The sequence below is a fragment of the Trachurus japonicus genome, chromosome 17 (assembly GCF_045865225.1).
Source record: "Trachurus japonicus isolate A0001 chromosome 17, Traja_1.0".
In the NCBI taxonomy this organism is placed as follows: domain Eukaryota; kingdom Metazoa; phylum Chordata; class Actinopteri; order Carangiformes; family Carangidae; genus Trachurus; species Trachurus japonicus.
The window spans coordinates 24865512-25006551 of NC_140923.1; the positions used below are offsets into that span (position 1 = coordinate 24865512).

A 141040-nucleotide genomic window follows, 5' to 3' on the forward strand; every position below is an offset into this window, starting at 1 on the left:
CGGCTTTATGGCTCATGCAGGGGTTTCTCTGGGTTTTCTCCTCTGCTTTCATCGCTGCAGCGACAGTGAAGGAGGCAGAGCTCATAGTATTTACTGTACAACCATAGGCTGGACAACACACGCCGCAATTGGCCAGCCTGCCCCGTGACGTCACGTCGTCTCCGCCCATATCATGCTCCGTTCGCATGTTCAAATTGAATGAATCAAGAGCTGCGTTACTGCCTTTACAGTCTATGGTTACTGCATTTACATTACTCTGACGTGCAAGCCAAAGAAGATTCTCAGACGTATGGATTGATTTAGCAATTTGGTAGCCTTGCATAGCAGATGGTTATGGCAGTGGTAGATTAACATGACCTTGGCAATACTATAATTATTAATAGTTAATATAATTAGGTTATGTTGATGTGCTATGTGGTTAATTCACTTGACTAAGCTATTTCATGTAAAGGCTTAAATTTTGTGATAGCATGCAAGATTACAACAAAAGGTAAGGCCTGCTTGGCAGAGTTTTATCCACATCACCCACAATGGATGTGCAAACAGAAAAAAATGAGTCTCATCTTTATGTCCTTAGCACCTTCAAAAGAAGAGGCCAACTCTTTAACCTCTTCAACTCTTTTTTGTTGTTTATTTGTTTTATTTGTCTCCCAAATCCCCAGTGTCTCTTTTGCTCTGCTCTTCCAGTTTCATGTTGACCCATTTGTACTTTGTGTAATAAAAGAAAAAGACTTTAAACCCCTGTTTTTTTTTCTGAAAGCTACACATTCAGCTGACCACACTCAGAATAGTAAGTTGGATGATTCAATAATGCAGCTGAAGGAATCCACACAGTTTAGTAATTGGGAGCACAGTATGACAAGTTGGAGTCATGTGCATGCTTTCACTTTTTGCATTTGTAAAGTCAAAACCAATAACGTCATGCCATGCATTAGGGCAGTTAAGTTGGTCTCATGACACAAAGATGTTGGATGGATGATGGAGGAGTGACTCGATATCAGATGAAAGGGAGTGACTGGGCCTTTTCTGTTAAACAATGTCAGGCTGAAATGAATGGGGTGCCCTTTGATAAAGATATTTTGGGTTAAGAAAATGTTAATGGGAAACGGCTCATATCAGCATCTCCTTTGTTAAACATACAAATGGGATTTCTCCTGAAAAGGTCTTTCTCTTGTCATAAGCCTTGCTCTCAAAAAAGTCAGACAAACATTTAATGATTTGTGTTCCATATTATGTTATTATATTATTGTAATATACCTTATATTTCCAAAAGTGAAATTGAAAGTGAGAAACAATTTAATGTAAGATTATCTGTCTTGTTTTTTAGTTGTTATGTTATCACATGTTCTATATGATGAAATGCAATCATTTGTAAACAGGAAAGTGGAACAAATCAGTTTTTTCAGCACCTTCACGTGAAAAACTTTTTCTTTTTTTTGTACTTGGTCTGATCTGGATTACTTGAATGTAATACCTTTACGGTTAGCTTTATGTTTTCTTTCTTTGCAGCAGGACGATTGGTAGGCTTCTGTATCCTTAAATCAATACGGTCAATAGCCTACATGGTGAAAGTCCAGAGCATCAAAAATAAACACTCTGATGGAGAGATTAACATAACATGCTAATACTCAGAATGATCCTGGAGGGAATTCTATGAAATTCCAATATGTTTTGATCGATCTTTGACATGAAACATGTCAATACCACCTAATAGTCATAAAATGGTCCCAATTTACGGACAGTGGCATAAGATTGTTATTTATTTTATGAAAAAAATGTAAAATACTTTTATTCAGATGGAACTCATTGAACAGTTGGACATTGAATCAAGTTAGTGTCCTTCTCACAAGGACAAGAGTGCATTGGAAAATGAGCTAAACTAAATTACTGCCTTCCCCACATGAGGACTCTTGCAAAAGGATCACGAGACAGACCTGCAGCAACCGAATTAAACTGTTATTGAAGGCAAAACGCTGAGAATAAATTATGCAATCCGTCTGTCTGCCTACCTCTCTCTGCCTCATTCTCCTTTAGATGTATCACTCCCACTACGTCTCTGGCCAAGATAAATTATGTACACATAGACAGTGTAAAAATTAGTAAATATTTCAGAAATATTGTACAGTAAATATTAGTTTTATGGTGGTTACACTGGATATAAAGTTAATGAACTGCTCAACATATGTGTGGCGTGTAAATGAACTGCGTGTGCATTCGTGTGTCTGTCCATGTTAAAGTCCACTAACACATGTCTCGTGATTCTCCGAGAGTTAGTGTCTCATGATTTGTGTTGGACTTTGACCAAACAGATAGGTGGGGTGGTAAATGAGAGACATGATCTGGTGCATGTGTGTCTCTATGTGTGTGTGTGGGTGGGTGGGTGCTGATCACACTCTCCATGAGTGGACCTCTTCTTTATCAGTGTTTGGGTTCAAAGGGAATAAAAAGGAAGAGGTTGGGGAGAGAGTAAGGTGGGACAATATGACAAAAATAGATACTGTTTAACTAATGGTTAAAGATTACACATAAACGTGACTATTTTAGGTTACACTGCAGGGACATTTACAAATTTTCTAATATAGGATAGGCTATATTTCAATGACTCCAAAGTATCACAGTCTTGATTTTACATCATGCTAAATTGGATTAGAATATTACTTTTGTATAGCCTATAATAACAGACTGTAACCAAGTAATGTGTTATCTGGTCTAGATCTAGGTCACGTGGACATGTGAAAGTGTTTGCTTTTGCAGGCTTTCATGTTACTGAGTTTGTTCTTGTGTGCTAAAAAGAAATGTTGAAAAGTCAGTGACCTGGCACATTTAAATGTGGGTCCCATAACAAGGTGCAAATCACTCACTGAGGATTCTTACAGCCTATTTATTGTTAATAGTGTACAGTACAAAAGAAGTAGCAGGACAGGATCATATACCACATATCAATGATATCAAATAGCTACAATGCCTTGTACAAGTCATCACATGTAAGCACTTCACTAAGTATGCCTTCAGGAAATCAAACTAGGCCAGGTTCAACTCTGGTTCACTTGATGTGATGTGTAAAGTCTGAGAGTCCCTGTTTTGAACCAGTGACCCTGTTTTCATGAATGGATGAAAAGACGGTCACCTGTCTGTGTATTAGCTTTAGTAAGGGCAACATATGAAAATCTGGGAACTAAATCCTTACCAAGAAATTTCTTCACAATTGTCTTTAGGAACATGCATAATATGATGTCTTAAAATGTTGAAATTCAACTCCCGTGGGAAACCCCCTAAAAAACTACTCAAAGTTGGGGTACCCGTAACTGGATTTTTGAACATTCCGAAATGTTAAATTTGGCCTTAAGTAACTTGTGAGGGGTCAAACTAGGGGTTTTTCATGATTCTGAGTTGATCGCAAACATTAGTTTTACACCCAAAACACTCCTTGGTGGAGAAAAAAACAACCACACCCACTTTTCTTGTTCATCGGAACCCCCACCACCACCACCAATAGAATGCATTACAGAGAAGCCATTCCTTAGCATCGCAGAGGTTGTGTCACTACTAAATACTCAATATAATATAACTTATATTCTATAGCCTTTTTTCTATAGGACATACACACCCTCCAGGATTTTATGGTGTCACGATTGCAACTATTAATTCAAATTCAATCATGAATTCTTTGGCCTTGCCAATGCAACTTTTCTGCAAATTCGCTATCATAGACCGCTGTGGCTAGCTGTGGTCAGCTGTGGCCACAGTGTTTCCATTACTTTTTTTTGCATGTGTTTTTATTACTAGTTATTGTTTTCATATAACATTAAGTTTTATGCGGATCGGGAGCGAGAGAGAAGGAAAGACATCAGGAGCACACCAGATGTCACATACCAGTAAAAACGGAAACATACACATAGCCTACACACACACTTCTCACTAATGGGTACATGTACATTATAATGTTGCTTTCTTCTACTTTTTATTTATTGCCATGGTAAATCGGCCTAAGTATTGTTTAGTGGTAGTTGTAGTTGGTTAGCATTAAAAGTGAGGAATTTTGGAGTTAGCTAGTGCTAGACATGTTGAAGCCATTTACAACCTTCGACCATTGACAAACATACTATTTTTTACACCTGATATGTGTTATCTCCTTTTTCTTTTAAGAACTTGAAATATGTCATGTCATTACGTTGATAACATGCATAAGAAACTTAAAAATTGTGGTAACACTTTATTTGATGCCTATCTCTATAATGCATTATTATCATGCTTATAATAGGTTATAATAATAAAAGTTATAATGCAGTTATAGCACTGTATAACTACAGTTATAAACACTCATAAATGATCATAATGCTTTATAACAATAATCATAACACACTATAAAGCATTTTATCTTGACTTATAAGGTCAGGTATTATGTTATAACTATTAATAATAATAATAACATTTATTTGAATAGGGACAGTGCATATTAATGAACATTAGTATAACTAAAAGAAATACTGCTGTAAATATGCCGGATTATAGCCAGGCGGCTAATTTGCGTCCGACGTCCCTAATAAATAAATAAAATACAGCAGTACACCACAAGGAATAAAAACAAAACAATAAATACAATACATATAGCGAAATACATAAAAGTGCACTAAATTTATTAAAAAACTACACAAACAAGAAAGACAAAACAATAAAAACAATGTTAGACACGATACTAGGACAGGACAAACATTAATGTGCAAGACATAACAGTAATACAACATCCAGACAGCACAGTAAGTAAACAATCAGTCATATCGCCCCAGGTCCAGTTAATGGTCGCACTCTTGTGTGTCTTTAAGCCACTGCTTAAGATTCCCTTTAAAAGAGGAATAAGTGGGACATTCCCTTATAGTGGAGGGAAGACTATTCCAAATGCCTCCCCCCACCACAGACAGCACGTTCCTCCCAAATGAGGTGCGCCTGTGGGGAATCTCGCAGTCACCTCTCTCGCAAGCCCTGGTGCTCATGCCTCTCACTGTTCTTTTTTTGATGAACTCTTTCAGTGGTGGTGGAGCCAAACCATGAAGGCATTTATACACAGAGCAGGCCATTCTATACATTTTAAAACTGTGAAAACTTAGAAAATTGTACTTTTTAAGGACATTGCAGATGTGAAACGAAAAAGGTTTTTTGTCCAGAGTCTTTAGGGCTTTTTTGTAAAGGGAGTCTATTGGTTTAAGTGCGGTGGTACATGCCAGTGACCAACTCGTAAAACAGTAATCTATGTGTGAGAAAATCATACAGTGTAAGAACATCAGAGCTGCCTTATTAGTTAATGAATTTCTTATCTGTCTAAAATTTGCCAGATTATATTTAACAGAATTGGTTACTTTTTTAATGTGCTTTCTGAAAGAAAGTGTAGGGTCCAGAATCACTCCGAGGTATCTGAACTCGTCTACCAAGGCAAGCTCCTCCCCTTTCAGAAACACACCAGAATGATCCGGCCTGAGTGGTTGTTTAGCAAAATACATACATACACTTTTCTTAACATTTAAGGCGAGACATGAATTAGTGAGCCAATCCTGAACATGAGACAAAGCTGTTGTGAGGATCTGTGCAGCCTCTGTCATGTTTTTAGCGGGAGTGAAAATAACCGCGTCATCCGCGTACAGCTGTGCGTTAACACCGTTACAAACATCAAATAAATCATTAATATACAAAGAAAATAAAAGAGGTCCGAGTATCGAGCCCTGGGGGACCCCTACTGGACAACTCAGGTAAGCGGATTTGACACCACCAACCACCACACAGCCACTATTAGGAACTCGCTGACAAAGCCCACATCGATAATGCATTAAAAATATAGTTATAATGCGTTACAATTGGCTCATAGTCATGTATAACTATCATAATAAACACTCATAAATTATCATAAGACTTTATAACAATAAGCATAACACATTATAGAGCATTATAACTCTATTATAATACTTGACCTTAAGCCATTATAAAATGCTCTATGATGTGTTATGCTAATTGTTATAAAGCCTTATGATAATTTATGAGTATTTATAATGATGGTTATACACTTTTATAAGCCAATTATAACACATTATAACTATATTTATAATGTATTATCGACATGGGCATTGTCAGCAACGTATTATAATATCTGACCTTATAAGTCATCATAAAATGCTTTATAGTGTGTTATGATGATAAGCCTTATGATAATTTATGAATGTTTATAATTATAGTTATACAATGCTATAACCACATTATAACTCATTATAAGCATAGTTATAATGCATTATAGAGATAGGCATCAAAGTCTTACAAAAATGGTTGTTAGTTGGCTAACAGTAAATAATATGGTTAGTTAGCCAAATGCTAGCTGACTGCCCCATTAGCTACAGTATCAAGCTAGGAAAACATGGCGTAGGCCTATTGTCATCGCAAGGATTTTTGTAGTTAGGTTTAGGCTATTATAATAAAGGTGATCTACTGTACTCAATAGAATACATTAGAGATCAGCTATTCCTGTGCATGACAGAGGTTTTCTTTAATGTCACAAAAAAGCATCTACTATTACTACTGAATACTTAATATAACTAATATTCTACCTTTTTACATTGTTGGACATTAATCTAGCACACACGTCAATGTCATGTCAAAAACCTGGGGGCCAGATCTGTCCTGCGATACACTTTTATATGGCCTTCAAGAAAAATATTATGTTAATAATGGCCCACCAATATAGCATTCACATTATTCACATTACAAATCCCATAATACACTACAACAGCTACCACGGCCATGACCAAGCAATAGGCCCAAGCTGGAATTAACAAGTTTGTGACACACTGCAACATCTATCTTTTTCCATTCTTCAAAAAGAGCCTGAATGCTCGATGGAGATTGATGCTCAGTGTGTGTGCAGATTAACATGATCATGTTTGCAATCAATGTAGCACCACTGTGTATTTTTTGTGCTTTTCCTATCTTCATTTCGAACAAACTTGTTTCAGTTGTTGCTGGTATGTGAAATCTGGTGCATGTCCACTGTATTTTCTCTCTCGCTGCTTGCTACCGGTCCGCATAATAAATTACATTTATAATAACTTTTTTAATAAATTTAGCGACACCACAAAATCCTGGAGGGTGTGTATGTCCTATAGAAAAAAGGCTATAGAATATAAGTTATATTATATTGAGTATTTAGTAGTGACACAACCTCTGCGATGCTAAGGAATGGCTTCTCTGTAATGCATTCTATTGGTGGTGGTGGTGGGGGTTCCGATGAACAAGAAAAGTGGGTGTGGTTGTTTTTTTCTCCACCAAGGAGTGTTTTGGGTGTAAAACTAATGTTTGCGATCAACTCAGAATCATGAAAAACCCCTAGTTTGACCCCTCAGAAGTTACTTAAGGCCAAATTTAACATTACGGAATGTTCAAAAATCCAGTTACGGGTACCCCAACTTTGAGTAGTTTTTTAGGGGGTTTCCCACGGGAGTTGAATTTCAACATTTTAAGACATCATATTATGCATGTTCCTAAAGACAATTGTGAAGAAATTTCATGGTAAGGATTTAGTCCCCAGATTGGTCAAATGTCTGCTAAAATGCCCTTACTATTACCTGGCAAAAGGACAAATAACCAGATATGCCAACTTGAAAAGAGCTAGATCACATCTGTGACCCAGTGGTTGATGGATAGATGAAGTATTCAGTCTATCACTACTCTGTTACAGCTACAGTAGGCCTATATGATCATGCACAAATCTTTGATTGAAAATTAAGCAGTAAATCAGTTTTTTCTCAATCGTGTTAATGCAGTTCACACATGAGAAAATTCAATCTCATTATCAAAATACGGTGATTTTCCGAGTCAAAAAAGTAAAAAAAATTTAATTCAGTTTTCACAAATTTAAAGCAGATATCAGTGGAATGTTTTTGTTAATATAAGTCCTAAATAGTCCTATTTTCCGTCAGCAATCACTTACATGAAGTATTTCAGCCTAAACACGAGTCTCTCCGTCACTCTGCTCTGCTGTAACCCGAGGAGAAAATTTTCCTTGTGGGATACAAGTGTTATCCAATGAGGGGAGAGAACGGCATGAAGGGCTGTGTGTGCAGCCAAGGGATGCGCGTGAATGTGGTGACGTAGCACGAGGACCAATTGATGCCTGACAAGGGCGGGGGCTGCTAACTCATGGTGCGTTCACGGAAACTCGTACTTTGTGTTTTTCCTTCCTGTGAAGTCATACCAGTTCGATCTGGTACGAGTTCACGGGTCGGACGTTACGAGTGGCCGTTATAGGGAACTTTCACAGACAACAGGACGGTAAAAACACGAGCTACGGGTTACCTGGAACGCTACCAAGTCGTAGTTGTGACTTGAAGCTGTAACTTACGGTTTCAAAAGCCTGCCTTGAACACAGCATTAGCCGAAACGGCCGTGCCCCTGATATCTGCTTTAATTTAGTGGGAACTATTTATTAGCATGTTGACCATGTTACCAACTATAATGGACAACTATAATATTTTTCTTTTTTTTTTTCATCTATCAAACGTATTTCTGTCATTGGGTAACACCAATGACAGTAACACCAATGACAAATATCTATAAAAGGCTAATTACACAAAATAGTGTCCAAGCTAGCTCGAAGCCAGCATGAGTCAGCACCTTAAAATCTGTAAATTATACTTATTAATAAACTGTTTTTTTTCATAAAAATATTTCATTATAGCGCAAATCAAAGTAACACCAATGACACAAAAAAGAACCACATTGAAAAATGACATTTTAATTGGAAATATCTTACTTTTTACTCATGAAAGAGACACTCACAATGTATTGTCTTAAATGGCTCTTTTTCTTCTTCTTCTTTCTGACCTTGGGAGTTCTCTTACATGTTCTTAACCTTTCAAAATGATGGTCTGTGATACCAGTAACACCAATGACACCAAATTGAAGGACAGATATTCTTTTAAAAATATTTTTATTATTAAATAGCCAATTTAGATTTCATTTTATTCATATATTAAGCCCAGTGTTTGCCCATTATTGACCACTTTTTTTTTTTTTTTTTAAACAAAAAAGAGGAAAAAAGTGTTTTTTTAGGTACAAAGGAAATTAAAACTGAAAAAAATAAAATAAAACAGTAAATATATAAACTGAAATTATCATCATCATTTAAAATGGTTTTAAATTACATAATTTTGGTTTAATGTGGATGATCTTTTTAAATTTTCAAGCATTGTGTGTCTGGAAAGTGCAGGGACATGTTTTTCACCGTATTTTTATAATGACCCTAAACTAAAGCAAACAGAAAATGCAAAGTCTGTCTATATAATGACAACATTGTCACCATAATGAATTATCTTTCACCTGAGCTTCAAAACGTTGCCACAAAACATTTTTGACATTTTGATAAAAACCTTACAAAGAATGAGAACGGCTTAAAAGTGTTCAGAAACAACACTGCTCCAGTCACAACAGTATTGGAAAAATAACTGTAGGCCTATTCTGTTTCAGCACATCACATTAGTGCTTAGCTACAGCTACATTTCAACATTTCAGCAGATTTCTGTCACTACAGAGCACTGAATGGAAACACAGGCCTGCTGAAGACAGACTCGCCTCAGCATATAGAGCATGGTTTATCCAAAAAATACGTGATTGAAGATGTGGTTATGATATTTCAAATGCAGTGTTTCATTTTGCAGCAGATTTTGGGCACTTGTGTGCATAGAGTTTTGGAAAAATGAAAACTAGTTTTAAAAGCACGTAGTCCACAGGGGGGGACAACAGTCCTAACTGAGAGGGTTGGCTAAATGCTGTCACCTAGCGGCTTTGTTTCGACACGACTCACTACAGATGTTTTCTCGCTGGTGAATAATCATCGTTTAATTAGTGAAATCAATACAATGTTAGCAGTATAAAATAAAATGCTGCGTTTTTGTTTTTGTTTTTTTTGCCTCAGATTCACTGAACAGACGTGATCTCACCACCTTGTTTGTACGTTGCGCTGCGTTTACGTCTCCTTGTAAATGGCTGTTTTTGTAAACGGCCGGGAAGGTGTTATTGGACAATGACAACAAATATGTTTGGATTGGAGAAAAAAAAAAAAGAAAGAAGAAAAAACCCAGAACATTATTGTTGCTTTGTTTTATTTTAGTTCGCCAATAAGCTAACTAATTATCAATTAAACTAAAATCTTTGGCCTCAATTAATAATATACACCCCTTTCATGATCAGTTTCTGCAATATTACTATGTTTATTTACCTCATTAACACTCAGCATGACAACAGCAAAATTCCCAGCAATTCTCTTTCAGCCACGGTAGTCTTTGCGAAACGTGATAGCTGATAATTGCGTGGGATAAGTTCATTATGCCGTTATTACTACCGACCGTGAAGGCAGCATCGTTGTCACATGACCAGTGCACAGCTGAGGGATGCTGAGGTAGGCTTGCCCGTTGCTAGCCAGTTAGCCGCGTTAGCTGTGTCTAGTAATCCTGGCAGACACAACCGTCTCTGTTCGCCTTTTCGGACACAACCGCCCGGCGGCAGAGACGTCCAACCGGCCATGGAGAGGATACAGCGCATGTGGCGGTCATTTGTATCCCCTCGTATCGTCAGCTTTTGGTTAGATGTCAATGTCAGTTTGTAGCTACGGGCTGTGGAGTTAGCTCAGCTAGCCTGTGTCTGGTGAACACAGGGCCAAGGCCAAGGCCGAGCAAGAAAAAAAGGGGGGGGGGAGAGGCCGACGGGTGAGTAAATTTACACACTATCTGTTTTTCTTTCGCCCTGTTTGTGAGCTTTTCTGAAAGGCAACATGACGTAGCTGCTCGCTGGCTGACAGCCGTTCAGCCGTTTGACGTCGTTTTCTTGTATCGAGACAAATGCAGCCTTTGTTGGCGGCTGCACACAAACGACACTACAGCTACATCAATCATGTACATGTCAACCAAAATCAGCGGTGAAACTTCAGCTGGTTGTGATCTAATAAAGGCCGAAAACGACGGTTTTACAGCCTGACAATGCGAGGGTGCATGTTCATGATGTGTGACAGGGTGATAATAAATAAGCACTAAGCTGTCATCGCAGTGACATTAGTTTGGCTTATTTATGCTTGATCGCTGGGGCTTTGAACACACGGATTTGTTTTCACGTGTGTGTGTACGTGTGTGATCTGTTCTTAAGGTAGTTCCTTAAGAGTGTATCGATGGCAGAGGACAGGGATTGATAGGGGTAAACAGTTTGTTCCTGTCAAGCCCACCTGAACGCAACCTCCGCCCTCCATGCTTCTCAAGGTGCATCCACAATTTCACCTTAAAGCAAATGTTCTCTCTCTGCAGCAATGTGCTGCAGTCTGTATTTACCTCTAGTGAAGCCATATCATCTTTATTTCCTAAAATGGAAAATGGTATCTATTGCTTAACATAGATTTAAAATATTGCAAGCATAAAAATTGTAATGTTTTGGCTCTAATCCAAAAGCCCTGAATGTCCCTTGCAAGTGTTTTTCCACATTTCCCTGTAATGCAGCTGGGTATATTTGGCATGTTTTGAAGCTCTGGCATGTTGATTTCCAAAAACAATTTTGTAAGGCTCAAACACAACTTGCAACAATATGCCCTTGTACTGAGAGATCAATTTAGTAAACAAAGAATTTCAAGGATTTTTTGGAGGGTATGTGTCATGTGTGTCTTGTGTATTTCCATCACGTTTTGTTAGTGTTTGTGAGACCTGAGTATGAAACTTTCTGTTGCCACTCACATGGCATCACAGATAACATGTAAAATGCTCAAACAGTGCGACATACTGTTGCATTTGTGTTTTCTGTCTCCACTTCTCACTTACTGTGCACCTACAACCTGGAACACTCTGCAGAATCATTTGAAACTTACCTCACTTTTATCAATGGGACAATTTAAAGCCATAACTACATCTTATTTTACCTCTAACTGCTCATGCTTTTAACTATGTTTCAATTTATATTCTGGTATTCTGTTATGTTTTTGTATGTTTCAAATGTCTTGTCTTCTGTCCTTGTGTGTTTTGTGTTTTCGTCTCGGCTATATTGTAAATGAGGTTACTCCTCAATATATCTCCGAGTTTAAATAAAGGTTATGAAATGACTTCATCTCCTCTACTTTCTCCACCAGGCATTTGTTCTGTAGGTGGAGGATAGGAGTAGCTCACCGGGTTTTGGATCAGAACTTCTTGGAGTTGCCTCCACCAGCATCATCATCATCATCATCATCATCACTGTCACCCTCAGCTGAGCCATGTCTTCATCAGGATGCTGCCACCTACCCGGCTCCCTTTGTGATTACTCTGGGAACGCTGAATCTGATGCCTCCAAGGATTCGGAGGAGTCTGATTCTACCACGCAGGCCCAGTATATCGCCAAGGTTACCGCTAAAGATGGCCGCCCACTCTCCACCGTTGTCAAAGCGGTGAGCTTGCAGAGGTAAGAGAGGGAGGAACTCGCATGGGGAAGGGAGGCGGCGGTGGTGAAAATACTGTCATTTCATTGTGCGCTGATTAATCATCACATTGTTGTCTTCACTGCTTTGTTGTTTTTCTGCACAGTGATGTGGGCATGTGTCGGATTTGTCATGAGGGAGCTGGAGGAGAGACGCTGCTCTCACCCTGTGACTGCACCGGCACGCTGGGTAAAGTGCACAAGAGCTGCTTGGAGAAGTGGCTGTCCTCCTCCAACACCAGCTACTGTGAACTCTGCCACACAGAGTTCACTATTGAAAGGCGACCACAACCACTCACACAGGTTAGAGGGCTTTTACTGTGAGGATGTGTTTCCTGTCTTTCTTGTTTGTACAAAAAAGAATGTGGAAATGAATAATATTAATTTGCCTAAAGCAAGGGGAACTACTTTCTCCTTCCCCCCTGTACTGCTACATTTGAAATCACGTAGACGCTCAGGATATGAGATGAGTTAAAGCAGAAGTAAGCGATCCGGTCGTTTTTGGCTAACTTCCTGTCAGCCGATGGAGTTAGCAGTCCCCGCCCTCGTCCCTACGTCACCAGAGAGGACCGCCCCTTTATGCCGTTCTCTCTCCTCATTAGATAAAGGTTGTAGGATATAAGGAAAGTTTTCTCCTCGGCTTACAGCAGAGCAGAGTGACTGACAGACCCGTGTTTCGGACCAAACACTCTATATAAGTGATTGCTGTTGGAAGATATAACTATTTAAGACTTATATTAACACAAACATTCCGCTTACTTCTGCTTTAAGTCATAAGATTCCCCTATTTATAACACGTGGTTTCAATATCATCGTTGCATTCATATTCAGGGTTCTTACGGATCCTTAAAAAGTCTTAAAAGGCATTGAATTCATTTATCTAAAAACAAGGCCTTAATTGGCATTAAAATGTCTTAAATCAATTTTTCAAATGTCTTAAATATGTTAACACTTGTTAAGTGAGATTTTATGATTGTAATTAGTCTCAAATCTCAAAATAATTGGTAACATTCCGACTAAATGTCTCACCGCCACCAGCTCCCGAGTCAGTGTTTTTTTCCCCCGGACTTTTTATGCATTTATTTTTAAAGGACAGCTGGAAAGAGACAGCGGCCGTGCTCTACCAAGTGACCCATCGTTCATGTAGTAGTCACTTTATTGTGCGTTTGTTGTGAAGTCGGTCTTAAATTTAATTTCAAGTGGCTTTAAAAATGTCTTAAAAAGTCTTAAATTTAACTTGGCTTACGCTGTAGGAACCCTGATATTAGTTGTGCTGAAATATCCCACCGCATTAATGTTCTTTTACTTGGCAGGATTTTATAATTGTCAGTGCAAAATAAGATATACAAACCAATCAAATAAACACTGGCTAGGGTGAAGTTGTGGAAAGCTAGTTTTCATTTGGACCAATGAGGCTGTCTCTTTGCCCTTGCTCAGTGGCTGAAGGACCCTGGCCCTCGCAGCGAGAAGCGCACGCTGCTGTGCGACATGGCCTGCTTCCTTCTCATCACGCCCCTGGCAGCCATCTCTGGCTGGCTGTGTCTGAGGGGAGCCCAGGACCACCTGCAACTGAAGAGCAGACTGGAGGCTGTCGGCCTAATCGCCCTCACCATCGCCCTCTTCACCATCTACATCCTCTGGACGCTGGTAACCGATGCATGACTTGAAGTTATTCCCCTGCAACTTAGAGAACAGACAACATTTCTGGACTTGTGTGTTCAGATGCTGGCAGAGAGTGGATGTCTTCCTCTCAGGCATTTTCACACCCACAAATTAGTCCTACTGTGTGCTTTGTTTTTGTTTTTGTTATTTTTTACCCCCACGTAGATGTGGAAAACAGTCACGAACAGATTTAAGCTCTGCCCTTGCTTATTCTACAAATTACCATCACTGTCGTCTGGTCCTGGTATGATTGAGAATACTAAGACTGAGCCAGCTTTAACTCCGCACTTATTTTATCTGCACTATTCTGGATCATAATTTTTAAAAATAGTATACACTGTGAATCTGAACCCTTCCCCAGAAACCCAACTCTTTAATCTTCAGCAGAACGATAATGAAAAATGACAAACTGTGAAAGATTAGGCTTTCTGCTCGCTGCCGGTGAGCACCTGTCGTGCAGCCGCTGCGGCTTGAGCTTATTATTCCTGACCTGAATCCCTACTACTCTGTCTCTAATATCATGGTGTCAGTTTTATTGACGTCTGTTTTTTCCTCCCCCGTCACCTCCTGTTTTGTGCCCTCCCACTCTCCCTCTGCTCAATCTCAGGTGTCATTTCGGTATCACTGTCAGTTGTACTCGGAGTGGAGGAGGACCAATCAGAAAGTGCGTCTCCTCATGCCCGACATGAAAGGCGGACACACCACCCAACGTTCAGTGCCGACCAAGTCGACCAAGAAAATGACTGATGAGACCATCGTATGAGTGCAGCGCAGTGGCAAGAGGAATATTTAAAAATAACGCCCACTGAAGCACTCTCTAAAAAAAACAAAAATTAATCATATTAATGAACTTTGCACTTCATAAGGACCATTCTGCAAGGAGAGAGCTACTTTCTCCTTCTGTTTTCTTTTATTGAAGCACTTGATGTAAACTACTACGGTATTGACCCGCCACAAAAGTGGTTTTGCGAAGAACTCATTCCGGAGTCATAGTTGATGTTGAAACACAGTTGTCACCGGACAGCCAGTGCTGGGATGTGAACAACTGAACTCATGGATGATGGACTAACCAGCCCGACTGTATGTCCGTGACACAAACTTATGAAATACTAAGACACAAGCTAATGTAGCAGGATATAACTGAATCAGCATGCTACTACAGTATAATATGAAACATATTCACACTACCTATAATTCCCTCATGCCCCTTCACAGTGTAATTAGCTGTTTTTTTGAACAATGGGTAGCCAAAAGCCCAGCGGAGGATAATAACCTAAAAAACACGACTGACGAGGTCCACAGTGGCAAGAAAAAGTAAGTACTTGGGAATCATCTCAATTTGTGTATAAATTTGTAATTTATGTGTGATTTGTAATTTATGTATAATATGTAAAATACGGTCAGATCTTCATCAAAGTTACAATTATGAACAAACATCATCTATTTTAAGTAATAGCACACAGATCATTTTATTCTTCTTATTAAGAAAAGTAAAACATCCACAGTGTAAGTTGAAAAAAGTATGTGAACCTAATGGTATTAACAAAAGCTAACTGAAGTCAGGGGTTATTAAACCTGGAGTCCACAAAATGCAGATTGGAGGTTGACTCACACATTTTGAGTTTGCTGTTTACAGGAAACATCTGCTGATGTGAAACGAGAGATCTTAAAGACTCGCTGTCAAGAAGTGCTGATTTACATGAAGCTGAAAGTGTTCTGAAAGTCATCTGAAATAGTTTAGATAATGATAACGTCATGTGGCTACTTTCCCCTAGAAATAGTCACAGCCAAGATGACTCTAAAAGCACAATGCAGATGTTCAGCAACATAAAGAAAGAACCTCAGAGTTAAAGTTACAGGCTCTAAGGAAACACTTCTCCACAACACATGGTGCATGTTGTCCTGGCATGGATACCACAGAGGAGGAAGTCACTGCTCTCCAAAAATATATATATATCTGCACTTCTGATGTTTGCTAGTGAGCTGTCGACCCTCCACAATGCTACTTTTTAAAAATTGTTACGTTATGGGCAGATGGACTTTAGGAACAAAAGGAGAGCAGTGGAGACAGCATGATGTCTTTGCTGCCTTTTGGGCTGGAACAGCTCGCCGTCATCAAAGAGAAAATGAGTTAATCTAATAATCTGACAGGATAATGTCAGGGAGGCTGGCTGCCTGCTGCAGACCAATAGAAGTTGTGTGTGATGCAGCAGGACAATGACCCTAAGCATCAAAATAAATCAACCACAAAATGACTTGGAAAAAGAAAAACCCACCAGCTGGAGTTTTGCAGTCAGAGCCTAGAGACCGTTCATCCTGTGAGTGAGTCTGAGCTGAAGCAGCGCTGTTTGGCGAATGATCCGAGGCTCCTCTTGAACATTGTGCCGGTCTGATCAACAGCTGCGGTTTCGAAGTTACTGCTGCCAGAGGAGAGGTTGGGCCAGTTATTAAACCCAAGGGTTCACTCACTTTTTTTTCCCACCAGCACTGTGAATGTGTAATGGGTATGTTCAATAAAGACAAAAAAATATATAATTATCTGTGTGACGCTATCTAAGAGACACTGTGTTTGTCTACTTTTGTGACTTTAGATGAAGGTCAAATCACATTTCATGACAAATTGATGCAGAAAACACAAGGAAGATTTGTGCTGTGGGGTTCACACACTTTTTCTTGCCACTGTATCTGTGAATACTCAACAAGTGGTGAGCGATGGACACATGCAAACGTTCTTGTCTATAATCTGAACCCTTTTGAAGTTTCCAGGTAAAGCTTTATCATCGCTGTCTAAACGGTGACACTCAAATCATTTTTTTCCGTTTAGACAGCAGCCAAGGCATCACACATTTGTCACGCTCGTTACTGGATCAGTGGAGATTGTATTATATGGGATAACACAAGCTGCATCCGTTAAACGGCAGCGCAGCATCAGCAGCAGCGTAAGAGTAAAATAGTATTGACCGTGTGGAAAAGTGTTTACATTCCAATTGGATGATGTTTCCACTATTGTCATAAAAGTGCATTAGCAAACGGCCCTGCTCCACTTGTAAATGCACCATTCATAAATTGAACTGCTCTAGCAATGACCAGTAGTAGTAAAGTCCTACATCACAAGAGATGCAATTTTAAAAAGAGGAGAAACAGTGTTCTGAATAGTGAGATTTACAGACTCGTGTCCTATATTAAACACAGAGTTGTATCAGAGCAGGCTGGTACACAGTAAAGGTGCAAAGGAGAAATGTGTTTGAGATGTCAATCGATGTATGCAGCATATGGTTAACAAGGTATTTTGTGTTATTGTAGTCTTCCTGCTGCATCCCCTGGAAAAAGTTGGGTTATTGTGCAATAAAACAAGAGGGACTCCTGGACTCAGTCAGTGTGAACTGTCACTTGTCTGCTGGTTTGACGTATTTCTGTCTCTTGTGACCTTCATCCAGTATTTGGAAATATATCCAACAATCAACTTGTGGAAAATGACTAGATATATTCGTTCAAGTACTGTATTTGTACTTCAGTGTGTCCGTTTCATGCTAAATTTTACTTCTATTTCACCACCTTTAAGATGCAAATACTGTGCTCTTTGCTCTGCTACATTTATTTAACAGCTGCATTCACTGATTACTTTACCATAAAGATTTTCCATTCATAACCTTCTGCATAATATATATGTATAAAACGAACAAGGCACTGTTTAAGTTGAAACCAGTGGTCCCCAAACTTCCAGGCTTGTTCCCCCTTGGGAAAAAAAAAAGCTATCTACTTCAAGCCCTTTGCCATATCTTAGATATTTTGTTGCCAGTTACACCAGAGTGATTTCCCCTTTTAACTTCTCAGATGGCTTGAGGCTCATATAGGTCAATGATAGTAATAGTAGACCAAAGCAATATGCACAAATCTGAAGCACTCTAGCAATACCAGGTGCACAGTATCTAATAGAACACACAAGCAATATGTTAGCACTCAGAGATTAAACATTACACAAGAAGATTTGGGGAATTATGGGTATTCTATTTGTTTAATAATAATTTGTTAGCCAATATATCACAAAAAAGATGAGCAAAAACTCCCAAAAATTAATACATATTTGCATAGCAGCACTTTATTCTTTATTTCCTACACCAGTAATCCTGTAATGGCTCCACAGATTAACTTTGTGATCATTCAGAGGAGGTCAGACCCAGAGGTTGGGAACCACTGGACTAAACTAACTAAACGTATTTAAATTAGATAAAACTAGCCCCTTTACTTTGACCTGCCACAACGGTAAAATGTTGCTTTTTGCACTGATGCGTCAACAGCTTAAAAATGTAGCACATAAAAATAAAAAAAACCCTTCTGCATAAGCCAAACGAAAAAGACCACAGAAATATAATATTGTAAAATTTAATTTCATGGCATTAATATAATGTATGTGAGCAGACAAGCTATCAAAATCAAAACAAACAAAAAGAATATATTTTACACAAAATGAAATAAGCATCAGTAGCGTCACAACCACTTCTGAGATGATGACTGAACGAGGAGGAGGGGAGCCCAAAAACAGGACTGCTGGTACGACTGAAACAGGCAGGAATCAAACCCAAGGCCTCCAGCACGTGGCAACAACCATCTACCAGGGAGATGTCTAGGTCTTGAACAAGGCTATTCTGCTACACTAACATGGGTAACTGTGGTAGCTACTTGCGAGGTACCATCAGTCCTGTTTTTGCACCAGAATGTAGCAGACTGTACCTGGGTCAGATTACAATTTGAAATCAATTCAAACACCTCTTTCTGGGATTGATCATTTGTGGCATAACAGAACTGACTCCATTGATTTAAAAAGTGCAGATTCAGACGATATTGCAACCCAGGCTGATGGAAGCATACCAACACTGTGGATTTCAACTAATAATCGACCCAGGTGAGGAGGGACGGTTGCCATGGGTTACAGGTTCTGACAGCACTGCAGTTTGCTTCCCCTCTGGCCGTCCGTGGTCGGTGGCACGCTGATGTCCACCACGTTGTTTCCCGGGGACTCGTCATGGGCGGACCGCTCAGCGATCTGTTTCTGCGAGACGATGCGATAGATTTCTGTGGCAAAGATTACCTCACATGATTATCCTTCGAACCACATGAGGTTCCCTAAAACTGAAACATCTGGTCAATGCAGGCAGCAGTTTACTAAATACAAAAAGAACTTCCTCAAGTAACAGGAAGTTCAAAACTTTAGTTACTAACTGTAAATTAGCTCTGGTGTCCCACTTCTGGTCATCAACCTACCTGTAAGGATATTCTTGAAGGCTTCTTCAACGTTTGTCGAGTCCAAGGCTGAAGTTTCTATGAATGACAGATTGTTCTTCTCTGTGGGATGACAAAGAAAACAAAAGATGCATCACATTTATAAGCACCCAGCAAAATGAGCTACACCACCAAGAAGAGAACAAATTACAAATTCTTCTCTTGCTACCTTTTTTTTTTTTTTCTGGGCAAATTGAATCGTAGGCAACTGGACTTGTATTTGTCTGGGAAGACGTTTCGCCTCTTATCCAAGGGGCTTCATCAGTTCGTATGCAACAAGTCTCACTAGGGGTGGGCAAAAATATCGATATGGCAATATATCGCGATACTTTATATCGCGATACGATATCGATATTCAATATTTAAATATCGAACTTTCTTTTCAAAATTTTTTTTCAAATAATAAATCATGTTTCAGACGTAAATCCAGTACGACTTCCGCACCTCTGCTCCGCGAGGTGTCACTGTACTGCTACCTCAGACAGTGTGTTGTACATGCACATATGTTGTTGTAACTTGCACTTGTATAAAATGGCATGGATAATTTGAATTACATTGTTTTGATTCAGTTTGTCCCATAAATTATCACTATCATCTGATGTACATACAACTCGGATTTTAAGATGCATAATGCCTTTTACATTTTTCAGTGAACTATGTAGAATATCGTAGAATATCGCAATATATCGCAAAATTTGGATATTGCAATACCGTATTGTATCGTGATGCGTATCGTATCGTGAGGTCCTTGGCAATACCCACCCCTAAGTCTCACTAGTCCGCACTAGCTCGACAAAGACAGTGGAGTAAGACCCAGGTATTTAACCTCTGTGGGAGTGATCACCAGAGTACCTGTGGGTGTGTTTACAAAGGTACTGGTTTCACTTGACCATTGTTGACCATTGAGGCGAAACGTCTTCCCAGACAAATACAAGTCCAGTTGACTACGATTCAATTTCCCCAGAAAAGAACGATGACCTGGACGAATGAGAATATCCATAGACATCTTGCTACCTTTTGAAAAACAGACAAAAAGCTGTTAATGCCACTCTGATGTTGTCTGGTAATTTACATCGGCATCAGACCTCGGAAAGGTGAAATAGTAAATGGATGTTTAAAAAACACTTGGTTGGCCTTTGATGGAGAGTTCAGTCCGTTACAGCAGCACAGACAACTGACTACATAAAAGCACTCAACACACAAATGTTTTTTTCCATTGTGCAGTTAAGTCTCTCCAACTTCCTGTTACCTGCAAAGGCCCGGGCCTCGTCTGTGGGAACGGCCCTGAGGTGGCGCAGGTCGCTCTTGTTGCCGACCAGCATGATGACGATGTTGTTGTCAGCGTGGTCCCTCAGCTCCTTCAGCCAGCGCTCCACGTTCTCGTAGGTCAGGTGTTTGGCGATGTCATACACTAAGAGCGCCCCCACCGCCCCTCTGTAGTATCTGTGGTTCAAACACATTTTCACTTGTGAGAGCGAGTTATGTCACAGGCAGCAGGAAAAACCACAGGTGTTACTAAAAACATTTGTGATGGTTCCACTTCCCGGGTCAGCCATGTGACAGTGTGACAGTGAGCCTGCATGCATGTCAGTGCTGTTTCATCTGTGACTTGTTAAAACATCTTCCAAGAAAAAGGGCCGATGACAGAAATCTTGAGTGCGTGTCGGCAGATCCATTAAATCTCCTTTTCACTTTAGAAACTCCAGTAATTACACAGGTTTGTGTAATTACAAATGTCCTTATGTTTGTTTTCCCACCGACTAATCAGGAATAGAGAATGTATTCCGTCAATTTAACACTGTCACACTATCAACAGCTATGTTCGTGTGTGAAAAACCATCATTAGATAATTACTTAAAAGTGGGATCATCTTCAACTTTCAGACAAACATTCTCACCACAAAATCCACTCAGTAAATGAGTCTGCTTTCAGTCATATCACATGATCTTGAACATGTGACATGACTGAAAGCAAACCCAGATGTCATGAAATTGTAAACAGTTTTTTCCAAAGCCCTGGTAAATGGTCAGGGGGAAAAAAAGAATGATTGGAAAAGTATTATTTAAATCTGCTGATGAAGATCAAGTGGCGTGATTGAAAGCTCCAGAACAGCAATTAAACAACCTTGTTGGCATTGTTGTTTTCTACATTATGACATTTTTATTTTTAAGTTTTAAATTCAGTTATATCAGCAGGTGTATAATGCAGCTATAATACATTTATTCTTTTTCCTGGGGTTTTATGGGGCTAACACTTTCTTGACTAGTGCACACAACTTATTGATGAAAGGTGCAGTCTGCCTTCACAACCAGCTTTTGTAGAACATATCCAACAATCAGGCACATTTTAAGTGACCCACGCGTTGGGATAGAGTGTCAATTGTGACTGCAGTGCTGATGTGTATCGCCACACTGAGGGGTGTTGGGTAACAGGCAGAACTATCTGCGCCACTGCCACACCAGACGTGGACTCACGCAGAGGTGATGGCTCTGTAGCGCTCCTGTCCCGCTGTATCCCAGATCTGAGCCTTTATCGTCTTCCCGTCCACCTGAATGCTGCGTGTGGCGAACTCCACCCCGATGGTGCTCTTGCTCTCAAGGTTGAACTCATTTCGTGTGAACCGAGAGAGCAGGTTGCTCTTCCCTACGCCCGAGTCCCCAATTAACACAACTGTGGAGAGAAAGAGAGGGAGAGACAAGATGAGACAAGTGTGTGCATATAGGTTGTGTGTGGTGGGATGAGTTGGGGATGGGCTGTATGTATTAAGAAATGAAGAAATGTTGATACGGCATAAAGCAGAGCTTCTAAACTTTGGTGCAACAGGACCCTGGGGCTTTGTGTGTGTGTGTGTGTGTGTGTGTGTGTGTGTGTGTGTGTGTGTGTGTGTGTGTGTGTGTGTGTGTGTGTGTGTGTGTGTGTGTGTGCGAAATGATTCATGGGGTATGAAAAACACATTTCTACTGTAAAGTAGGAGCATAGCAAATTACAAGATACAAGGCTCAAGTCTTTATAGTGTTAGAGCCTGTGAATGTGCTTTCTTCCATTTTGAGTTCAATACATCTATTACCTTCACAAAGGGAACTTCTACTTCAGTACCAATCAATAACACTAAAAAATAATGTTTGACATGATGAAATGACCTGACAATGAACTATTTTCTGCTTTCTGAGTTCTGCTTTTCCAGTCTGTAATGAGAACCACTCACACAGAACAAATGCATATCTACTGTAACCTAAAAATCTAAAAATTTCATCTATTAGAAAAGCTACACTCATTTAACTTAAACCATCACCTATCACATAACCCAAACAAGAGTTAATGCCTTCAAGTGCTGCAGGGATTATACACTAAACAGAGAAGCACATTAGCCTGTGATGGTTGGTTCTCTGCACAACCACAGAAAGCTAAATAATGGAGCACAAAGGAATTTTTTTTTTCTTCTCACAGAGTGAAATTGTGTGCAACAGAATAAATGTGAATAAACAGTTTCACTTCTTACGCTGCATCTGTAACAGACTGTATTAAGCTGTGTCTTTCACAAATGAAGAGGTAAGCCTGGCCTGAGGCTGCTGTTGCCCACAGAATGAACTGCTTAGACAGCTCAGGTATAGGGGAGACTTGACCTGACACCAGCCCTCATTTAAAACTTTATTCCTACCCGTGAGGTTTAAATGCATCCACAAGTGAGAGCTACAGCAACACAACATCTGTATGTGTATTTCCATCACACTGCTGTGAGACAACAGCTGGAAATGCCATAAGTGAGCTGCAAGAAGTAAAGCCAGTGTGAATGGCTACTGTTTAGAATCCATATGACAACATGGAGTGATTATTAGGCCCTCTATTGTTCAGATGTGGTCTTTGGATGAAAGTGATTGATTATAGGCTCTTGGTCCAGGGCTGAGCTGGTCTTAGACCAGGGCTGAGGTGTCTGCTGCTCCAAGCAGAAGTAGCAGGAGGTGGGGCCTTTTGTTTTCTCTCTCCCAAAAGGAAATAGAGCCGAACTTTGTCCCTGTCGACATCGCGCTGGTCCGGGCTGCAGGAAGCTGATAACAGGCTTCATCAAAACCTGAATCGACAGTTTCAGGCCGCCTTGCCCTTCCTGTTTCGGCCGGGTACACAGACGATGGCTCGGGTAGAGAGAGTCAGGGAGGGAGGGAGGGTGAGAGGCAGAAAGGGAGAGAGAGAGAGGGAGAGAGGGAGAGCCCTCGCCTCCGGCAGATGCCCTATTCATCCCACAGAGGATACTTTGTTACATCTAAATGGCCTTTTAGCTTATCCAGGCCCAGGATGTTAATGTGCCACAGGAGCAGATATCACGATCAAAGGGAGGCATTCTGGATCCGAGCGAGCAGCACCACTGATCAACATGGACCTGAGTCAGTGAGTCTGGTCCCGCTGCAATCTCAGTGACTATCTACCAGGCCCAGTTGTTGATCATCACAATAACACCAAAAGACACAAAGTTACCAGTTGCTGCATTGTCGGTGTGAATAAGAGCCGTTTGATGAGCATCCTCATCTGAGGATGAAGCTTATTGATCAGCAGAGGTGGAGGCTAATAGGCCTTTAATAAGCCACATGAGGAGTGATAGAAAACATGAAATATAGCCTCTACTTCAATAAAAGGGGAAACGCTTCAGACTCAGCATCAATACTGCTCTAGTTGATTAAAGTTTAATCATAAAAAAGGGGCCGAGCACAGGCAGGGTGTTGCATCCTACCTATAAATATAGCTGCAGGCGTTGTAATGTTACAATGACAGCATTATGTTGTAATAACACCAACCGATTATCATCCGGGCAGCTCCTGACAATAACATCAACCTGTTTCTTAAGAAAATCCACACATCTGCTCGCGAAATGACAGATTTATAGACATTTATAAAAGCATAGCTTTGTCGGTCTGAGTCTGTGTAAAGGGGGGAATGCAGTCATCTTTTTTTTTTTTTTTTTTTTTTTTTTTACCTTTGAACAAGAAATCGTATTCATCGTCTCGGTTCCCCATTCTAGACGAGGCCGCTCCAACGCTTGTCTCCGGAAGAGGATGCGTGAAAAGTGCGGGTATGAATTATCGTTGTATGCCAGGAAAAATAAGGTAAAGGTTTGAGCAGAGACTCTGCGCCAGTGTTGGCTGTCAAGGCGAGCTGGCTGCAGAAAGGGAGAGCTCTCAACTCTGCAGAGGGAGGGGAGGAGTCCCTGCAGGAGGACATAGCTGCCACTAGGGGGCGCTCCTTACTGGCATGCCAGCAGATAGCTATAGTCTACCATTCAGTCAGACACACACACACACACACACACACATACACACACACACACACACACACACACACACACACACACACACACACACACACACACACACACACACACACACACACACACAGGCCTGTCGTTGTCAATGGACAGGAAAATGTCAGGTCCGCTCGCACTACCAAAGTGTTAAAATGCATGAATGTGTAAAGCCATGATTGAAAGAACATGTGCAGTTAATGTTATTTCAGATACATTGGTATTTCATAGGAGACAACATTTTCAACAGTTATGATGGAAACAAGTATGTGACACATAAAAAGAAGAAGATAGAAAGAAAATATTTAACAATCTTAAAGGCCTATAGATTTTTTTTTTTTTAAGTTATTCTTTATTTATTTGGTAGCCTTATTTCATGAAATCTCATCTTTTGGCCTGCAAGGGTACTTACCTTGCAAAAACAAACTAATTATGTACAGTAAATAAATATAAGTAGGCCTACTTTATTTTCATAGTCCTTTCAAGTTTCTTTATGGTTTAATGACCACCTATTTTTTTTTATGATGTCACATTTTCGAATAAAGCCCAACTGAAACTGAAACCGATGTAATTTGTGTTTCTGTATAGTGGGCCTATCAGGCTCATCCTCGTTAAAACTACACACATTTTTTAAAAAGAAGACTATAAGGACAAATGACACTAGGACCACAGCGGATACTGCATCATTTTTATGAAGATCTCCTGCAAGTAGAGACTGTGTTAAAGATCCTGAAGCAAGTCTACTTTGTGCCTTGGCCTTATAAAAAAGTAATGCAGGGGCACTGAGGGCAGCAGTGGTGATTGACTGTGATAGGCTATATACGGGGACATTTTCTGTCACTACTTTGCATTCATATGCGGATGTAACATTTAGATCAGAGTCTGTTGGCAAACAGAGAAACTGTTTGCTAAGTACTGCTAATGTTAAAATAAATTAAAGTTTTTATAAAAGTTTGTAAATAATGTTTAGTTAGAACCCAGAAAATGTGTATATCTTAATAAACTAAAATATAAGCACCCACGAATGGGAGAACAAACCCAGTATACAGACAATACCCAGTATATAGACAATATACACATATTGTCACAGCTTTTCTGTTTGCACTGCAACCATATTCGATGACCATACAATTGTTATTTTACTAGCTAGAGCGGGAATAAAGGTTTATAATTAGAAAAAAAAAACTTAGCGTATAGATATAAGATTTATCATAATTATAACAGACTTTACCAACAGAACAAATGCCTAAAATTGTCTGTAGAATTAGTTTAGAGACAGTTGTCTTGTCTCACAGGCCTTTTATTTTGGGGGGATTTTCCCTTTAAGTCGTGCTGACAGATGGCCACGCCCCCCACTCCACCAGCTCTGCTCCCATTGGTGGAGCTGAAGGTCACCTGCTCCATCCAACACACGTGCTGCTCCGCGCATTTCAAGATCAAGATGGCAGCCTCGGTGTGTCGGTGCTACGAGGTGAGACTCATTCATGGCCTTCAGTCAGGCCCCGGGGGCTCCAGGAGGGGCTGCGGGGAGAGGTGCAGGCGGAGCGGGCTTTGCGGCTCTACTGTTCCCGCCCGGGTGTGTGGGACCGGCCCGCGGGGGTTTTATAACGGGGAACAGGGAGCGAGGTGTCCGCTAGGAAAGGCCTGGTTCCTTCAGAGCCCGGCTGAGCCCCCTCTTCTCTAACTAGACATGTAAACAGGAATCGAGCCGTAGTTTCAATGAGCAACCGTAAAACATAACAGGCACGAGGTTAAATTACACAAACGGTAATCCGTTACCTAAAAGAGTGATGTTCCAGCTGACTGTGCCACCGGGCTGGGAACTGATGCAATCTATAGTGCATATGGTTTTATCATATTAAGTAATGGTGTCCTGTCCTCACACTCGTTGACCTGTGTGACCGAGCAGCAGACTCGGGTTATGGAGCTGTATAATATAAAGGCTTGGGGGTAAATAACATATTTCATTGGATGTTGAAGTGTAATATATTTTGTAGAGTGTTTGGAATAACTGTGTTTCCTGCAGGGAATGTGTTTTATTGATTTTCACGCATGCAGCTTTACTTATTATGCAAACAACTGTACTAAAGGATAAACCTTAAAATAGACAAAGTTTGTGCCAAGTCTTGTCTCTACATGCACCACAGTTCCACAGTTCCAGCCATCAAAATATGCGAAATGTGTCTGACATAATGTATTGGTTAAATCTCATCAAAATGTGTCTAAATGCTATGTATGGGGTGTACCATTTCTAGTGGCAAACATCAAGGTAATGAGTGTGATAATGCAAGTTAGAAACATACATGTGGTTAAAGATGTCCTGGGCCTGAATACTTGTGATGGCTCCACACTGCAAAAACTCAAAATCTTACTAGGAATATTTGTCTCGTTTCCAGTCAAAACAAATCTCATTCTACTTAAAATAAGACTCATCACATAAAAAGTAGCTTGTTTTTAGACACTTTTTATTTTCATTTGAAATAAGTAGAAAAATCTGACAGTGGATCAAGTTTTTCTTTCTTATTACAAGCACAAACAACTTGCTTTCACTGGCAGATTTTTCTACTTATTTCAAGTGAAAATTAGTTTGAAACAAGTGAAAATTATCTAAAAATAAGTTAATTTTTAGGTGATGAGTCATATTTTAAGTGGAAAGAGATTAGTTTTGACTAGAAATGAGACATTTTGACAAGAAATAAGACAAATATTCTTGGAAAGATTTTGAGTTTTTGCAGTGCAATAACTTGGTTATACTGTGGATGATATTTTCCTGTTATTGTGTGTGTTTGTTTGTTATTGTGTGGGATGGGCAATACTCATTAGTAGCTCATTAATAACCTCTCATTGATCGTGCTTTCACTGCAGTGTTGGCAGAGCCGGTATTTGTCAGTAACAGTGACTTTCTCTTCATTGCAGCTGGTCGGCAGACGTGCCTTGGCCCTCTGCTCCCGGCCTCTGGTCTCCTCAACATGGAGAGGAGACGCATACAGGTTACACAGAAGCCCTGCTTCAGCTGTGCAGGTACACAAAGTGACACACACTTGTTGTTTGGCATCATTTTTCATTTAATTTCATACTAAAATACTAGTGTACAGACTCTTGGTATTTCCATGTTTCAACATCCTAGACAGATAATGAATAGCTTTCCATTTGCAACACATGGATAGGCTGTTTGCTCCATGGCCTGTTTCTGACTAACCAAAGTCCCACTTTCTGTTTGTCACATTAGGTTCGATATTCTTCGGGACGTAAAGGTTTTCTGGGGGAGTTTGTGGATAACCTTCGTCAGGAGTTCAGTAAGAATCAAGAGATGAAGGACAATATAAAGAAGTTCAGAGAGGAGGCCAAGAGGCTTGAGGAGTCTGATGCTCTTCAGCAGGCCCGCAAGAAATATGTAAGAACATTATTCAGGCCAACAGGGATTTTATGGCAATGTTGCATGTGTATGTGTATGTGTATGTGTATGTTTATATTTATATGATATACTACATTTTTATTTGACATTTAAAATTTTTTGTATTAAGTTGGATTTAATTTGCATTATTATTATTATTTGAAATGTGCATGTTAATTTATTTTCTTTTTTCTTTTAATTAGAAATCTATAGAGGCTGAGACAGTGAAGACCTCAGAGGTGTTCAAGAAGACCTTCGGCTCCCTGTCAGAGACTGTCAAAGAGGTAAGAGATCAGCACTAATTCTGGTTTGTTATACCAGGGAACAGACTGACCTAATTGAATCCACTGACCTTCATATCTGAACATACTGATTGTTTTCTTGAAATCTGATATAAACTCGACTCTTGGACTCCATCTCTAATATTCCATTATAAAAGTGTTAGAAACTTTCTCAGAAGTTGAAGAGAATGTGTTTATCTGATTAATACAGATCATCAACTTAAAATCTGTCATTGTGTCACCTCAGGGTATACAGGAAGTGACTCGCACTGACATTGGGAAGAAGATCAAGGAGGGTGTGGAGGAGGCAGCCAAGTCAGCCATGCACTCCGCCGAGTCCGTCTCCAAAGGAGGGGAGAAACTGGGCAAGACCAGCGCGTTCAGGGCCATCTCACAGGTCAGACATGAACATCAAATGTTGAAAAAGCATTACGAATGCTTCACATGTAACATTACACGCCGGTTTCAACCAGAGTCTGTGTGTGTGTCCTCTCTGTAGAGTGTGGAAACCATGAAGAAGGAGATCGATGTGGGCGACGCCGGCCCGTACAGAGCGCCCTCTCAGCTGAGGAAGAGAAGCGATTTCTCCTCTAAAGGAGCAGACGCCGACACCAGAGTGTTCGAAGCCAATGAGTGAGTTGTTAACCTGCTTTCTGCTGTCTCACAGGAGCAAGTTGTTGTACACATCTCTAACAATGTGGCTAATTTGTGTGTGTGTGTGATGCAGGGAGGATATGGGTGTGGTTCTCCACAAGGATTCAAAATGGTACCAGCAGTGGAAGGACTTCAAAGACAACAACGTAGTTTTTAACAGTAAGAAAGTAACTCCCATTTATATATTAGATTAGATACATTAGAATTAGTAATATGTAATATCTCACCTATAGTGTGCTTATATGTAATTCCATTTAAAGGCAGCAGGTGGCACCAGAGTCTTTGTAGTAGATTTCACATTAATGTGCTACAGTTCAGGCATCAGCTGAGTGGCCATGTGCCCTCACTCTTTATTTTGTTGATAAGTTCATCGTCAGCTGTTTGTGTCCTACAGGATTCTTTGAGATGAAGATGAAATATGATGAAAGCGACAATGCCGTCATCAGAGCATCCAGAGCCGTCACCGACAAAGTCACTGGTTTCCTTGGTAATGCTCCTCTATTGTTGGTTTTGCAGTTACTTGTCTGTCATTAATTAAAGTAAAATGTTCTACATAAAATATATCTATAGGGCCGTTGCTAGGAATCCTGGGCCCCCTTAAAGAATACTAAAGTGGGCCCCTCCCCCTAACTTTTCCTTTTTTTCTTAGACTACGTATGTATTATCGTTTTTTATTTAGCCTTCTTTGTTTTGATGCTAATGCAGCATTACACTGCAAAAACTCAAGTATCTTAGTAAGAATATTTGTCTTATTTCAAGTCAAAACAAATCTCATTCTACTTAAAATAAGACACATCATTAAAAGTAGCTTGTTTTTAGACACTTTTTACTTCTTTCAAGCAGATTTTCACTTGGAATAAGTAGAAAAAATCTTATAGTGGAGCAAGTTTTTCTTCCTTATTACAAGCACAAAAAACTTACTTTCACTGGCAGATTTTTCTATTTATTGTGAATTTAAGTGAAAATGATCTAAAAACAAGTTCATTTTTAGGTAATGAGTCTTATTTTAAGTGGAAAGAGATTAGTTTTGACTAGAAATGAGACATTTGGACAAGAAATAAGACAAATATTCTTGGAAAGATGTTGAGTTTTTACAGTGTACTATGAGTATTAGTCAGGGTCTTACGCAGAATAAATCAGTCATACAAAGATTAGACTACTGGGGTTTTTTATGGGCCCCATTGGGAATTATCATCACCTCTTCTCCCCTATACAACGGCCCTGTATATATAATTTGTTCTAAAAAAAAAAAAAGAGTAAAAAACTGAAATCTTGTTTTGTAGTAGACAACAAAAAGACTTGCTCTATGTTGTGGCAATAATCAGGTTTTGGATTAATGTGAATATTACAAATCATGAGCAAAAGTTATTCCGTGTGTGGTACTGAGTGATCCCTTTGTTGTTGCTACTGCTGATGATGTCATGTTTGTTTTGTAGGTGGTCTCTTCTCTAAGACAGAAATGTCAGAGGTGCTGACAGAAATCGTGAAGGCGGACCCCACCTTTGACAAAGACTCTTTTCTCAAACAGTGTGAGAAAGACATCATCCCTAACATACTGGAGGTAAACAGACTCAGTTCAGCTCTGATAGTTTGTCTGTCAGTGGTGAAAGATTTTTTTTTTTTTTTTTTTGAACACCAGTCTAATGAGACCGAACACTTATGTCTCTTCCCCGGTTAAAATGATCATTAGTTACATCAGTTGTAAAATGGTCTACTTCATCTAATCGTGCATCAAATGTGGTTTAATGGAAGTCACGTGTGTTGTGATTTCAGCAGCACTCTTCACCGTAAACTCTGACACTTTACTGTATGTTTGTTTTCTTCCTCTGGGACAAAAGTTACTATATTTATTTAAGAGAAATAAAGAGAACTTCCTAAGTACATCTATAATGCCTTGTTACCGTCTCCTCTGCAGGCTATGATCCGTGGAGAGCTGGAGGTGCTGAAAGACTGGTGCTATGAAGCTGTAAGTGTGACACTTCACCTCTACATCTGTATTTAATCAAAATAAACAGAGTCTAATGTGAATCATTTTTGGAAATACACTCTGATTTTAGGCCCTTCATGGGGCTCTTGGTCTTTTTATGTCTTTATAAACAGGCATAATCACCTGTTCAGAGAAAGAAACTCTCACAGATGAAGACCTAAAATGTTAATCCTTTAAGTAGTATACAAAAGTGTGTCAAATTGTCATTTTCATGCCACATGTATTTGCTTGTACCTCTCCCTCAGACATACAGTCAGCTGGCTCACCCCATCCAACAGGCCAGAGCACTCGGGCTGCTCTTCCAGTCCAAAATCCTTGACATTGATAACATAGATGTAAGTGCTTCCACATTCAAATGTTTTTATCTTTTCATCATCTTTCTCACAGCTACTGTGTCTAAATCCGCTGTTTAAGAAATCTAGTTGCTGCAGAAAGTGACAGTGACCCTTGTTATGTGTGTTCTTCTCATCTAATTAGTCTGTTTACCGTCTCTCTGGTCTTGTAGCTAGCGATGGGCAAGATGATGGACCAGGGCCCAGTGTTGATCATCACCTTCCAGGCACAGGTCGTCATGGTGATCCGCAGTCCCAAAGGAGACATTGTGGAAGGAGACCCGGTCAGTCAGCTCATCACTGCTGCACCAGAATAGTGCCTGTAATAGATATGATTAGTCATGTCAAGGAAAGTAACTCGGATGGTGAAATTAGATCAGCACTCAGTAACATGTTACTAGTAATAAACTGATGTTTATTACTAGTAACATGTTGGGTTGATGCAGCAGAAATCTCTTTACTTCATGCAGCTAACACACTAGTGCAAAATATTTCCCATGAATCAACATATTGCATATAGGCTGTCCAGCAAGTTCAGGGTTCTTACGGATCCTTAAAAAGTCTTAAAAGGCATTGAATTCATTAATCTAAAAACAAGGCCTTAATTGGCATTAAAATGTCTTAAAGCAAATTTTCAAAAGTCTTAAAAATGTTAACACATGGGAAGTGGTATTTTATGGTTGTAATTAGTCTCAAATCTCAAAATAATTGGTAACATTCTGACATAGAGAAGTTAGTGGCGGCCGTGACCGCTAAATTTCTCACCGCTACCAGCTCCCGAGTCAGTGTTTAGTTTTGTTTTTCCGGACTTTTTATGCATTTATTTTGAAAGAACAGCTGGAAAGAGACACAATCCAATGTTCATGTAGCAGTCACTTTACCTTGGATCACATAGGGAAGTGGGTAAAATTGTCCCTAACCCTATGTAATTGATGTGGTGGTTTTTTTTTTCTTTTTTCTGCATTTGTGTTTATTATGAAGTCGGTCTTAAATTTAATTTCAAGTGGCTTTAAAAAAGTCTTAAAAAGTCTTGAATTTAACTTGGCTTAATCTGTGGGAACCCTGAAGTTGCATTATAGAAAACCACCACAAGCCAAGTCAGAAAGCTGCTTCTCTAACTTGTGGCTGTGCACAACTCTACATCTCAAAGGGCTGTTCTCCCTCCTCTGTACCGTCTCTGTGCCTCTGACCCTCTGCTCTATTCCTCGCTCAACAGGAGAAGGTGATGAGGATGATGTATGTTTGGGCGCTATGTCGTGACCAGGAGGAGCTGAACCCCAATGCAGCCTGGAGACTTCTGGACATCTCCGCCTCCAGCACCGAGCAGGTCCTCTAGGAGGAGGAGGAGGAGGAGGAGGAGGAGGAGGAGGACCGCAGGTGAAAAGGTCCATCTGGGACAAAGATGGGAACAAGGACGAGAGATACGAGGACGTACCTGGAATATCTGCACACGCTGACTCATATATTTATACATTATCATCTGAGGGCAGAGGATGCTGCTGTGTTACGCCACAGACTGTATATATACTATCATCCACTCTGAGGAGTGAAAATATTCATGAACAAAGAGATAAAGTACCGGTATGTGATATATCTGTAAAAAAAACTGTGTTCATCAACATGTATGTGTAGTCTCTTGCACTAGTTAGGTCAGTGTATGGGTCTCCAGATTTAGTGTATATTTAAAACATGTAGGTTATAATATATTATTGACATGGATGGAACCAACCTTACAACAACTGGTGAAATGAGCCCGTGCCATCCCTCCTCCCCCTACATTGTGTCATCCAGTGGTACAGTCGGTACAATACAATAAGAAGCTCATTCCTAACAGACATAGTGCCTGTGAGTTCACCCACGCGTCTCGAGGGGGATGTTTGAACAAGGACCAGTATAAGACTTAATGCTCACTACTGTCAATGTCAGGTGATATACACAGAAAATTCAAATCTGACCAGCAGCATGGAACCAACTCAGCTAGGTGACACACCTTTGTCATCAAACCACACAGGTCCCATGTTTTATCTTAAAGGGGTTGTATATCAGTTCTCTTAAATCTTTCTAAAAATCTGTCCATAAGGTGACCTTGGACTTGGCTTGAGACTCTGAAGTTTCAAAGAAGCTTCAAAGAAATTGTGAGGCTTTACAAAAGATGAATGAATGAAGTGTAATAGTAAATCAACCAGGTGCCAATTTAAGGCTGAATTGTAGGGAGTTCTATTGAAAACAAAATGTCCCATTTGCCTGTGAAGGTTCTTACTCATGCAGAAACACAGTGTAATATGAACAGAAAAGATTCTCTGCTTATCCTGGTTATTAGTCCGATCACCACAGAAACTCAAACCTGAAGGTCAAATGAACTTACGTAACTTCAGTTACAGCTGAAGAGAAAACGGGGAAATGCTCAAGCATTCATGGCTTTTACAACTCAGGAAGCTGTATCGGTTACTGGTTCCTGTCGACGTTCACTTTAGAAACTTATCAAAGAGGTGAAGTGTGATTCATGTAATATTGGATTTAATGAACTGTGCAGTCGGGACTCATCCCATCATATGTACTGTAGCTCAGAGTAATGATACGTTACAACCTGAGAAACCACGAGCAGCCAGAGGAAACGCATACTTTGTTGTCATATTTGTTTTACATTTTCAAATGCAGCTTTGTCTTTGCAGTTTGTGGTGTTTCAGTCTCTGATTCACCCTCCGTTATGAGAAATGTATCTGTCTACATATTAATTAATGAGCTCTTAACTCTTTGTAAATATACCAAATGTCCAGAACTGCTCCTGTGTACGTTCAGGTGGGACCACATTCAGCTGTCGTCATCACGGCAGATTTATTGTTTGAGAATAATTTGTCATCTCATGTTGCACATTTTTCAGCTGTTGGTTTACTGTTGTGTGTGTGTGTGTGTGTGTGTGTGTTTCAGGGAGTAAACACTGAAGATGAAATAATGAATGAATGACCTCATGACTGTACTCTTGTGTTTACTGTCTTTGACATTTATATTGTGTGACCATGTGCGTCTCTACTCACATGTCACTGAAGATTGAACACATTATGATTTACTCCTGTCCATTCTTTCTCAACTCATCCATAGACGTCCATACACATGAGGGTGAGGGACATTGATCTCCTGATGATTATATGCCATTCATGGTCCAACTGTGTGAGATGGTTTGTTACTAAATACTAATACTAAAATTCCCGATGGTCACACCACCCTCGACTCTTGTTTTCTCTGTCATGAGTCTTGGTGTTTTGCGGATGATGCTGTATCCTCTACATGGTTGTGTTACTGAGAGAGAGACATGATGAATTATGCAGCTGAATTTGCGCCACTCTCAGGGGCAAAAAATAAAATCCACCAAACAAGCAACACTCACCATAAAATGTACACTTTGAGTAAAAAGAGACAACAAACCTGCAGTGACGGAGAAGGTTTTTTTTTTTTTTTTTTTTTTTACAGATATAAGACAAGATAGCTTTCATCCCTAAACAATGAATATGAATGTTGTTTTGTTTTAGGTTGCCTAATTTTTTTTTTTTTTTTTGGTTTTTTGGTTCACTAACCTTTCATTTGGCACATTACATATTAAAATGTATTTGTATTATTCTGTTTCCCAGAGGACAAACCTGCTCCATCTACATTTCATGAGTTTTCCTCCCAACTCATGAAATGTAGATGGAGCAGGTTTGTCCTGCAAAAATGTCATCTTTCCTCCAGCATCACCCTAACGACAAACCATTATAATAACATCATGGGCTGTAATGATCATCACTCTCTGGTCATTTTTCAGTATATTAAACCAAGGTACAAATACAATCCAGCCAGTAAACTGTATGTAAGATTATATTTCTTTTTGCCTCATTGGAATAAAGGAAAACAAACACTGGAGTAGATTTGTGTGCAGTTAGTAACAACATCTTCCTGACTTGTCTGAAAACATCTGTTGTGTCAATATGGTACATAGGAAAACAGACGACGTCCTTGTACTTACTACGTTTTCCCAAGAGAAATTCGCTGTACTATACAGTTCCAGTAATATGCATTTAGGAGATTTACACCTTACCTGTACATTCATGATTTTATCTTTGTGGTAACGAAATAAATTATTTTATTTTTTTTCCTATTTTTATCCAGTAATGTATGGATCTGCAGAATAAAGAGCACTGTGCTATGATTTGCTCCGTCCAAGCTTTCTCAGAGTCAGCAGCTTTGTACGCATTGTGTGTGTGTTTGTGTTCACGAGTGAAAATTAAACTGTGTGTGTGTGTGTGTCCTTTGTTTTCTCATTTCAAAACTGACATGCTTTGATAGATGTCCATGGATCTGGCCATTGACACCGGTTGATAAACCTATGGATTTGGCAGTATGGGGATGATAGATCAGGCTTTAAATAACACATGCCTGTAGATTCACACACAGGGCCAATATATGTGGGACCTCATCCCACAGCTGTCTGCTGTGATGAATGACTAGGGACGTCCTTATACTAACTAACCTCCTTCGGTTCTCCAAAGTCTACTCTGTGCTCATGAGTCTGACTGAAGCGCGCTGAGACTCGAGAGCACAATCAAATCATAAACTCAGTGAAAGTAAGGCTCACCACTAAATGGAGCTTCTGCAGCACATTTTTTACCATAAGTCTACTTTCCTTTAATGTGAAGAATAAGTTAATATTGATTATATGAGAGGTTATAGAGGATAATCATCCTCCAGGAGAAAGTCCATGTTTTGGCCCCTGACCAGTGAGTTGGTTGGATGCACCAACACAACAGCCTGTGAGGAAGAAAGGCCTTGAAGGCAGCACTGTACTTTGCTTTAGTTCTTAAAGGATGTTCTTAGTGACACGCTACCATGTATGTGCATCCCCAAGATATCCTTTAGCCTACATGGGCTTTGAATGCAATGTATGCAAACACATCACCAGTCATTATGTAAGAAGATATTGTGTATGTCCCCCTGAGACTCTTTTGTATACTTACATTTATCTTTTCGACTCTAAGAATATGGTTCAGGGGGAGGCAACGCAGTTTGTGATTGGACTTCAAAATAAACTATATTTAGGTTTTCTCAGTCCTAAATGAACATCTTGATACTTGGGGACACCTCTACTTGTTCTCAGTGTGCTGCACAGTCCTAATAGTACTTGTCTCTTTTGCATGAAATCTGCCACTTAATTTTGTATAAACATCATTTGTGTTGGTGCCAATATCAGAATTGTGCCTGACTGTGAACTATAACGATCTCAAGCTGACACATGGAGAAAGTCAGCACTCAAGAAAGTCAAGGAATAACATTAAGCTTTGTACATCCCACAATTTGCTGTGGTCAGCTTTGTGTCTTTATCTATAATGTGTGAATTTGTGAGCTTTGGGACATCTTTGGAGAGAGCTATTCTTCCTCTTTATTCAAGTCTGTATGCTAAGCTAAACAGATATGTATGAGAGAAAGCTCCAGTGACCCACTAGCTAGTCTTTATATGGGTCGAGGTTTTATATACATACTCACCTGCTGTCATGTGGCCCAGGTATCCTACAGAGATGACCTATGTCTGCTCTCTGAACCACAGCTTGACCTCCCAGTGCACCATCTGTAACAATGAAGAATAGTGATTGAAATGCTGAATTTCATAAGCTTGCAGGTTGGAGACTTCTATCAATTATGAACCCAGAGGGAGGCCTGCTGGAACAGCGCTCAGTGTGATTTGATTATGAGCCCCATCAGGACAGTGTTACGATCCACCAACTATTAATTAAACCTACGGGGAGATCACATGTGGCCTCAGGCAGGGGATATGTGAATGGGCACGAACTGCAATCTGTCCCAGTGTTTGTACAGTTTTAATTGTGTCAATTAATTAATTGTCACAGCCAGTATATGGGGCTTAACCACAGGTGCAGTCAGGCTGCACGGCTTGTTTTGTTTTGCATCTTGATCATGTAATTTCTTTCAGTTCAGGAAAACCTGCAGTGCAGCTTGACGTAAGAAATCATCTTATTCAACCTAATATACCACCCATTTTCCAGGAAAAATAAAACTACAGGGCTTTACTTATTCTGCTTACATTGTGGTATTTTCTCAAATAATCTGTTTATAATAAAAGTAACAGCGGGGCAGTTATAACACCACCAGTTCCACCAAACAGGGACAATACAGGAGCCACATGATTATTTCAGTTTTTTTCCCACTTCATCCCATATCCTACATGTTGGGACAGCTGGACACTACCGAAAAAACAGAACAAGACTGATTGTTATGTCTACGGTTACATTTGATGGTTGAACTTCATTAACCATGCATGACTAAACCTATGCCAGCCAAATTGGCAAAAACATGATCTAGGCACACACATGTATACAGGTACATACAGAAGTCCCTGTGTTTGGATGTATCTTGAACAATAATCATAAATAAATAATAATGTATGGTACCTGGAGACAACAGAACTGAATTGCTCACACATTTAAGAAACCAGCCTTGAATATGATCACAGTTTCTTGTTATGAAAAACAGCTCGTTTGAATTGAAGCCATGTGTAAACAAACGTGGATACTTTGTGTAATTACACATTTTCTATGGAGGGTTTTCTATTATTATCCATTTGAAGAGTTCATTTGCAAAAGCAGATAAGTGCCATTTTGAAAAAAATGAGCTGAGGCTTTGTAATTATTCTTTGCATAGTGTTGTTTTCAATAAAACTTTATTTTTTTGAGATATGTCTGTTTTGTTACATCTCAAAGTCACTCAACTTTGGTTTGACTGATATCACCTTATGTAAATAAAAAATAAAAAATTAAGATTCTAGAATTTTTTAAAAACGGAGTTATCTGCTTTTGCAAATGAACTCTTCATTTGTTCTCTGGATCATTATTCTCTGAAAAAGGAAATGAAAACCTTTCAGTTACCTATTCTTCAGTTGCACATGTGAAGAATATTTTGACCTTTTCCCTCTAAAGCTGTCACCCACTGACTTTTGAATGGGGTGCAAAAGTTATTTCTTACATGATGAGACCTTTCTGATAGGAGACTGAGGAATATTTATCAGACATGGTGATACAGACAGAAACTAATTAGCTCTATATGTGGACACCATATTGGCCGTATGGCTACAAGGGCCCCTCGCCCCTCACCGTGCCCCTCGCCGTCCTCTTACATAATGCAAAAGCCACACACGGCTCACGGCGCTTTACTCATCCAAACGAAAAGATTATGTGTGTGCAGCGTGGACAGGGGGCAGTCGTTAAGTGGGCAGGGAGAGGAGGGAGGGGATGGGAGGGAGGGAGGGAGGGAGAGAGGGGGAGGTAGGGCGGCTCCCTCAAACTGAGAAGACTTTAAAGCCCCTGACAGAGCAGAGGAGGTGCTGCAGGATGTGACAGAGCTGAAGCAGGCTGAGGGAGCAAGGAGCAAGGAGCAAGGAGCTGTCCGCGGTGCTGAACATCTATTGGACCATCACCATCATCATCATCCTCATCATCCTCATCATCCTCCCTCTGCGTCTCCGATGACATGACCTCACCTGTGACACCGGCCACAAGAGTACAGTAAGCGCTCTAATATGATTATGCCACGATCATGCCTGTGAAGAACTTTGTGTATGTAACTTTGTGCTGTTGTGTAACTTACATGTTGGTTCAGTCCTGTGTGGGAAAGTCCTCTCAACAGTGTTTGAAAAGATTGATTAATTTACACATGGAAATAACTCAGTTAAATGTCCTGCTAACATGCAACAGAGAGAGCAATGCTATCGCAGCAGAACAGACCATATTAATGCTGTTTATGTACTGACAGATTCAACTCAGCTCTTGATGCAGATTCCATCTGGCAAAATGGAAATACAAAAAAAAGTAAAGTCAAACTGTTCTGTCTGCTTCCTTTAGGAGCAACTAAAGGACTAATTTCACTCATAAATATATAATAATAATAATGATAGATTTTGCCAGATTCCTATGGAGAAAGTCACTGGGATTATATAAGCAGAACTCACAACCAGCAGAAAGTGTTGTTTATGATGAAATGTTGCATGAGCTTTTCACTTAACATTTTAGATGACAGAGGGTTCACTGCTTTAACTGTAGATAATTGGCTACTTTTTTCTCATTTTCTTTTAGCCTGACAGTGCTACACTTTACTTTAATGTTTCCCTCAACATATTTTCACCCTTTTTATTTGAAGAAGAAGTCCTTGACATTTTCAAAGCTGCTGTTATAATCCACAGGTATAAATGGGAGGTATTACAAGTATTACAGACACCAGGAATATCCAGCCATATGTCACTGTATATGCTCTGTCCTCAGTATTCATTGGCATGGCTGTTTGGTGCTTTTGTACATCTACTTTTAATGTCTTTTTTTAACAAAATGTATCATTATTTTTGTTTGAATCAGGAGCCTATTATAATTAAGGATGTTTTTTTTGTTTTGTTTTTAGTGTGTAGATCAGATGTGGTCATTGTGGTTAACTGCTGTTTAGGATCCGCAGCAGGTCCTTAAGTGAGGATCAGTGAGCTATTAAATTGATGATTCTCTTCTCATTTTTTAAAATATACTATTCAAAGATGCATTTCTTTTTGCTTCACGATACAGCCATCCATCCCTGCCCTCAGCTCTGTTTTGTTTATTATGTGTTGTTGATGACCTTTGAAGATTTTGAAACTCACAGCGACTCCGTGTCACCTCTTGATATCTCAGACCTGCCATGGCTTCACATATCTGAATGAGAATTCAAAGTATTTAGAACTTAGTTTGACTCTTTGATTTATAAAAGAAAGTAGGTAGGGATAGTGAGTAAGATTAAGATCCTATCCTATCCTGCCTGTTGAGAAAGGTGATAACATCATATAACTAATTAAACAGCACTAAACTTCATTTAATGTAAAGCTACTAATTTCCTGTTAGTAGCACAAGCAGCCTTGTTGTCAGTGGTTTACACTCCCTGACTTATGTCTGTGTTATCCTGTTGTGTAAACTTCATAGCTATTTCATGGCTCTCTATTGACTATTGAGTCTGTCTTGTCCGTTTAGCTTCCCTTTCCCTCTGTACACGAAGCCTGGTGTAACCACAGGCCATTTGATAATTGATACTGAGGCAGGCAGTTTCTTTCATTAGGACTTCAAGTCCTCTATTAAAGCTTCACTTGGCCCTTTAGTCCTATCATCTGGAGAGCAGGGGAGCTATCAACGTGTCTTTGCTAGGATCGGTGGGGTGGTAAGGAGGGAGATGAAGCCTCCTGGAATAGAATCTGCTGACTGAGGAGTGCACCTTCCGCAGGAAATGTCTCTCCACTCCTCGGCCCATTAAAGAGGCTACTGAGAGTGTTTCTGTTCAAGAGTGCAGTAACTCTCTGAGGGTCCCCTCCACATTTTTTTCCTCCATCATCAGTGTCTGATTTATTTATCTTGTACTATGCTGTACCTGAGTTCAGGAAAGGGGTAGTGCTTCTGGTTTGTCTCTGTTATGTTCTCACAAGAAAGATTAGAGGGTCTGACAGGTAGTGCAATAACTGTTTTAAGGCAGGATGTGCATTGGCATGGGCACTTGTTGGGGCCGTGGAACCCCTGAAAACGCTTTACTTAGTGCCCTGAAACAGTAAAAATCTATAGTTCTTGACAAGTCCTAAAGCCCCTGTCCAGTTCTGAACCTGCTGAATCAATCAGACTTTTCCTTCCATTCAGCAACTCAACCTGCTGGAAATTCGCTCACTCACCCTATTTTTTGCTTCTTTCCTCCGTTTAGGTCTCCTGCTGATTGATTCCCCATATGAAGAGGTTTTCGGTGACACAGGATAAAGACAAGGGTATAAAAATAGAATCATTGGGGCGTTGAGTGGCATAGTAGGTTGAGCAGGCGCCCCATGTGTAGAGGCTACAGTCCACACTGCAGGCGGCCCCGGTTCGACAATAGAATTGTTCAATTGATTAGAACAGAAAAATGTATAGAGCTCTGTCTCGTTTTGTCAAATATTGACAAATGAGCTGAGGAGAAATGATTTAAAGTTGAAGTGGTGACTTTGGCTTTTGTAGAGTTGGCCTCTTTTGACAGTGTGAGAAAGAAAGAGAGAAAAAAAACATAGAAGGGCATGTGAAGAGCAACCAGTGAAATCGACCTCACTGAGCGTGCTTCAGCCCACTCCTCAGCTCACCGGAGGGCAGTACAGTATATGAATTTGCACCACTGATTTGCCCTGTGTTATTTCTGCTGGAACAAGTTCTCTACCCTGTGGTTGTGGGATACACTGTGGTTGACTTCTGTGTGTTGGCAGCTGCCAGATTTCACTATGAGGTCCTTGTCTTGGGTTTAGAAGTCAAGCTCACTGACGAAGATGACCCTGTGGTGCCATGCCACTCCTGATATCCTCTAACTCCAAAATAAAACGCACACACACATAAAGCTTCACCCTTTAAAACGCTCCCTCATTGCCCAAAATGAGTGACACAAATTACTGGGTTGTGGACTATGAGCTCTCCTCTCCGGCCCCGCCTGGGTTCCCCAGGGGCCCAACGGTGCTGCAGCCCATGGCCGGACACCCAGAGCAAGGAACGGCCCTGTGTTTCGTGGGCCTCCTAGTGCTGCTGCTGCTCTTTCTCCTCGTTCGCTGCGTTCGAATCTTGTTAGACCCCTACAGCAGCATGCCCGCCTCCTCATGGACGGACCATAAGGAGGGGCTGGACAGAGGACAGTTCGATTATGCACTAGTGTAAAGCTGAAGGTCATGATGAGGAGAGCGGTGCATTTGAAAATATGGGGGGACTCTATTTCAGGAACTTTTGAAGGTGGATGTCCATGTTCCCCGATAAGTAAAGGTTTCTACAATTCCATCCCTTGAAAATGAATGAAATTTCATTTACAGCATATTTGTTGTTTTGCTGTGTTCTGCAAGGGGATCAAAACCATAACATGCAAGCTGTGTATTTAGGGAAGGTACTGTATATGTCTGACAGAGAGGGAACAGATAATATGGTCATTCATGTGTTACTGGAGACTTATGGTGTGGATGGTGTTATACAGCAGCTTTTAGGGTGATAAACACAGCAGGACGACAACGATCAGTATCCCAGCATTATGTTATGACTCCTGTTTATCATGTCATTTTGTAATTGTATAATGTTTTTACAAATCCCAGAGCTGAAATATAAATAGAGAGCAGAGCTGCTGCAATGGAAGTCCTTATTGAATAAAAGATGAGCTAAATGAGTTTAGGGAAGACATGGAAGTCATTTATACAGAACTAATACACACTGTTACTGCAGATTTAGAGGTACGACTGTATATTTTATATGAGAGATTTTATTTGTTTTAACATCTTTTTTTGGAGGTAAAGCTGAACCAAAAATCTATAAGATGTCATATTAGTTTCACTAAAACTGAACACCTCCTTTTTGCTCATTTTTAAGGTGACCCATGCTGGATATTGTGTGATATTTATACCACATTTAAAATGATCCTCAGGTAAAATTATTTCTAACAAACCAAAGCCTCTTTAATTTGAGGAAATCACTGAATTTGCCTCCTGAAATTGATCTCTAGCTGCCCTTATTATCAGTCAATTTCATTTCAAATTCACTATGGCATAAATGCTCATCTTTATTTCAGTAGAAAAGCTAATACATAACAGTTAATGTAGCCTATTTTTCTGAGGTTTTGCTGTTTCATGTCGCCATCCCTTTAAGAGGCTTATGCGGCTCAGTGTGAAGGGTCACAGCACTGGCTGAATGTGTCATGTAAAGTTGTGATTATAAAAGCATGTACACCAATTTCCTCCCTCTAATCCTTTTACCCTTTAGGCTCCATCCAGTGCACCAGCCAAAACTGTACACCAGTGCCTGTAGGAACATGGGAAAAGCTAATATCTGTTTAATGATGTTTCTGCTCCTTGTGCCACTTGTTTTGTAAAATCATTTTTGCCCTTATTATGCTCTAAAGCCCTTTGAATTGTGGCTCTGACAGGCTCTTTATACATAAGGTATTGATATTTTTCTGGTTTGTTTAAAAGTTGTTTGATTCCTCAGTGATGACCAGATGACTGTTGTTGAAATACCAAACAGTTGTAACCAATATGGTTCCTGGATGTAGACTTAAATTAGATATTTTCCTAATGTTTATTTTAAGTGGCATACCGTTTTTTTTTTTGTTTTTTTTAATGAAATAAAAGCTTTTGTCTGGTTCTGCTTTTAGTGTCCAGTTATTTCACACAGCCACAAACACACACAGCCCATTGCACATCCAAAAATAAAGACACATAAACTTTTAATTGAGCACAGACTCTCTTCGCTGCAGCCCCTCAAATCAATATTAGGAAGATTTAGAGCAAATAAAATCAATGGAATAATCAATCGGAGGCTCGTAAAGACACACAGCCAGTTAATTCATGAGGATCGGCAGAGGAAGATCAACCACCCCCCATCCCACATGACCTCATCACAGGACTCTGTTTCATGATCAGTGGTTGGGTTTGTCATAGAATATAAATGTAGGTGACCACAATAAGAATTTTAAAGTACTTAATAAGAGTTTGGGATGTTTTAAGCAATTTAGAAAAAATAACATTCTCAGATAGAAAAGACAGAGGTCTTCCTTCTTAAGAAAAGAGTTTCCAGAAAATCCCTCAAAAGAACTTTGGGGGTTTTCCACAATTTACATTTTTCCACTCTACCCTTCCTGGTAGAGTTCCCTATATATGCCTATGATTGACCTCCCTTGGCTATTTATCTATCTGGTTATCTGTGACCCCTTCTGGATACTTAGAGAACTACAAGTAACCATGGGCTCAAGTAGGGCTCAGAAACACATCCTTAAAGGTTTATGAAAAAAAAATAAAAAAAAAATCAATCAATCCACTTTTGAATAAAATCTTATTTGAAAAAAAGTTGTCGGACCGGTGAGAGAAACAATGACACACACTCTTGCATGTTTACAGTGAGTCAGCCTGCTGCTTTAGTGATGAAATTAGTTAAGGAAGGCTATGTGCCTGCAAAGCTGGCTAACAGAGCAGAGTCAGACTTTGCTTAGTGGACTAAAATGGTCCTCTACAGTTTCCTGTTTATCAGCGTCCAACAGATGGTTGGGAGCACAGAGTAAAACCCCCCACCTCATTAGTCGTGCAATTAAAACGACAGATTTTTGCTCCACTAGGCTCCAACAATTTACTTCCTTGATAAACTAACAAAGGCACTCATTTCCCAACGTCCCCTCACATACTGTACACACACACACGCACACACGCACACACACACACAAAGAGAGAGACAAATACATGTGTGCACATGTACAGAGATATGCAAATAAGGCTGGATCAAAAAAGAAAACATGAGCTCCGGCCTGACAGCATGGCACCAATGTTACCATATGGGACTCTTGCTAATACACACTGAACTACAATAATCCTAGTAATTATTTTCTACTTTAAAGCATACATTGACACATTTGACTTTTTACAAGTTTATAGAGTTATTAGGGAAGAAGTCAGTTTTTGTAATAGGTGGTGTTGGAGGTTCAACTGGGAGGAATAGTTGTCAGGTTCTTATATTTCATGTCTGACATTACGGAAGCAAAGTGTCTGTGTTGCTGTCTAAATTCATGAGCATAGTCTCGACAGGTGCATATCCAGCATGCAAATACCTGTTGGAATAAGCATATGCTAATTTTGTGAAATGCACAGCAACACATTTGCACCTAAGAGAACAGCCCACAACTATACATAGGCTACACAAGCAGAGGTTACTCACAGCCCCCACCACGACACATGCAAATCATGTTTGCATGTGGTGAAATGTAATGTATACAAACTCTCATTCACTTCGCTGAATCCTAGCACACAGCCAATCCTTAAAACACATCCATCAAACACTTTGCATAATGCATGGCTAAATAATACAGCAATAGCCTACCCGAGACAGAAAACAGCTGTGGTCCAGACTGATGTGCTCATCTGCATAACAGTAGTGATGTTATCAGCAGACAGCTTGCTTATCTCCCTCCCTGACAAAACAATCAGCGGAGAGTGTTGACAGAGGAGGAGGATGGTGTGAGGAGGACTGAATTTAGAAGTGTGTAGCCTACATCTGTTTGTGTTTAAAGGAGGTGTGTGTCACTAAAATTCACACACACAGAGAGGTGTATTTACCTTCAGACTACAAAGTCCTAAGCGTCCTGGATTGTGCAGGACCATTTCTTAGAAAGTGGTGACGTCTGTTGTAACCTACAATAGAGTAGAAGGAAATGCAATAAGATATTGAGATTTAAAAAAAAAAAAAGATGAGTCAAGCATTTAATGTTTATCTTGGATTATATTGTCACTCAGAATACACGGAAATATGTAGCCAACATTCAAACAAGACATTTTTCTGAAAAGCTGCCAACGTAAGTGTCAGTCAAACCATTGGCAGGTGATGCTAAATGCTGGAAGGTAGAAGAGACAGTAGGACAACAGTAGGCTAGGACATCTAAAGTGTTTAACCTTAAACCTGAGTGGGTTTCATATGAATTCAACTTTCATTTGTTGAGGGAAAGTTCACTGACGGCATGCACAGGAGAACATGTTTGTTTTAGTTTCACAGTGAATAGCAAACTAGATGATAGCCCATAGGCTATGTAAAATATAATGTAAATTGAAGGTTACATAGTTTACTGATAATTGAGGTGTTAGTCCTGTGCCTGACTAGGCTCTAAAGGCTATTCTGATTAACATTAAAACTTCACTCACAATTTGTGTAGAGTGAGTAACAGGCCTAACACAATTTAGTCTAAACCATTACAGTTTTTTGTTATGAGACACTAAAACACTGATGCTTAGTCCTTTTTGCCCATGCTGATTTAATGGGTCATGAAACATTTGCTTTGAGCAGAAGACGCCCCTGGTGTTTCATTAGCCGCTCCGCCATTAAGCTGCATCATCCACTTGAAAGAGAGACAAAACCGGAAGTCAAGCAAACATAAGCTACCTGGAAAAATGATTGTTGTTTATTAGCTGTACTCGATACTTTCCCCAATAGAGTAACAATATATTACTCGGACAGATTTCTTTACAAAGTTTTTTTTTATTTTTTTAATTCGGTGCTTCAGTTCAAATTGAGCTTTTTCACAAGCTATTATTTTGAAATTTGTGAGCGGTACTTCCGGTCATGGTGCCTAACTTGACGCGTGCACCGTGACGACGGATCAGGCTCCTTCTGTGGTGGCGTCGTTACGATACAGAGGGACAGTGGAGACACATCCCTGGTCAAACAAGGCTGAGACAAACTCTCAGTAGAAAGTGGATTTTATCCTTCTGTCTCATTTGCTCAGTATTTCCACAGAGCTGTGACAGGTGAGTTTCTACTCTGTAGATCATTTCTTTCAACAGTTTAACTCTAACTCACTATATTACCGTTGTAATAGGCTATGTGTTTTCAGTCTGCTTCAATAAATAATATGCAATATTAGTTGCTGTATCTACAGTAGAGTAGGCTATATCTGAGTTGGTGCTGTTATAAAATAGCTGAGTTGGTGCTGTTATAAAAAGGTTTTCTTTATTTTTATTCCACATCAGTGGTTGTTTTAAGGCATTATTCTGTAACAGAGTGATGTTAACAAACCATGTTCAATTGAAGTTGTTTGTGGTTCTACTGTGACTTATATTATACCATTAATTTTCTTTTTCTTTTTTTAGTTCGAATCAAATATTTGATGTAGCAAACATTGTTTAGTAATTACAGTAAAATCGAGATATTGATATAGCCTATCAGTAGCCTAGTATTTCCCTTTTTTCACACGCACAGTGATTCAGAGGCACAAGAGGTCTGTGTCTCTTCTGTACCAAATCAAATCCAAGTACCACACTTGCCTAATTGGGTTTACCTGGCTCAGGCTTGAATATGCAGAGACCTGTAACATCATCTTCAGCACGTCTACTTTTCCTTCTTCCCTCCCTCCTGCACCTCCAGCCGCAGCAGAATGAACCTACTGCCTGATGTGTGGAGGCAGGACTACTGGCTTCCTCCAGGTGTGACCTGGAAAGACATGGAGCGCCTGCCGGACACTGACCGGCCGCAACCTCTGGACCTCCTCGTAGCTCTGCCCCTAGCGCTGGGCTTTGTCATCCTACGCTACGTGTTCGAGAGGTACAACACACCTGATCTCTCTGTTTTGTGGAGATGTGGGTGATGTGATTGGGATATTGTAGGCTTCACAGGCAGCCCCATTGTCTTTCACTTTCAGAGGTGTGTGTATCTCTAACAATTAACCGCTTTGTCCTGCCTATACGCACATCCTTCTTTTAAGTAACACAATCATCTGGGGATTCTGTTACAACTGCAAAGGGTGGTATTATTTGAATCAACTCCAAAATGTTGCAGCATTTCCTGATTATAATCAAGCATCCAGATCTATGGAGGACATATTTGTAAGAGGATATCAGCTGTGGGGCAGTGAGCAGGTGTTTTAGCAGAGCAGGCATTGTTATCATCAGGAAAAAAGCCTTTGGGGACTAGAAGGAGAGAGTCTGACAGAGAGAAAGAGAGGGAAGGCACGGCATTAAAGTATTGTTATCTAAAGTGAAGTGAATGGCTATTTTACAGTATACTTCAAAGACGAAACCCAGTTTCCATCAAACATTTGTTCTCATTTGATTAAATTAAACACACATGACACAATGACATTAGTTTTTAATACACTGTCCGTATTATGTTGCTCTTAACTTCACATTATGCTTGATTATATTCATAATCTCACTCAATCATCACTATTGAAATACATGAGTTCTAAAATGTTTCTATTGACTCTGTTAAATAGCTTATTATGTACACTAAGTGAGTGGGGGCCGGGCCTATGAATATCCCACAGTGACTGTTATATTTGTGTAAACTGTCCTTTGTTCTCCCTGCCCCCAGGTTTTTTGCCCCACCCATGGGCAGATGTTTGGGGGTAAAGAATAGATTGCAAGTGACTGCGACCCCCTCCCCAAAGCTGGAGTCGTATTACACCAAGACGAGCAGGCACCCGACACAGGTTAGTCTGAAAAAGGTCTCAACAGTCGACCAAACATGACCAGTTGGTTTAGGGGAGTATTTTTCACCAAGCACTAAAAGGAAGTTATTGATGGTGAACTTTATCAGTTATCCTGCCAGTTAAGATATATGATAATGTTATGAAATGCAGTTGTACTGTTAAAAGGTAAAATCAGTGATTTCCAACCCTGTTGTATTGTGATCGTTTACAAAAAACAGCATCTAGTTGGGAGTGGAACTTCTTGAGCAGCTAAACCAAAAATACAATTCACCACTAAACTTCTCACATGGTTTCATAAAAAAATATAACAACACCATTACATAAATATTTCACAAAACAATAACAAACAAAGAAAAGAATACTACTTTATGCAGAAACACTTTGTTTTGCTTCTCTCCTACCATGGTAATTACCTCAACAGCCCCCAGAATTGTTTTTGGAAAATATGGGAGGGGTCTGCCCCCCCACAGGTTGGGAACCAGTAGACTAAACTACCGAGCTGCATGTAAATAATTCAAACTAGCTCCACCATCAGCTACCAATGTAAAACATCATGTTCACATTCATGCATCCGTATTAATGGTGTAACTATGTAACATCTAATTAAATCCCAGACATGGGGAAGTATTTAAAACCAGTTCAGAAAAATATGTCCCTTCTCTGCGTTGTTGTTTCAGAGTGAAATTGTTAGTTTGATGTCACTGTGTGGCAAAACCCAGAGGCAGATTGAGACCTGGTTCCGGCGTCGCAGGAACCAAGACAGGCCCTGTCAAACCAAAAAGTTTGGTGAAGCTGCGTAAGTGCTTTCTCTCAGTTTCTCACAGGTGACTTCCCTCAAGAACAAATTCCACATCGCTCACTGCAAAAACAAAAACACAGAGAGCTGAGAACCTGACTGAGTTAACAAGGGTTTCCACTGGAGAATGAGAGACTCCTTCATGCTCTGTTAACTCAGATGTAGATGTTTGTATTTTTTAAAGCATCTGTCCCTCTTCTTCAGGGTTTAGAATAAAGATGTGTTTTGTTGTTTTGCAGGTGGAGGTTTTTTTTCTACCTCTCAGCCTTCATGGCTGGACTAGTCTGCTTGATTGATGTGAGTATGAGTTAGCTTTACATCAGAAATGTAGAAACCAAATGCTACGATTTCTGTGGGAAAACATCACATCTCTCTACTGGAAGAGGTTATTCTTGACTTTTCCCTCTTCTTTTCTCAACAGACACCCTGGTTCTGGGACCGCAGTGAATGTTGGAGGGAATATCCAGTACAGGTGAAGTAAAATCATTTAGTCAGTCAACACTCAGTTTCACTAGCGTGCACTTGCCAAGTTATCGAAGTTGAATAGATAATCTTACCATGTGATGTGTATGAGTAGTCTGGCTGGCATCCAATAAAATGTCTTTAAGAAGGAAATGTGAAGAAGCAATGTGCAGTAAACCATGTTTGTTTCCTCATTCATATGCCAATGAGCAACTGACACTCTTATTTATTAAAATTACATTTAAGTCACTCATCATCTAAGTAGATGAATCAAAATGACATGTGTTGTAGAGCTGTTCATAACCAAAACTTTTCAATCAATTATTTTAATTGTTTATTTATCTACCAGCTGAACTGTATGCTCCATAAAATGTCTGAAACAACTGGAATATTTAATGTTGCCATAGCAACACCTTTGTAAATTTTATTTATTTATTAACTTTACCTGTAAATTATCTTTAGTTTTAGCAGAAAATAGTTGCCGTCTATCAACCTCTGGGCTATGACACACAGATGCTGTGCCTCTTTGCTCTGCATCTCAAGCAGGACTCAATTTCACAAGGTTTAGGAGACCAATGCTGATTTTTTTGTCCACTGACAAATCAGTAGGCTAATTTAACTAAACATTTTGGCTCCATTATATGCTGACCTATCCTTCCCTATCCCCTTTCTTAGAAACAAAGCAGCATTTGATGACACATTATTACTGAGAAGTTGACCTACAGCTGGAAACTGTAATTTCTCATCAATATTTGTAGTTTTATTCAGTGAAATTGCTTCACACTCTCCAGTAGTTAATCATACTTGGCCCTATATTTGTGCAAAAATTAAATGTTGACTTTTGAATAATTGCTTCCTCCAAAGGCCATGGAGAGGGCTCATTACTGGTACTACATGTTGGAACTGGGTTTTTACGGCTCTCTGCTGCTGCGGATCTCTGTCGACGTCAAGAGGAAGGTGAGGAGCTCAATATTCACTCATTCATTCAGTCATGAATCCAACACAGGGTTCCTACAGCTTAAGCCAACTTAAATTTAAGACTTTTTAAGACGTTTTTAAAGCCACTTGAAATGAAATTTAAGACCGACTTCACAATAAACACAAATGCAAAAACAAAACAAAAACGTCACCACATCTATTACACAGGGTTAGGGACAATTTTACCCACTTTCCTATGTGGTCCAAGGTAAAGTGACTGCTACATGAATGATAGGGGGAAAAAAAAAAACAGATTTGGGAGCTGGTGGTGGTAAGAAATTTAGCGGTCACGGCCGCCACTAACTTCTCTGTGTCAGAATGTTACCAATTATTTTGAGATTTGAGACTAATTATGATCATAAAATCCCACTTACCAAGTGTTAACATTTTTAAGACTTTTGAAAAATTGATTTAAGACATTTTAATGCCAATTAAGGCCTTGTTTTTAGATTAATGAATTCAATGCCTTTTAAGACTTTTAAGGATCCGTAAGAACCCTGCAACACAACTGCCCCCCCACCACCCCCCCCCCCAGTTAACAATACAACCATCAAAATGAAGATGTTCAAGAGATTTGATTTTATGTCTGTTGGCTTTAGCTGTCGTCACTTCAGCTTCATTGAGAAACTTCACTTTGTCACCTTGTCAATTATTAACTTGTGGTCAATTTGTGGACCATATATTGAACGTATAATTATTCTACTGACATGTGAAGGACATTTTATTTCACTTGTGTGTAAAAACTATGCATGTGTTTGCTTTGCCAGGATTTTAAAGAGCAGGTGATCCACCATCTGGCCACCATCTTCCTGCTTAGTTTCTCCTACTGCGCCAACTACATTCGCATCGGCACTTTGGTGATGCTGCTGCATGACTCCTCTGACATCCTGCTGGAGGTAACTCACACATCGCTTCAGTGTGACTGTGGAAGGACTCAAAAGAACAACTTGTTTCTTCAGAGTCCTGTGTCGCGTATTCCGACTCTAGAGCCATAGTTTAACAGACACATGAGACCTTACAAATATAATTAGTCTCTCCAGAACGTATCACCATGGATTCATCTCCCCATTGGTCATGTATGTGGCTCTGTGCAGGCCCAGCAAAAGTGAGAGGAGTATGAATGTTGCCAGCTGCACTCAAGATGTTCACACGGTGCTTGAGGCTGTTCTCAGAAAATCTGTCAATGCAGTAGTAGCCGATCCTGCAGGAAGCTGAACTTATTTTGTCAAGCCAATCCTGTAACTGAGCTCTGATAGCTTCAAGTATTTTAGAGGCCTTTTTTTTACACCTGAGATGAGCATGAGGTGTTGGTTAAACACAAAGACATGCTATCTATACACATCTAGGTGTCCTGTATTGTATGAAGGTTCAGGTTGGCTTATCATCATCATCATCATCATCATTATCATCATAACTGAGCTGATGTGTTTCCTGTTTATCTGATATCTGATACACGTCTTGCAGAATTCTTCAGCCAATGTTTTGTTTCCTCAATTACCTCTTACCTCTGTATTTTTTGCAGTCTGCCAAGATGTTCAACTACGGGACTGGCTGGAGGAAAATGTGTGACATACTGTTTGTTGTCTTCGCTGTGGTCTTCCTTGTGACTAGACTGGTGATTTTCCCCAGCAAGTACGTTTTTCTATTTATTTTCATTTTGATGCTTAAAGCAAGCGCTTTGGGTATGGTTTCAGATGGAAAAGCGCTATATAAAATACAGACCATTTACCATTTACCATTACTTAACCCTTTGATGCACAACATGGGTCTAAATAGACCCGAGTGAGTTTTTTTGTGCTATATCTTTGCGAAAAATTTATTTCATCATATAGAATTCCAGGTATTCCTCAATTAACTTGTTTTTGATCATAATACATCCTTATTTTATTTTTTACTTTTTCACTTTTTAAATAAAAACACATTTTGTATCACTACCCCTCTAATGCGCAACATGGGTCTAAAATGACCCACATTCATTTCCAATGTGATTTCATGCTGAGTGATAGTTTCTTTGCTGTAACTTTTGAAATCTATCTATTTTATGATTGAATGTTCCAAGTATTATTTAATATCTTGTTTTTTATTAGTGGGGTCATTATTTCCATTTTTCATTTCTTACTTGTGAACAAAAATGAACAAAAATGTCTCAGTGAGTGGACCAGTTGAAAAAACAAGTATAGCAAGAATACTTTAATTTTAGCATTCCCTCACTATCTATACCAACAACAGACAATTGTTTCCTTGATTACAATAATGACTAGTCATTACTTGTCCTTTTTCCCCATTAATAGCTCTGTTGACATATTCTACTGTGGTCAACAGCTAGCCATAGTTTATTCTATCTGAGTAGGCTATTTCAATGTTATATCTTTGAAATCACTGCACAGTATTTATCATTTTCTTAAGTAAATATTCTTTTTTAAGCACATATAATCATATTTACTTGTTTTACAATTATTCCAATTTACCTAAAGAAACATTTGATGACTCATTAAAGATAACTGTGCATAATTGATAAGGTTTTAGTTACCTTGAATAAGTAGCTACATTACTTGTCATAAAGGGAAATACCTTAATATTAGCAAGTTAGCTAACTGTTAACATGATGACATGTTCTAGCTGGTGACAACAATAGAATAATATTCTATTGTAGACACCAGCTAGAACATGTCACCAGCTACCTAGCTAGCTAGCTGGTGACATGTTCTACTGTAGTTAACTAATACAGTAGAATGTAGAAATGTCAACAGCTAGCTAGCTAACTGGTCCACTCTCTGAGACTTTTTGTCTATTTGTTCATAAAATAAGAAAGTAAAAATGGAAATAACACCCTGTACTAATTAAAAACAAGATATTCAAATGATACTTGGAGGATTCAATCATAAAATTTATTGATTTTAAAAGATACCACAAAAAAACACTCACCCAGCATGAATTCACATGGAAAATGAAGGCGGGTCATTTTAGACCCATGTTGCGCATTAGAGGGGGTGTGCATGTTGTGCATCAAAGGGTTAAAGGGATAGTAGCATTTTTTTAAAGCGGGGTTGTATGATCTACAAATAGCCCCTAAGTACTTTAATTGCAGTAGAAGACTCTCTGCACTCCTCCCGTTAGCAACGCTAACCCAAAGAAACGGCCTATTTTCGCGGCCTAAAAGAGGTTTTACATGAAAAAAAAAATACACAGTTCCATTGTTTGCTATAATATAATTTTTTCCAGCCCTTCAAAGTGTAGGAAAAACGCAGTTTTTATTTGGACCTAACCAACTCACGTATCCCTCCGCCCAGGGTTAGCGTCCGCCGATCAGCAGTTGGTTTTTCGTTTTTCCTGCACTTTGAGGGGCTGGAAAAAATTATATTATAGCGAACAATGGAACTGTGTATTTTTTTTTTCAGGTAAAAACCTCTTTTAGGCCACGAAAAAAAGGCTGTTTCTTTGGGTCCATTCACAACAATGTATGTTGTAGATGTGTGGGCAGGGCTATGGGCTGGCGTTGCTAACGGGAGGAGTGCAGAGAGTCTTCTACTGCAATTAAAGTACTTAGGGGCTATTTGTAGATCATACAACCCCACTTTAAAAAAAAATGCTACTATCCCTTTAAAGCCCCTGTATGGAGCTTTTAACTGGATACGCAAAAGTCTCTGGTTTCTGCCGATGTGTCTCTGTTACCTACAACAGCAAATGAGCCCATCAGTGTGAAGATACGCTATTTCTAAGTAGTCTAATTCTATACCTCTGGGAGGCATGGTCGGGTCGGACCACTGACGAAACGATACGAATAGATACATTACGCTGCTAAAAAAAAAAAAAAGCAAGTCCCGTCTTCTTTCCGACGTTTCCAAAACAAATCTACACAAACGTCTTCATGACAGTGGGAAATGCAGTCTTCATTCCACCGCTTTCGTCCACAGGGGCCGCCAAAATCAACACTATGAAAAGTCTGTACAGGGGCTTTAACTGCTCAATGCAGCATGGCTGGCCTGTAAGTCTGTAGTTGCTTTTTTTCCATGTGACTCTAATTATTTAATTACTTACAGAATCATCCATACCACACTGGTCCTGTCCATGGAGGTGTTTGAACCCTTTCCTGGCTACTACTGTTTCAACATCCTCCTGATGGTGCTGCAGGCTCTTCACATCTTCTGGGCGGGCTTAATCTTACGCATGGTCTACAAGTTCCTGAAGGGAAAGGTGAGCAGCCGTGAGTCAATTTATGCTATACTTGTTCAGCTTTGTGACACATGTTTAAACCTTTTATCCGCTTCCGTCCCCAGATGGAAAAAGATGAACGCAGTGATGACGAGAGTGAGGTAGAAGAAGAAGAAGAGGAAGAGGAAAAGGGAGGAGAGGACAATGGGGATCAAGACAGAGATTATTGTTGGGAGAGAAGCAAAGACGCCCTGAACTCTAAACTGTCCATGCTGACCAACAGCTGCGTCCTCAATAACTTGACCAACCACAGAGCATCTGTAGCTGACAGAATGCGTAAAGCGCAATAGAGACTTGATTTTTTCTTATTTTGCTGCCGCTCTGCTATATCAGTGGTGCACAGTGGCGTGGTTTATGTATCATGTGATAGAAGGTGGATATGATTCCTCACCCTCCACACACTACAAGTATTTCACGCTGATGTGATGATGATTCGCCTTAAATTGAGAGTGTCATTGTGACACAAGTAAAGGGGGTGAGAGTGTAACTGTTGTGTAAAAAGGTGCTGGCATAGAGGAGGTGGTGTTGATCCAGAGGCCTCTGGGTTCTGGGCCCAGTCCACCTCTGGTGCAACGCTGCATTAGGAGACCAGGGCCTGGTCCGTCAGGCCACTGGGGCTGCGGCAGCCGCTAGGGAGCCACTGTTACTTGGCAGCGTTAAGTGGTATTAACACTGGCATTATAATCTTTTTTAATTCACTTTTCAATGGACAGGAATGAATTTATCTGTGTCAGTCAGGGAAATGATCAAACTGTCCAATGCCTACTGATGTACATTGTAGCTGAATGTTTAACTTTTTACACTATTTTCCACTGATCAAGTTCACAAAGCTGATATGTGAAAACAGAAAAGTTATTGTAAATAGAAGAAATAACAATTACAAACGAAACTAAAGCTTCAGTTTTTTTGTAGTTAGTTTTCTGTTGTAAGTTGTAGCTTCAAGGACATAATTTGTCTAATGTTGAAAAACAATGAAATTACTAAATTTCACTCTTTTTATGTCTGTCTCATGATTTTAAATATTTTTGTCTGATTCAATAAAACTACATTCATGTTTCATTCAGCATTCATTGAAATCATACTCAGTCCACACGTTAACAAGCGACACCACATGGTATATTATATTATTTAGTTCAACTTAACACACTTTGCCTTTTTGCAGATAATTTATTGTGCCTGAATAATATGGAATAGCTTCTGAACACTTCTTCTGCACCACAGTGCCACCTGGTGGTTCCTGTTCTTCAGGTCTTTGGCCATCAGGAGTCAATGAAGGACAGCGAGAGGAGGATTTAACTCGCTGACTTCTTCGTCAACGATGAGACCCAATGGTGTTATAAGCTTTACAGTCTATGCAAGTGAATTGAAATAATTGACCTTTGTTTGCGCCTGGTGGTGAGTAGTTCAGTTTACGTAGTGGTCTTTGCTGTGAATGTGCCAAAGTCGGTATCGACGCACAATGTATTTACACGCGAAACGTTTTAGTTTCACTTTGCTTACCGTTAATTAATATCTTTGGCTGGAGTTAACTACCACTTAACTTTACTGTCACTCACCGAGAGTTAAACCTGTGCAGACTAGATACGTTACAGAGGGATTATCTTTGGTGACTTCGTCCTTTCACCTCGGCGTTCACCTTTAATGTGTCCAATGGGGCAACAGTTCCCTCTACAATAGCGTTTCTATTTAGCTGCTGTTTTCCATTGTCATGTGTGGTTTGTGTTTCCAAAATTGAGCTCCTTGTAGTTTCACACCCTAGCGGTGGTAACAAACACTACATCCGAATGTGTAGTTTTGTCTCTGTGGCGCAATCGGTTAGCGCGTTCGGCTGTTAACCGAAAGGTTGGTGGTTCGAGCCCACCCAGGGACGACCGAATTTTTTTTTTCTGGTGGACATTATTGTTTATTATCGTTTGCTCATTACATGTGTTAGTATTTACATTATTATTTATCGCTATGGTTTTCCTTGTCCCCTTTCATTGTTGAATTCCACGAACTTTTCTTGTAATATTTAATCAGGTCGCAATTTATCTACATGTCACACCACCAGTCCTCCTCAATCTGTCCTTTGGGTCATGTGGAAAAACAAGACTGGATGAGCTTGTTTCCCTTTTAACCCTTAAACAGCCAACGTGCACCAGGAGATACACCCACTTTAACATCCTGTAGGGGGTGTGCTGGGAGGTTTTCACTAATTAAGTTTGCATTTATCAAAAGTCTTGTCTGGTATTAGCATCTAGATGATATGATTTGGTTCAGGCTATCTTTCATCGTTTCGTCAGCCTGATCTGAAAACATCATGGCTGCCAGTGGTGGAGAACCTGCTTCCTTCCGTGGAACTAATCATATATTAGTCATACTTATTTTCAATAAAACAACAGTATAAATTCCTAAAATGAATTAGAACAGTTGTCTAAACATTCTCATGAAGAAAAAATGTTCCAACTGTGTTTGTGGTGTTACTTAGCAGCTTTTGAAATGTATGTATCCCATGAGATACGTTGCCAGATTAGGGGTAGAAATTTGGTCAGTGTTCATTATTCAAAATGTTGTTTCAAACTGGAAGGCATGCTAATAATTACTGCAGTATCAGATATTATCATGCACAGCTTTGCCCATTACAACAGTATAACTGTATTTTACTTAAATAAATATATTTATTTTCAAGCAGGGCATCTCGGCTAGGTCATTTTATGGGAAAAGAAAGGATGTGGTCAACTGCTGTCACAGAACCAGTCACACACAACACAACAAGACTATAAATACAGACTATAAATAGCTAAAAATAAATAATAACTGGTGGTATGTATGTAGTTAGGGGTGTAACAAATAGTCAATTCACGATACGTTACGAAATACGACATAGGACTCACGATATGAAATAGTCACGGTATAATGTAAAGTGTGTGTGTGTGGGGGGGGGGGGGTACCCAATGAAGATCTGTGTAACAAATTTTTGTTGATGAAAAACAATTTGACTGCAAATGGACTTTATGCACAGTTCCATAAGCCAGCTTGTTTATTTCCTGTCTTACATTATTGGACCCACTGATTAATCCAGGTGTGTCTGACCTCACAACAATGGTCAGACACACCTGGATTAATCAGTGGGCCCAAAAATGTAAGACAGGAAATAAAGGAGCTGGCTTATTTCAGGAAGTAGTGGAACTGTGCATAAAGCCAATTGGACTGCAAAAGTTGGAGAGAGTGTTTTTATTCTTTCTTTGTGAAGCAAAACACTCCTGCACAGATTTATCAATCTCACTAGTTCGTTTTTATTATTTCCTATACATAGAAGTTTTGAAAGCTTTTGACTTGGGGCCTTTATACTTTTGGCTCAAAATGCACAACCCAAAATCATATCTCTTAGCTTATAACAATTATAACAATTCTGTTTTTAACAAGTAGATCCCTACCTTGCTGAGGCTGAAACTACAGCGAAAAAGACATTATCTAAGACACAAACATAAAACACCTGAGTCAGGCAGCCCACAAGACCTGGTCTTTTTGTTTTTCAGTCTTTTCCTAACTATGTGCACAAAACAAGCAAGTATTTTGCCATCTTCTGCCATTCCCATGTGCAAAATGTTAGAATACAATGTTATTATGAGTTAATTTAAGATTAGTGCGAAATACAAACATAAAATTCTGTCTCTCTAAAGGTAAATGCAAAAATATTATTTTTTAATTTCTCCCTTATGCAGACTTAGAAACATACAAAAGTTTGTTGCCTGTCACTTCTTTATGAGACTGCTTTCTAATGAGAGATTGGAAAAAATTAATAAAATCAACTTTAAAAGGTTTATGTGTAATGTAAATGACCAAGGAATATAACAATGTATAACTTATCTTCATCAAAATGAGCATTAATATGTTTATCATTTGGGCTCTTTTTATACCTTAATAGGGCAACGTATCCCGGGAGATACAACTCATAAAATCCAAAATATTTAATATATATATATTTTGAATTTTGAAATATTTTTCTTAGGGCCTAAAGAGATGAGTGATAACATTAAATTATTTTTTGCAACTTATTTTCCACTCCTGCCTGTTTAAGGGTTAAGCACAGGACTGGGCTCATCGCGTTCCTGTTTTGCTGCTGGTGAATGTTAGGTAGCTAAGTGCAGATTTCTAATTGTTTGCTTGGCAGCATGTTTTTTTTTGGTTTTTTAAGTTTCCAGTTATTTTGGATCCATATTGACAGGCATATACTGTATAACTCAATATTGTAACTTTAAATGGTTTGGGTTGTTTTTCAAACACTGTCATTCTCTTATGTAGCCTATGCTTTCCTTACCTTTAACATATTAATGTGATCCTGTGATAATCTCATTTTCTGTATATCATCTGTTGCTTTGTCCCCCCACCCCCCTCCCCACACACACACACACACACACACACACACACACACCACACACACACACACACACACACACACACACACACACACACACACACACACACACACACACACACACACACACACACACACACACACACACACACACACACACACACACACACACACACACACACACCATAGTCTTACAAGTGTAAATTAACAAAGAAATGTTTGGTTTATATTTTGTGTTCTTACCAACAAATTAAAAATAAAAGAGGCGGTCATTCTGTTATTTCATCTATTTAATAGAAGAGCAGTTACATAACAGCCTATGTGGTCTAGTTGAGCTTGAACTAAGGGTCATTTTATATCAACAATATTTAATCCAACAATTCCATTGACATCTAAGGGAAACCTATTATGTAAGGCTTTTATATGCGTTTATACACAAGAAATTTGACCTCTGTGTTTAATCCATCTACGAGTAGTGAGCTCTCTTACTAACAGGTGCAGTGGGCAGCCACAGACAGCAGCACCCATGGAGCAGTTCCTAATAAGTAACACCATGGAGAAAAGGCCTGACATTTGAAAGGCAGCTGTAAATGTTGAATGACTTTCCACACCAGACACAATCGCTGATTAACTGTGACTCTTGTTTTCAGGCACCCCTCCTCATCAGCAGCATCTTATCTTTGCTGGAAAGCAGCTCGAGGATGGACAGACCCTGTAGGACCACAATATCATGAAGGGTAGGTTAACTAATATTACTATATTGTTTATGAGACACAACTGTTGCTACAGCCTTTTAATTTTTTACTGTAATGTATCATGATTATTTAGCTATTTTCCTCCTCCATCAGAGTCCACCCTCCACCTTGTCCTTCGCCTGAGAGGGGGCATCATTGAGCCATCCATGAGACAGCTGGCTCAGAAGTACAACTGTGACAAGATGGTCTGCCACAAGTATGTACACAAAGCTATCAACAACACTTTGTGCACTGAAGTAGTCTTCTGTCCTCTGTCAGTTTGAGGACATTTTATCTTGAACTTTTCTTTTGCATAACAGTGAGTTATGACAGAGCATGCAGTTCATGTTCATGGTAATTGTACTGAAACACAATATTCGTAAATTTAGGTCAGTCTTGTGAATTTCTGTGCTTATTTTAAAGCAGATGTAAGCGATATTTTTGTGTTTAATATAAGTCTTAAATAGTTATATCTTTGAACAGCAATCACTTACATAGAGTGTTTGGACCGAAACACGGGTCTCTCAGTCACTCTGCTCTGCTCTGAGCCGAGGAGAAAACTTTTCTCGTATCCTACAAGTTTTATCCAATGAGGAGAGAGAACGGCATGAAGGGCTGTGTGTCCATCCAAGGGATGCGCCTGAATGTGGTGACGTAGGGACGAGGATCAATAGATCCATGACGAGGGCGGGGGCTGCTAACTCCATCGGCTGACAAGACGTTATGGTGCGTTCAAGGCAACTCGTAACTCGTGTTTTTCCGACCTGTGAAGTCGTACCAGTTCGATCTGGTACGAGTTCACGGGTCGGAAGTTACGAGTGGCCGTTATAGTGACTTTCACAGGTAAAACAGGTCGGAAAAACACGAGTGGGTTGCCTGGAACGCTACAAAGTCGTAAGTCGTGACTTGAAGCTGTAATTTACGGTTTCAAAAGCCTGCCTGGAACGCAGCATTAGCCAAAACGACCGGATCGCTTACTTCTGCTTTAATGATTAAAGAACATGAAAGAGGGGGTTGGAAAACTACTGCTTGAAGAAAATGGCACCATTATAGGTTGGTTGATAGAGTCCAAATAGTTTGAATCTAATAGATCTAATGTAATAAAACTATAATTTGATGCTAGTGTGGTGTATTTATACACAAAGGTAAAAGTTGATGGCATGGCTGACAGTAGTTGCTGTGAACGAGAATATGATGCTGTATAACTTTGATCCAACACTCCTTTCCCACTTATGTCAGGTGCTACGCTCGCTTGCATCCACGCGCCGTCAACTGCCGCAAGAAGAAGTGTGGACACACCAGCAACATCAGGCCCAAGAAGAAGCTGAAGTAGAAAGCTGGAACAGTGATCAAGTGTTGTTGTGAAATCACTTTGACAAACAAGAGTGTCAGCAGTTAGTTTTTTTAACATTATGGCAATTAATATAATGGCAGACGTGACATTCATTAACCTTATGGTCCACACACACACAACAGAGTAAGTGACTGTATTCTTTGCTTTTATTTCCAAACTGTCATGACAACAACTTTAGGTTTGAGACACAGAGCTGGCATGACTTTCCACAATCATCCTTAAAATAGAACAGTAAGGCTTGAAAAAATTAATACAAACACAGCAGTTTAGACCCCATTAAACAATACAGTGGTGGTGATAGAAAGACTCAGTGAAGTAGACACTCTGGTTTTCTTTTTCTTTTTTTCTCCATACGGCACAGCCACACTCTCATGGCCTCGGCTGTACAGCACTGTCCACAGCTAAAGGTAACGTGCTCAAAAAAATGAAGGCAGAAAATGTCACTTAAAGTTCCTTGAATGCATCACACCAATCAGAGCGACATTTACATGTGGAGCTATCATAAATAAGTTGCTGAGTTAGTGCCGTGTGAAGAGATGAAGCACAGGGTGATCATTTAGACTGGGCCGCTCAGTTAAACTTATCTGTAAGACTAAGTGATGGCTTTTATTTCTTATGGTTACTCATTAATTACTGTAGCATTATTGATTCATGTATCATTCCGAAAACACTTATTTATCCTAATTTTAATTGTGTAATATCTACAAACACGGACTTAAGAAGTACTGTAACTTACTTTAGACTTAAGGCTCCCTAAAACGAGCTTAGATGAGGGTGAGTTAATAGACAAGCTGCTGAAAGACCTTATCAACGACTCTGCTCAGAACATTTGATCTTTGGTGTCAATATTCAGATCTACTCTTTAAATTCAAGTTGTGTGTCCATGCTGCCCCCTAATATCAAACACTATTAGCATACTGGTTTTTTTTTTTTAACATGTCATTGTTGTCATACTCCTGTGGCAAAACACGACGTCGTGTCACTCTGTACCCCACTCCACTCTTGTTTTTTTTTACAACATAATAGCTGCTAGATGATGCATGGGTCACTACAAGACCATACACAAATTTTTCTCTGCAGAAATCCAACTTTATTGATTGCTAATGTAACGGATGTGCACTCACTCCACCCATAAAAGACGTGCTAACCAACCCACCATGTGGTCGTCAACCTCTTGGCGAAGAGGTTAGCATCGTCGCCTCCGGTGCGGGAGGTTGTGGGATCGAATCCCACCTAGGGCAGGCCATGAGAAACACAACGCAGAGGGCCAGATATGACATCGGCTACACTAATTCAGTAATAATTAGACCTATGCAAGTTGTTAAGTAGGCAAATCTCTTAAAGGTGATTTTGTCTTGTGCGCTCTTTTGTTTTCTGAGTATAACTTTTCTTTCTCATTTTGTTGTAGAAATGTTTAAATATCACCAGTCAGTTGAAAAAAACAAGGCCTCTTATCATTCATATTGACACTGCATTGCTTTTTTTTTTTTTTTTTAATACAAAAGTCATACTTATGAAAAACTACAAGCACCAGTTCTGGATATTAAATGTCTAGCACTGTTAAGCACTTACCTTAAAGTTGGTTTATTGCATTGAATGTTACCCTTGAAAGCAACATGAAGCGTTACATTAGATTGGACAAGCAATACCATGTAGTATATGCTGCTGCTTATAGGCCAACACCTACAGTATGATGTTGAGTACAGCACAGCCTCTGCTGCAACACAGACATGGAGTACCCTTCCTGCAGCCGAGGTGGTTCTTGTGCTTGAGGGGGACAGGGACCAGCCAGCGCCATCTTGTTTTGTTTACCGCCTGCTGCCATGGCTACAACAAACTCAGCCCTGTCCCCTGATCCAGCTCTCTCATGGATTGTGTGTGTGTGTTTTTTTTCTTCCCCCTTCTTACTTGTCGATAAGCTTGACCAGGCTCTGGCGAAGGTCATTAAGGTCAAAGATCTTGATGTCCAGAATTTCGATTGCCCTCTGGATCTCATTGTCCATGCGATCCCGTTCCTCCAGAGAGTTACTCAGGTTCTGCTCCGTGTTCTGGATTCGCCGCTCCAAGTCTGAATTACGCATCTCCATCTCCTGCAGAGAAAGAGGACAACAGGGAAGTTTTAAAAACAACCCATTATTTAACTACTACTCCACAAATACATACAGAATTTATGAAAGCATACCACAATGCTGCTATAATCAAACTCCTACCCGTAATCTGTGCATAGCCTCATCCCTGTCGTGCTCCATTTCATGGTACTCTGCTTTCTTGCTTTGCAAAATGTGGATCTCCTGGAAAAGAATAAAAAGGCCCATGTGAGTTCAGGGACACCTGTAACGAACATGGTAGTTTTCCTCCTCCAACATCAGCTGATGAGAAAATGGAAAACTGAAGCACCAACCTCATCTTTGGCCTTCAGCAGGGCCTCCAGCTCCTCCAGAGACTGGGTAAGCTCATCCTTCAGCAGATCACTGGGGCCGTGGCCTCCATGGGCCTCCAGATCAGCCACCTTACAACACACACGTAGACGTTTTGTCACTCTCAGATCCACCACAGAATTCACTGGTCTTAAAGGATTTAGGCCTAGATGACGGAGGCTCACCTGGTAGGACTCGTACCACATGAACCTGGTCCTTACCACAGCAGCCTCGGCCCTTTGCTGCATGTCATCCCCTCTATTATCTCCCTAACTTTCCTGCCTATCCCTCAGTGTTGCATTTAGAATAAAAGCAAAATGCCCAAAAATGAGGCGTAGATGACATTAACATAACCTTTTCAGTTATTCCCAGAGTGGCACTCCAGACCCTACAGTGGGATATTTTGCTCAATTTTAATGTAATTTGTGATTTTTTTCCACTTCTATTTTGCTCTTGGGTTTGTTACTTGCCTGCCTGCTTTGATATTTCCTTGATAAATGCTTTTATTTTAAAGGCATTTAATTTTTTGAAAAAGTGCTACATAAATCTACTATTCTATTTCAAATAAATGTAGATGGTATAAAGGCCAAATGGAACCTGCCTCTCTTTTAATTTTTCACTTAGTCAGTGTTAAATTTTATGTAGTCAATTAGTCATTTACAATTTTGGAATCTATAATGGATTTACTAGCACGTTATAAAAACATTGTGCTGTATTGCTGTAATTCTTCGAAGCCTTTAAAAAGAAGTATCAGTGATTTTATAGTCTACACACAAAACAGGAAACACATATTACCTGGACAAGACTAGACATATGACATGTCAATTTTCCACAGGATGTAGTTTTTTTTGTGAGAATTTTCAGCATGACATACATTAAATTTTATCTGGTTTTTCTCCAGTGTCATCTGGGCCCCATGAATCAGAGACAAACAAAAGGACTCCTGTAAAAATGCCCCTCTGTCTGACAGAGAGGGGCTGGATTATTTTAAACCATGTATGGTTTACACTAGAAAGAAGAAGACGAAGAAAAAAAAAAAAGGAGAACCGAGTAGATGCCAGCTCCCTCTGGTGATTTTTCATTTTTTCCTAACTGGGGCATTGAAAGTAGGATATTGCTGTCCTATAAACCCCTCTCCGTCTCACACCACCCCAGAGACGTGAACCATTTTCAGCCACCTGGTCCCCTTCCTCTGATATAGCGAACAAGAACTTGGGCTGAAGGAAACAGGGTCCTCACTCCCATGAATTCATTTGGAGCAAAATGGTTAAAACAGACGATTGCTGGAGCATTCAATAGCAAGGATCGATACTGAAAAGCCAGGCTATAATGGAAAAGGATCAAGGTATTAAAACGTTGAATCGGCGAGGTTTGTAATTGCCAGCCTGAGGTGAGGTCATTCCTTGAGGAATCAGCTACCAGCAAAAGTGAAAATACCTTTTATTGATACATTTTTTTTTTTTGGGGGGGGGGGGGGCATCTGCATCCACTGGAACCTGAAAGGTAATTCAAGTGTAAAACCCCCCTGAGGCTCAGTGAACGTACACCCAACTCCCTTGTGGCCAAATGTGACATTGCTGTGTGCATACAGCAGTGAACCTGTTCAACCAGCAGAGAACACCCTGATTAAAGCTTTGCAGGGGAAATGCCTGCAGCTCGAGTCAGTCAGAGAATGATGAAGTGTGTTTCCCGCCTCACTGCCTCGTTCCTTCTTTCTCTCGATACTTCATAAACCAAGCGGTTTAACTGTGTGAAAGCGACGGACGGGCCAATCAAAAACCTGCACGACCTTTCTCTGCAGAGAACTGTCATTACAGAGTGAGTCCCGTCAGCTTCACTTTGCTCTTGTTTGAGGGAGGATTTTCTTCTGTGATAATCTGAGAGTCTGTTCTCGTCACGAAACCTCACTCCTCCAGCATTGATAATTGGGTGCGACCTTAACCATCAGCTTCAGCCCTGCAGGTGCAATGAACAAGGACTTGGCTGCACATGAAGGCCAAAGGACTTCAGGAGCCACAGGAGGGAACAACTACTTTTCAGTGTTTGACTCAATAATACATGAATTGCTTTTTTGGCCCAATTTAGTTTCTCATTAACAAACTGTGCTTGAACTGATCCTTTTCTTCAGGCTCCTCTGGAACTAGAAACACTGCGCTGAGGCCTATGTTTCTAAAAAGCTTTGATCCATCCATCGAACGTCCCTCAACCCAAACCGCTTCTCCTGCTCTGGGTCCACAGCCTGGAGCCTATCCCAGCATGCACTGGGGGAGGCAGGGTATAGTTTCTTGGGTGTAGGCATACAGAACCTATGAGAACGTTAAAAGTTTGCAATTTACCTTTTGACAATGGAAACATACCTGACTGGGGTCTACTGATGCTGATCAATTTAATATTTATCAACCAAAATTGTTAATGCAATAGTCATTGATTTGTAAATGTGATACTCAGTTACTAACCTTAAAAGGGACAACGAGGAGTTTGTATTTGGTTATAAAAACGTCTCATATTAATGTGGATGAATCTATGCTACCCTCATTTGTTAATGGGTCCATTTTCGATAAATATATCGCTTTGTCTTTATTGTTATTTTGTTATTATTATTAGTGGTCGGCTCGCCCAGCATTTCCTACTTTCTGTTTCGCGGACACTGCCCGGCAGGTCATGGGAATAACGCTGCTGAATCGTTGTTTATGGTCGGAACTACGACGGTATCTGATCGTCTTTGAACCTCCGACTTTCATTCTTGTTTTGAAAAACATTCTTTTCGCTTTCGTCCGTCTTCCGCCGGTCCAAGAATTTCACCGTGCGTGCGGAGGCTCATGCGAAATGTAGTGTGAAAACACTTCGCTTTCCAAAACTCTTAACCATTGAGTTCATCAAACTGACTCCCTAGACTGAGCATCCATGTACCGGTAGTTATTTAAAAAAAGAGCAAAACTAATTCAAGATACAAAACAAGATGTATTCAATTACTTTCAGTTCGATGATTTACTCTCTAGGATTTGTCTTTTAAAGCAGAAGTAAGCGATCCGGTCGTTTTGGCTAATGCTGCGTTCCAGGCAGGCTTTTGAAACCGTAAATTACAGCTTCAAGTCACAACTTACGACTTTGTAGCGTTCCAGGCAACCCACTCGTGTTTTTCCGACCTGTTTTACCTGTGAAAGTCACTACAACGGCCACTCGTAACTTCCGACCCGTGAACTCGTACCAGATCGAACTGGTACCACTTCACAGGTCTGAAAAACACGAGTTACGGGTTGCCTTGAACGCACCATAACGTCTTGTCAGCCGATGGAGTTAGCAGCCCCCACCCTCGTCATGGATCTATTGGTCCTCGTCCCTATGTCACCACATTCAGGCGCATCCCTTGGCTGCACACACACAGCCCTTCATGCCGTTCTCTCTCCTCATTGGATAAAACTTGTAGGATACGAGAAAAGTTTTCTCCTCGGCTCAGAGCAGAGCAGAGTGACTGAGAGACCCGTGTTTCGGTCCAAACACTCTATGTAAGTGATTGCTGTCGGAAGATAGAACTATTTAAGACTTATATTAACACAAAAATATTGCTTACTTCTGCTTTAAATAAACACAGGGATATTAGTCTATATAGTGTTTAGGAGACGGCTGATATGAAGTTCTGGTGGTGATTTTTCCATTTCAGTAAATATTTTGGATAAAAGGCTAATTCAGTGACCTGGGTGAACATACAGTACTTAGACAGAACATCCTGAATGTGCCCTCGGTGCCTAAGTGCCAGGCTGAATAAGGTAAAGGCCCACCTGATCTCGCAGCCTCTCCGTCTCCTCCTGATAGGCCACCAGCTGTTTCTTCCACTGTTCCACATTAGCATTAGCCTCGTGCAAAGCTGCCACCAGCTTGGAGTTGCTGTCCTGCAGGGTGAAGAGCTCAGCTTCCAGGTTCATCTCACAAATAGACCTGAAAACACAAACAACAAACTGTAAACCAGTGGTACATACGACTGCATTATAAATAAAACACTGTGAACATTAGTCATATGATAACATGACTTATGTGGTACATTACCATTATACATGACATGAAGCAACATGGACGAGGAGTCATGAAAGTGTTGAGTGTGAATCTGAACATTTTCTACAGTAATAGGGTAGAAATAGGGTAGAATAGGGTAGAAAGCTACCGTTTTCACTTTTGATTTTATGGAAATAGAGAGAGACATAGGGAGGCTGGGGAAATAGAGAGAGATGACATGCAGCCAAGGGCCATGGGTTGGCCACTGTGGTTAGGACTGGGTGTAAGTGCTATGCAGTGTGTCCTGTAGACCAAGAACCTGAAGCCAGGACATTTTCAGCTGCTACAGTCTGACAGACATGTTAACACACCATACACTAACACATCCCCCGTCCTATTCATGCTTTTTAGAGAAGTGTTCTTTTTGACAGTTGTATTTTATTTTGTACATTTAACAAGTTTGTTTCTATGTTTATTCCTCTCTCATAAGTCTGATTTAAAGATGTGCAGTCTGTGGCTCTGACTTATCTATGAAATAATCTCTTACATGCTAGAAATTATCGCAAATTCATCATAGAACAATGCAAAAACATGCAACCCTCATCTTGAAGTTGAAATACATGGAAACACTCAACAACTCAAAGCCTCTAGTTTTCTAACTAGGCTCTTAGTAGGGTCTGAAAAAGTCAAATAGATAGAGCTCTGTTAGCTGATGTCACAATGTGATAAATAATTTTCCAGGACAACTTATGCTTTTCCAGGATATTTGACTTTTTTCCTAATTTTTCATGTGTTTTCCAGGTTTTCCAGGATGGGAACCCTGTGAACCAACATGTTTCAACATGTTTTATGAACACCCATCTCCATTTAATTACAAACAATAATAGACTTTGGATAAAGTCCATTAGGTGGAGTCCTAAGTGACTGTAACACACCTAGTTAACCAGGTTTTCATTCCAGATGGCACAGATTGATTTCACCGATTACAGTTTCTTCACTTGGAATGAAAACGTCATCTTATAAACATCTTGTCTATATCCATGGCATGTAGGGCCCTCCGAGTTTACTGTTAAACACGTAGGAAACACAGCACATACTATGGCTTGTTGCATAAGAGCAAAAGTTTCCTGCTGCCAAAACTTAACGACACGATGAAACACTGCAGGCCTGTTTAACACAAGCACCAGGCCACTGGAGCAGCTTTGGAGGCTGCTCAGACAAGAGCAGCCCAGGGGGAGGCTCTACTTACCGGTTCTGTTACAGAGCAAAGTTAGGCTCATTAAAATACCCAAACAAGACCAAACAGAGTAACCCTGCAAGGCTGACTATTAAAGGTGATCTTTATCAGAGGACACAACACTAATTTTGAGTGCTGACATGTCTTTAAAGGGATACTTCACCCAAAATCGATAATTCGCCAATTTTCTACTCACCGTCATGGCTAAGGAAGGGTTTGGAGAACTTTTGGAGGCAACAAAAACACTTTTGGAGTTCCGGGGGGGTCCGGCTGGCAACGGATTTTCATATAATGGCGGCGGATAGTGCTTTTGAATCGTCCAAAACACACACTATGAAACATCCAACAAGTGTCCTGAAGCCACGACATGAAAAAGTTGTTTGGAAAAAATGTATTTTATCTCTGTTTTTAGCCTTGTTGTAGTAGTAGCTCCCAGTGGCTCTGTTGATGTTTGTGCACATGTGCGAGATTTGCCGGGAGACGTTTTTCCATGTTTACATCATACATCCAATGGTTTACAACGACGAACGAACATCTCGCAGCAAATCTCACGCATGCGCACAAACATCAATAGAGCCACAAGGCTAAAAACAGAGATCACGTTTTTTTTTATGTCGCGGCTTCAGGACACTTGGGTCAGTATGGAGGTATTTGGAGGAGGATGTTACATAGTGTGTGTTTTGGACGATTCAAAAGTGAACTCTATCCGCCGCCATTATATGAAAATCCGTTACCAGCCCGACCCTCCCTGGAACTCCAAAAGCGTTTTGATGACTCTGAAAGGTCTCCAAACCCTTCCTTGGCATGACGGTGAATAGAAAATTGGTGAATTATCGATTTTGGATGAAGTATCCCTTTAACTAAGCTGATCACTAAATCTAAGATATTTGTGCTTTATAGCAGCATCTACTGTACACGTTTCCTAAAACTGCATGAGACATACGTAAGAGATCTACAGATCAATGTTGATTTCAATCATTTGTAGTAAAGACCAGCCACTCTCCATCTCTGATCCTTTGCCTCTACATCTCCAAAGCTTGAGGTGGTCACATGGCAACAGTTTACCATGGTAACCATTCAGAGGCAGCTTTCTGTTGTAATAACTGAACTGTAGGATGGAAAAAGCATTGTGTGTGTGGCTCAAAGGACTGAGTGAATGGATGTTTATTACTAGCCTCAGTTGATGCTATGTCTGAGTCATTTCTTCATGTCCTCTGCAACTTAAACAAACGGAGCCATCAGCCACACCGCTGCGGAGGTGGGAGTCAAAGGTAACGCATTACCTGCTCCAATGTGATCAGTTGTATTGATCACATGAAATGTGCAACAACCTCAAAAATGTGTTCCTCTGTGTCAATAGTGTATATTTTTCAAATAGTGTGAATATTGGCACCATCATAAGGGGATTAACTAATAATTAAAAATAAATAAATAAATCACATAATGTGGTAGATGTGCAAAAAGTCTTCAATTATTTCTCTGACTCAAGAGCGATTTACAGTATATCATCTGAACAATGGGATTCAGAGTTTATAAATGTCAACACCATGACATTTAAGCTTCATTTTGAAAAGTCACGTGTGCCATCAGCCTTCTCGTCTTGCTCACACGAAAAAATGTATTTTCCAGAATATTGGCCTATACTCTTTTTAAGATACTACACTCTGATAAACTAATAGTGATATATCACACATTAAACCACAGCTTCATCTGACACAGACCGTTCCCTGGAGCTCTCAGCGACATCAGGAGTTTGCTCAGATGTCAGAGATGGTTATCACCTCAGGTCAGGTGACAGCAACTCAACCATCTCCATGACAACTCCAAGGTAGCAACTCCATCCACTGATGAAAGCCATGAGGTGAATGTTCATGAGCAATGGATGAAGCAATAACAGTTTACATATGAAAGGTTGAACCTCTTGTTTCTAATCAAGAAATTGGACTCACATCAGAAGAAGTTTGTCGTCTCTTTGGTTTCTATTCTCTGTGTGTGTGTGAGTGTGTGTGTGTGTGTGTGTGTGTGTGTGTGTGTGTGTGTGTGTGTGTGTGTGTGTGTAACTCAGTTACCCTTCAGAGAGCATCTTTTTAATACGCTCCTTCTCAGAAGACAGGGTGATGTCCGCGCTTTGACTGCGGAACAGCTTGTCCTCCGGTCCATTCACACACATCACAGGTGGAGACTGGAGTTCATCCGAGAGGTCCTGAGAAACACATCAGTAAATGTACTCTCCCAATAAGGCACACGCACACGCACACACACACACGCACACACACACACACAAAAAGAAAAAAATACTTTTCTTGTGTATTTGCACACTGATTGTATTTTTTGTGCTTAAAATCACTTCCAGAGACTCTTTCTAAAAACAATAATGAAAGACTCACCTGTGAGAACTAGAGGGTAAATCCATCAGGTAGAAAAACAGACAAAGAAACAGTTTAGCACAAAGCACACACACCGTACGTAATGACAGAGAATACCACAGTCGGAGTCACACTGCACTTGGCTGTATGACCAGTTATGCGACACACTGCCACTTAGCAGGAATCAAGTACAATTAATTGACGTAGCTGGCAATTTTCTGGAGCTTTGGCTTCTCCAATGTGTTCATTAAATCGATAAAGATGCGGAGTGAGGGACATCACTTGGAATGTGTTCAGCTGTAGAATTAAAAGGAAACGGGCATGTTCCTCATGACCAAGCAGATGTGACTGATGGGTAATTATTCTCTATTGATCAAAAGAGCCCTGGGCTGATTACATTTTCATCATTACAGTGTTTGAGATGGAGGCTCAGTGGCAGTGGGTGTAGAAAATGCGGCTGAGGTGCTCTGCTGAGCAGCACGGGATAATTTTACCACCGTCCTAGTTTTGCTCACTTTCTCTTCCCTCCGAGACAAGTGACCCAGCTCATCTTTCTTTTGCTTTTCTTTTCTTTTCCCTCCGTCCCACCTTTGATTCAATCACAGCGGCCCCGTCTAACAGCTGAACTGCAGCGAAGTAACACAGGTACGTTCATCTGACCTTGACCTGCGCTCACAATGCAAAAAATAAAAAGCACGGCTGGATGTTTAGACTCTCCGCCTGACACCTGCAGTGTCGTGCTCTACTTTCATGTTTATGTTTGTTTGCTGAAAGAGCAGAGCTCACCTGAGGAGCAGCGATGCTCAGCGCCGTGTTGGCCAGTTCTTTATCCTGCGACTTTTCTCGAGCCAGACGAGCTGCATCTTTCACCTCCTTAAATTTTTCGGAGAACTTCACAAAAACAAAACAAAACAGGGGAACAAGTGATAAACTGTTTTACAACTTTGACTGTAGGGCTGAGTGAAAAAGTTTCAGCGCCTTAAAGGGATAGTAGCATTTTTTTTAAAGTGGGGTTGTATGATCTACAAATAGCCCCTAAGTGCTTTAATTGCAGTAGAAGACTCTCTGCACTCCTCCCGTTAGCAACACCAGCCCATAGCCCTGCCCAGAGATTTACAACATACAGTGTTGTGAATGGACCCAAAGAAACGGCCTATTTTCGCGGCCTAAAAGAGGTTTTACCTGAAAAAAAAATACACAGTTCCATTGTTCACTATAATATAATTTTTTCCAGCCCTTCAAAGTGCAGGAAAAACGCAGTTTTTATTTGGACCTAACCAACTGCTGATCGGCGGGCGCTAACCCTGGGCCGGAGGGATATGTGAGTTGGTTAGGTCCAAATAAAAACTGCATTTTTCCTGCACTTTGAGGGGGCTTGAAAAAATTATATTATAGCGAACAATGGAACTGTGTATTTTTTTTTCACATAAAACCTCTTTTAGGCCGCGAAAATAGGTCGTTTCTTTGGGTCCATTCACAACAATGTATGTTGTAAATCTCTGGGCAGGGCTATGGGCTGGCGTTGCTAACGGGAGGAGTGCAGAGAGTCTGCTACTGAAATTAAAGTACTTAAGGGCTATTTGTAGATCATACAACCCCACTTTAAAAAAAAATGCTACTATCCCTTTAACTTCTGCTGACTTCGTCATCTTATTATTTACCTGATGCAGCTGTTGCTCTGTGGCAAAACCCAGACCGTAGACAGTGTTGGCCCTGCTGTCTGCCCACTGACCAAACTTCTGGGACGTCTTGGTGAATGTCATACTGGGTGTAACGGTGCAGTTGATAATTGCCTGCAGATACAGAGACCAATCAATCAATTAATCAATCAATCAATCAGACTTTATTTATAGAGCACTTTTGTGCTTTACACCATAAAAGCAGGCAAAACAAAGCAAAAATAAAACAGAATGGATCATCCCATTAGATGAGGGTCCACAGAGCAGAGAATTCTGGGAGTTCAGCAGCAGAAACAAAGTTATCATGGGAGTGAGAGGCTCAGTGAAAAGTGACAGTTATGTGTCTTTTTTTTCTTCTTTTTTGTTAAAAGCTGTGTAGTCAGGAGAGGGTCTCTTTTATTCTTTAATTATCTTATAGGTGCAAAGGTTATGACTAAATAGAAAATATTCTTGTTTCTGACAGACATGTTTCTATTTTACACCTGATTTTAGTTCCGGTTAAAATCCTATCTTTAGATCATCGTTTTACAGCATAATTTTACCCCATCAATACAGAGATAACTTTATGTTTCACCTGCTGGAAAACTGAGGAACACAAGAAAACATCTGAAGTTCCTGTGACATTTATGCAGCATTAATTCTCCACTGGTATCACTTGCTATCAGCTCGTTCTCCTCTGAGACATGTTTGCTCTTTTTAAAAGCGACTGTTTCGAACATGATCGCAAAACCAGAGCTCCGCCAACATCACCACCTCTTATTGTTCAAAGTGAAGGCAGAGGCAAATTTCAATTATATTTCTGCCACAGAGATTGGCAGCGGTAAAGTTACACAAACACGGTAAATCCACCAGGTTCATCACCTCATTCTCAGGGAGGTGACTGAAGCCACCTCGTTCCCCCTGAGCACACAAGGAAAAAAAACATTAGAACAGACCTATTTATAAACCTTTTTGCGTCATCTCCAGCGTTACAATAACGGGACTGAGTTAAAATCCTGGCCTTATGGGGCACAGGCAGCTTGGGAGGAAGCTTTTTCCTCCTTTTTCTCGTCCGACCAATGATTACATGAACCCTGCAGTCGGCGTTTCTACGGTTTGACATAACATGTTGGACGGTGGCGACAGCAGTGAAGATTATTCTGGAGGCAGACACCAGTCCTGGCAGGATTGGGCTGCTGAACAACCAACTGCCACCCCGCACTGCCTTCTGGGAGGCAGAAATGTGGGTCAGACCAGAGGTGCTAAGAAGAGATCAGATAGACCGCACCACCGCCACCCCCCTTCACTCCAGTGCTTGATGTGGCCTCTTCCTCGTAATCTAAATCCACAGGCCTGCCACAAAGATGCTTGGGCTGCTGATTTGTTTTCATTTTGGTTTTGTTTGTTGCACATTTCTTAGCCTCATAGAGTAAAGTCACGGTGAAGCTGCTGTTTTTCTGGCTTTGTTACAAACACTGAAAAAGCCAAGGCCACCAGCTTCAATGGGAATCAATCAGAGTAACACTATTTCAAGAAAACTACAAAAAATATATACATCATTTTACATTATGCCTGGTAACCAAACTGTGGAACTATATGTCTTGTTAATTTAAAAACTTTGGCCACTTTCCTCTGTCTCACCTTGGTCCCGCCCACGCTGATGATGCGGTAGACATTACGGTTGGAGTCGTAGAAGAAGGACACGGTGACAGCATGCTTGCTGGCAGGGATCCAGTTCCTCTTGGTGGCAGGATCGATCTGGAAAACATGGGCCCGCGCACTGAAGATCGGCTGCTCCCTGGAGGAGGAAACACAGGGATGACGATGATGATGGGATGTGGTGTCAAAGTTCAATTACCTCCACAGACATCAGGCCCGTCAACCACGGTTTAGGAGTAACTGAATGTAAAGTGGTTGAGAAGGAAGTTTTAAAATCGTCAAAACAAAACAAAAATCTTGGACAAAATTTTTTTTTTCATGAGCTGAGCACTTGGCCATTAAAAATATCTTCCATTAAACCCATACAATCCTGCTCTTTTTTTTTTTTTTGCTCAAAATGGAAATCCTTGGTTATTTTCATCATGAGACATCTCTGTCAGTCTCTCTGCCATCCGGGGACAGATGCTGGAATCATCCTTTGGCTCGCTCCTCCACTTTTTCCTGCGTCATTCACCAGTCGCCATACAGGGCTGTGACTTAACTGGCAAATGATGTTGACTAAAACGCTCTGAACCGTCTCCAGAGTGGTTCACCCTCCACCCTCTGCTCTGCTCCTGGCAGTGTTTGCAGAGATGTATCCTGGATACGAGGTAAATACATCAAAGCAACAAAGTCACTGGTGCTGGGAGGAGGTTCTTCAGCCGCCGTCATGTGGTATGAAGGGCAAGACTGTTAAAGGTCTCTCTCTCTTCTCCTCTTCAGCTGGGGTCAGTCAAGTCAGAACATTTACAGCACTGGAAATTCCCACACTTTTTATATAAAATAAAGCAGCAGAGTACATGTGACCTAATAGCGCTTAAAAGTTAGGTCAGTTTAAGTATTCAATCGAATTTTACTGCTCAAACTATAAACTCATTATGGTGCTTGATGAAAAGTCAAGTTGTTCCTGTTTACTTGAACATCAATGTGTTTATGACATTTCACAATTCATCACAGAGTTTTCACTCAAAACAGCAAACATGAAACTTGTGACATCCATCCAGGGCCGTTGCTAGGAATTCTGGGCCCCTTGAAAGAATACTAAAGTGGGCCCCCAACTTTTCCACTTTTTTTTTTCTTAGGCTACGTATTATCATTTTTTATTTAGCCTACTTTGTCTATGGATATTCTCATTCATCCAGGTCGTGTTTTTTTTTCTGGGCAAATTGAATCGTAGGCAACTGGACTTGTATTTGTCCGGGAAGACGTTTCGCCTCTTATCCAAGGGGCTTCATCAGTTTGTACGCAATGCAACGCAATGCAACGCAACGCAAAAAAAAAAAAAATCAGTCATAAAAGATTAGACTACTGGGCGCTGGGCCCCTAGAATTATCATCACCTTTCTCCCCTATACAACGGCCCTGCATCCATCCATTCATCTATTGTCTAATACCGCTTACCCATGCAGGGTCACAGGGGGCTGGAGACAATCCCAGCTGACATAAGGCGAGGGTGGGGCACACCCTGGACAGGTTACCAGTCTATCACAAGGCAGATTTATTTAACAGCCTCACAAACTCCCACCCACGGGGAAATTTTAGAGTCATCGGTCAACCTAATGTGCACATCTGTGGCCTGTGGGAGGAGGATGGAGAACCCATAGAGAGACACAGGGAGAACTTCGAAAGCGCCCAGGTCCAGTGGTAACAGTACTATGCTAACCACTGTAGCATTGAGCCGTCTGTCCCTAGATGAAAAGTCAGGAGATTACACAGGTTTACCTTCCAGACTGACACCATGGATAACTGGACCAATTGTCATGGCAACCCATTCAACATCACTGTCCCTATAGCCACACCTCTAGCACAATGAATGACGGCTTCTACATACAACAACTCAAATAAAAAAAAACACCTCATTCCATCAAGCTGCTCATGAAGGCCACGTCATGTTCAGTATTTTTGACATATGCAAGTAGGCTACTAATTGTTCCGTTTGTTCCAACTGTTTTTTTCCTCTCTTTTTCAGGAAAATATATGATTAAACATTTGACAACAGAAAAAAAAAACATCAAAACAGAGAAGCTGGCAGACAGGACTCAGTATTGCACTGTAGATCCGACTGTATGGCAAACAACGAACTGAGTTGTTCACTGTGCAGGCTGTCTTTCTGAAGCGTCTTCAGATTGAGGCAGATTATTAACTCAATCCTGATGGGCATCAACACACAGATAACACAAACATTGATTAGACTCTTAAGGATCGTAATATCAGGGCATGGTGCCGCTGCTCTTCACTCATATCTTTCCTGCTCGTCTCCATCTCATCTAAATGTTGCACAAAAAGCCTAATTAAAATATGAAATTGTAAAAAACCAGGACACTTGGTCTTCTATGCTGTATTGTAAATTGCTGTTGCTGTTCCCAGTAGAACTGTGTGATTTTGGCCAGTCACTGCACATTTATATCTGACCCCATTAGTGACACACAAATCTAGTATTGGTCTCTGTTAGTCTTCTCGCCGTAGGAGATCATGACAAAAAAGAAACCGCTAACGTTATGTGGATGAGTGTGCTCAGTGTTTTGTGGACTGCCTGTGGAGATGTTGATACGAACAGTGGCATTTCGACGGCTCTCCAGTCTGATAATAACCTGCGCTATAAGTCCTCTCATCTCGCAGTAATCCCCCCTGTTGTCAGTGGATCTGCTGCTTAGTTTCCACAAACCCTGACACACTGCTCTGAGGTCTGACTGTATGAGATACTAAGATGAAGCTGGGAGTGATGTGTGCTCTTTCTAGTGATGAACTGTCATCGTGGAAGAATTCGATGTAATTGTTCTGATTGTAAGTAGCTGCTTACTGCCCCCCTGTCCTCATCTTTCAGACTCCATACCCCCAGCTTATCAGGTAGATTTTTTGCCAGATATTTGACATCTCAAGTTGATCTCAGGATACACTAACAAATATTTGTAAAGAATGAGTACTGTTCATATGCAAACTAAACTTAACTGACCATGCATAAAATTGGTGGTATGTCCCTTAAACTGCAGAAAAAAAGCACCTCTATGAACTCATCCTACCCCAAAGTCCTCCATTGCTCAGCTCTTAAAAGGAGTATGCAACACAACCAGTGATATATTCATAGATTCATGTTTTACTCCAAACTTGAATCTTTCTTGTCAAAGCATGGCACCTACATTTACCCACAATGCAACTTCACTGCAAACAGTTACTGTAGGTCAGAGAGTCTGGTATTTTATGCTAGTAGAGGATAATGTAGCTTGATGCCACTAGCGCCACACACAGTGATGAGGAGCAGAAGTGAAAGGCATCTGATGGGTTTACAAAACGAAACTGTATCAAACTAATAGTCTTACAAAAGTCTGACGCTGACTCAAGTCACTTAAGGCACTTGAAGACTTGATGCAGCTAAAAAAGCAAGCACAAAAGGCTTAAAAAGGCAAGCACCAGCAGATGCACTTAAGTTATGTAATAAATGAGTGTTTCAAGAGAAAACACACTAGAAATCCCTGAGAATATAACATATAATCATGTACGCCTGTATTTTAATATTAATATATATATTTTAGGATTATCAAAGTCAAAAATATCTCAGAAAAAAAGGAGAAAAGTCAAGCAATTTCCCTAAAGGGCTAAATTTGAAATAATTTCTTACAAAATAACAAATCTTCATATTGAGCATCGGCATTAGATTCATATTCTGAATGAATAGTTTGAGCTCTGTTTATAATGGAGGTTGTATACTTTTATTTAGCACTATGTCACTGAGGCCAGGCCAACACTCACATGTTTGTTACAGCCCATGAGGAGCAGTGGAAAGGTCCCACACTCAATTATAAAGTTGTCCTGTTACCATCATGCACTGACCTTGCCTGAGGTTTGGTGCCTGTTCTCTCCTGCTGAATATCTGGCATCTCATGGCGTCCACCTGAGAAACATGCACTACTTCACCTACCCCTGAACACAGGAATCAAACCTGCAACACACCTACTGGAGGTACAAAACATAGCATGTGCTCGTGTTTTTTTGCAGTCAATCGCTTCTTCGGGAACTTCAGCGGCTCGACCTTCATCCTCAGCAGATGGATGTGGCCTACAGGGCTTAATGGGGGTGCCTAAGTATAACAAAGCCTCATAGTGATTGGACAGAGGTCGGGGGGCTGCACTTCAGGATGAAAGACCCCACTAATGCCTACAACAATCCACAATATCCTCAATCTGCTTTACTGAGTTTCTCCTGTCACCCTCTGATCTGATCTAAATCTTTTATACGCAGCTGTTCAACATTAGAGGGACAGATTTCCAAATGAATAAAAGCAAAGCTCAGTTATTTCTCTCAGTCTGTACCACACCTCCAGTCCCTGCTCGCGCTGGAAGAAAAGAAGTGGCTGCTTGCAACTGTGTAGTCTCTAAATAATCCACCTAACAGACAGCAGCGCCACAATATCTGATTTCAGTGAGCAGCCAACACAACTGGCTGTGGCAGTTCACAGCTGTCCTACTACAGATTAATACCCCCATGCCATAAGTGCCTCAAAACCAAATGATGACAACAAACTTGACTATAGTGCTACTAGGCACAGTTCCCAAATCAGCAGAAAGAAATGAACAGCTTTTTTATTATTTATAACTCCAATAAAAGCTTCATTAACACAGTGATTACTATGAATTATGGTTCAAATAAGATGAAGACCCACAGATTTGATGATAGATCAGATTCATCAAGTCTGAAATGAACCTGCTGAATCTGTGTTAATACAAGGGTGAAAAAAGAAACCAGAGCACTGCTCCAGATGTGCTGCAGCATTAAAAAAAAAAACCCATCAGCGCACGGATGCTGCTGTGTAACACAAGTTCCCTTGCTCTGTGCTGCCTGCAACTTCACTAAAAATGGAACTTTATTTATGTGTGGTTGGCATCCCAAGGTCACAAGTAGCTACAGGAAATAAGAGGTTTTGTTTGCTCAATAATAAATAAATAAAACAACAAAGCAAAACTGCAGAGGCAACATGTCCTTACCTTTCTCTGTGGTGAGGAAACATCTTATAAGGTGACTGAGACTTCTTTTCTGGAGAAACGAGACAGTTGAAGCATTAACCAAACAACTCTTTAGGACAAATTAAAGCATTTTATACATTCCATTGAAAGAGTTTGTTCCACAAACAAACTCAGGACCAGCCAACTCTGAATTTTCTCATTAAGACTAATTGAATGTAACCCAGCAACACTTACCCCATTTCCATGTAAACCCTTATCGAGTCTTGTTCTCGGGCAGTAGTAATTGCTCCCTCTCCCTCTCTCTGCCTGTCCCGGTCCCTCTCCTCTCCTCTTTCTCTCCCTCTGAACCACCAGATGCTGAGACTCCTGCTGTATTCTCCAGGGGGGGCAGGTTTTTTACTGCAAGGCGCCAAACACAGCCTGCTGCAACCTGCAAAGTGTCAGCACCGTCCTGTCCTGGTCAACCAGTGGTGGTGGTGGTGGGGGGAGGTCTTGCCGACCGACCGACCAACCTCTGCGGAGAGCTGGGGTACAGGGGTACAGGGGTAGTAGTCACAGCCCGGACGCTCCGGAGCGGCGGCGGCGGCGGCGGAGCTCGACGACTGAAGTGACCGCGGTCCCGTCTGTGTCCATTGTCAGAGCCGAGGAAGCAGCGGCCGCTCTCTGCCTTCTCCTTCTTCCCCTCCCGTCCTCTCTCTCGGCTCGTCTCGGTGGTCACGGCTCTCTGCCCACACCCCCCTCCTCCTCTACAGATTTCAGCCCTTCATCCAGCTCGCATTCAACAGTGGGACAGACTAGAGCCGACGGTAGAGTACCACCTGCTGGCTCCGCGGGCTTCGAGCACCGGCTTACAGCTGGGCAAAGCTACTGAAGCAGCGAAACTGTGTCAACCTGCGTGCAGCCAATGAACCTGCATGTGTGCATACTGCAACCTGGATCTTATAGGTCTGCGTGGAGACCTTAATGAAACACCGTCCTGGAGGAAAAGTCACGACCTGAAAATAAAATAAAAGACCTACTCAGAGACACACTACAGCACATCCAGGCCCTATAAGACAACATACCTACATGTAGGCTATACACCATCAATTTAGGTGTAGCTGCATGTGGTTCTGTCCTGCGATCGTGACGTGGGAGAGGAAAAAGAGAAGTAACAACAGTGAAATCAAGCTTAAGGAGAAAAAAAGAAGCAAACTTTAATGTCCCAAGATCACCAGGAGGATTTTTTGTGAGCATTATTTTTCAAAACTACCAACATCAATTAGTGGGAAGAAAAACAAAATGGTGCAGCCATGTGGCCAACATTTTCAGTTCAGTTTTAAAACAGCAATAAGCCAAATAAAGATCAACATAGAAAAAAAAAAAATTATAAGAGAAAAACATCCAAATCAAAAAAAATTACCCTCCCGTCATAGGACATGCAAAAAGTAGGTCTTTGTAAAGAATGAGGTGGTCAGGTTCAGGTGTTGTGTTTTCCAGTTAGATCTAAATATGTCAATGATGTTGTGCATCTAACTAATACCGGTAGTTACTTATCCAGTTAGTGTCACAGAAATACAGAGTGCAAACAGGTTACCGACTTCTCTACACACACAATTCCTACATAAAGGAGATATAAATATGAGTCTGGTGCCCTGCACAGGATGGGGGTGCCTCACATCCACATCTGGAGTTGGACACAAACTGTCATCAGTTTGATGTCGATTAACAACATTAAAAAACACTTGGTACCAACTTGTGGACACAAGTTAAACCTTTGTGGTTGGTTTTGTCTCCATGGCTCTGAGAGCTTTTTTTTTTTTACCAGGTCCTTTCTGCAACTGAGACTAACTTCTTGATGGAGATGGGGGCATGAGGGCATTTTAACTATTTGAAACCGATTTTTAGGGCCATGCATTTCAATGATGTGAAATCCAGTGGCTTTGATCACAAGGAAACCTACAGTACAGTAGGGTTAGTACAATGTGCAAGTACACTGGAAACAGATTAACAGAGGATTCAAGTGTAAAACCACACAAGTGTCAGTCTAAACTAAACGATGTGGGATGAACTTACAAAACATGCAGAATATTGAAACTCGGACACAAAGTTCACATAATAGAATAAACCAACTACTCCGTCCTTCACATGATGCAATACTATTTGTGAGAAATGTACTACTCTAAAAGCCCAACACTTTAGAACAACAACAACAACAAAAAACTAGAGCAAGAAAACATGAGGCATTTTAGGACTCAGGTTCTACCTTACAGTACATTAACATTACTCTTGAGTTATGTCTTAATAAATTAAAGATGTCCTTGTATCAGTTTTCAGTTTTCATAGTTCATGTACAACAACATATAACCTCTAAATTATAATCAGTAGACTTGCCAAAATAAAACTCAACATATCTTTCACCACAGTCCAACGTGGTGAAATCTACGGTCAGGTTTCTCTTCGACACCTCTGCTCTCAGACGGGGCCTCAGAAGTTTTCATCATCCTCTGTAGTGAGTAGTGTTCAGGTACTCTTTGAGTTCATTATTTCTCTTGCTTCACTTCACTGCACTTATCGGTTACATTGTACATAGATGATCTAACTGTTTGCATGTTTTCTTGATACATGACTTTAGGGCAAGGGTCTTTGGGGAGTACTGCCCTCTAGATTTGGCTTATTTGATGCTTTTAGGTACCATGCATACGGTCAAGATGATACCTATCTGCTAGCTTTAGTGGCTTCGGGGGCCAGCAGAACTGAATGAAAACTTCATTCGTTTATAAGCTGGTTATGGTGCTTTCACTTTCACTCTTTTGCACGCCTAAAGAGATTACACTTAGAAGAGCAAAAACAAAATTGTCTCCTTCTATTCGGATCTTTGGAGCCGTCGTCCTCAGATCTGGAGACAAAGATGTTTTTCTTTTACGTTTATGTTTTTAAAGAGCTAATTCCACCACTTGTTCTTTGCGGACCACCTTGAGAAAGACCTGCCTTGAAAGACGGCCCACTACACTAGCATACGTCACTGAAAACCTCAATTAAAACAGCCTTTATTTAGAAAACTTTCCAACTCAAAGCTGAGAAAGAAAAGCGAATGATCTGTGGCTGTGTAATCCTCGAATATTATCTCAACTCTGTGAGGCACAACACCACAAGCACTTTTGAGTTCACGCGAACAGCCAGTGTTCTTACACTCCTCTCTCCTGGATGCTTAGATGTGATCAAATGCAGAGCCTTGATTCAAGCTTTGAGTTTAAAAAAGTTGCCATGTCAACTGCTTCAAGAGTTGTGTCCCCTTTTGTTTTCTCTCTTTCTCTCTCTCTCTCCAAGTCACAGAGGACGTCCTGTTGAGTTAGCTTGGAGGACTTCTGTGTGAGACACCTCTTCTTCTCCATCTTTCTCAGCTTTTGGAGCAAGATTCTCAACCATACCGCCTGGAGATCCCGCAGGGTTTAGGGGTGCACGGGGGACAAGATGACACGGTCTCCCCCCTCTCCCTGCTCCAGAATCAGTTGGACCTTCCACCCGCCTCGACCTGTCCAAGGTCTCGCCTCTCCAACTGCGCTGCTCCTCCGCCGCCGTCGCCGTCGCCGCCAGCTTTCTCCTTCGCCATGTCTTCGCATGTGAGCAGCGGTGCCTTCTCTCCTCCCGCTCTCTTCTCTTGCTCTCTTCCTGTCCAGCTCTACTCCCACTTTTGCTCTCACTCTTGTGATTGGTTGGTTTCTCACGGTCTCTCTCCTGTTACTTTCACACAGTGGTGCTTCGGTTGTAGCAGTGGAAAACGGGTATCCATGTTTGTTCTTTTTTGTTATTACCCAGATTAAAATACCGATGAACTAAGCTTCACACAGGCCTAGCTCCTTTTCAGCAACCTGTAAGAATAAAGAATACAAATGCATGAATATATGTTAGATTTCAGGAATAATACAATTAAAGCAATAATGAGATCATTCAGGAAAATAAGATAATTAAAGCAGAAGTAAGTGATATATTTGTGTTAATATAAGTCTTAAATAGTTATATCTTCCGACAGCAATCACTTACATAGAGTGTTTGGACCGAAACACGGGTCTCTCAGTCCCTCTGCTCTGCTCTGAGCCGAAGAGAAAACATTTATCGTATCCTACAGTTTTTATCCAATGAGGAGAGAGAACGGCATGCAGGGCTGTGTGTGCAGCCAAGGAACGCCGTGAATGTGGCGACGTAGGGACAAGGACTGTTATGGTGCGTTCAAGGAAACTCGTATTTTTCCGACCGTGAAGTGGTACCAGTTCGATCTGGTACGAGTTCACCGGTCGGAAGTTACGAGTGGCCGTTATAGTGACTTTCACCGGTAAAACAGGTCGGAAAAACAGGAGTGGGTTGCCTGAAACGCTACAAAGTCGTAAGTTGTGACTTGAAGCTGTAATTTACGATTTCAAAAGCCTGCCTGGAACGCAGCATTAGCGAAAACGACCGGACCACTTACTTCTGCTTTAACTCAGTTGAGAATTAGATGAGAAGGTTGCTCAGACTCTACAACACAATGATATGTTGTTTAGGGCTACAGCTAAATAAATACATTTGCATTTTTTGTAATTGAATGATTCAAACTACGCGAGTCATCGTTTCATCCCAATTCTTGTTTGTTTGTACTGTAGAAAAAACAAAGTGTAAACATGACCAGTTTTGTTCTAAGCTAAGCTAGCTGCCTTCTGGCTCCAGTTTCATTACTTCTCAGGTAATTCTCAGCAGCTAAACATTTGAGCAGATTCTCCTCAAACAGCAGACAAGGCCTTTAACTTTAGAGCGTCAGCAAAGTTCACAGTGGAATTTCTTACAGTCTAGTACTGGGACAGTCCAGTCACACCACCGTGTTGGTAGGCCCGCTCCCCCTGGTAGGTGGAGTCCTGGGACAAAGCCACATCAATCTGGGACTTGAACTCATCTCCTAGGTAACTGTCCTATAATGGGACAAACAGAAAGCAAAAGAGACCAGTCAACATTTATTCCCTCACTTCTTTCCAGGCAGAAAAGGAGTAAATGCTTTTAAACAAGATGAAGTCTTTACTTGAAGAGGAAATTGGACAGGACGTTGGAATATGCTATAATGTGCAGACAGCCCTGACATGAAGTATTAATTGCTGTGAATAAACACACTGCAAACAGCTTGCCTAATAAAGTGCATCCTGTTAGCAAGTCCTAAAATCTCATGGATGCTTAAATTTATGATACAGATTTATTTCCAATAAATGACAGTAGGACTAACAAACCTGGGAGAGTTCAGGCTGGGAGAGCCCGGGCTGGCTCATCTGTGACGGCTGGCTCATGTTGATGTAGCCCTGTGTCAGCGGCCCCTGGGAGAAGGGCTGAGAGCCCAGGTCCTGGCTGGCCTGGCTGCCGCTCATATGTCCTCCGTGGCCGCGCTCCCCTCCTCCGTTCCCTCCACCGTGGTTCCCCATGTTGCCGCGGTTCCTTTGACGACCACCTCGAGTCCCGCCTCCTCCTCCGCTGCCGGCCTTGCCCTTCATGCCTCCACCACGACCTGGGAGAAAAAAAAGTCAGGTGTCACAGTTCAGACAAGAGCATAAAAGCTTTGACTGAAAAACCACCTAGGGCCTCTGAGAACCACGCAGCTGGAAAGGGCTCTGAGAGTTTTATGTGTTTCTCACCTGCTGTGGGGCCGTTGACCTGCCCCATGAACCCAGAGGGAGGTATGGGAGGCATCACAAGGTTGAAGGGGATGGGGATGTTCATGGAGGTCATCGGATTGGGGCCTGTGCCAATCATGCCGATCTGGTCATGGGTCTGGAAATACATGTTGGACATGCGCCCTGCAGTGGGAAAACAAAAACTAATTAATTTTACTTCCTTTTGAATGATGCGGCGGTGTGCGAAGCTAGTATTGTAACATGACGGTACACATGGCTATTGGTTTGGTATTTTTGATACTTTAGAAAGTTGAGTCAACCTGTCTGCAATAACAAAACAGTGTATGTCCTTAGTAATGAGGATTACTGGAAAGAAAATTTCAAATATAAACAAGAATTACATAAATAAGTAAGTGTGTTTTTCAACATGACTCACCGTTGCTGCTGCGGTCATAAACAGATCCAGGTATGAGGGCCTCCCTGGCATCGTACATGGCAGTACTCATGAATCGACCCCCCTGTAAAAATAAAAATGTGACTTTCAGTGACAATTCTTTTTAGACCGCTGCTTATTAGTTCTTGTGCACACAATGGTGAATTACTTTGTTTTCCTCTAAGTTGGTACGGATGAAAAGTACATGGGTCATTTCTGAAATGCATCCTACAGATACCTCACTGGGGAAATAAACTTGTGGCCCAGTTATGAAACCCTGATTTAAGCACTCTATATGCTTAGTGTGTTAAATACACAGGGACATAGACACACACAACTCACAGGATTGATGGTGTTGACCAGCTTGCGTGGTTTGCTGAATTGCATGAGGCTCTCCCTCAAGTTGTTGAGGGGGCCTTCGACCAGGACCTTCTGCTCCTTGTAGTAGTTCAGCAGGTGGTTCCACAGCGGCTGCTTGGACAGGGCCTTAGGGTTTCCCACAATGATCACACCATACCTGTGTGACCAAGGCAGAAGATGATTGTTAACAAAACACCTAATGACTGAGAGTTAACATTCGTTAGTGGTCCTAACGGCCGCTGCCTTCACCTGGCTCTGGTTAGCGCCACGTTTAGACGCCGGGGATCATTAAGGAAGCCGATGCCTTGGTGCTCATTGGCCCTCACACAGGACAAGATGATGAAGTCTTTCTCTCTGCCCTGAAAGGCATCCACACTGGCAATCTCCACCTCCTACCGAAAGAATGGAGAGAAATTAATAGGAAAATCTGACCAATGATTTAGGAATACACATTTACTAGTAGAGACGAAAAAAGCACAAGGCTTACTTCAGGCACTCACGCGCAGGAGACAAGGTGATGCGTAAAAAGCCTTTAATTAATCAGGGCATGGATACAAAAGAACGCCGACCGGTTTCGACCGACACGGTCTTCTTCAGGGCGTGGATCAAGGATCACAACACATTTACTAGTGGTGGGAAATTATTATTATTATAAATATTTGCCACTCTACCTGATAGAGCTTGGTATGGAGGGAGCCACTGAATTGCATGTACTGGACCAGGTACGACCTTTGTCCCTCATAGGGGGTTATGATGCCGATCTGGTCGGGTTTTGCTCCAGCCTTCAACAACCTTGTGGTTATTTTCTCCACATTAGCTGCCTCAGTCCTGTATGAACAAGGAGGCTTGTTACATGATGGATAATGTTTTTTTAAGTACTTTAAAAAGCTAAGCAAAGCAAAACGCCTATAACAAATTGGGGCGGCACAATAGGCAAGAAATCTCAAACCTGTTGAGGTAGGATGTTCCAGAGCTGGCAATTTCCTCTTGACCTTGCGTGACGTAAAAGAACATGGGTTTGTCGGGCTGAGGCCACTGGAAATCGAAGCCTTTCTTCACACGGTCAGCTATGGAAAGAGTAAACAAACATGTACAGTATGACTCAGTACACTGACTATTGTGTACATGAAAGGAGGAATCTTGGCAGGATAAGCTTCAGAGCATCTGTGATACACCTGCTTCAAAGACCATTGAAATACAGGTACAGCCGGCCAGGCGATGCTTCACATCATGACAGTAAAGTCCTTTTTCCCAGCGACTGTGTGTGGACCAAGAACAAGCTGCGCTCTGAAGCATGAGCAGGAATTTATAGGCCACTTTCTAAGACTTTTCTATTTCAGACTCAGTCTGAAATAGGAAAGTCATATCTGAGCATCACATAATTAGATTTTAACAAAAGTTTATTCCCATCTTACCAGCAGTGACTCCGTTCTGCAGAGAGCCTTCATAGAAGATGTTGGAGGGGAAGGCGCTGAGGGCCGGGTGCATGCGGTACTGGACCTGCAGACGGATTGGCCGGATGCCCAGAACCACCAGACGCTCAAACAGAGACTGAGACAGACCTGCTTTAGCTGCCTTTTTACACATCACCACAGGACCCAGCTGGCAGTGATCACCCACCAAAATCAACTAGAAAAAAGAAAAAACACATTAAGTTATTTATGAGAATAAAAAATAGATATTTATGGAGACTAGAACACCCTACGACTGCGGAATAACAACATTTTAAGTAGACAGCTGATGCCATTAAAGGTTTCACAAACTCTAACCTGCTTGGCCCCCAGGACCACGGGCACCATGCACTCGGGTTCAGTTGCCTGGGTGCTCTCATCGATCAGGATCGAGCGGAACTGCATCTTGGCCAGACGAGGATCTCCAGCTCCAACACAGGTACAACAGATCACATCAGCATTCTAGGAAAGAGAGAAGCAGACATGTTGAAGAGCTGTTTTGTAAAACCAGTATCACATACTCATTTTAGGGGCTCTGAATAGATAAGCAGAAAAAAAATTACTAATTGAAAGTAATTATTAAGCCTTAGCTGGTACACAGTGCTGAAGCAGCCCCGTCAGAAACAGGAAGACATGGAGTGGGTCTTCAGCAAGACCAGTCTTCATACCATTAGCAGCTCCCTCTCAGCAGTGCGTCTCAGAGCTCGGTAGCGCTTCTCGTCTGAGGAGGACAGTTCACCAGTCTCATCCTTCAGCTGCTGGAGCTTCTGAAGTTCTGGCATACTGCAGGTTTGAATGATTACAGCAGAGATCAGAGTTCTGCTTTAGAGCAAAGACCAGTATCTGTAATAATTCATTATTTTAATTAAGATTTTTTGTACTTTAAAGGTTCAGTGTGTAACAATTGGCAGGGTTTATTGGCAAAATCTGAATATACTACCCATGAATATATTTGAATAAGTGTATAATCGCTATAAAATAAAATTTGTTTGGTTTTCGTAGCCTTATAATTATTCTTTTATATAGCAAACTAGAATCTGAACGCTAGATATCACGGTTTTACCCCCATATTACACACTGGACCTTTAAAGCTTCAGTTGGTAACAATTATTCAGTCATATTTGCTGGAACTGTCACTATATTCTAATGGTCAGACATTAAATGAGTAATTTAGGACAAAATCCAACTCCTCTGGCTCCACCCACAGCCTGTAATCGTATTTGCCGAAATCTACCGCGACCGACGATTCTCCACCAGTCAGGTAGAGGGAGCAGGAGGAGCAGCCAATCGCCACTCCTACACGTTGGACGAAAGTGAAAGTAAAGTCCGCGACTTGGTCGGAAATTTCAAGACAACACACCGTCAGCTCCCTCTTTTCACCTCTGTCACCCCCCCTCCCTCCCTCCACACACGCAGACACACACAAGAAGAGTGTGTTTCATGGTGAGAGAGAGGTGTGATCGTTGTGGAGTCTCCGGTTGCTATGGAAACGGTACGTCTTCTGTGGTTGCGTGTATGGCTACTTTGTGTGTGTGCGTCTGTGTGTGCAGGGGGCGCTTTCCCTTTCATCAACTTACCAACTGGAGCTTTAACCTAATTTCAAACCAGTGATTCGTTCACAGGAAACTGATCCTATTTGAAATTTAAAATACTCATGGGCCTAAATGGTCCTGTGATAACTACTAAAACATTTGTGCTCAAAGTTTTACCACAAAAGCGAAGTGAGTCTTTACAGTAATATCTTGTTATTGACATGTTCTACCTGTCCATGTTCCGGGTCTGGTTGTGCAAAGCCAGGAAGGACACAGGTGAGTCGATGGCTTCCCTGCTCTTGGCACACAGCCTCACCACCTTGAGTCCTGTCTGGTGGATCTTCTCTGTCAGCTGGTCCACAGCAATGTTACTGGGGGCACACACCAACACCGGCCTAACGGGGACAAAAGTTACAGTCTAAGAGAGCACAACACACAGCCAAGCAAACATTCAGGAACAGTACTGGTCAATACATTGTTATTGAATTTGAAGTGATAAAATACCCGCCAATGGAAACAAATATTTTTGCACATTCAAAAGAAAGTGAAAACTTGTCTCACCCGTTGCCCTGTCTAGCCAGGTGGTAGACGATGGTGGCAGAGGTAACCGTCTTCCCTGTGCCAGGAGGACCCTGGATGAGACTGAGGGGACGCTGCAGCACTGTCTTCACAGCGTACACCTTAATAACAACAAACAACACTGACATCACTGAGGGGACAAGAATTAAGAAGTTTGACAAACTATTAACTGTAAACTATAACTTAATATGGTGATATGTATAACCTCAGTCTTCACACTCATCTCGGCCTTATTGATTTCTGGATGATCACTGGCATCATTTTTCGGATGATATATTACCAAAGTAGAACCAATGAAAACAATTCAGCTGTGTAACTCACCTGAGAGTGGTTAAGGTCAGGCAGACCTTGAGCGGTGAAGCGTTTGGGCAGCTGACACTTGATGACCACATCTTCTACCTCATGTCCCAGCAGTTTGTGGTAGATGTAACCAGACACTGAAGTCTCATCCACAGCAAATGTCTTCAGGGCACTCTGCATCCTGGATGATGGAAACAGGAATATTTGGACATGGTTGTCAAACAGGATAAATGAAAAAGAGCTAGATGACTATCTTTTATTCTTTTTTAACAAAAATAAAGAGGTAGACATTACATCGAGAGAAAGACATTTCTTGTGAATACCTGTCAAAGGAAGTGGACTTCCACACAAAGTCGACCTGAAAGTTGTGTGGGATTTCAACCGGAGCCCCGGCACTGCTCCTCAGCTCTATGGCGATCTCGTCACCGTAGTCTGGTGCAGTAGTCAAGGAAGATTTATTTATTTGCGATTGAGTTCAGAAATAGGTGTATCTTTCTTTTTGCTGTTTGCCTTTAATTGATAGGATAGTGATAGAAAAGAAAAGATTATGAAGAAGACTTCATTCTGTGGGTAATGGGAGGGGACTAGATAAGCTTTTGCTTCTCCCGCTTTCCCTTTCGGCCATGTGTATTGTATTATTTGAACTAAGATGAAGTGTGATGATGATGATTTAATTGACATGCCCGAAATAAACAAATAAATAAAATAAATAAATAAATAGTTGAGAGACAGGAAATGACAGGAAATGGGGAAGCAGAGAGAGGGCGCACCAAACCAGATTTGGGAATCGAACCCTGCAAGGACTGTAGCTTCTACATATGGGGTACCTGCTCAACCCACTGAGCTATAGGGCGCCCCTATGTTTGGTAAAACCTACCTGAATATCAGTGCACCATTTAGAAAATCTAAACTTCTTTCTTTCTTTCTTTCTTTCTTTCTTTCTTTCTTTCTTTCTTTCTTTCAAGGAAGTCATACTTCCCATGGGCGAAAACTCACCAAACTCTGCAGAAACGTCCAACCCTATGCCAGATTCACTCAACTCCAAGGACATGTAAAAACTTTAAAAATTCCTACCAAACCAACGGTAGATGCTACAGTTTTGAAACTTCACCACAATGTAGATCAGATACTGCTGAAACTTTTGTCCACTTAAACTTATTACAAATTATGAAGTCCATCACTCTGTTTTTTTCAATAACTGTAAAACTTTTAAAATGTATCTCCTCCCACAATTTTTGCTCAATTGACACCAAACTTGCTACAGAGCATCTCCAGACTGTCCTCCACAAAACTTGTTTCTCGGATTTTTGATTAAGCAAAAATTGAGCCTACAGTGCATGAAAACGTTTGACTGTAAACAGTACTGTAAACATATACCATCAAATTCTTGATAAATACATTTTCAATCTTCCTGAAAAAAACAGAATATTCTGGAGTCATGGTTGATGAAGTTTGGCAAATATCAGAATTTTATCTCAAAAACGGAATTTTTGAGAACATTTTGAATTCTGCTCTCATGGGAACAACTGCAGTCAATGTGAGAGTGGAATTTATAAACATCATATTTTCTCTTATGAAGCAAAACACGTATCATTAAAAACAAATCACCAACATTTCCATGCTGTCAAGATGCAATTTATGTATTAACAGATTTTTGTTTAGATAACAGGATTTCTGACATCTTGACCATTTTTGAAACAGCTGCCCGGACACTGACTCCTTGAGTCTATTTGAGAAGACACACACCATGTCTCACTTCCAGATAATTAGCTCAGTGAGTTAAGTGCTGGTTTGTGGTGCGAGGGGATGTGGGTTCAAGACCCAGCAAGGGTGATGATGATAATGACACATCAAAGTGCGATAGACAAAGGTCTTTAGTTCCAGATATTGTGGGTTCGAGCCTCAACTGGTGCAAATTGAACATTATAAGGTCAACTTTCTTGTCGTCCTATTCTCCTTTTTGTTGCTCAGAATTTGCCTAAATTTGCCAAAATTAGCCCGGACCCGACCCATCGCTGCGCAGCAGCTATAATCTATATATAGACTTTAACTCCAAAACCAAAAGGGGGCTGTGGTGGGAAGACACAAGTTTGTCAGTGTTGTTGTAGTTGTCTACAGCTACCACTAGATGTTACTAAAGACCAGTATTTCACTAGAGGGACATGATGAGCGAGTAAAAGAAGAGAGACCCAAGTGTCTGTTTCAAACACATACAGTGTGTAGTATATAGATACAATGCCGATTGTTACAGCTGTAAAGGATACTGTCAGGGACTTTGATGACATGTCCAATGCCTTTCCATGGAGGGGCCAGGTCTCCTTTGTACCTCAGGCAAATTTCATCTCCCTGCATCAGTCGCATATCTAGAAGACAGTGGACACAACAGACATACAAACTATAATTAAATTATATCATATATATTATCATTATATTTAATTTTAATTAGGGCTGCCAAAGCAATAATAACGACTAAACACAAATTACTTTTAACACCACTAATTGTTCTGATGTGCTATTTACGCAAGTTCTATAATACATCCATGGCGGCAATGCAGCAGCAATGTGTGGGTGGCAAGTGGAAACAAACCTCAGAAATTGATAATGAAACGGCTCTTTTGAACGGCAAGTTCAGCTTCAAAGTCCTGCCAGAGAGTTCTCTCCACAAGACCAAAGTCATTTGCATTTACTGTCAATGTGTGTTTCCACACAGGCAATGTTCAAGTTGGCCAAGTTGAACTTTGGGCCTGAGTGCAGTGCGATTGGGTCAGTTAGATCACAGCAGTCGCTCTGGGGTGCGCACCAAAACGGGAACCGTCCTGGAGGGGTGGTCTCGGCGCAGCTTCAGTTGAACTCTGGTGCGGTTTGTTTATGTTAACGCAGCCGGACCTCGATCTGCACCAACTGCCTGGTGAATGCCACAAGTATGAGCTAAAAACGCTACCATAGCCGCACTTCATTTTCAATGTCAGAATTGAATTTGCAGAGAGTGGTCAACACAACCGATATAAAATTAAATGAGCAGCGCTACAAATAACCTGCCTACTTATGTGCTGCGTACATGTGTCTGCATTGTTCAAGTTTAGTGTTAATACTCAATTATACAATCCGGAGGGAGTTATGTGAACGTTACATACTACACGTCTTTTTTCGGTCAGTCGTCATGGTAACATGACGCGCTGCCAGTAGTGCAGCGTTTGGACCAGAGTAAAAACAAGTATGTGTGAACATGAACCATACTAGCTGAAAAATGAAACAATGTATCATTTTCACATGTATGTGTGAAAGCTAGTATGTCGAATCTCAAATATTAGATGCTGGCCAGGCTGCCTGACGCAGAGAGCCCTACTCCTCCTCAGCAAGAGCAGACCACGCTGATAGTTTGCAACAGAGATGGATGAACAACTGTGCAACCAATCCATCTCAGAGATTATTCTGGGGGATATTCTGGACAGTATTTGTGCTCGTTTCAGATTCTTGCAATAATAATAATAAACTTATATTTGCATATAGCAAACAGATTTGTCCATTCCCATGTTGATAACAATATTATAAAATAATAACTCGAATCATGAGTGAAAGCCACATTTGTAGATATTTAAATTATTATTAATATTTGTCCTATTAGACACTTTGCAATCAGTGCGTCAGTATAACATGAAAATGTTCAGTCAGACAAAACACAATATTGATACATTTCACACAAAACTTCCAATACCTGAATCCGTCTTTGGAAGAGTGAAATATGCAATCCTCTTTTTATTCAGCCCCAAGTCCCATCTGACTGTGATGTTGTCCTGAGTCTGTTTGGAAGGAACATTAAATTATACATATATTCAATTATACATTCAACATTTAAAGCTGAAGAAACCATTTGAAAGTTAAAATTATCCAGACAAAAAAAAAAATAAAAGTACAGTATTTGCTTTAAAATCTCAATGGGAAACGTGAATAATGACTGACTTTTATCTCCATCATTAGAAAATTAACCAAATTCAACAACAACTGAAAAAAAAGTATTGATTATTTGATTTACATTAGATTAATTAATTAATAAATAATCAAATTTGAAAATTGCATGAATAATTAACTACATTTATTATACAAATATCTACAAACATTGCCATTTTTTCCTATTCAAAATTTTCTTAGGTTTTTGTTTACCTGCGACTCTTTGAGTTTCTTGTCGTAATCAGCTTCCAGCTTAACAAGAGGACCAAAGATGTTCTGGTACTGATAGGCATCCTCATATCGCAGCAAGACGTGTTGGGGCTCCTCATCCACACCAGGCTTTTCCAGGTCCTCCAAGGTCGCAGTGGGATTTTCCTGCCGGAACAAAACACGCACAAGATAAAAGATTGAAATATGGATAGAGAGTCAAATTAGAACAGAAAGCCACAACTCTCTTGTTCTACCTCCCTCCTGGACAAGAGTAAAGAAAGATCATGTGACTGCTTCCTCAGTACAATTCTTCGCTTTTTTGGCCACTCAATAATGATGGATGATTATTAGTGATCATGGCCATTATCCAGAGGAATAGCAGCTACGATACTGGCTTGGAAACATGTGTTGTTGTTGCTCAGTGAGATGTCACAGCAAAAGCAAAGATGTGAATAGAGAAATTAATTATGGCTGAATTCGACCTAGCTACTTAGGTTTTGTTCTTCTGGTGTTGTGCATGTTGGCTCACTGTCATACTGTCATTCATTCATTCTTCAGCATTGGTTAACATTAACAAAGCACTGCTGTCACAGAAAGGAAATACAGAAAAAGGGGTTAGCACAGTTTTATAAAGCAGGAAACTACAATAAAAGATCAGGTTGAAGTTATGTTGGTTTAGAGTACTCAAGTAGTACGGAGGCAGGAGTGTGCAAGGGCAGCTGCATAAACAGTACCTTCCAGAGCTCCTCCAGCTTGTTGATCTGCTGAGCGGTGATCTGGCGGGCCCTGAGCTGCTCCTGCTCTGACGGGATTTTGACCAGCCAGGACAGGAAGCAGCGGTCCTGAATGAGAGGCTGCCACTGTGAGCTGTCCCAGTTGATGTCTTTCAGGCTGCTCTGGCTGGCACATGGCTGCCTGTGTTACAACCAAAACAAAAACATGAAAAAAAAGTTCTGAATTCCCTTTCCCTGACCCCCATCAGTGGGGAGTTCAGAGTGCACAGTCAGCTGTGTGAATTTGGCGTTACCTGCACAGCAACACCACTACTGAGTCAGCCTTGGCGGGGATGAAACCCAGCAGGAAGACATTACGACAGCCACAGTTGTAACACTCCAGTACTGTTTCCCCCAGAGGGCCGTCTTTATGCAGGGTCACCTCCTTGGACTTTGCTCTCACCAGGTGGTTTACAATGTGGCTGAAAGTGAAGAGAAAAATAATTAAAGCTCCAGCTGGAGGAAGCACAACAGACCACAGTCTTGTATACATCAAGGGCATTTACACAAGCGACATGTCCTTAAACCTCCAGTGGGATCAACATGTCTGGGTGATTTTCATGTTATTCAGTCAGGCTGAAACTAACTGCATTCACAAGAGAAGTCTGAAATCTTTCAGATGCTAACAGAATAAATCATTAAAACATATGATCCAAGGGGCAATCATCCTTTCAACAGGCTTTCAACATGCCTGTTCTTGTGTTACGTCATCAACAACTGTTTTTTTTTTTTAAGTATATTTTTCGGGTTTTTGCCTTTATTTGATAGTGATGACAGTAGAGATAGACAGGAAATGGGGAGGCAGAAAGAGGGGGAACGACACGCAGGAAAGGTCTGCCCGACGCGGGACCCGAACCGGGGACGCCCGCGGCGAGGACTGCAGCCTCCACATGGGGCGGCCGCCCCACCCACCGCGCCACGCACCGCCCCACGTCATCAACAACTGTGACGGCATCTCCTCATTGTTTCATTTCACTACCTTTCATATGCTTTTTGCCAGTATTGCCACAAAGTTACTGTTCAAGCTGTAGCACATTGTGAACCAAATCATCATAGACAACATTTCTATAATTTCAAGAAATTAACAAAATCTGGTCAATGTTTTTTTTTTGCTGTTGTGTATTTAGTCAATTCTACCTTGATTATATCTAATAAATAAAACAATCGGCTGCTTTAAATTAAGATTTCAAAGAAAATACGTAACTTTATTTTGGACTCAAATACCTTAATATTAGCTTTAGAGGCCCATGACAGTCAACAGACATAACTATTCATCTGTCAGCTGCCATCACTCTGTACAATGATTCTACTCATGGAAATGGGCAGGTCTTTTTCATACTGCGCTATACTACGGTACTGTAGTATAATATATTAACACTATTGTACATTGGATATTCAGCACACAATAGAGCAATCAGTTTACTTCTGCTTTACATTTTCTATTTCTATATATTTTATTAATTATTAATTAATTATCATATTATTTTGTTTTTATACTTTTTTCTGTGTTTAGTCAATTTAGTCATTAGCCTGGGTCATAGTTTCCAATATTGATATCTTGTTTCTCTCTCTCTCCATCAATCCAGCCATCCCTTCATCCATCACAAAACAATCACTGTCCATTTCTAACTGAAGCTTCCAAAAGACTTCTTGTTACAGTCACTCTATAGTGCACTCTTGCTATGATGATAGCGCACCTGTAAAATGATGCTCTCTCTTAGTTCATTTAACAGAGTATTAGCAGGGAGGATCAATAAAAAGCTGAGAAGCCAGTGTGTCTTACCTGCCGGATGTGTTTCCACGGCCATTACAAAACCACTTCTTGCTGGTATTGCAGTAGACCACACAGGCTGGATCATGAATCCCACAATAACTAAAATAAAAGAAGAAGAAAGTCAAAATTTAAAAGGAAGATAAACATCACCATTACTAAAATCTAGTCTATGTCTCAGAACAGAGCAAGCACAAAAATATAATTTATGACAAATTCTCAAAACACACTCAAACCTAAGATCAATGAGAAAGAGCAATCTATCTTTGAGCAGTTTCATAGATAACTACAGCAAGTACATGGTAAATACTCTTTTTTTCCCATTTTCATGACAAAATAAGTTAAATAAGAGTGACTAATAGTAGCGTAGAGAGATGTTATATAAAATGTTAATTCAAAATATTTAAAAAAAACTGTCAAGAATTGTGAGATTTGACAGTTCTGCTTCCTTATATTCCCTGGGGTGAAGTATGTTCCAAAATGTAACAGCATGTTGCTGAAGGGTATCAAAATGTAGATTAAAAAAATACTGGCGAAAAGAGGGAGGCACATTAGCAGAGAAAACTGAACTCCTAATTCTCTGTCCAACAGAATTTTGCTTTCATTGCCAAGATTCAGAAAAAAAAGTATTAAACATATTTGACACTGCTATTGATTTGTAGGTGAAATATAATTCATAGCATTTACAGCATATCATTTTTATAGAAACAAATTGAGTAGTTATCCCACTAAGCAATCCTGAATGTTCTCGCACGTCAGGCACTCTCAGCTGGACTTATTAAGCACAGCCAAACTGACAAACATGAGCTGTGAGTATGAGAACAGAGGAAACCGGATCAATCATGATTTACATCAGTCATGATGCAGAACGTTCTGATCATTTGGCTCATGTGTCATCTGTAGATTGTGCTAATTAATGCATGTGCATCTGTAGGTAGGCGAGAGTGTTGCCAGTAGAGTAAACCACTTGAAGTGAAGCGGCTGGGATGGACAGACACCAGCATACCAAGTACAGACATGTTCAATCAGAGGCTAAAAACGACAGAAACGTCTTCAATTATCTTGAATTGTGCTGAAATTTGAGATGTATTTGAATGGTTGTGTTGCAAAAAATGATTATCATATATTACTATGTAGCTTCAAATATCAACAAATAAAAAAAATGCACATGGACAGGGGCCTACAGCCAACTGACACTGCAAGCAAAGACACGGCCTGTATGAACATACCCATAACAAAAACACCCATTTAGTGCAGACAGACAATACATGCAATAAAATAAAACCAAAATCAAAACCATATAATATGTCCTGAATGAAATAAAAACCAACATGTGATTATTTTCACTGTGATGACTACCAGTGCACCAGTCACACTTGTCTGGTCTTTTACCTGCAGGCGTGTGCAGGAAGGTCCTTGGTGTAGTAGGTGTCCTCCTCATCCTCCTCAAAGTTCAGCTCCGCCAGAAGCTGGCTGGCCTTCACTACTGGGTCGTCTCCATTCTGCAGGACCCCATCCGGACCATTAATCTGAACACACAGGAGAATTATATATTAATATATACAGTATATGAATTTAAACTTTATGTCAAAACTGAACTTAATCACTGAAGAATCATGGATTGTGCTAAAATTAGAAAGCCAAACATACAGTTCATATCTTGAATGATTATATTTTACTAACAGTCCAACTTGCAGACTGCACATCAACAAATGGTTGGCTGACAGCAATATAGCACACTGACAGTATCTACATGTAACTAATGGTGTCCACTGACCTGTATGATTGTGGCTGTCAATGGACACTACAAGTAGTTAGTGCATATAAGTGCTAGTGCTAATAAATATGCTCATAAGTGGATGGTCTGCAATATTGGCAAATCCCTGACTCTCCTCAGTAACATTGCAATAAAGTCCTGAATATTTACATGCTAGCCGTGTCAGCATGCTAACTGGGCGAGCTACTTTAGCCAGCGTGCTAGCCAATTAGCGGGATAAAAGCATGGTGACAGATGGGAGGCGTCGCTGCGAGCTAACCGGAGGTAGCCAGCCAGCCAGCCAGCCAGCGATGCTGTCAGCTAACGGGTCAGCTAATTCGTGTCCCGACAACACACAGTAGAGGACATATTTTTTGACACCGAGCCGCCGGGGATAACCACCACGCACCTGGCCGTCGAGCTGGCTCTGGGTCTGGCCTTGAGTCTGGGTCTGGCTCGGCAGGGTGAAATCGGTGAAGTCGTACTCGGAGCCCTGGGTGTCCGCTCCCAGCAGCTCGGCTTCCTCCGTGTCCAGGAACGTGAGAGTCTGCGAGCTGGGCCCGTACGCCTCGACGCTCATGGTTGTGGCTTCTTCTCACCCACGGTGCTTCAGTCGTATCCGAGTAATCCACAGGCGACTGCCGTTCCGGGGAGAAAATGAATAACGGAGGCAGACTATCGATGGGAAAATGACAAACAGTGGTGGTGGAGAGATACAGAGAGAGCCTCGGCTGCTGCGGCTGCGTACCGTTTGTCTCCTCCCCTCCTCCTGCTCGTTTCCTAGGCTACTCCACTTCCACTTGTCTCCTACAGGAAGTCACCTGGAGGGAGCGAGGGAAGGGGAGGAGACACGTGGACAGAAATGGGACACTCGGCTGCTTATTATGGTCACAGAAGTCCTCTATTAAAAACTCAGAAAGTTTATTATGCAACAGAGTCAAATCTTAACTAACAAGCAGCATTTGTGAGCGTTTATTTTTAATCAGGTTGTTTACGGGGACACTGCTGGTTGATAAACTGGATCAATATGCATATAGATTTTTAGATAAATCTTGTCTTTTTACCCATAGTGGGAAGAACATTACACCGACTGAATGGGTTCTATGCAGCTATAGGCGTTTATTGATCATGCTATTAAAATACCCCCTGGAAAAAGCCTATTATTCTACCTTAGACCTATTAAACCATAGATTATTCTTGTCTTTTTATTATTCTTTGTCCAGCTATAGACTCCCTGAACAATTTTGAATTGCATTTTTGTTAACTATTCATATAGCTAGTTATTTTTTTAATAATATATGATGCACCACTGGAACCTTCTTCTTGTTTACCATCGGCTGAGAAGCTATAACAGGTCAGATCCGCTGTGAAGTTCTCATAAATAGGCTACTGGTGCTTATATTAGGGAAGTGGTAAAATGACTGGACTATACCAATATGTTTTTTAATGTTCTAGGAACACTGTGATCCTCCTCCCGTCTGTCCTGCACTGACCCGTCTAGTCAGAACAAGTTCAACAGGTATGTTTAACCATGATGTACAACACCCACTATTACTGTAATTCGCCCTGCAGAGGAATCCGAAACTCAATGAATTATTAAACTGAACCGAAACACCACAGATGGCAACATTGTGGCTGGATTCTTGAGAAAACTCTGAAATTCTTACTTTTGTCAGTGAGTGGAGACTGAACATTTACATAACAGGTCTCAAAGAGACAGAACCTTTTCACCGTGACAGTTCAACTTGAATGAGGAACTGTCATTCTGCCATGGCAAAAAAAAAAATCAATGGCATTCTTGACTGACAGAGTTTGCCATCAGGATCTGAATTCAGTGAATTCAGCTCAGTGAGATGAAGCAGATGAAGTTGACCTGACATCAGTCAAGAGATCTGTCACAGCTGAGCCCATCCTCATCTTCTCCAAGTCAGGTTTTCTAAACAAGGTCTCAACCTTCAGGCACTTAGTAAGAAAACCTGAATTATCAAACTGTCTCATTGCAGACATGGTTTTAAAGGGCAGCACCTTTGTTTGGGGGAAAATGTCTTTCTTGCTCAAAATACAATATTTAAGTTCAATAAGTTGTCACAGATCGTAATTTGCTTTGGCAAGGTACAAGCTAACGTGTAAGATTTTACCTTTCTGTTAAGCCCTGGGCTTCTCATCTGGTTGTAAAATTAGCTGGTATCTTCAAGATAGGGATAGTAGACGATACCAATATCTACCCAAATCAACTAAACTAAACAAGTATCATAAAAAAAATGATGTACTCAATAGGAAAATTGTTAAGACTTAACATCTTTATGCCATCATGTACAGTATGGTCATATGTTTCTGTTGTAAACATAAACGTGACATGTAATAATGAGAGGAAGAAAGAAAATGCCAATATGTTATTAGGAAACCTTAATGTCTAATTTATGTCTAAAATTCATTGTACACACATGATTTCATTTCTTTAAAGAAAACTATTGCTACTTTACAAATACACCACAATAACAAAGGAAATACTATTTAGAGATGAATTTTAATGCACTATTGCTTCTGCAAAATGTAAATGTGAGATCTGACTTAAGATTTCAGACAAGGAGAAATGGGTGAAGTGGTTTAATGTTACGCACAGTTAAGCCAAAGATATCCTATTACTGACTTTGTCTTACAAAGATCCACTACAGGACAGACACATCAAACCAATCAAATTGCAAATAATGATTCTATGTGCATTGTGCAATATATATTCCCTGAGGTAAAAAAAAAAAAAAAAAATCATTATAAGCGCAAATATTTAAATTTCTTCAGGTTTCCATCATTTCAAAGTCATCACATTTTTCCAGTGCAAAATAATAAGAGGGAATGGCAAGATAATTCCAAGACAATAACAAAATCACAAGAAGATTTGTGAAACTGGTGAGATGTTAGTGTCACTGTAAAAATTCACACAGTATATCCACATCTAACTGCTACCTTGTTAGTACTACTGTAAAAAAAAAAAAAAAAAGAAAGAAAAAAAAACTTGTCTTTTCACATTTTGAAATGAAAGGAATCATTAAGTTAATATCCATATTTGTTGCTGGATTTAAATCTATTTTCACAGTCATAAGGAAGGTCAGAGGCAGATATAATACAGACTCACTGTTGCTGATGCCTCATGCACATCATAGATGCATTCAAACTGGCTAGTAAACAGATACTACAGTCAAGGGTGTTGTGTCCAGAACAGACATGCAACCATTTTACGATACAACCTTTTTAAAGCACCTGGTTGAGACTCTTTGCTTTCTATGTTGACCACAAACATGAAATTCATGCCATTCATTTCTGGAGCTAATAATCAGGGGATCCAGTTATCACTCTGTCTGCACTTTACTACAAGTCACAGTTTGTGTATTTCTTAAGCCAGACAGCTAAATAAAAGTGTGCTTCAGAAATTACAGTGATTAAAACATTACCACAAGCCAGTGGTCCACTATGGTCAGCTGAATCTGTCAGTCTGCTCCGGTTGTGAGACAGACGTTAGTGCTCATGCTGGTGTTGATGCTTGTGACCGCACTGCTCGTTGTGTTTGTGCTCGTCCTCAGTACGATCCAGCTCCAGTAGGTTCAGCATCTCCTGCACGACGGCCTGAAGAGCTCTACCCAGGTCCTGGCTGCTGTAGGGTTTTCCTAGTGGAGGCACATGGATGAAGGCAGAGCGGCCCTGTCCGAGGTACAGAGACGTGTAGTAGGTGTAGTCACACAGATACCTGGAAGGAAGGGGCCAAAGGGTGATACTTGGGTTATGTAAAGTTTGTATTATCATTTCTTCTTTATCAAATCGATGAAAGAGTAGCACAAACATAGGCAGTAACTGGGGGAAACAGGTGACAGAAGATGTGAGCCAACTTTTCCTCTGGCTCTTACACCAAAATGTTTCAAAGTCAGATTAGTCATAAAACCACTGTTATCATCATTCAATTATTCAGTAAATTATATCAGTAAAAAGATAAATATTTTGTCTTATACGGGGTTCCTACAGCTTAAACCAAGTTAAATTTAAGACTTTTTAAGACTTTTTTAAAGCCACTTGAAATGAAATTTAAGACTGACTTCATAATAAACACAAATACAGAAAAAAGAAAAAAAAACACCACATCAATTACATAGGGTTAGGGACAATTTTACCCACTTTCCTATGTGATCCAAGGTAAAGTGACTGCTACATGAACATTGGACTGTGTCTCTTTCCAGCTGTCCTTTCAAAATAAATGCATAAAAAGTCCGAAAAAAAAAAAAACACTGACTCGGGAGCTGGTGGCGGTGAGAAATTTAGCGTTGACGGCCGCCACTAAAACTTCTCTATGTCTGAATGTTACCAATTATTTTGAGATTTGAGACTAATTACAACCATAAAATACCACTTACCATGTGTTAACATTTTTAAGACTTTTGAAAAATTGATTTAAGACATTTTAATGCCAATTAAGGCCTTGTTTTTAGATTAATGAATTCAATGCCTTTTAAGACTTTTTAAGGATCCGTAAGAACCCTGTTATAATAAGTGTAGGCATTGGAGTTAGAAATTAAAGAAAGTTCAATGGACCAGTAAAATAAAAATACATACATACATAAATGTATATTATATTTATATTCATTATCAATGTCGGACCAAACTCCCATTATGCTCTTTAGGGGAGGTATGAAATGATGCTGTTTACTGGAAATCATATGATCATTTATTGCATAATAATAATGAATCATGTGACTTGTTATTACTGATCATGTGATTTCACACTGCTATGATTAGCCTTTATATACTTACTTTGTAATATTACCTTTTTGTGTTTCATTACATGGTATGGGCCAAAAATTGTTAAGTTCAAACCTGTTGTTTTTCTACAATGACAATTAAAAATGTCCTCTGTGAGAGAAAGTCTCTGTGAATGCTGCAACCAATATGCAGGGGGAGTTGAATAATTATATTAATTTAAAGAGGAACTTTGAAAGATACCTTATAATAAGATTTACCTTTACTTTACCTAAAAATGTTTGATTTATTAAACAGTTTCAGAGTAATTGTGATGGTTAAATGACTTGTTACAGGAAGAGTGCAGGCTCTCTGCCTTCCACTTATTTCTTGGCCGAAAAACTTGCATAGTTCCCTTTTAATTATGCACATTAAAAAAAAAATGTGCATGTGGGAATAACATCACCTACCTACCTTCCAGCATCTTTAGATACAGACACAGCCACCCCCATGTTGGAGTCATTGACCCTTTTGCAGACTGTATCCATATCCAGGACTGAGTTTATGCAGTCGGGGCCTTTCTCCATGCAGCACTGGGAGGCTGGGCAGAAACTGCAGTTATCCAGACGTTTGTAACCAATATTGTGGCCACACTGCTCCAGAGTGACTTTGGTAGCTAATCCAGAAACACCAACATGGACGACTAACTGCTCAGAGGATGAGCAAAGACAAAGGTGGAAAAGGTTAGTTTTTTTTTCCACGAGTAATTGATGAATATTCATACATTTTGTGGTAGAAATGCGTGTTTAATGCACAATATTGTGTATTTTCTTGATCACCTGAGGCTGGTGCTCTCTCCACAGTGATGGCAGTAGGCTCTGAACAGCCTGGTATTCAACAGGCACCTCACACACATGAAGGTCTACTGCCTCGCCCAGCCCTAATCTCTCCAGTTCCTGTAGGCAAACATACAGTACAGTGGCCTTTATTTAGCCATTGATTGCAGTTGCAGACCCACAGTAAACAAAACTCCACACGTAAAGCTTAAATATTTATAAACCTAACTACCATCTTAAATTTGGAAAACCTGATTACTGATTACCTGCACTGCCACCCAACTGGAGTTGACTGCGTGCTCTCCGAACGGCTCAAAGCCTGCAGAAAAACACAGTGTACGCAAATTATCAAGCCGGATTCCTCACAGCAGCAATACCGTAACAGTGTGCTGCGTTGCTTATCTGCAACAGAGAGACACATGATAAGGCTGAATATAAAAACACTCTTCGTCTAAAGGTTGAATGGAGTTAAACATTTGCTGTAGGAGTCAAGCACATGATGCTGACCAGTCAGGGCGATCTGTGCTTTCTGTTTACAGGACACAAAACTCCTCTCTCCTGACAGAAACACTATTTTTGTGATGAACCGTTATTACATATTCATAACACATAACACAGTTATCAAAAATCATTTTAACGGTTAAAATGATTTGGTTAAAATTTGACCAGATCAGCTGTGCAGCTCAGACACAGGCACAAAACTCCCTGAGATGTTGTAACAGCACTTCGGTGACATAAAGAAAACATTTGAGAGAGAAAACTCTGCTCCACTACCAAATAAAACCTCTCACCTGTTACTATAACTTTCTTCTTATTGGCCATTATCCCCAGTAGCTGTCATATATTTTTTAATGTGAGTGATCAAATATCCCACACATGGATCCCAGGATTGTCTGCGCTGGCTGGCTGCTGTCTTCCTCTGGGTCACTGCTCAGAGGAAATGACACACAAAACCACAAAAGCTATACTGCCATCTACTGTACAGGCATGTATCATCCATAGCAACTCACAACAAGAGGAGATAAAAATAAAAATTTAAAAAAATCAGCAAAAGAATCATGAGGAAACTGGTTTTTATCTAGGAAGCAGTAGAGGGGAATGAAATCTGACCTTTTTTAATCCACGTTTGCTTTTGTTTTTTTTCATTTAATGAAATAGAACATAAGTGAAGCCACATGTGTATACTGACAGTGAAGAGCAAGCATCTGCAATGCATTCATAGATTAAAGGTTGGGGGTGGGGTGGGGGGGGGGTTGAGTGAATAAAAAACAGCCTCCCCCCTCTGAATAAGACCAGTTGAGAGTCCTCCATGAATGAACATTTAACCCCCAACCACTTCAGCTGCACCAGTGGAGCTGCTCAATAGTGTCACTGGGCAGGTGTGAATGTGTGCACTGTGACACAGGGCGTTGCTGAACACGTTAGTCTCTCCCAGGAGAGTCAAGGTCAAAGGGCACTTCTCTGGCTGAGGGAGGAGGACTCGTGTCTTGCGCAACCCTCCATTACCTGGGTTCAGAGGACAAGCATCTCAGTTTGCTGTCATGGAGGCCGAGCTAATCTAATATCATCTTACAGGAAAAGCTCTTTTTCTTTCATACCCGGCGCACTTTGTGGTCCACGCCCCTGGTCTGAGAAATGACTCACACATTCTGGACACTACACCCTGTGAGGCTCCAAACTGGCATAGAGGAGAAAATTTTTTTTTTTCATGGAAGAATATTATGAGGTGAACATTTCAGACAAACAAAACGGCTCTTTTATCCACGTTAAGAGTCTCTACGGTAACAGGATCAACACTGATTTCTGCCTCTCAACCACATCACTCGCAGTGTTACACCTCCGCCAGCCACCTACACATCCTGCACTGCAGTCGCTAACAGCCCCCTCAACCCATTCACCTTTCTCTCGCTCTCTCTCTCGCTCGCCTGCGTCACTGCCTGTGTCAGTGTTGCCATGGAAACTAATGATGCCCTCTCTGCTCTGTGGTGCTGATGCAGACAGTCTGCTGACGTCCTCGCTGAGCTGGTTACAGGCGGAATAACAATATTCTACGGTGGTTTCCACCAACTAGCCTCATATACTGCACACAGGATCTGCACTGTGATTGGCTCTTTAAACAATAACGGTCATCCTATAGGCTAATTCATGTTGTGAGGAAAGATGATTCCCTGTTTCTATTCTAGAATTCTATTCTATTCTATATGCTTTTGTATTCTATTACTTCTATTATCTAAATAGTGTAATATGGATATTCCTGGTCTAAAGTACACTTTGTATTCACACACATTTGTGTTATTATTAATGCTTAATGTCTTCATTTTGTTAAATTGAGTTGTTCATGTTTTATGTTTGACTCCCTGATGAAGGCTTGATGCCGAAACGCGTCGTGTAGTCATTTTAAACATGTCATTGTGACAATGCCGGATTAATTAAAGGCATTAGGAGTTGTTCTTTGCTTTTCACAGATATGTTTTTAATGTTTTGCATTTCATTGTTGTGATTGCTAATCTCTGTTTGAGGAAGGCAGGGCACCAACATCCACCAGCCAACGCCACTGAAACTGTGAGAACACAATGTGTTTGCATATCAGCGTGGACATTAACCTCTCCACATGATGAACTTTCAGTCACAGGCAACAACACAGGGTTTCCTCATTCTACTGTCACTGCTTCCTTCCCTTTTCTCGTTCAGGCTCAGTTTCCCCAGAGAGGAGTTTCATCTAGAGGCGTTGTAACATTTTCTTCATCTCAACTCTCTGTTTTTAATCTAGTGTGTGTGTGTGGAGTGTTGTTGTGTCACAACTGATCCTCTGAGTTTGAGTGTAGAGTAACCCTTTAAATTGACTTGAAACTTCAACCCATGAAATCTGCCTTCTATTGTGTCCAACCTCTTCCATTCTATTCTATTCTGTTCTATTCTATTCTATTGGTTCTAAAGCTTAGCCTGAGCTGTAGGAATATTCTCTGTTCTTCTGTTCTTCCTTTCCTCGGCCTTCGCCTCTTACACCTTCCCCGCCCAGTCTCTGCTCTCTTTTTGGCGACCCTGAGCTTTTTTATGCTATGACATCAAACCACAATGCATTGCACTGTTTGTAGTTTACCTAAAGTCTCCATGGCAATAAAGACCGGCTCTGCCCCTTATTCAAATTGAACCGGAAACCAACGTCATTTTGGGCCAATCTCCGCGCTCTGGAGTGACATAATGGAATTTTTAGGGCTAGAAAGCGAGCGAGGTCTGGCGCTGCGCATAGCAGTCGTGCCATCAGGAAAAGACAATCTCACCCCGCGCGCTTGAAGAGAGACACACACCAGAGCCCCCTCAGGCACAACAACAGCTGAAGTGGTCGACTGATAGAGTGGACGATAGAGCTGAAGAAGGAGATAAGGAAGCGGGGGGTCACTAAAATAAGGATCAGCTGATTTCCTCATGTCTGGATGTGCCTATGGTCAACAATCGTTAATGCGTAACGCTCAACACTCCCTCATGTTGAGGGTGTAGAATGGAAACAACCCTCTACCCAGGCAACATCTACTCCCAGACCACGATGATGAAAAAGGAAATTAATCTGAACCTGGACGACCAGAACTCCGAGCTCAAATCCAACCCGCTCCGGGACACAGACGGACTCCTCAACTCACCAGACTTGGGACTCTTGAAACTAACCTCCCCCGACCTGGAGCGCCTTATTATCCAGTCCAACGGTCTGGTCACCGCCGCCACCACCAACCCGACCTCCCAGTTCCTCTACCCGAAGTCCGCCAGCGACGAGCAGGAGTTCGCGGAGGGTTTCGTCAAGGCGCTGGAGGATCTCCACAAGCAGAACCAGCTGAGCGAGGCGGGCTGCGTGTCCGTGGATAGACTGGAGCTGCTCGCCTCGTCCAACGCAGTCGGTTCCTCCGGGCTCCAGCCCTCAGATCTGCCCGTGTACACTACTCTGAACGGCTATGCGGCCAGTCCGCTCGGAGGGACCACCATCAACTACTCCACGGACACCATCCCCTTCCCGCCGCCTCCGGCTCATCTGGCCAGCGCGCAGCAACAGGCGGCCGCTGCGGCTGCTCTGTCACGACTCCAGTCCGCCGGCGTGGTGAAGGACGAGCCGCAGACGGTGCCGGACATGCAGAGCTTCGGAGACAGCCCTCCCCTGTCTCCCATCGACATGGACAACCAGGAGCGTATCAAGGCGGAGAGGAAAAAGCTGCGGAACAGGATAGCGGCCTCCAAGTGCCGCAAAAGAAAACTGGAGAGGATCTCTCGGTTGGAGGACAAGGTCAAGAGCCTGAAAACTCAGAATACCGAGCTGGCCTCCACAGCCAGCGTCCTCAGGGAGCAAGTGGCCCAGCTGAAACAGAAGGTGATGAACCATGTCAGCAGCGGATGCCAGCTTCTACCAAACCAGGTCCAAGCTTACTAAAAAAAAAAAAAAGACATAAAGAACCCAGCAATGGTGCTTTTAATGGATGTTCTCCCAGCTCTAAATATGGTCTGAGGATACAGGCTCCGTACCTTGAGGAACATTTTGCCTTTTTGTAAACCTAAAATCCTCATCAGAGACTCAATGTGAGGTCACTGTAAAATGCACCCTCCAGATCCAAAAGGCTGCAACATGTGCATTGCACTGTACAGATCCTGATGAGAGGCTGCAAGTCAACTGGAAAAAGGTTAACCAGCAGCAGGTATGAGCTGCAGCCTCCTCTGACTCAAGAGACTGTGGCATTGTTGTGCAGCGAACAGACTTTGTTTTTGTCGCCCTTAATATTTCTGGGAAGCCATGTAGCAAACTGCTATCCAAATGGACTGTTGTGAGATAGCATTTCTGTGTGTGTAAGCTGGACAATCTCAACAAGAGTGCAACCAAACACCTGGGTGTCACCAAGTGCTGTCATCCACTGTGTATTATAATGCCTTACTTGTTTACAAGCACTTAGCAATGACAAATATATCTATTTTATTTACTGAAACATTTCTTATTTTACATATGGTCTTATTTCTAGTTGTTTCTCTTCTATTATTTTGCAAAAAAACAAACACTGCATGTCTTGTCGCTTTTGTGTACAGTAACCATTGTATTTTTCATTATGGTGGCTGCTGTGTAGTTCTTCAGTTACCACACTCCCATGAATGTATGTGTACCTACAGAGAAACCGTATGTATCCATGTGTAATGGACTTTCAAGTCTCTACTTGACATTTATTAAAGTCACTACATTACTACAGCTCATGTGTTTTGTTTGGTACTGAGACAAGGACGCTGTGCTTGCTTTGTCAGAGTTATGAGGGACACTTTTAGGGAATAATAACATTTCGCTTTTCAAGCACAGTTGACACCGTGGGTGTTGTATTAAGTGCAGTAGAGAAGCTGAACCAAACCATAGATGGTCAAACAACTCAAGGCAAAAGGAGACATTATTGCAGTATTATGCCCTCTGGTGGGCACAGTAACGTTTTACTCTGAGCATTTCCCAAACATCACATGCTCTTCTTGTAAATCAGACCTGTGGGAATAATTGTTAAACCAGCACTGAAGTCCAGCATTTTGAACGTGTTTATTGATTCCTCATTTTAGCAAATCTGGCATTACAGAATTACAGCACGATTCACACAACTAATACCCAACAGGGCAGAAAACTCCTATTTACAAAAGGTTATTTACGACAGGGAGGAGGAGGAGGAGGAGGAGGAGGAGAGATGAACAGGATCGATACGTGTTCCTAAAGTCATCGGCAAGTTTACAGCTGTAGCAAAACACAATAAATAAAGTAACAAAAAATCAACAAACAAGTCAAAAGTGAACCAATGCAGTAAGAATCATCACGTTTTTAATGAAGTGTTCATAGTATTCAGTTTACGTCCCAAAACATTCTCCCCCTTCTTGAAGCTACTGCACTGAGTAGGAATGTTGTACCAGACAAATCTATAGGTAAAAGTCTTTACAAATGTGTAATTAGAAGTGTATTAGAAGTGTGCTCAGACCTCTGGTAGAGTAGGACCAATGTAAAACAACAAACACCAGAAAAAATTATTGAAATTCATAGTGAATGATCCGGATCTGCCACAAAACTTGGTGTTCACAAATCCGTTCACTACTTTTTGCATAATCCTATATCCTATAATCCTGATAAATAAACAGACAGGCATGAAAACACAAACTCCTTGGTAACAAGCTCTTTTTTTGGCTCTGAATTTATTGTCGAGACCTCTTTGGAAAGAACAGTTAGTACGACTGCCTTTACACACACTGTACATTCGCACACCCACGTACAGTACGTGTGTTACAAACCTTCAGCAGGGTTGTATGTTGCAGATATTTGGGTGTGGAGAGGAAAAGAAAAAAGCTATTGCTCTGTGAGAACAGTCGGCTTCTGCGCTACCAAGTCTTACAAGTTACATAAGTGATATCAAAAGACAAACAAACTTCCCACCAAAGCCACATGGTCGTGATAAGAGGCTCTTAAACTGGAATGTTTCACTTTCCTTTTGAGGAAGCATGTCAAGCTTTGTACTCACTGTAAACACAAATACGTTTTCATTTAAAAGCTGGAACAGTTCAAGCTATTGAATACTATTGAACATCTCTTTAAAAAGTCAAGTGCAGATTGCAATGCATAAATCTAAGAAGAACACTATCTTAAAAATAAATAAAGTTATAAATAATACAAAATGAGTTGTATATTGAAATAACTTAGGTGTTGAGAATATCTTCGCATGCCTCAGTCAGCATATCTGTGAACACATGATTTACAGAAGGTTTGGTACTGTATACACGAGCAGACAAATCCTGAACCTCAGCATCAGAGACTGAAATAAAACTCACAATTTGACATTTAACATGCTTAAAAACATCATGTCCCTCCCCACAGAAAATAAAGATGAAACGTCATCTCCACCGTCATACAGCAGGAGAGACGATCTGCGTATTGATGGAGGTGGCAGCTCTGTGGTGTACCAGTGCTCACACTGAATCACGTGCCTTTCTAGCAAGTGCACGGTGCACATCCTATGCAGTGAATGACAGAGGCCACAGGCCTGATGTGTGAAACCACTGAGGCCCATTTGGTAGAGGAACTGTAGGACAGACGGGTTTGAAATTCAGACAGCAGCTCATACAAGTAACCATCCAGTCAACCATCACTGGTTAAAAACATCAACAACATGCACCTCTCACTAAAGCACAAGTAGGACTCCAATATCCTAAATTCATTCAGATTGTATATTATATTCATATATGTATTTATATTATATATGCATTTAAAAATGCACATCTATTGACTTTTAAACATTTATACACTTCTCTGTGTGGTCATTCCTCCTCCCCTTGTTTTGTCATGTCTTAAAAAAAAAGCAACAAAAGTAAAAAAGAAAAAAAGAAAAAAGAGAAATGAATAATCCTGCCCCAGTGGCTCTGCAGCTCCTTATACTGGACCGAGCTGTTTAAAGGCTGGACAAGCAATGTGACGGACAATACCGTCCACAGAGCACTTCTGCTGACAGAAAAGTTATAAAATCCTCTAACAGTGTAACACAACTAGCCAACTGATATGTATGACATTTGCTATTCTCGCATTCATTCCTACATTTAAAAAGCAAGACAAAAACTTTCAAATGACCCTGTCTGGACGCCAAATTTAGACCGTCATTTTCTGTAGAAATTCAATCACTACACGGGGAAGGACGGAGTATTTCACATGCTCAAAACCACTCAAAACATGTTTGTTTGTTTTTAAAAAAAAACATCAACTCTATCCACAGCAACAAACACATATTCTCAATGGGACTTAAAGTTAAAACAACTGCAAATGATTTGTATCCATTCAGATTTGAGGCATCAGTGCAGAGTGGGACCGGGACAACGTCCCTCCTTCAAAACCTTTTCAAGTTAAACCCAAATTGCAAAAATGCCAACAAGGAATGATGGAGTTTCAGCCTCGACTTAACTTTCATGATTCTGCTGACACAGAGTGTAGTGTGTGTGAGCGTGTATGTGTGTGTGTGCGTGTATATGTACTATATCCAAACGAGTGTGAAAGAAAGACATTTAGGATTCTTGATGCTTTTGTTGAACGTTCTTCACCCCTCAGACTAAATTACCAATATCCAAAACTCCTGTGACATAAGATGAACAAAAACTCTCACTTTCATATCTGAAAACACCAAAATCTTTGAGGAAAGCCAGCTCATGTGGATAGTGTTCATGGTGCAGTCAGAGGGGTAGAGAATAAAAGCAGCTGGGTTTGTGTAACTGTATGGCAGTGTTTGTGTGAGATATTTGTGTGCACGCCTATGAGAAAGAAAGACAAAGCCAGAGACACACTGAGAAAAAAAACAAGGTGTGTTGATTTTAGAACTGCAGACGGTGTGTGTGTGTGTGTGTGTGTGTGTCTGTGTGTGTGTCTGTGTGTTTGTAGCAGTGTTTAGCAAGCACAATCCTGATGGGACCTCTGAGGCTGCTCACTGAGCTGTGGCCCCTGTTTAGCTCCGGTGATGGTCGGGTCGTTGTTGTCCAGACTCTCCGTCATCCTCTCGCAGATGATGTCCACCAGCCGCTCGAAGGTCTGCTTCACGTTGATGTTGTCTTTGGCGCTCGCTTCAAAGTACTCAAAACCTGCCAGGAGGGGCGACAGAGGCAGAGAGAGAGACTATGGTTACAATTATTGCTCCGGTGTGAAGCTTATCTGGTTAATCCACTTATCCCATCAAGACAGGACACGTCCCCCATATCAGATTTGTCTTTCTAAATGAAAACTATTCACAAATCTTCAAAACTATTGTACAAGACCATGTCCAATTACAACCAGATTATGTATGATACTTAAAGGTGTACAGAAATGGCAGTTTGTCCTGTTTGTCGCGGCGAGTTGTCACGAGTTGCCGCACGAGTTTACCCAACGAATTTGATTGGTCGTTATCGAGCGGGCAGAATATTCAAAGCTTGGGGCGAGACCGAGCTCGGTGTGTGTGTGTGTTGTCTCAGACGTTTGATTGACGGATGACGGATCCAATATCAGTGGCGGATGAATCGTGAGCAGGCTGACGTATAATCCGTGCGCCTGCATTATCCAATGCGAAAAAAAAAAAACCACACTTTCATCCCGGATTTAATCAAAAATAGAATTTTGCACAAAGTTTGGCCTACATCGTCTGATAGATGAGTTATTACACTAATTCATTTTATGACCCAGAGTGGACTCAAATTCAATTTTCTTTTCTGTACAGCTTTAACGATATGTAAACTTAACCTTATTCTGACCAATCAGATCACAAGAAACCAATTTGTGGTTTTTGAAAATGAAGAGCAGAAAACTAAAATAAACTGCTATCTGGCTTCTTTGTGCCTCTGTGAGTTTTCTTTTGAAGACTGTGGTGCTGATCATCAAAACTCTGTTAAAACTGTCACATGCTGCAGGTTACAGTAGTACTGTTAATGTGGCTGATTTGCATAGAGTAACTGTTGCCAGAAATGTGGTAGCATCAGTTTAAAATAGTGAAATACTCCAAATCTAATCATGACCTACAGTCACAGCTGACTATACAGAGATAATAAACAAAATTACTAATTAAAACGCCTTAAATGACCTTATAGTCAAAATACAATCCAAACATTTAAGGACTTTATTACTTTACATAATTTAGCCAGTCAGTCACTTGATTATCATTTATAATGTTCACAAATGCTCCCAGGAGAAAATGATAAACACCAGGGGAGGGACAACACGAGAGACATTGTATCTTGTTTCCTATTGTGACCCGTCGACTTACCCAGCTGTTCTGACAGCTGTCGGCCCCTCTCTGCAGCCACCACTCGTTCATCCTCCATGTCGCACTTGTTACCCACCAAGAGCACCTGAGCATTGTCCCACGAGTACGTCTTGATCTGGGTCGACCTGTCGGCAGACACGGGACAGAGCCCATCAGCTTCATGGGAAAGTGTCATTTCTTACAGGTTTTAGTTTCTCAGAAAGCACTGGGTTCAAGTGGAAACAGAGGAGGCACTAGTCTGAGCTTCACATGTGTCAACACGGCAACATAACACAAGCTGCCAGACAGGTTTTAAACAAGTCAGGTTTTATGCAATCATCTAAACCAATAACACAAACCACTAATTTCTATTGTGCTTCTTTCTCAACTTTGACATGGAACGCAAACATACAGTCTGGCACAGCAACAGATGACTATGAGGCACATAAAAATACTTTGATCAGTTTTCTTTCCATGACCACAAATGCTGTATAATTACATTAAACCAAGACAATTGTCTGAAACTTGTTTAACTGTCTGACGACTCCTATAGCTCCTCCTCAGCCTCAACCTGTAACTGCTGATCTCAGAAATGTAGCTGAGGGAAGTTGGGACATCAACAACAAGAACAAGTTGAACAAACTTCACACTAAGACTGGAGATGGATAATTAACCCGTCCTTCAAACACACAGACGTCGTCTCTTACCAATCTTGCACGGCGTTGAAGGACTCCTCGTTGGTGATGTCATACATGAGGATGAAGCCCATGGCGCCCCTGTAGTAAGCTGTGGTGATTGTCCTGTAGCGCTCTTGGCCAGCAGTGTCCTGCACAAAGACGCATCAACACATTTGTTTTTAACTCCGCTGTTATTTGGATTTTATACAGCATTACTGCCAGAGCAAGAGGAGTTTCACATTTGGACAAAAGATTTTTAAAAAATAGTATCGATACTGCTCTCTCAAGGACAATAACTTCCATCGTCATGCCCATGCAGAATTAATGGAGGCTGGTTATAAGACAGCAGTGTGTGGGAGGTTTTTTTTTTGTTGTCTTTTGTCTTTTGGTCTGGATACAATTTACGGCTGTGTGCATGTTCCCCCTGATGATTGTCTTAGTTTAACATTCAGCCAAACTCTCATGAGCATTAGGTATTCCTCTGGTGTCGCATGTAATAAGCAATTGGTTCCAGGGTCAGGCTTTATGGCTCATGTTAAGTACACTTCAAGGGTATTGCCATTACACGGCAGATGTAGTGATTCTGGGCAAGGGAGAGACCGGTTTAACAGCTGGGAGTCATTTAGGATATATGATAACAGAGGCGGCTCCAGTCACAGATGTGAGGGCCCGCGTGAAAAATACGCTCTCTTATTCAAGATGATCTGCAGGTATTAACAAAATCTGCCTTACCTCAGGTTAAACACGGATAGTTTCGTTGAATTAAACAATCTGTGGAGCTGAAGCGATTAGTCAGTGTCCCCCTGATTATCTTTGGATTTTAGACTATTTAGTATTATATTTGAAGACATCACCTTAGGCCACAGGAAACTGGACTAGATGTTTTGTGACTATTTTAATTATTTGGGGGGAAATACCCAGCAGGTTAAAAGGCTTGGTTAGTTACAGGCTTTATAGTGCTGTTGAAACTTGCATCTGAATTTCATTATAATCTTCCACAAAAAAGAAAAAGCCTTATGAATCCTGTACAGACCGCCCTCAACAACAGGGCTTAACATCAAAGAAATGTGTAACTACATGTCCTTATTTCATATCCTGCTGTCAGACATAAATTGTTCTGTGAACCCACTTTAGGATGAGACGGCACTAAATTACAGCATGGAGGGAAATATTAACAACAGATTAGACTTTCGATCAGCTCAAAAAAACACAGAAAACAACCATTTGTGAAATCTGTGGAAAAGTATTGAAGCTAATTGATACAGGCGTGTGGCCACAGACCACAGACCACCACAAGACCACAGACCACCTGTTAAGCTCCTATTTCTTCAGCGGAGTCTGACTCTAGACAGCACAGAACAATCTGTACCTGGTGACATGTACTCATGTGTGGGTCGGGTCCCACTTGCTCACCCAGATCTGCAGCTTTATCCTCTTGTCGTTTCTGTAGATGGTCTTGACCTTGAAGTCGATGCCCACCGTGCTCACAAAGGCTGGTGTGAATGAGTCATCTGCGTAGCGGAAAAGGAAGGACGTTTTTCCAACGCTGCTGTTGCCGATGATGAGGATTTTAAACATGTAATCAAAGTTCTGGTCCGAGGACTCCTTCTGTCCGTATGTGGCATTTGCAGACGCCATCTAGGCAAGGAGAGAGATCACACAGTGATAAGTTACAAAGAACACACCTATAAACAAACAGAACTTATTATGGCTGGAGCAAATAATAGAAACACCTAACAGTAGCCAATACCTAACCCACAAAACCACAAAACAAGTGTCACAGAAATAAAAAGATGAACCCAAGCCTGTCTGACAGTGTCTGCCGAGACTAAATGTTATATAAAGGCAGAGGTTACAGTGGAGCTGCTGTATTTGATCCCATCAAATTGTGCAGGTGCTGTATCTGTGATATTGTGGCCAATGCTTGTAGACAGACAGCGTCACTGGGTACAAGGTGTCGTGTTTGGTGGAGAGATATTGTGAAAAGGAAAAAGGAAAACATACAGTCTTGCCTCATAATTATTTTCTGAAACATTACAGTTCTGTCTTATGACCAGTTAACATACTATCATCATTTCGTTTCAATTTTTATATGGATCGATATACAAACCACACTGCAGCTACATTCAACAGATCTGAAAGCCGGAAACGATTGATACAGAGAAAAATATGATCAAACCGCTGTCGCCTACAGACATCTTCTGAAACTGTTTTCTGACTGACACAGCAGGTTTCTACTCAGTGACACAACATGTCTGAACCCGAGAGATCTTAAACAGGAGCGGACAGATATCAAGTGTATCAATCAATAATTATATTACTAATACTAGTACCAGGGCCGGCCCTAGGATTTTGGTGGCCCCTAAACAAGATTTTTGTTTGTGGCCCTGCACTCTAAGCGCAAACACCAAATCACTGGTTAAAACTCAATACAGACATGTTTATGCCCTCTGAGGTTTGAGGCCATTTTCTCGAATTTAACATATTTTCTTAAATGTATCTTTTAAAGATACTTGCAGATGTAACAATACTCAAGTGTTTTATGTCTAAATATTAGAACCTCCGCTGTAAGCACACTGAGGCCAATTTGCCCTAGAACACTGTATAAAGAAATAATTTAGGCCAAATGCTGGAAATTTGAGGTCTGCTTTTTGAAAAATTTCAAATCCCTTGTGAAAACACACCTTCAGTCATGAGAATGAACCGTTTTGGTGCTTGAAATAGGATATGAATACAGTAATAGATAAGTGTAGAAAACAAGTCTAAAATGAAATTTTGTAAGATTGCTTTTTGAGCACAAATGTTGTCATTCTGCCATTCTATTGTCAAATGTCTCAAATGTGAGATAAAAGAAGCTGAATATTGACTTCAAATTACATATAAAGCTCATAGTGTGCATGTGCAGACCTCAGGATGTTTAAATGACTTGATGAACCCCGGTACCTTTCTGATCATGTGGCCCCCCACCTAACGGCTGTGGCCCTAAACAACCGCATAGAGTGTTTATGCCAGGGGCAGGCCCTGACTAGTACTAATAATAAGTCTGAGTATCAAAGGCTGGTGGACATATAAAAGGTTTGAGGAGAAAAATATCAAATGACAAACGGCACAGGTGAAGTTTGGATTGAAGAGCAAATATGAGGAAATAACAGTCATTGATTATTAGATTAATGTGTAGCCTACTGATTATCTTAGGCTGGGTTTCTGTCACATCACGACAGACAGACTTTACAGACAATGAGAAAACCCATCTGAATCCATATGCCACAGCAGGACAGCCTTCTACTCCTCTCCATATGATTCCCACACAGACTCAATGCCTTTGCTTTACTGTATGTATGAGGCAGATCATGAGATGATGCAGCCGTTTGGCCGAGAGGCTGTGTCAATACAAACATCCAATACCCTGTCACCGCCTTGAGTGCTCCCACTTAATGTCAATAACACGGGTCGGGCCAGGAGTGCATACCTCCGTCCGACGCATAGATAAGAGGACGGAAGCACCGGGGCTTAGCAGGCTAAGCATCAGCTAAACTGACTATCCTTTCCCAATGCAGGGAGGAGGAGGAGGGCAGAGAGCCCCGAGGAGCGGTCGGCTAGCCGCAGAATTATGAATGGCCATATGGTTGGTCGGAATTTGCCTCGAGGGTAACAGTAAACAAGAGAAAAACTGACCAACTGTCCCCGACTGTAATAGCCTGAACGCACCATGCTCCCCACTTAAAACGGCCTGAGCCACATCCTGTATCCACGGAGGAGCTTATCTGGCGTTAGCCCGCTGTTAGTGGATGTGTGGCTGAGGCTGACAGCCTGGCTCATATCAGCTGGAGGAAAAACATACAAGATTCAACACTGGGTATTTTCATATACAGTGCTCGGGGAAAAAAAAGAAAACAAAAAATCCCAAGAGACGGCTGCACAGAAGGAAGCACTGCAGATATAAATGCACATGTCAACCCTTTTAAAACGCATGTAATTGGGCTAGCATCGCTCCCTTTTAATGCTAACTCAGCGTACGGTTACCAGTATTTAAAAGTGGCCGCAGCAGCTAGCTAACGTTAAGCATCCCAGCTATGTCAAATGAAGGTTATTCTTCCTTATTTACGACTAAATTTTCAATCCAAACCCTGGAGCTCATGAGCGACAAATGGTCCACATGCCATCTGTTGCTACTGCTCGGCTTAACACGGCCCGACAATGACAAATAACCGCAGCATTTACCTTGAAATGTGTGTTTTTCCCTCGGCTTCGTTGCAGCGGCTAACCCAAAGCCCAGCTTTGCACCTGCAGTAGCTCTTGATTGACAGTCCCGACATAAGCGGCTGCACACAGAGCGTGAGGAGGATTGGCAGGAGAACTGACCAATCAGTGAAGAGGGACCGCCCATCCTCACAGAGCCCCGCCCCCACCCGTTTTCATTCTTATGGACAAACTACTATAAAAAGCAGGTATTAAAAACTAGGAAATGTCATGAATGAAGGATCAAGGTGGGAAAGAAAAACCCAAGCACGTGTTTAGAGAAATTAAAAATATAGGTTAGAAGAACCAAAAACAGAATATCTGGGTTGACATCAGCTGTAAAAGTATTAAGACCCTTTACTTCAGTAAAGTAAAGTAATAATGAAGTAAATTCTTGTAGGCTATTGAGACCGTTTCAGAGGCATCTTTTGCAATATATGATACAAATATGCAGGATGGCCTTTTTTGGTTTGTATATGATCATAGACTTTACATTATTGGATACCAAAAATACAGATGCATTAAAATGCTAACAGCAAATGTTGTGGCTGCTATGAGATGCAGCAAAAAAAATGTCCAGTTCTTTACATCCGGTTAGTTTAATCTATGAAAAGTAATTATTTTAAATAAATGTGGTGCAGTGAATATTGCAAGATTTTGCTCTGAACTGTGATCTAATAGAAATATAGAACAACATAAAATGAAAATACTCAAGTAAAGTACACGTAGCTATTTATAATATACTGCAGTGTGGCCTGGTGGCTCACCTGGTGTGTACCATTTAAGGCTTTGTCCTGGATATGTGTCGTCCTCTCTCTCTCTCTCCCTGATTTTCCTGTTTCTTTGCAAAAAAAAAAAAAAAAAAAAAAAACCTTTAAAACTTCTCCATTTTAATTTGTCTTTGGAGATTTAAGTTGATAAAAAATGTCTAATTTCATATGGTACAGACACTATATAGACAGTATAATATACTTAACATTGTAGATAATTTTGTTCTAACTCTACATTAAGGTTATATGATGTTCACAAAAGAGAAAAATAAGCAGACAACAAGACATCAAAGAGTGAAGAGTTTTTCCTTTATTGGCAAGGCATACAGTTCTAGTTGGAGAGGGCTAACACACCCGCAGTTAAACAGCAAAGTTTGGATTGTCAAAGCTGCAGAGTCTCAGTTCATGACACATGTTCAAAAATTTCTAAGAAAAGAAATACTGATCTAGGATGACTGTTGAGGCGGACTAAAGTATCTTCACTATCAATCAAAGAAGTCTCAGATCAGCACACTTACTGTAAAATCCTTCATGAATACATGATCCGACCAGATCAGTGACCACACAGGAAGACAAGGAAAGGAGAGATGTCTCAGAAAACCCAGATAGAAATCTGTCACTCAACTATTTTTATACCAAGAAAAACATGAAATAGAGTATTTTTGTTTATGTATAATGTTACTTTCAGACATAAAGAAATGAAATGAAAAGGAAAAAAGCTGAGTAATAGTTGAAAATCTGTCCTGTTTGACTTTCTCACACATCAAGCTACACATACACACTAAACCTCAGACTAAAAAAAGTCTACTGCTCCATTGCTTCTGACAGATAATATAGAAATAATAAATAAACTGTACATGAAGCTCTGTGAGGAAAATGTACAAAATCAAACAATTAGTGACACGCAGAGAGACAGACTGAATCTTTGCATGTTGTGCTGGTTAAGCTGTTGTTAAATAGTCCTTAGTGTTGAAGGCATCCTTGAGTGATGGTCTGTTTGTTGCTGTTTATGGCTACAGGAAGGATTGCACATTGTACTCCAGCATGTCAGTGAACACACCAATGACCAGAAAATAACAATCCCAAGTTTGAAAATAAGGCGTCCAAAAAAAAAAAAAAGAAAGAAAAAGAAAAGAAAAGAAAAGAAAAGAAAAAAAAATCAACTCATTCACACATTAAAACATGATTTACTCTGTTTCACAGTAATAAAATAAAATAAGTTTCTCCACAGGCTAAGTTTTGTAAGTACTCTATATACTCTTCATAATCTTTGACTCCTGCAACCACTGTCATGCATTTAAACAAAACACCATTTTTTGTACAGTCAATTATAAAAAGAACAAAAAAAAAAAAGAACAAAAAAAAAAAAAACGACTTCAGTCCCTCCAACATCTAACCTTAAGAGCTGTAGTGGTCCAGCCCATGCTATTCAAATCAATTACCAGGCCATTTGCCAACAGAAAAACAGTGAAACAGTCACATTATACATGTTCAACTGTACTGGAAGTGCAGAACTGTAAAAGTACCATACAAAGTGCTTTGGTTTTTTTTTCTTTCTTAGCAAATACATTAAAAAGAGTCAACCCAGTCATTCAGATACACACACTCAAAAAACACATCACTGTTTTAAGACAATATCAGTTTCAGTTACTGTTTGAACAGGAGTTAGGGGAAAAAAAAGGAACAGAGACACTGAGGTTGGATTGGCACACAGGGTGCTACAATCAACCAACTTTATCAGTCACTGATGGAAAGTAGCCAGTGGCAAAATGGAAATTACAGTACGGGTTGTGTCATGTTTGCTTGGCACTTGTTTTGTCATTGACTATGTCCCTGTGAAGAGCGAAATATTGATCAATGAGAGGAAAAAGATGAAAAAAAAATTCTGGCACAGGAAACTATCTCTTGGTAACCTCCTAGATTTTTACAGTTACAGTGATGTGAACGTCCTTGTTTGTAACACTTCTAATGCACTGCCCTTATCAGACTGCTAATTTATGCAAATGGATGGAAATCAGTATTTCACTAGTGTTGATGTTGTGACATGTTGTGTAGTAACAATGATGGATTTGAATGGATAGTGGGTTGTTGTTTTTTTTGCAAGATGTTTGTGCTCGTTGCTTTTACAGTCAATGACAAACTGTTCTCAGTCGACAGCCTCCAATGTGTTCATGTTTTGGCTCAAGCCCTTGAAAAAACACAATGAGGGCTAGCAGTGAACAAAACTGTAAAGTGCTAAACTTAAAGGCAAACTGATAAAATGGGTGCCAAATTTTAAAAACGCAAACAAATATTACTGACTTGAAATAATAAAATAATAATAATACTAATAATAATAATAATAATAATAATAAAAAGCAACAAAACTGAAATGTAACTGATATTTTGAGTAGTCCTACAGTTAAAATACGTTTTGAATGTATTTTCAACATAGGCCTATGCAAAACCATGCAAATCAATAGCTTTCAATGCCAGGTCAGTTCCACTTGCCAACACTGGGAGGCACCACGTGCACACCCCACATTGCTTTAGCTGTAACTCTTTGACAGTACAACGCTACACTGACACTGGCTCAGTTTTGTTGCTGACAATATCATAGTTAATGTTTATCAACAAAACAAAAAAAAAAGGAATTTGTAAGCCTGAAACAAGTGAAAACCGGCAAATAATGCCAGCCCAGTCATCTGAATCATATTCCTGTGCTAGAACAACTGCCTGCTGAACACAGTGAAATGGGCTGTGCAGCACCAGCTGAAAGGAGTGCTACGTATAACAATAATGATAGAGTCACTCTAAATGTCTGCTACATTTAAAGTGTTCTGCATAATATTATGCACACCTCCTTTCTGACATTACTTCTGCTTTTTACTGAATCTTCATTTACTGTATTCCATGGTGCGTGAACCTAAATAAAGGACAACAGAATAAACAAACAAAATAAAAAGAGAAAGAAACTAAGAAGGCAGGCAAAACAGCATTGTCCCTGTAAATTGCAAGTTTGGCAAGATGTCTTTTACAAGACTTTGTTGTGTTTTCACGGACATTCATCACTTCCTCCGTTCTTCACAAATACTCCATCAGAGGAAGACAGTTCTGTCATTAGCTGTAGTAGACCTTGGGTTGGCTGGTAGAAAGGGAAGTTTTTTTTATTATAAACTTCTCACTGTCTCTGTAGGACTTCATCCACAGTAAGTCTGACTGAAAGACACAGAACACTAAGGTCCAGTCAGAAACTCGGTTTCCTGTCCTCTCTCAGTCTATCTGTCTCTCTCCAGTGCAAGTGACTGCTGTGTAAAACTGCAGACTTTCTTAAAACCGCCCGAACCCACCGGCACTCCCAAACTCCGCACCCTGAGGCTTGCTGTCACCCTATCCATGGAAGCCAGAGGTGGTGGTGTGTTTGGTTGGAGTGGGAGAAGGAGAGTGACAGAGGATGAGGCACCAAAATCAAGAAAAATAAACAAAAAGGCCAAAAGAAAAACAACTTTTGACTGGCGCTATGTGCCAAGTCTAAAGCGTGGTACCCCGGCGACGCCTTCCTGGTCTGTTTCTCTTTCTTCTGCCATATCTTTATCAGAGTCTAAAGAAAACGTCCTGCCTGAATCAGTAGTGAGCATTTTGGGGAGCCGCTGAATCTTCGCAGACACTGCTTCAAATCCACTACTAGAATCAGTTCTGGAGAGGTCGGACGCCCCCCTGCCACTGTAGCCCTCCTCCTCCTCCTCCTCGGGTGGACTCTCTGTATCAGACTCCCCTTCTTCCTCCAAGGTCAGCTCAAACTGGAATTTATCAGTGGAAGTGGAGCCACTGCCCCCTCCGAGTGCTGAAGCTTCCCCTGCAAGGGCTCCTCCCTCCATGTGACCCTCTGGGTTGGGTGAGGGACTGTGGGGGATCATGCTCTGGTACCACTCTCTGTTGTCCTCTAGCGTGTCCAAGATCTCCTGAGCATCTGGGTGGACCAGGTCCGCCCACGTCTCCCACAGAGGGTGAACAATGTAGTCAATGAAACCCACCTGGAAGAGAGAGGAGAGAGAAGTGAGGTAGATGTCTACAAGGACTTCTCTTTTTCTTTCAGTCCCCATTTAATTATTTTTTCTCTCTGTTTTAATTTAACACTTCATAATGATTTACAACAGATTCCTCTACAGTACCTGGTTCTTCTCTATGGAGGCGTTGTGTTTGTCACACATGGGGCTGATCTCCATGCCTTTGTCCCTCTCTCTGTCCCCCTGGGTGAAAAACTCCACCATGATGCGGTCCGTCCACTGCCGATACAACTCAAGAGGCTTGGTGGGGTTACTCAGGTCTGCACAGTGCACCATGTTCTGAAGAACCTGTGGTGACAGATAAATAGTGTGTGAGGATCAAATAAGGGCAGATCAATCACTTTTTCTTTTCTTTTTTTACTAATGTTGTTTGTTTTTCTATTAAAGGCAAAATGGTGCTCACTTGTATACGGTCTGAGTAGTTGTCCAGCAGCAGAACTCCTAGACTGGTGACTTTCTTGGTCTCCACCATGGTTTTCAGGTCTGCTAATAGGTTCATGTGTTTAGACATATCTGTGGCCAGCACCTGCAAGAACATCACATCAATTCACTGTTAAAAGACTGACAAAAAAAGGACCAATTGTAAAGCAGAAACAGTAAACAGCTGTATCTAAAACTGAAGTTCTACCAAAACTGCCTTACCATGTCGATGACCATTTTGCGCAAGGACTGCCTCTGTTTTTTGCTGAGGTTCTGAAAGATGTCACAGTTGTCCTCCTGCAGAAGCTTGAAGCCTACGGCCAGGTGGTGATTCTCCAGCACCGAAGAGTCATTGTACATCAGCGCCAGCTCCGAGTCTGAAGGCAAAAAGACAGAAAAACAAAGTTTACACGCAGCCCTTCGAAAACCACCTGACTGTCACACTGTGCACGGACACGTGTTCATAGCCACCTCGTCCACATCATTTAACACACTCAGCAGCACCCACACATGATCACATAATCCCCGTGGAGCTACTGTATGCAGACTCACTGGTGTTGATGAGAAACTGATTGGAAACTCCAGGGTGATCCACATCGTGGATGGCGCTGGCAAACAGGGCGGCAAGGATCTCCAGATCAGTAAACACAGCCTTGGACAACACAAACAAGAAGAGAAAGGACACTCAATATATGTGTGTGTGAGTGTGTGAGTGTCAGAGATGGACAGAGTACTCGACCAGTACTCGAGTAAGAGTACAAATACTACTTGTCAAAATTTACTCGACATGTTACTCGAGTAAGAGTAAAAAAGTACTTGCTTTTAAAGGTACTTAAGTATCCAAAAGTACATGCTTTTAAATTTACTTTAAGTAAAAGTAAGAGTAAGAGTAAATTTCTTATTTTTCAGATCAATGAATTACTATAATTTTTTCTAAATTAATTTAAGGACCTTTTAAATCTTGTTTCTGAGAATTTCCTTTTTCCTTTTTTGACAAATACAGCTTGTGTCCAATAGTATTTTAGAAAAAAAAAAAAAAGAGCAGACCTGAAAGTAACGAGTACTTTTCAGCCTTCCTAGAAATTAACTCGAGTAAAAGTAAAAATGTTTGTCTTGGAAATGTATTCAATTAAGAGTTATAAGTACCAAAGAAATCTACTAAATCTATCTAATCTATATACTCAAGTAAAGTACAAATACTTTCTCTGGATATGTACTTAAGTACAATACTCCAGTAAATTTACTCCGTTACTGTCCACCACTGGTGAGTGTGTGTGGCTTCAACTGAACTTTGTATCTGAACTTTCTATTGGTTGAATGAATGTAACCTAACCACCCACCTCCAGTGCAGGTGTGGACAACAGGACGTGTGTGGACTGGACCACATCGGCAGCGTGGATGTTGTTGTGGTAAGCTACGTCAGCATGGTAATGGTCCTCCAAAGTCATCATGAAGGTAATGAAAGTGTCTGCAGGAATCTTAAAGGACTTGAGCAGCTCACGTTCCTACAGCAACAGAAGAGAAGGAGCACATCACACGTCGGGTCAGTCGAGGTTAAGATCGATCGCTTACCAAAATTAGTTTGTTACGTCATTGTTTCATTCATTGATTTACGCCCTTGTTCATTCATTTGCTGTGCCGAGCGTTCGAGGTTATGTGACTATACTCTGTTTCAGAGAAGTGCAGCACGTTGTGAGGTGTGTTACCTGGAAGATGGTGTACATGGTGACCGTCAGTGGACGACTGCCAGAATACTCGGAGACCTTAAAGATGTCGATGCCCCATCTGTTTACGTCCTCCATCTCCTGCCAGTGAACAATATACATCATTAAAACATCCTGCAAAGGGAGGGGGGTCATTGAAAAACCAGTTGCATTGAGACCAATTCAGTGTTGAACTAGTTCTGGGACCTTGGCTAGGAGTCCTTCCTGGCTGGCGTTGACTCCAAAGCGAGGGATGGTGGAGGGGGCGAGGCTGGGGCTGTGGGTGGGCTTCTTCACACCGCTGATCTGGGACATGGGCCGCTTCTTCTTGTCCTTCTCCTTGGTGGGGGGAGACATGATGTCCATGTCATGTTGCTTCTCTGTCAGGTGGAAACAGATCAAATCATTATCAAAGATCAAGTTTGTTAAGATCTTTTTGTTATCCTTTGATTTGATTTACATGTAGAGTATGTACTGTATGTGTTTATGTGGAGTGTTTTACCTAGGAAGGTGCTAGAGATGAACTCAGACACCTGGTTCCCTGAACGGCTGGTTTCTGACAGCTGGGTGAGCTCTCGGTTCAGCATCCTCTTGAACTGGGGGGACAAACAAACACACACACAAGCATCCATGAGTCTGTGGTAAAAGTAGTGAATCCTGACTCCCTGCTGCAGCAAATGTCACTGCGAATATGCTGATGATTAAACTTTTCTGCAGCAACAAACATCTTGTGAAGTATCGCATCTCGCATGCGAGACTCATTCAAACACAGAGAACCATTAGCTCCGCAGAGGAAACACATTAACATAGGTGATCTAACAAGAGTGGTTAGCCTATATCAACAAGACCTACAATCTCTGGAGCGCACATTTTTGTGTGTGGCACGTCACACACAGCTCAGACGCTGATGATTGGACAAAGAAAGATGCATGATTGACTTTACTCGCAAGTAGGCTGCACCCAAACAATCCACTAATCTCAGTGGAGTCTCACAGGATCACAACAACCACCAGTTGTTCAGCTCATTCACATTCATTCACAAAAGGAGCAACATGTGAGCCTGGAGCTGTCTCGCCCCCCCCCCCTCCCACCCAGTTCATCCCCTCGCCTCTCCTTACCTGGAAGAACATCCACGACGCAGACATGGAATAGCTCAATTCTGGCATTTCAGCACAAAATCAAGCATGGGAGCAAAAATAAATCAGAGTGAGAGAGCTGAGCTTCCTGGTCGTCCAGCGACACTGTCTGTTCGGCAGAGAGACAGACAGCGGGGACAGTGTGTGCTCCTGCACTCTGCTTGCATGAGCAAAATCCACTGCAAGCAGGCAGTCCACTAGTTAGTGCTACGAGAGCTTTGATCAGTACGAGCTGAACGGATGGAAGGAATATCTGTCCAGTGGGTCCATGGAAGAACAAGAGAGTGGAAGCATAGCTGTGGGATGGGAGGATGCGAGGCAGAGAAGCAACACTCCCTCACTCATCCTCATCCTGACTCTCCCTCATTCACTCAGTTACTGCCTGCTCCTGTGTGTGTGTAAACACAGGGAGAACGAGGTACTAATCCCCGCCTCCTTCCAAAAATGTCTAAAAATAGCAGCCAGTGAGGCGCCTGCTGCAGCAGAGGCTGGCAGAGATGCAGGTCCCTCATTGGCCAAGAGATGCACAAAGTAGGCGGGGCCGAGTGTATCGGAGGCGGAGGATGTGTGAGACACCATGTGCACCAAGTTTGAACAAGATATGAAGGAAAAGCTTTGAATGGATGGGGTGGGGTGGGGGTTATTTCATTCATGGAGCCAAAAATAAAAACAGAACACTCTGTACCACAAAGATGTGGATATATTGACTGTTATCATGCGTGTGATTATAAACAGAAGATGACTAAATTCTCTAATATGGAAATATGCTCAAAGCCGGCTGCAAAATGAAAACAATATGTTCCTGTGTGAAAACGAGTAAAAACAGACTGTGATGGCACATGCGAAGTCACATATTTTGGTGACAAAAAAATGAGTTAATTTCCTAATTCTTCCTAAATTTGCTTAATCCAGCATTTATTTGGTTAGTTACAGTCTAACAAAGTTTGGACCTGGTGCAAAATATGAAAAGATATTTTTTATTGTCTCATTATGTTAAAGAAGGACAGGAAGTTCCAGTTTACTTGGTTGCAGTTTGAGCAACGAGTCTCGAGGCGACTGTTGAATGTGGGAAAAAAAAAAATCTGAATGGGATGTAATGAGCATTTCCTCAAGCATACATTTTTCAATGGACCAGAGAGTTCTCCCCCATCCTCAAAGACAGTTTCTGGGGGTGGTTGATTGGTTGGTTGGGTGGGGTAGGGGTAGGGGTAAGAGGGTGGTGGGCTTGCCTCCCACGGAACCTTACTGCTGCCACGTGAGTGTGGCATGTGTAATGGTATATATATATATCCGAGCGGGCAATGTATATGACAGCAGGCAAGGCGGGCGCTGTACATGTATGTGATGGGAGGAAGAGTGTGTACGTGTGTGTTAGTATGAAGAGCACGTGTATGTTGTGTGGGCGGTCTAATCATGGAATCACATGAGCGCCGGGCTCTTCTCTGAGAGAGGAGGAGGAGAAGAGGAGAGGAGAGGAGAAGGGATAACCAGAGGAACGATGGATGAGGAAGAGGAGGAGGGGAAGGGGGGATGCGATTTCATCTCCAGCTCCCACTACCTCATTCACATTCTTCTGCACATGAGTGGGGGGAAGGGTGTGTCTGTAGGTCTCGTCTCTATATGCATGGCTGCAACCATCCCGCTCATTCATGGAATAAGCCCCTCTCCTCTCCGCTGACGGATGGGAGATCCTATTCATATTTTCCTGATGGATTCTTTGTATTAGTGAGCTTTCAGACCAGTGAAGAGAACTGCACTTGGGATCAGTGAAGGCTAACTGCCCAGTACATCACACACAGTCCCCGAGCTTAGTGTTGCACTTGTAGCTCACTCTAATTTGGGCGGAAAACAGCTGTGTGTAGCCAAAGATGCCCATCGATGAATGAAAAACTAATGAAAATTAATTTTAAATAATAATAAAATAAAAAACACTAATGGTTTTCATCTCAAAAGGGAAACACTAGTTCACGCTTGCCTGTTTTTAACTTCAACTTGCCTGTTGAATGTTGTTGAAAGTTGAATTCTAACCACTAAGGTTTTCCTGTTCTATTTCTAATGGGAAATATGCTCTTGTATATGTACCAAGTTCAACCATGTTAAGGGCAGGGTCATCTACTGTACCGTGTTGATGGAGTTTGAATCTGACTACCTTAAAAATGGCAACAAGATGCACATGACTAATAAAATCCTTCAGGGGGGTGAATCACAGCACAGATTAGAGTGAGTGTGCTACAACCTTGCACTGACTGAACCTCACTGTATTAAATGTTAACCTGAACAGTGAAGCAGTGTGTACAGTGTCTGCCTTTTATCCTTTGACAGGTGTGTATGTTCAGTGTATCCCTCCGAGGCCTACCCCAGCGTCTGTCTGCCTTAGTGTTGTGCTTTATGTTAAAATACCTTGTTTGAAGCCATCTCGCTGACAGAGTGCCGCGTTTTCAGCGTCTCTAGTTGCTCCAGACACCAGTCGAGCTCGTCCAGAGTCTCTATGGCCAGCTGCTGGTGCGGCTCCTCTGTATCAGATAAACACAGGGAGACATTATGGGATGGATTCAGCTGTTGGAGATAATTCACATAATGGTCAAATTTCAAAAAAGAGCTTTGAAATGAAACTTATATCAGGCTTTGAACCCACTGGTCACCAATAAAAGATAGATTTAATCCGTGAAGTACTGAACCTTAGACATTGTCTTAAGTACTTTACTTACTAGTATTTATGCTTTATATATACTTCTCTTCAAGTACGGTACATTGTACTGACAATACTTAAACACTTTTACATAAGATTAAGGTATTTTCTTGTAAAGGAGTAGTCTGACAATATACTATTGTATGTATTGTATGCTTATATTTTCTTTTGTATATATTGTTAAGATGGGGGGAGGGGGAGGGGCAAATTTTGGGGTTTATTCTTACAGTTTTTAACTTTGTAATTCTGTTAATATTTAACTTTGTAATTTTTGTAATTTTTTCTCCTATTTTAAGTTGTTGTATTGTATTATTCTGCTATAATATTCTTTACCTTTGTACAAAAGAAAGAATTTGAAAGAATTTGATACCTAAACAAATTATTTAATTAGTTGCTCCAACTTCACTTTCATCACTGTAATTAGGTACAGTAGCAACAACACAATTTACAAATTCAATCATGATAATATATTGGTGTGTTGTAATGTTATACAGATTATACACTAAAATATTGATTAGCGAAATATTCCCATTCTAATATCGGTACCAACCTGCCAGGCTGGTCTTGCACATGGATGGTGGGTTGCTGCCTGAGGATCGCGTCCTGTAGACAGAGATCAACCACAGTCGGTGAGTAAAAAAAGACACACAGTTACAACAGCAGGGTTTTATTCATCAGGTGTGATGGGGAGATGTGACATTTTCTAAAAACCCACTTGCTGGCCGTGCGATCTTGCTGGCCGGTTATGACGGCAAAGTTACTTCGGACCGTCCTCAGGCTGGCGAGGACCTGGAGGGCAAGAACAAGAATGTATGAGCTGATCAAATATGAAGTACATGTACAGTACATGGCACTTGTGCAATGAAACTACAGATGTCTCTTTGGTGATGGCACTGAATACTTGTACATGCCTCCACTTAATTCATCTTGAGCTACATCAAGTGCATCTCAATTTGAATAACAGACGAGCTTTTGAAACCAGACACTGAGGCTTTCATCCTCCTAGCTGAAGTGCCACAGAGGCATTCCCCCCTCTCCCTTTCTGATGTTTTGATGGCATCACTGACACCCTTCTATGTCACGTCTGTCACCCCATCTGCAGCCAAACACTGACTCAGCACGCAGAGAAAGCCTCACGGAGTATCCGGTGTCCAGGCCTGAACCACGTACAAGCCTTATCAGCCAGCATGCAAATTTAAACAGCATGATCCAGCAGTATTGGATTTACTGCTTCTCTCTCGGTGTAAAGTGAGCACAAGTGTGACGCACGTCCAACGTAAGAGCCAGGCAACACCGGCGGGGCGACCGATCCTGTCACAGGGCCAACATAACGCTGAGGGGCTGTTCCAGTGCTGCAGTAAAGCTCGTACTCTACTGAGCTGACCATTTTCTGAAAGACCCGCTGTCTTAGGCTAATGCGGGGGAAATGACTTTTTTTTTTTTTTTGAGCAACACTTCGAGTACACAAATGTTCAACTAGCAGACAAAGGAATGTAACTTCTGAAGGCGAGATTGACAAATTTCAGAGGACTCACCTGTGCGAACGGTGTAACAATCATGTCTTCTGTGTGTCTGCAACACAGAACAGAACACACAGGAGGAAAAGGCATGAAACAAACACTTGAAACACTGACTAGAGGACCTACAGTACATATGAGCTGAATTTTAATAATGTATCCATGTTAAATACAGAGGCTGAACTTCACTCTGTTAAGATGAAATAAATTAAAGGGAGATATTATTTCTAGTTTTTTAAAACCTGAGGCTGTCTGTGCAACCAGGCAGCTGGAGGACACAATTAGTTATTATATTTAGTTCTCAGATGTCCTCACTTATCACTCACTTACTGTCATTACTCTGGAAAAATGTATGCCAGAAAGTAAATATCTCATGCACTGCGTATAATGAGGTTGGTGAGGAAACGGACTCGGGGTAGGTACAGTAGAAGGGTGCGTGATGTGGGTTTGAACTGGTAAATACCACAAATAAATGAAACCACAGTGTGTTATCATACTCAGGTTGGGTTTTGATTAAGCGTCACATGCAAAAACAAACCAAACAAAACTGGGTGTTTGAGAGAGAGGGGGAGGGGGTCTAACAAGGGTCACAAGTGAGGTGTTTGATATTTAGTCACGTTTGTCAGGAGGGAGGTGGGAAATGACCATGAAACCATCTAGAGGGAATGCAGGAGAGGGCGTAAAGGGGACAGAGTCAGTGTTTTTATCTAATTTTTGTTTTATCATGTTCTTCTCACCGGGACGACAACCAGTTGACCTCCCAATGCTTCAAGCTTTCTTCCCTTCAAAAACAGATAGGCAAGAGTCGATGAGGATGCCTGTGACTGCTTCCGTTAAAAAACCTCAAGGTGTTCAGACAAAATGAAGTGGGGGGGGGGGGGGTTGAAGGGTGGGTCTTTCTTGAGGATATAAATGAAACAACCAACTAAAAAAATAGCCCCATCTTTCTTACGGTTTGCAGTCTCAGCAAAGCAGATTTGACATGCAAACTTTTTGTGATGAGAAACAGCTGCTTGCAGTTTCGTTGCTCTTTTTGAGACTGCAGATCTGTCTGTAAATATTTGAAACACATGCAACGTGCAGCATGTTATACTATACTGGCTTTGAGCCTGTAAAATTGAAATACTGGGACAACGAATGCATCAAAAGTTGCTCAAGGTAGCTCCTGCTTATCAGTGCTTCTGTCAGATATAAGCACGTGCACAGAATAACTTTGGAAATTGGTGAGAAAAGCTATGAAAGAGAGAAAACATCACCTAAACCAAAGCTCTTTTGCCCACAGGTCTCTTTAGTAATACAATGAAAATGAGACTACTTTCAAATTGGCAAATGAAATTGAGACCACAACTGTTTGCTGCAGCTTGTAAGAGAGCCAACCCTTAAACCAGTGCAAAGTATGAGACCTTCAAAGTGGAAACCTCTTCACACAGGGGAAACAGACAAATAGGGAAATACATAAACAGACATATCTTTTTTTGTTAAAGATAATTTTACAGACAACAAACATGTGTAATCTTACACTGGTATTTCAGCATCAGCAAAGTCTGAGATTTGTGAGCAGAATTACACAGAAAACACTGCTGATACTCTAGAACTGTATGACTGAGCTTGATGATTTTAATAATAAATTTAAGGCTGTGGAGTTGTGTTTGCATCAAGAGATCACTGTGTTGAAATAACCACACAACGTAACAGTGTAGTTTGTGTGGATTGGGAGCAACTGAGAAGCAGTGGATTATTCTAAGGGGGTTAAAGAAGGCTGTCATGATCTGGAATAAATCAAGTAAAACATAGTTTGCTTAGATACACTTAAAAACCATTCTACTAAACACACAGCAAACATAAACCACTGTATGATACGCATTAGTGTGGCTCCTGTTCAAAAAGAAATACGACGGTACCAATGCGCCGAGCAGCTGGTTTAGAAATTAACTTACAGGTCACTGGCAGTGGAGGAGTTTCTGGAAGGACCTTTGGGTGAAAGGTCAAAGTCAGAGTCAGAGCGGTAGAGGAAGGATTCCCGTCGCTGGCTGTGGGGAAAGTTGGCCTGGATGACCATACCAGAGCCAGGGCTGGCCTGGGGGTCCAGGGGGCTGCGGCCCACTGACAATCCATTCTCCACATCAAAACTATGGAGAAAAAAATGGAAAGAGGGAGGGGATTCATTGGGGTTAGATGTACAATGTTAGACATAAAACAAACGAACATGCAGATTTATGCCACAGCATGGAGAGGAGATGAAAGAAAAGCATCCATCCATTCATCAATGCTGGGCGCATGTTGTAGTTGTTTGTTTTAACTGGTTTAGACATATTTCATGTTGAGAACATTCATTTACAACAAGAAGAAGGATCCTGTTTCTTCACACATCAGATCAATCAACTGAATACCATCACCTTGCGATTGTTTATAGCTTCAACAGCGTTAATACAAATACACTGACTGACTGGTCATTACAATTTTAAAGGTAGAGTCTGTAGGTCTGTCCGTTGCCGTTTGTAAACACACAGGGCCCTTCCTCTCGGGCTCAACTGCGGACACCCCCCTGCCCCTGACAGCAGCTGTCAGGACTGAAACCATGTTCAACTGCTGTTCCCACAGAGCCCTTCCCCACTTAGACCTTCAAAGTTCTTGTTTGAATATTTGCTACTGGATCCTGGCTTGATGGCGTCCAGTTGCTATCTTGGTGTTGGCTTTTATGCAAGCCCAGAGCGCCACACACCCAACTTCACCTGCGCTCTGTTATTGGATGGGGAAAACACATCGACTCTCCACTCTGAAACGTCCCGACTACACCAAAACATCCATTCATGCCTTGGGTATTTTGAAAAGCACTATATAAATGCAAGTTATTTTAGTATTATTATGAGCAGAGGCCCATAGGTGATGATTAAGCAGGATTTCTTTTGTATAACTCTATCTATATTTTGTTTTTTAGGAAAATCCTACAGACTCTACCTTTAAACTGCTAACGTGTAAATTGTTTTTATTGATTGCTGCAGGCAATAACAATGTGATCGTGAGACAAATGGATCAAAGAGGACACACGTCAGATTTCAACAGGTAAAGAAAATGACTATTCTTGTGGGTAAATACGCTCTGATTGACCGTCTTGAAAAGGTCGACACAGCAGAGTGCCCCCCTGTCTACTCCAGTGAAAAGACTGCTGTTGGTCCAGTAACAATGAAAGGGAGAAAATGCGTGTAAAATACAGTACAATACCCCGCATCTAAATATATCACACGCTGTCATCATCGGGTAACAACATGAAGTCATTTTTATCTCTTTAACAGGAAATAGTGTAAATTAGAAGGAAGCGTAACCATTATGGGCCAGCAATGACCACAATAAGAGCTAAAAATGACAGATTTGAGAGGGCGACAAAAAGGATATGACAGTGTGAAATATGTGGGAATGCAGTTATCAAATCTCATCTGCTAAATCCCACAAAGTAGACTAAAATCAGAGCTGTGTTTAAATTTGTCAAACAATGGCAAATGAGAAATAAAAAACCCAACAAAATTAGACTGAAACCACAATGAGTGGGTGTTGAGAGCCACAGACAGTGAACGGCCTTCATGAGCCTCTGTGAGCCTACTGGAGCCGCACTGATCATTAGGATAACATTCTTGAAATGACAAGTGAAAAACAGTTACACCCCTTTAAAGGTGTAAAGCCTGTGTGGCGAATGTCACGCAGGTGAGGTAAAAGTGTGAATACCCACAGAGGTCTGCAAGTGTGTGCGTGTGTGTGTGCGTGTGAAGGACTGTGAGTGAACAGTGTGTGTAAAATTAGCATCAGCGTATTGACGTAGGGTCATGTGAGTGTGAGTCTAAAAATAGCCCGGTGTTCAGGTGAGGAGGAGTTCCTCCTGATCAAACACGATCCGACTACGGAGAAAAACACCAAATAAAGGCAGAGTGAGGCTCCCGCTTCACAGTCTGGGCACGTTTCTGCCTTGATCCACATCTCTATTTTCCCACAGCCCCTCTGCTGACATGCGGACCCGGAGAGACTCTCACAGCCTGCAGCTCCGTTTGGCAACACGTCGTCTTTTCTAAACAGTCTGAGTAACGCCAGAGTAGAAATCCATGCTTTGGCAAAACAACCATGAACAGAACGTGGAGGATTTTGGACGGGCAGATGCTAAGCCACACACTCGATATTTTTCAAATAAATACAGCAGGGGAAACTATATTCAAATATACAAAAAAAAAAAAAAATCTCTGAAACCCAATGCAAACGAAAACTGCAGTTTTGAGTACAGGAGTGGCAGCTAGAAATATCTGTTGCTGATAAATGTGGGAAATAATAAAACAGCATAACAAAACGTCAAGATTACATGACAGATTTCAGGCCAGAGTACAGATTAACATAGCTTTAAATTCACTGCGCAGCTGTGTCAGGTCTATATATTAACGTCTGGTAGTTTAAACACCAGGCAAGAGGAGACAGCAGACATTTTAACTTAAGCATGTGAAGGGTTTAGTTCCATTAAGTGCCTCTGTAAAGCCAAATAAGAACCTAATATACATGCTACACAGCTGTGCATCGGGCAGACCTAAATTGAATATCCTCGTTACTGTCATTAATAGTAATTGATCAGCTGATTAGTTTAATAACCTGAATATTTATTTACCGGGATGTTAACAGTTCTTTTAAACAATAAATTGCAAAGGAAAGTATGGGGAGTTTGGATATGTATTGTTGTACGCCACTTCATCATCAGCAATGAATCAATATAATGACTGCACTGCTATAAAGAAAGTACCAAATTTCATGGCAATCCAGTTTTCAAGATATTCCTCTAAAAACTACAGATGTCAGTCTCATGGAGGAATTGGGGGATCACAAGAGCCAACAGGATTCATCCTCTGAGGACTATGAGCGTCAAAGTTTGGTGTCGATCCATCACATTGAGGTGGATTGATTCATTGCTGCCATTCTTGGAGCACTGCCACTCGCTTTCATAGCATTAGTATTTAGTACACACATTTGATCGCAGGGAAAATGTGCCTCCGACTGTAAGAATGAACCGACTGCACCATGCACAACTCCCATTCATTGCTCTGCCCTGCTACCCTCTCAGGATGCTGCATGAGAGCTTGACAGTGGTGTGTTACTGGCTATTACATAACACCAGCCGAACAGAAGCCCCCCCCCCCCTCTCCATTCATGTGACAGATTCAGACATACTGACTGCACTATACTTAGCCAAAGAGAGGAGTCGGTGGGAGGGAGCGGGGATAGCGGGGTGAGGATGGGTAAAAGAGAGCTAGGCTGAGGTAAAATAGGCCAAAGAGAGAGTGAGCGTAAATACAATCTCAGAGGAAAAGAGTACAGCCTGTTCTTAGACATGTCCATGAGGACTTCTTGGTCTTTAGTCCACTGGAGCAGTTTCAGGTATGTGTCAAAATGTACAAATGTGTGTGTGTGTGTGTGTGTGTGTGTCACAGGTGTAGATGAATGCGTTTTGATAGAAAAATGGGGAAATTATATGTGTATTAATGTGTATCACAGTCATGCAACGTGCCACCTTACACACTTATAAAGTGTCCATGTTGATCAGTGAACACACACACACCCTAACCAGCCAGGTTACTACAAGAACACTCTTCAACTCCTCTGTTCTCTCCATCTCCCTCGATCTGTCCTCACTAATGATGCTGCACCCCTGGCTGTTCCTGCGTGCTCCGACCATAAACCCATTTCTATTTTTGTTTCTGCTCTATGCCTCTGTCTCTGTGCAGCTAATTTTAGCCTCCCCGCATGGGGAATAGACCGAGAGAGGCAGCGATGCGGCTAAAAATAGCATTTCAGGTGGAATACAGAGTCCTCCAGCCCCTCCTCTGTCTTCTGCCTCTGCATCACAGAGCAGCAGATTCTTCCCTCCATTCATGAATATTGATGGAGAAGTTTCTATTTGAAGACGATGCCAAGCTAAAATTAGATCACAGATCAAAATATCGCCCACGTCTTTCCCTCGCTGCTATTTCCACTCCCGTTTTTTCTCCTCTTTCTCTCGCACTGAGCTGAGTTCATCACAGGGGAGGAAACAGACAGAAGACTCCTGACTATTTATCTTTTATTTACACACACACTCAGACACAATAGGTACTGAGTGTTTTTTGCAGCAATATGTCTGTCTGTGATTCTCACTACTACAACTGCAGTGGTTTCCCTCTGGTTTGTATGAATCAGATCTAATGAATAATAAACATGGTTGCATGAACACCAGTAGTAGTTGTTGCCAAGGCAACTAACTACTGATGGGGCTCCAAATAAACAATATTGAAACAATAATTCAACAGCACACACTGTCCTTGTGAAAATGAATTTCTGCTACGACTGTGCCAGGGAGGTGTTGATCAAATTCTGTTGTTCTTGGTGAAATGCATCAGATGTGTACTACTGTATGTGTGTATTTCATTGTGTTCCTTGTGTAGCTGCTATCGAAGAAAATGAGTGACGAAGAAAATGTGATTTGATTACGTAGATGAGAACAGTCTTTCAATTAAACCTGAATTAGAAATAATAATATTCTTATTTAGCCCAGTAGTTTTAATATGAAGAGGAGTTTCTCTACAGACGGAAGTCATATTTTTAGATTCAAGCTTAATGATATATATATATTTTTTTTTTAAAGTTTATTTTTGGGGCTTTTTTGCCTTTAATGGACAGTTGAGAGAGAGACAGGAAATGGGAGGCAGAGAGGGGGGGATGACATGCAGGACAGGGCTGCTCGACGCGGGACTCTAACCGGGGACTATAGCCTCAACACATGGGGCGGGTGCTCCACCAACTGAGCTAAACCGCCCCAATGATAATTTTTTTTAAATCTTCATCGTGTGCAGTCTTTAAGCATACAATTGACAAAATGAATACTAAATATGTCAACTGAGGCATTATGTGTTTTTAAAAGGTCAAAGGTCAGTGTTCAGGCTCAACGTGCACTTCACCAGGACAGGAAGCTCCCACAGAAGCACCATGGCTGTTTGGACAGTCGGTCTTCAAAACCACTCCATTGTCTTTGTGTCTTTCACATGCCAACCAGTCTCACCCTCCCACCCACCTCTCCTCTCCTTCCCTCACACCCCCTCCTCCCTCCCTCCATTTCTCATACTCAGCCACAAGTGGCAAAAAAAGAAGCAAAAAAAAAAAGAAAGAACAAATGCATTTTTTCTTTTTTAAATTTCTCCTGCTGAGTGGGTGGTTGCTGTTGAACAATGCACAAGATAAACTTGGTGAGTGATGGCTGGTGTGTGTAGTAGTAGATGCTGTCTGGGGAACTGAAATGATTCAGTTCAGTCACTCTGAGGAGAGGGGCCCTCTACTGAGCTGTGGTGGGATTGCAAGAGATGGACAATAGTCAACTGTCGACAATAGGAAAAACTAAACATTTGACTAATTACTACTTACTACTAATTGACTGGCTTCTACCTCATGAGCCTTTTTAGGAAAAAATATAATGTTTTTGTTTCCATATTCTTTATTTCCTGATAAAATGACAAATAGTTGTGTTCAACAATATCAGAAAATAGTGATAAACTCAAGTGTATGTATCAGATATGTATGTATCTATGAGGAAAATGGTCCAAAACCAAAATATCACATTTGAGAAATCTAAATAGTGGCTGATTACTGAGAACTGCTCAGTCTGTCTACAATCACTTAATAACACCTCCTGTTTGGAGCTCACTATGAATAATAAGCGTCTCTTGTTAGCTGCTTTTTTGATGGAAAACGTCACTATAAGGTGTGACGGACTTACAAAAAGACAACTAGTTCTGATGATGGAAAAATGTAGGGATTGTGAATACAGTCAAAGAGGGTATTCATCACTTTCTCTAAAACAATTTAATAAAACCAAGACATCAATTTAAAGCCGCTCACATGTATCTGAACCTATTCCAAAAAAGATTCTTTAACCACCTGGATGGAAAAAATGTTTAGTCCTTACGATTAAAAGGATTATTAATTTGTTTCTCTAGTTGTGCCTTGTCTCAGAATCAGAGCACAGATAAGAGTTTGATAGCTACATGGACAGGATACAGACTTGCAAAATGAGAATCACATTAAAAATCTTTTTTTATTGCGCAGCAGATGGATAGTTTTTTTTCTTCATCCAAGTGGTTTGAAAGCTCTCTGAGGAGCCAAAAATACTTAATCAAGAGAATTCCCTACACTAAACCCCTGTGACAACCTGGTTTTGTACTCTCTCTCTCTCTCTGTGTGTGTGTGTGTGCTGCCCAACAGCATGAGGAAACGTCAGCTTTAAAACAAGGACCACTCAGACCTGACATGTCCACAGCAGGACAGCAGTTTGTTTAAGTTAATGACCATGTGTAGAAAAAATGGCGCTGTTATAGCCTGATCCATAAAATCCATGTCTGAAACACTGTGTTCACATAACACTACATTCATGCACCCTCTCACACAGACAGACATCAATACAACAAATCACACAGCAGGACTAGAGTCCGAGCCTGTCACTAACCAGTCTGACTGTAAACTGAGACTTTACTATCATCATTTGACTGTGTGAGTGTCTCGTAATCTTTAGTACGAGACTGATGCAGATGGAACAAACTGACACTCAGACACTCATCCAGTATGCCATGTCTCTAGTAGTACTGGATGTAGTTACAGTAAATAGATCCATTCCTAAGTTGACCGCTATTAAAATCCAGAAGTGGACACCTCTGTTTCTTAAATCAGATTTTTACTTGACTTACTGTAAAGTTCTGCTTACTTTTGAAAATATTTCCATATTCAAAAGTGCATTAATCTTAACGTCAAAGCATTGTTGTACTGCAATGACTCTGAAACATCGTACTTGGCGCACTGACCTACTGTATTGTAGAACATAAAACATCAACTCCTACAAGCTGTCTGGTTAAAAGATATATAATTTAATAAAGGTTATAAATCTCAACATCAAGCTTTTAGAGGCTGGACAGTAAATCTTTTTAGGTGATGATGTAGTTTGGTTCTGGTACACGCAGCAAAAAAAAGAAAAATCAATCCTCTATTTATAAAACTTCAAACATGGACCTCAGATCAGACCCTGGTCTCTGGTGTCTAACATGACGGGTTCAAACATCAGTCTAGGAAATAGTGTGTGTGGGTGTGTGTGTGTGTGTGTGTGTGTGTGTGTGTGTGTGTGTGCGCGTGTCATACTTTCAAAAAGGAAAAATTAAACTTACTAAAAGGAAATTAATTCCATTGACTATTAAGAGTACTTCAGTAATTCATACATCTACAGTATAGTAGGGTCAACGGTGCAATATATATATATATATATATATATATATATATATATATATACAGTACTATATATATATATATATACTATATATATATACACTATAAAAAAAATACTAAAGTGAAGTAAAGTAAAGGTACACAAGAAATGTACTCAAGGAAAAGTGCTAAAAGTAGTGGCAGTAACAGTACTGTCCACTCCTCAACGGTGCCCACTCTTACACACTGACAGAGGCACACACACATACGCATGCAAGCACACACACAAACAGCCTATACACACACACCTGATTACTCTCTCGTCTAAACTGGAGCCAGCATTCCTGGGCATCATGAAGATTTTTTACAAAAAAAGAAAAGAAAAAAAAAAAAAAGAGGTGTGTTACAGCGTTTGTTATTTAAGTGGCTGGCTGGTACAGAGTGTGATTGATGGTAACCTGTCAGTGGCCCTGATACTCGACACCCCGTCTGCGTCACCGCCTGTCACGGCAACGTCAATCCCATCTGGGGAGCATTAAAATACAGGAGCTACGGGGCAGAGCGAGAGAGAGGCAGAGCAAGAGAGGAGATAGGCCTGTAAACCAGGGCAAGCTGTCATCTGAACCTTCATTCATCATTCCCAAGCCTTTGCTGTGACACAGCCAGAGGTAGAATTAGTTACACCAGAGCCGTCTTGCAGGACTGGCTCAGCCATTTATTCAAGAGACATTTAAAAGAAGGCAGAGAGCATTTATTACATGTAACACAGATCTCATCTAGTGACGCGTGAGAGTATTGGGTTTCCTTTGATCCTTTGAGATCATTTCTATTTCGTGACCATGAGTCCATAGAGAGCAATCGGAAGTAAATACAGTGAAACAAAAGTGTAAAACTCTCACTTTTCTTTTTTTTTTACTGCTGTTGTTTAAGATTCGTAATCTCGGCTGTTTGTGTCTGCATATGACACATGAAAGATGTTCTGGAGCAAACCAGGATTAGGATTGGCTTAATGGGACCACAAAGTTCACACCAGCAGCTGCGAGTC

General features: G+C 41.0%; 12 protein-coding genes, 1 non-coding gene and 1 pseudogene across 27 annotated transcripts in view; 7 read left to right on the forward strand and 7 right to left on the reverse strand.

Moving 5' to 3' along the window:
• The window catches only part of LOC146970655 (solute carrier family 25 member 36-A), an 18866-nt gene extending 18747 nt beyond the window's left edge, over positions 1–119 (reverse strand). The window contains exon 1 of the mRNA XM_085804148.1: positions 1–119. This exon is cut by the window's left edge and continues 362 nt beyond it. The gene's annotated coding sequence lies outside the window, so the exon portion shown is untranslated.
• Positions 120–10400: 10281 nt separating this feature from the next.
• Positions 10401–16370, forward strand: LOC146970656 (E3 ubiquitin-protein ligase MARCHF2-like). 2 transcript variants are annotated; one of them, XM_085804151.1, is made up of 5 exons: positions 10401–10739; positions 12137–12444; positions 12567–12762; positions 13897–14106; positions 14729–16370. In XM_085804151.1, the coding sequence occupies exons 2-5, from the start codon at positions 12260–12262 to the stop codon at positions 14882–14884; spliced, it is 747 nt and encodes a 248-aa protein (XP_085660277.1). In that variant the 5' UTR covers positions 10401–10739; positions 12137–12259; the 3' UTR covers positions 14885–16370. The 2 variants fall into 2 exon arrangements, with proteins under 2 accessions (XP_085660277.1, XP_085660278.1); XM_085804152.1 differs by lacking the exon at positions 10401–10739 and adding an exon at positions 11268–11282 and having other exon boundaries at positions 14729–16364.
• Positions 16371–18490: 2120 nt separating this feature from the next.
• On the reverse strand, positions 18491–24601 carry LOC146970657 (ras-related protein Rab-11B-like). Its single transcript, XM_085804153.1, has 5 exons — positions 24368–24601; positions 21876–22071; positions 20651–20844; positions 19384–19464; positions 18491–19194 (listed from the first exon to the last, which is right to left on the reverse strand). The coding sequence occupies exons 1-5, from the start codon at positions 24405–24407 to the stop codon at positions 19049–19051; spliced, it is 657 nt and encodes a 218-aa protein (XP_085660279.1). The 5' UTR covers positions 24408–24601; the 3' UTR covers positions 18491–19048.
• Positions 24602–26123: 1522 nt separating this feature from the next.
• Positions 26124–33449, forward strand: LOC146970658 (mitochondrial import inner membrane translocase subunit TIM44-like). Its single transcript, XM_085804150.1, has 13 exons — positions 26124–26162; positions 27608–27712; positions 27921–28085; positions 28289–28369; positions 28614–28763; positions 28866–28999; positions 29094–29179; positions 29415–29507; positions 30457–30581; positions 30936–30986; positions 31253–31342; positions 31513–31623; positions 32556–33449. The coding sequence occupies exons 1-13, from the start codon at positions 26133–26135 to the stop codon at positions 32673–32675; spliced, it is 1341 nt and encodes a 446-aa protein (XP_085660276.1). The 5' UTR covers positions 26124–26132; the 3' UTR covers positions 32676–33449.
• A 7887-nt stretch (positions 33450–41336) lies between these two features.
• Positions 41337–42117, forward strand: ctxn1 (cortexin 1). Its single transcript, XM_085803961.1, has one exon. The coding sequence runs from the start codon at positions 41767–41769 to the stop codon at positions 42040–42042; it is 276 nt and encodes a 91-aa protein (XP_085660087.1). The 5' UTR covers positions 41337–41766; the 3' UTR covers positions 42043–42117.
• A 5110-nt stretch (positions 42118–47227) lies between these two features.
• LOC146970660 (ceramide synthase 2-like) lies at positions 47228–55847 on the forward strand. Of its 2 annotated transcripts, XM_085804457.1 has the most exons (10): positions 47228–47439; positions 48208–48325; positions 49003–49121; positions 49361–49418; positions 49543–49593; positions 50448–50540; positions 51329–51457; positions 52084–52193; positions 54602–54755; positions 54839–55847. In XM_085804457.1, exons 1-10 carry the CDS (start codon positions 47273–47275, stop codon positions 55061–55063), a joined length of 1224 nt encoding a protein of 407 aa, XP_085660583.1. In that variant the 5' UTR covers positions 47228–47272; the 3' UTR covers positions 55064–55847. The 2 variants fall into 2 exon arrangements, with proteins under 2 accessions (XP_085660583.1, XP_085660584.1); XM_085804458.1 differs by lacking the exon at positions 51329–51457 and having other exon boundaries at positions 47260–47439; positions 54839–55242.
• A 722-nt stretch (positions 55848–56569) lies between these two features.
• On the forward strand, positions 56570–56643 carry trnan-guu (transfer RNA asparagine (anticodon GUU)). The gene has a single exon. It is a non-coding gene; the product is annotated as a tRNA-Asn (tRNA).
• A 3013-nt stretch (positions 56644–59656) lies between these two features.
• On the forward strand, positions 59657–61247 carry LOC146970662 (ubiquitin-ribosomal protein eL40 fusion protein-like; annotated as a pseudogene). The gene is made up of 4 exons (XR_015038116.1): positions 59657–59675; positions 59781–59867; positions 59979–60081; positions 61104–61247. The product of XR_015038116.1 is annotated as a ubiquitin-ribosomal protein eL40 fusion protein-like (transcript).
• Positions 61248–62660: 1413 nt separating this feature from the next.
• On the reverse strand, positions 62661–79805 carry LOC146970663 (homer protein homolog 3). 3 transcript variants are annotated; one of them, XM_085804172.1, is made up of 10 exons: positions 79776–79805; positions 79563–79611; positions 74528–74684; positions 72890–73021; positions 72015–72119; positions 70932–71044; positions 67415–67571; positions 63620–63727; positions 63429–63509; positions 62661–63308 (listed from the first exon to the last, which is right to left on the reverse strand). In XM_085804172.1, the coding sequence occupies exons 2-10, from the start codon at positions 79583–79585 to the stop codon at positions 63123–63125; spliced, it is 1062 nt and encodes a 353-aa protein (XP_085660298.1). In that variant the 5' UTR covers positions 79586–79611; positions 79776–79805; the 3' UTR covers positions 62661–63122. The 3 variants fall into 3 exon arrangements, with proteins under 3 accessions (XP_085660298.1, XP_085660297.1, XP_085660296.1); XM_085804171.1 differs by having other exon boundaries at positions 70932–71065; XM_085804170.1 differs by having other exon boundaries at positions 70932–71062; positions 72003–72119.
• A 3025-nt stretch (positions 79806–82830) lies between these two features.
• LOC146970664 (regulator of nonsense transcripts 1-like) lies at positions 82831–99163 on the reverse strand. Its single transcript, XM_085804178.1, has 24 exons — positions 98673–99163; positions 97900–98036; positions 96520–96609; positions 94991–95158; positions 94698–94878; positions 93967–94128; positions 93521–93605; positions 92070–92168; positions 90129–90237; positions 89827–89986; positions 89488–89606; positions 89157–89321; positions 88063–88177; positions 87713–87856; positions 87359–87572; positions 86893–87010; positions 86615–86771; positions 86193–86335; positions 85926–86100; positions 85587–85668; positions 85172–85333; positions 84773–85044; positions 84341–84463; positions 82831–83392 (listed from the first exon to the last, which is right to left on the reverse strand). The coding sequence occupies exons 1-23, from the start codon at positions 98841–98843 to the stop codon at positions 84344–84346; spliced, it is 3348 nt and encodes a 1115-aa protein (XP_085660304.1). The 5' UTR covers positions 98844–99163; the 3' UTR covers positions 82831–83392; positions 84341–84343.
• A 1692-nt stretch (positions 99164–100855) lies between these two features.
• On the reverse strand, positions 100856–104747 carry LOC146970665 (pyroglutamyl-peptidase 1-like). The gene is made up of 5 exons (XM_085804325.1): positions 104613–104747; positions 104088–104140; positions 103825–103941; positions 103460–103692; positions 100856–102005 (listed from the first exon to the last, which is right to left on the reverse strand). Exons 1-5 carry the CDS (start codon positions 104641–104643, stop codon positions 101777–101779), a joined length of 663 nt encoding a protein of 220 aa, XP_085660451.1. The 5' UTR covers positions 104644–104747; the 3' UTR covers positions 100856–101776.
• Positions 104748–107017: 2270 nt separating this feature from the next.
• Positions 107018–108849, forward strand: LOC146970666 (transcription factor JunD-like). Its single transcript, XM_085804193.1, has one exon. The coding sequence runs from the start codon at positions 107321–107323 to the stop codon at positions 108233–108235; it is 915 nt and encodes a 304-aa protein (XP_085660319.1). The 5' UTR covers positions 107018–107320; the 3' UTR covers positions 108236–108849.
• A 739-nt stretch (positions 108850–109588) lies between these two features.
• LOC146970667 (ras-related protein Rab-3A-like) lies at positions 109589–118589 on the reverse strand. The gene is made up of 5 exons (XM_085804195.1): positions 118454–118589; positions 115646–115870; positions 114263–114381; positions 113577–113701; positions 109589–112422 (listed from the first exon to the last, which is right to left on the reverse strand). Exons 2-5 carry the CDS (start codon positions 115868–115870, stop codon positions 112232–112234), a joined length of 660 nt encoding a protein of 219 aa, XP_085660321.1. The 5' UTR covers positions 118454–118589; the 3' UTR covers positions 109589–112231.
• A 941-nt stretch (positions 118590–119530) lies between these two features.
• The window catches only part of pde4ca (phosphodiesterase 4C, cAMP-specific a), a 52941-nt gene continuing 31431 nt past the window's right edge, over positions 119531–141040 (reverse strand). For 5 of the 10 annotated variants that reach the window (XM_085804179.1, XM_085804180.1, XM_085804187.1 and 2 more), the window contains 15 exons: positions 132690–132881; positions 131490–131534; positions 130771–130807; positions 129951–130024; positions 129786–129838; positions 128947–129059; positions 125913–126006; positions 125618–125790; positions 125414–125512; positions 125048–125212; positions 124260–124359; positions 123930–124084; positions 123691–123813; positions 123393–123575; positions 119531–123254 (listed from right to left, as the gene is read on the reverse strand). In XM_085804179.1, the coding sequence (XP_085660305.1) occupies positions 122739–123254; positions 123393–123575; positions 123691–123813; positions 123930–124084; positions 124260–124359; positions 125048–125212; positions 125414–125512; positions 125618–125790; positions 125913–126006; positions 128947–129059; positions 129786–129838; positions 129951–130024; positions 130771–130807; positions 131490–131534; positions 132690–132881 (2122 nt within the window). In that variant the 3' untranslated portion in view covers positions 119531–122738. The remainder of the gene's footprint in view (positions 123255–123392; positions 123576–123690; positions 123814–123929; positions 124085–124259; positions 124360–125047; positions 125213–125413; positions 125513–125617; positions 125791–125912; positions 126007–128946; positions 129060–129785; positions 129839–129950; positions 130025–130770; positions 130808–131489; positions 131535–132689; positions 132882–141040) is intronic. The other 5 variants (XM_085804181.1, XM_085804182.1, XM_085804188.1 and 2 more) reach the window with 1 other exon arrangement.

Coding starts and splice junctions, on each gene's coding strand:
- LOC146970656 (XM_085804151.1), top strand. CDS start 12,260: ATGTCTTCATCAGGATGCTGCCACCTACCCGGCTCCCTTTGTGATTAC. Junction 12,445..12,566: donor AAAGCGGTGAGCTTGCAGAG/GTAAGAGAGGGA, acceptor TTTTCTGCACAG/TGATGTGGGCATGTGTCGGA. Junction 12,763..13,896: donor GACCACAACCACTCACACAG/GTTAGAGGGCTT, acceptor GCCCTTGCTCAG/TGGCTGAAGGACCCTGGCCC.
- LOC146970657 (XM_085804153.1), bottom strand. CDS start 24,407: ATGGGGAACCGAGACGATGAATACGATTTCTTGTTCAAAG. Junction 20,845..21,875: donor TACAGAGCCATCACCTCTGC/GTGAGTCCACGT, acceptor TTTGAACCACAG/ATACTACAGAGGGGCGGTGG. Junction 19,465..20,650: donor CGAGGCCCGGGCCTTTGCAG/GTAACAGGAAGT, acceptor GTCATCCCACAG/AGAAGAACAATCTGTCATTC.
- LOC146970658 (XM_085804150.1), top strand. CDS start 26,133: ATGGCAGCCTCGGTGTGTCGGTGCTACGAG. Junction 29,180..29,414: donor CAACAACGTAGTTTTTAACA/GTAAGAAAGTAA, acceptor TGTGTCCTACAG/GATTCTTTGAGATGAAGATG. Junction 31,343..31,512: donor TTGACATTGATAACATAGAT/GTAAGTGCTTCC, acceptor CTGGTCTTGTAG/CTAGCGATGGGCAAGATGAT.
- ctxn1 (XM_085803961.1), top strand. CDS start 41,767: ATGAGTGACACAAATTACTGGGTTGTGGACTATGAGCTCTCCTCTCCG.
- LOC146970660 (XM_085804457.1), top strand. CDS start 47,273: ATGAACCTACTGCCTGATGTGTGGAGGCAGGACTACTGGCTTCCTCCA. Junction 49,122..49,360: donor AAAAAGTTTGGTGAAGCTGC/GTAAGTGCTTTC, acceptor GTTGTTTTGCAG/GTGGAGGTTTTTTTTCTACC. Junction 52,194..54,601: donor CTGGTGATTTTCCCCAGCAA/GTACGTTTTTCT, acceptor AATTACTTACAG/AATCATCCATACCACACTGG.
- LOC146970663 (XM_085804170.1), bottom strand. CDS start 79,585: ATGTTTCCTCACCACAGAGAAAG. Junction 63,728..67,414: donor CGGAGAGGCTGCGAGATCAG/GTGGGCCTTTAC, acceptor GTGTGTTGTAAG/GTGGCTGATCTGGAGGCCCA. Junction 63,309..63,428: donor AGGCTATGCACAGATTACGG/GTAGGAGTTTGA, acceptor CTTTCTCTGCAG/GAGATGGAGATGCGTAATTC.
- LOC146970664 (XM_085804178.1), bottom strand. CDS start 98,843: ATGAGCGTCGAGGCGTACGGGCCCAGCTCGCAGACTCTCACGTTCCTG. Junction 94,879..94,990: donor GTAGTGGTGTTGCTGTGCAG/GTAACGCCAAAT, acceptor GTTGTAACACAG/GCAGCCATGTGCCAGCCAGA. Junction 92,169..93,520: donor TCTTCCAAAGACGGATTCAG/GTATTGGAAGTT, acceptor ACTGTCTTCTAG/ATATGCGACTGATGCAGGGA.
- LOC146970665 (XM_085804325.1), bottom strand. CDS start 104,643: ATGGCCAATAAGAAGAAAGTTATAGTAACAG. Junction 103,942..104,087: donor CCAGTTGGGTGGCAGTGCAG/GTAATCAGTAAT, acceptor GTTTGCCTACAG/GAACTGGAGAGATTAGGGCT. Junction 103,693..103,824: donor GGAGAGAGCACCAGCCTCAG/GTGATCAAGAAA, acceptor TCCTCTGAGCAG/TTAGTCGTCCATGTTGGTGT.
- LOC146970666 (XM_085804193.1), top strand. CDS start 107,321: ATGGAAACAACCCTCTACCCAGGCAACATCTACTCCCAGACCACGATG.
- LOC146970667 (XM_085804195.1), bottom strand. CDS start 115,870: ATGGCGTCTGCAAATGCCACATACGGACAGAAGGAGTCCTCGGACCAG. Junction 114,382..115,645: donor GGATAAAGCTGCAGATCTGG/GTGAGCAAGTGG, acceptor GTCTTTGTGCAG/GACACTGCTGGCCAAGAGCG. Junction 113,702..114,262: donor TTCAACGCCGTGCAAGATTG/GTAAGAGACGAC, acceptor GTCTGCCGACAG/GTCGACCCAGATCAAGACGT.